The sequence below is a fragment of the Oncorhynchus kisutch genome, linkage group LG29 (genome assembly GCF_002021735.2).
Source record: "Oncorhynchus kisutch isolate 150728-3 linkage group LG29, Okis_V2, whole genome shotgun sequence".
Classification (NCBI taxonomy): domain Eukaryota; kingdom Metazoa; phylum Chordata; class Actinopteri; order Salmoniformes; family Salmonidae; genus Oncorhynchus; species Oncorhynchus kisutch.
Window position 1 is genome coordinate 14,404,910 of NC_034202.2, and position 131,925 is coordinate 14,536,834.

Consider the following 131,925-nt stretch of genomic DNA (forward strand, 5'->3'; position numbering starts at 1 on the left):
TCAAATGTTCATAAATGACCAGCATGGTCCAATAATAATAAGGCAGAACAGTTGAAACTGGAGCAGCAGCACGGCCAGGTGGACTGGGGACAGCAAGGAGTCATCATGTCAGGTAGTCCTGAGGCATGGTCCTAGGGCTCAGATCCTCCGAGAGAGCACACTTAAATTCACACAGGACACCGAATAGGACAGGAGAAGTACTCCAGATATAACAAACTGACCCTAGCCCCCCAACACATAAACTACTGCAGCATAAATACTGGAGGCTGAGACAGGAGGGGTCAGGAGACACTGTGGCCCCATCCGAGGACACCCCCGGACAGGGCCAAACAGGAAGGAAATAACCCCACCCACTTTGCCAAAGCACAGCCCCCCACACCACTAGAGGGATATCTTCAACCACCAACTTATCATCCTGAGACAAGGCTGAGTATAGCCCGCAAAGATCTCCGCCACAGCACAACCCAAGGGGAGGGGGGGGGGCCAACCCAGACAGGATGCCCACATCAGTGACTCAACCCACTCAGGTGATGCACCCCTCCCAGGGACGGTATGAGAGAGCCCCAGTAAGCCAGTGACTCAGCCCCTGTAATAGGGTTAGAGGCAGAGAATCCCAGTGGAAAGAGGGGAAACGGCCAGGCAGAGACAGCAAGGGCGGTTCGTTGCTAAAGAGCCTTTCCGTTCACCTTCCCACTCCTGGGCCAGACTACACTCAATCATATGACCCACTGAAGAGATGAGTCTTCAGTAAAGAATTAAAGGTTGAGACCGAGTTTGCGTCTCTGACATGGGTAGGCAGACCGTTCCATAAAAATGGAGCTCTATAGGAGAAAGCCCTGCCTCCAGCTGTTTGCTTAGAAATTCTAGGGACAATTAGGAGGCCTGCATCTTGTGACCGTAGCGTACGTGTAGGTATGTACGGCAGGACCAAATCAGAGAGATAGGTAGGAGCAAGCCCATGTAATGCTTTGTAGGTTAGCAGTAAAATCTTGAAATCAGCCTTTGCTTTGACAGGAAGCCAGTGTAGGGAGGCTAGCACTGGAGTAATATGATCAAATGTTTTGGTTCTAGTCAGGATTCTAGCAGCCGTATTTAGCACTAACTGAAGTTTATTTAGTGCTTTATCTGGGTAGCTGGAAAGTAGAGCATTGCAGTAGTCTAACCTAGAAGTGACAAAAGCATGGATTAATTTTTCTGCATCATTTTTGGACAGAAAGTTTCTGATTTTTGCAATGTTACGTAGATGGAAAAAAGCTGTCCTTGAAATGGTCTTGATATGTTCTTTAAAAGAGAGATACTAATTGAGTGAATGTAAGCTTCTGACCCATTGGGAATATAATGAAAGAAATAAAAGCTGGACTAAATCATTCTCTCAACTATTGTTCTGACATTTCACATTCTTAAAATAAGTGGTGATCCTAACTGACCTAAGACAGTTAATTTTTACTCAGATTAAATGTCAGGAATTGTGAAATTGAGTTTACATGTATTTGGCTAAGGTGTATGTAAACTTCCAACTTCAACTGTAAGTCTACGTATAGGTTGTTTTAGTTGCATCTCATTTACTTGATCAAAGTTCATGACATTTTCATATCTTTAATGCATCCAAATGAAACGTATACATTTTCAGGTACTCACATCAACCATTCCATTTGCATTTTCAAGGACTCTCCACAGCTACGAAGCAGCTCTCCAAACATACTCCCAGCGGAACCAAACATTTTTACTTTTGTTTCCCGGACAATGACACCGCCCGTGATATTCATGCTCTGGAATGCGGTATCCCCAAAGACATCGTAAATCTCCTGTCAGTGTTATCACAGAGGCCCACTTTCAGTTCACACAGACACAATATAAGAACCCTCTATTCTGTTGCATAAAACAACCATTTGATGCAATAAAAGTATTAGAACAATCTTGTGTGTGTATTGTGCATTGGAAGAATTGTAAATCCATTGTGAAAGGCTATGGAGTTTGCATTGCAAACTATTCAGATGAAAGTTGTCCATATATTGCTATTTTAGTCAAATAAAATCAAATGTTATTTGTCACATGCTTCATAGACAACATGTGTAGACTAACAGTGTAGACATGTGTAGACTACTTACAACATGTGTAGACTACTTACAGGTTCATTTCCAACAATAAAGAGTTAAAGATAAGATTTTGATTAAATAAAGAAAATGGAAATAGTGACATGAGAAATAAATACATAGTGAATAACTAATAAAAATAATGAGTAAAATGAACATGGCTATTTAAAAGGAGTAGACAATAACATGGTTATATACAGGGAGTACCAGTACTGAGTCGATGTGCAGGGGTACGAGGTCATTGAGATAGCTATGTACTGTACATATACAGTACAGTAGGTATGGGTAAAGTGACTAGGCAACAGGATAGACAATAGACAGTAGCAGCAGCGTATGTTGTGAGTTTGAAAGTGTATGTGTATGTTTTGTGGTGTCAGTGTAAAAAAAGGGTCAATGCAGGTAGTCCAGGTAGCCATTTTATTAGTTATTCAGCAGCCTTGTTTATAAGTCTTATGGCTAGGGGGTAGAAGCTGTTCAGGATCCTGCTGGTGCATTGGTACTGCTTACCGGTACCGCTTGTGGCTTGTTTGACTGGAGTCTCTGACAATTTTTTGGGTCTTCCTCTGACACAGCCTGGTATAGAGGTCCTGGGCCATATTCACTACTCTCTGTAGCGCCTTGTGGTCAGATGCTAAGCAGTTGCCATACCAAGCAGTGATGCAGACAGTCAAGATGCTCTCGATGGTGCAGCTGTATAACTTTTTGAGGATCTGAGGACCCATGTCAAATCTTTTCAGCCTCCTGAGGGAGAGAGGGAGAAGAGGTATTGTCGTGCTCTCTTCACGACTGTGTTGGTGTGTTTGGACCATGATAGTTTGTTGGTGATGTGGACACCAAGGAACCTGAAGCTCTCGACCCACTCCACTACAGCCCTGTCGATGTGAATGGGGAGTGGTGCTCTGTCCTCCGTTTCCTGTAGTCCATGATCAGTTCCTTTGTAATACTGACTTTGAGGGAGAGGCTGTTGAGGTCTCTGGTCTCCTGCCTATAGGCTGTCTCATTGTCATCAGTGATCAGGCCTACCACCATTGTGTTGTCGGCAAACTTAATTATGGTGTTGGAGTCGTGCTAGGCCATCCATGCAGTCGTGGGTGAACAGGGAGTACTAAGCACACACCCTGGAAGGGCCCTTGTGTTGAGGGTCAACATTGCAGATATGTTTTTTAATACCCTCACCACCTCGGGCGCCCGTCAGGAAGTCCAGGATCCAGTTGCAGAGAGAGGTTTTCAGTCCCAGGGAACTTAGCTTAGTGATGAGATTTGAGGGCACTATACCACCTATTGGTTGTAACTGTGGATGCTACTTTGGTCTATGCTACATTTTGTCGAATGATTTGAAATATGCCGCCATCACTATCGCTTGTGTATCTTTGCGACATTGATATTTACATTTGATGAAACATTTTAATATCCTTTGACACTCTGGTAATGTTGAAGCTATGGTGAACTTGGGGTTGATCAATGTTTATTTATGACTAAATCTGGCTTTGATAATGGCCCGTGTCTACCCAGATACCGACCTCATTGCAAATCATTGCACTAAACCCATTACTTATTCAGAGATCTGTAGAGTGTACAAAGCAAATCTGGTTGTGCAACGAAAATCTGGTTTAGCATATAGAAACAAGAACACTTACTCAAATTAAATGGATTCACAAATAAATATTTGATTGAATTTGTTGTAGTCTGCTTCTGATTGATTGCATGTGTATTGAGCTGATTGAAAGAGGAAGGGTGGGTTGTAAAAGCAGACTTTCATATTATTTTCACAAATTAAACAGAATGCAATCAGATCAGATTAGATCCCGTACTATGCAAAAATCTACTCCTTGCATAATGCATTCAACGTTATTTCAATGTTGATAAAGAAAGATGCAAGAGATTCAGACACATTTTACATCACATCATATACTTTCCTCAGAGAGAGTGACATATAATAGCCCAAATACAGTTAATTTTTCTTTCTCGCCTCTCCTGGCTGAAACTATACAAGCATAGCGGATGGCTAAGTGCATTGCTACAGCATTGTCCTACATATAAAAATTGTAATAAGCATAAGAATGGGTACAACCAGATTTGCAATTTAAACAACATAAACATATTAATACTGTATAATCAGTCCTTGGGGTATAGAATATGTTTCTGCTGGCTACCCTGATGTCTTGCCTTTCTTTTTACACAAAGAAGGATTAGTACAGAAGAACTGTATAGCAACTTATACACAAACTTCTTCATGCCAGAATCGGGGTCCCAGCGGGTTGCTTTTTCTTGCCAAAAAAAAGAGAGAGAAACAAAAAAAAGACATCAACACAAATCCATACTGTCTCCTGCTGGGAGAGCTCTCTTTTTTTTCTCTTTCATGTTTGTCACCTGGGACTTGCTAGTTGCCACTCTAAGCCAAACTCAAAAAGATGCAAAATAATACAAAAAGCCCATGAATAGAAAGTATAGAACTTACACCTGAAGTGATACAACTTTATCTGTTTGTAACTGCTTATTAAGTTTGAAGTCAACGTTGGTGGTCAGGTCGTTCAGAATACACAATATTGTTCAAATACACTTCCCCTATTTGGAGTTTTATTACAGAATCAAATTTCATTTTAAATCCACACATTTTGAGTGTCCATCCTGGTCATATTGAAGAGCTGACCAACCATGTTCTGACATCTCCCATACCTGTACACAACACATAGAGATGTTATCAACAGGCACCACTCTCTGAGGGTGGTCTCCGTCTCAGCAGAAATACATTCTAATTTCACACATACAGTAATAACACATTCAAATAAATAAACAACTAATGGAAAAAGAGTGGAGAGATATCCTCTGGTAAAGCATTAAGGATACACACAGTAGCTTTCACATGAAGACCGAGGGAGCAACATCATTCAAAAAAAATCCTAAATAATAGTAAAAGGAGATGAACATTTGAGGCTGCATTAATTACTTGAGGACCAACATAATTAGTTATGTACATTCCTTTGAGTAGCTTTCTTGACTTGAGATGAGACAAACCTGTTGCAAGGTGAGCAAATTAATAAGCTGCAACGCAAAAACAGTCACAGTGGATAGAAAGAAAGAGGATAAGGAGGATAAATAAACTAGCGTTGGTCCTACAGGTCAACCCTCATCTTTAGCTGTATTGTCCTCCAGATCCTCATCGCTGTCTACATCACTGTAGACTGTCTTCTTGACCTTCGTCTTTCTGCTTCTCTCCTCCTTCATCCTCTGTTTCCCCTGCTTTGTTGCCATTTTCACTGAAACGATAGGATGAAGAAAGGAACAAAAGAGAGTTGAAGGCACTAGTTTGCCATTTACTTTTTATAATGACAACCAGATATTAGTTTGTCCTGTCATTGATCTTTGAGAAAATAAATCATTTCAAGCTACTCAAAATCTAAATAATGTTGCTTGATAACTTGGGTGAGTGAAAGTGAAAAATGTCTTGATCTTGATCTTCTCATTGTGTTTTCACAGAGTTTATTTTGAGGTCACAATGGCTGGGTCTCACCTGCTGATGAAACCAACTGATTGTCTCGACCTCCGTCATCACGGATGGCAGTGCTGTCCTGTTTCACCTCATCATCAATGACAATCCTTTGTCGTGCACTCTCAAACACAGACTTGAGAACAATCGAGTCCTCAAATATCTATGGCAAACACACACAACATTAACCAAATTAGCCTCTCACAATCATTAGCTGGGGGCATCATGGTATGTGGATTTAATGTAGAACCGTAGGCAGTGACATGAATTCCAGTGGCCCTAGATCACATCCCCGAGGCACACCTGAGATCCCTCCAGGTTGAAGGTCTGGGCGTTGTGACACAGCAGTATGATGTCTTTCTCCAGATCTCCCACACTCCTGTACTTATGATTGCGCACACGCTCCTACAAAAAAACAACACATGGTCAGAAAACATGTATGCTCATAAATACAGTGTAAATAATTACAGTGTAAGTATTTACAGTGTAAATACAGTGTACAGTGTACCTGAATCCAACATCATAGAAAAGTTTGCTCAGATGAAGATGGAATATGCTGAATTTTTTTGTTTATGACAACCACAGGGTTGTCGAGGAACCGTTGGACACATGAAAGGCTAGCACTGCCATCTGTGACTTTGTTAACAGGCCTAGGTCCAGTTGGTATGTGGGAAGATTTGTGGGTCAATCTGGTGGGTTAGTGTTGAGATTTGGTAGTGAGCAACCAGAAGGCTGATTGGTGGGTTGGTTCTGCGCTGAATTGGTATGTGGTAAGATGTGGGTGGGTTGGTGTCGTGCTGAGTCTATAGATTGCGGTGTAGAGCAGGGGTGCCCAATCTAGGGGGTGTGCCCAATCTAAGGGGTGCGCCCCCCGCGCCAATGTTTCCTGTTGGGGCTTGAGTCCTGACATATTTTTTGTAGGGGGGAGAATGATGAAAATAATATATATCTACAGTACCAGTCAAAAGTTTGGACACCTTCTCATTCAAGGGTTTTTCTTTATTTTTTCTATGTTCTACATTGTAGAATAATAGTGAAGACATCAAAACTATGAAATAAAACATATTGAATCATGTAGTTACCAAGAAAGTGTTAAACAAATCCAAATATGTTTTATATTTTAGATTCTTCAAAGTAGCCACCCTTTGCCTTGATGACAGCTTTGCACACTCTTGGCATTCTCTCAACCAGCTTCACCTGGGATGCTTTTCCAACAGTCTTGAAGGAGTTTCTACATATGCTGAGCACAGCTGTCATCAAGGCAAAGGGTGGCTACTTTGAAGAAGCTCAAATATAAAATATATTTGGATTTGTTTAACACTTTCTTGGTTACTACATGATTCCATAGGTGTTATTTCATAGTTGTGATGTCTGCACTATTATTCTACAATGTAAAAAACAGTTGCAAATAAAGAAAATCCCTGGAATGAGTAGGTGTGCCCAAATATAAATACAGGTGCATAATAAGAGATAATAATTCAATGTGATGCTGTTATAGGTTATATAAAATGCAATATGAACAGAAAATGGTGTGTTCCCAAATCTCTGCATTTAATAGGAATTACTTTTTAAGATGGCTACCTGTTCTACACAAGAAGTCAGGCTATTTGCATTAAAATAGCCTACTGTTTTTGTGGAGGCCTGTATTCCAATTCATTGTGATGCTGTTATGAACTATGAAGGGTTATATCAAATCAATATGAAAATGTAAAATGCTATGTATTTGTGTCTAATTTGATCAAATGTTAAACAGGGGACCCTGTGTGAAAAATGTTGGGAATCTCTGATGTAGAGGGTCCACTGAGCCTACCCTGATCCTCCTGAAGTCCACAGGCTTTCGGATCAGCTCGTAGTACTCTGACACCTCCTTCCTTGAAGGCAGTTGGATGAAGCCTTTGCTGATCTGACGGCCCAACCTGGAAGCATTTAGCACAGGCTCTGTTACGGACCAAAAACACACAGACCTCTCCAGACAATAGTTTGTGATTTGTTTCAAATACTTTCAGGGTTTGATTGAGCCTGCCTGGAGTGGCAGATTGGCCAGATTTAGTTCCATTGTGCCAATCAAGTGCAGCCAAAGTATTTGAAAGAAAACACACTAGGTCAGGTCAGGTCAGGTCAGGATAGATAGATAGATAGATCAATCAAGTGCAAAATATATATATATATTTTACATCTAAGTAATTTAATCTCACCCATCTTTGTAGTTGATGACCATATCCACCAGTGTGCTCAGCTGCTTGGTGAGCTCGGGGGGGTTGGGGAGCAGCTTCTCCGCCGGAGGTCGTCCCCGGCGCTTCTTGACCTTTTCTCCTTCAGCCTCCTGGCCGGAGTCTCGTGACTCTAAGTCTTTGTTGCCGTGGTGATCACCTTTCCGTTTCTTCAGGCTGATGTCCTCTTCCATGTCCTCCAAGACCCCGTTCTCCTCCACCTTGAGGAGGAGGAAGAAGTTCTTCAGAATTCAAAGATGACTGCAATATACTTATACACTAAAACTGAAAATAGTTCACAAATAGTAAGATAAATCATTGGTGTATAGGTCCATTGAGGTCATCTTTGACTTCTGGGACTTTATTTTTGTCAAAATCTGTTTGTGTAAACAATTTAAATCTCATTTGGTACTTGCTCCCAGACAAACGAAACAACTTCTTTGCTTGCATTGAGGTCAATACATTGCCACCGACATGGCCCGCTACCAAAAGCTGCGGGCTCTCCTTCACCGCAGACAAAATGAGTCAAACATTTAAATGTGTTAACCCTCGCAAGGCTGCCGGCCCAGACGGCATCCAGACGGCATCTATACGGCATCCCTCGCCGCATCCTCAGAGCATCCACAGACAAGCAGGCTGGTGTGTTTACGGACCTATTCAATCAATCCCTATCCCAGTCTGCTGTTCCCACATGCTTCAAGAGGGTCACCATTGTTCCTGTTCCCAAGTAAGCAAAAGGTAACTGAGCTAAACGACTATCGCCCCGTAGCACTCATTTCCATCATCATGAAGTGTTTTGAGAGACTAGTCAAGGATCATATCACCTCCACTCTACCTGACACCCTAGACCCACTCCAATTTGCTTACTGCCCTAATAGGTCAACAGACAACGAAATCTCAATCACAATGCTCACTGCCCTAACCCATCTGGACAAGAGGAATACCTATGTAAGAACGCTTTTCATCGACCACAGCTCAGCATTTAACACCATAGTACACTCCAAACTCGTCATTAAGCTCGAGACCCTGGGTCTCGACCCCGCCCTGTGCAACTGGGTCCTGGACTTTCTGACGGGACGCCCCCATGTGGTAAGGGTAGGAAACAACATCTCCACCCCGCTGATCCTCAACACTGGGGCCCCACAAGGGTGCGTTCTCAGCCCTCTCCTGTACTCCCTGTTCACCCATGACTGTGTGGCCATACACACCTCCAACTCAATCATCAAGTTTACAGATGACACTACAGTGGTAGGCTTGATTACCAACAACGACGAGACGGTCTACAGGGAGGAGGTGAGGGCTCTCGGGGTGTGGTGTCAGGAAAATAACCTCACACTCAATCTCAACAATACAAAGGAGATGATCGTGGCCTTCAGGAAACAGCAGACGGCACCTTTTTCCTCCAAACATAACGATGGTCATTATGGCCTAACAGTTCTATTTTTGTTTCATCAGACCAGAGAAAATTTCTCCAAAATGTACGATCTTTGTCCCCATGTGCAGTTCCAAACCATAGTTTGGCTTTTTTATGGTGGTTTTGGAGCAGTGGCTTCCTCCTTGCTGAGCGGCCTTTCAGGTTATGTCAATATAGGACTCGTTTTACAGTGGATATAGATACTTTTGTACTTGTTTCCTCCTTCATCTCTAGGAGACAGAACGCGTCTCCTTCTTGAGCAGTATGATGGATGCGTGGTCCCATGGTGTTTATACTTGCGTACTATTGTTTGTACAGATGAACGTGGTACCTTCATGCATTTGGAAATTGCTCCCAAGGATGAACCAGACTTGTAGAGGTCTAAAAAAAAATTCTTAGGTCTGATTTCTGTTGATTTTCCCATGATGTCAAGCAAAGAGACACTGAGTTTGAATGTAGACCTTGAAATACATCCACAGGTACACCTCCAATTGACTCAAATCATGTCTAAAGCCATGACATCACTTTCTGGAATTTTCCAAGCTGTTTAAAGGCACAGTCAACATAGTGTATGTAAACTTCTGACCCACTGGAATTGTGATATAGTGAATTAAATGTGAAATGATCTGTCTGTTTATTTATTTTTATTTCACCTTTATTTAACCAGGTAGGCAAGTTGAGAACAAGTTCTCATTTCCAATTGCGACCTGGCCAAGATAAAGCAAAGCAGTGCGACACATACAACAACACAAAGTTACACATGGAGTAAAACAAACATACAGTCAATAATACAGTACAAAACTAAGTCTATATACAAAGTGAGCAAATGAGGTGAGATAAGGGAGGTAAAGGCAAAAAAAGGCCATGGTGGCGAAGTAAATACAATATAGCAAGTAAAACACTGGAATGGTAGATTTGCAGTGGAAGAATATGAAAAGTAGAGATAGAAATAATGGTGTGCAAAGGAGCAAAATAAATAAATAAATAAATTCAGTAGGGGGAGAGGTAGTTGTTTGGGCTAAATTATAGATGGGCTACGTACAGGTGCAGTAATCTGTGAGCTGCTCTGACAGCTGGTGCTTAAAGCTAGTGAGGGAGATACAGTGGGGCAAAAAAGTATTTAGTCAGCCATCAATTGTGCAAGTTCTCCCACTTAAAAAGATGTGAGGCCTGTCATTTTCATCATAGGTACACTTCAATTATGACAGACACAATGAGAGAAAAAAATCCAGAAAATCACATTGTAGGATTTTTAATGAATTTATTTGCAAATTATGGTGGAAAATAAGTATTTGGTCAATAACAAAAGTTTATCTCAATACTTTGTTATATACCCTTGTTGGCAATGACAGAGGTCAAACCTTTTCTGGAAGTCTTCACAAGATTTTCACACTGTTGCTGGTATTTTGGCCCATTCCTCCATGCAGATCTCCTCTAGAGCAGTGATATTTTGGGGCTGTTGCTGGGCAACACGGACTTTCAACTCCCTCCAAAGATTTTCTATGGGGTTGAGATCTGGAGACTGGCTAGGCCACTGCTATGGTGACCAGCGAGCTGACATAAGGGGGGACTTTACCTAGCAGGGTCTTGTAGATGACCCGGAGCCAGTGGGTTTGGCGACAAGTATGAAGCGAGGGCCAGCCAACGAGAGCGTACAGGTCGCAGTGGTGGGTAGTATATGGGGCATTGGTGACAAAACGGATGGCACTGTGATAGACTGCATCCAATTTATTGAGTAGGGTATTGGAGGCTATTTTGTAAATGACATTGCTGAAGTCGAGGATCGGTAGGATGGTCAATTTTACAAGGGTATATTTGGCAGCATGAGTGAAGGATGCTTTGTAAAAAATAGGATGTAATAGGAAGCCAATTCTAGATTTAACTTTGGATTGGAGATGTTTGATGTGAGTCTGGAAGGAGGGTTTACAGTCTAACCAGACACCTAGGTAAACAATTGTTGTAAAAATTACTTGTGTCATGCACAAAGTCGATGTCCTAACCGATTTGCTAGTTTCTTAACAAGATACTTGTGGAGTGGTTAAAAAACAAGTTTTAATGACTCCAACCTAAGTGTATGTAAACCTCCGACTTCAACTGTGCATTTGCTGAAGCATTATGATAACTCAGCGACACAATGGTAAGCATTAACTGACCTGGGCTTTTCTCAACGGAGCCTTAAAACGCTTTGAAAGGATCCATGAACCCAAATTATTCTGGTGCGTCCAATCCTCCCTATAAAACATATTTTGTTTCCAAAAGGTATCGAAATTGTCAACAAACGTTGCACACATTAAGCTGTAATAATCACATAGCCAGTTGTGAAGAGAAAGAATCCTGCAATAGCGTTCAATGTCACGATTCAGAGAGGGCACAGGGCCAGATGTGGTCTTTTATTAGTGTCTATCAGAGAATCAATCAGCTCTTTAAAATTCAGTTTCAACTGTTCAGAGCTGCCCTTCATAAGGACATTAAAACCCACATGCACTACGATAGAATCGATTTCCTTGTCCTGGCCTAGAACATTCGGGAGCAGCTTAGTAATGTAATTTACTCAAGCTCCAGGATAGGACATTGTTTTTGCACCAGGAACAGTGACATTTCTTACCCTTGAGCGGCCCAAAATCACGGCTGGTGAGAAGGACAAGGAAATCCACCCACTCCCACGCTTCACAGGATTCTGAGAACCCTTTAAGGATGGGCGAGAGACAGGATAACTTGAGCCCGCGGCTTCTGGTGCAGGCCTCCGACAGATGGAGAAGCCCCGCTCGATTTGCCGCAGGGACAGATACCCCCAGAGACAAAGGTGCAGGAAGATCAGGCTCCAGGGCGGTGAAACTATTTGTTGTTTGTATCTGCTCCGGGCCTCTCGTTGTTGATGGTCGCATCCTCCTCTTGCTGTGCTCCTTCAACTCTACTATTAGATGGGGGAGGAGAGGCAGGAGATGGCTCCCCTGGCGAACAAACTCCAGGCAACAACGACAAGGCAGAGATGCATCCAACAAGTGAGAATGGCCTCTAGCCACCACTCTGCGTTTTCCTAAGTTTCTTACGTTTCGACTTGCTTGATCAAGGAAGTTCAATCTTATAATCCTCCGCAAGTAAACAATTGCCATATTGGAACTCTAAGTGATCCAGTTTGTCCCGAAACAAAATGTAGTAGAATCAGCTTATACAGCACTGGAACCATTCATTTACTTCTCCAGACAAAAAGGAATCCATTGCAAACTCCTCTGGGACTAACTTCGTTAGCTTGTTGGCTAGTAGCTAGCTAGCTAAGGTTAGCGTCTCTGTCAAGCAGGCTTCAACCTGTCTGTTAAGTGATTCCGGGACAAGAAATAACAGTCCTAGTTGTTAAAAACGTGTTGTTTTTTGTCAAAAACAACAACAAAAATGAATGTTTCCAGAATACAGTGTTCAGCTGCGCAATCTCACCATTGGCCTCATGGTAAAATCCCTGAGCGGTTTCCTTCCTATTGGCAACTGAGATAAGATGGTGTATCTTTGTAGCGACTGGGTGTATTGATCCACCATCCAAAGTGTAATTAATAACATCACCATGCTCAAATGGATATTCAATATCTGCTTCTTCTTTTTTTACCCATCTACCAATAGGTGCCCTTCTTTGAAAGACATTGGAACACCTCCCTGTTGTTTGGGTTGAATCTGTATTTAAAATTCCCTGCTCGACTTAGGGACCTTACAGATAATTATATATCTGGGGTACAGAGATGGAGTAGTCATTCAAAAATCATGTTAAAAACACTCTTATTGTACACAGAAGGAGTCCATGCAATGTATTATGTGATGTGATAAGCACATTTTTACTCCTCAACTTATTTAGGCTTGCCAAAACAAAGGGGTTGAATACTTATTGACTCAAGATATTTCAGCTTTTCATTTTTTATTCATATCTAAACATTTCGAAAAACATAATTCCACTCTGACATTATGGGGTGTTGTGTGCAGGCCAGTGATACAAAAAATCTAAATTTAACCCGTTTTAAATTCAGGCTGTAACACGTCAAAATGTACAAAACGTTCCGAAGGCACTGTATATAAAACACAGACAAATAGCATTTTTGACTGCACTGGGCCTTTAACTTAGTTTGAGCTAAGGGATAGGTCAAAAGATGGCTGAGTTATTGACAACAACAACAAAAAATATTTTACTTGTCCAATTAAACTACTGTAAATTCACTACACAGTGGCCTATCAACTTGAAACTAGAAGGCTTCACGGAATCACCTGTACCCAAATAACCAAGGTCCAATCCAGGACCCGGATCCAGAATTCTAAATAATGTCACGGGTCTGGGTCGGTCCTGATATGATTGTCACAGGTCTCTGGTATGTGTAATTTTAACTGACTTGTCCAGAAGATGGAATTAAAATAATGGAATTAAAGTTAACCTCTTGAAGCTAGGGGGCACTATTTTTATGTTTGGAAAAATCACGTTCCCAAAGTAAACAGCCTATTTCTCAGGACCGGATGCTAGAATATGGATATAATTGACAGATTAGGATAGAAAACACTCTAAAGTTTCCAAAACTGTCAAAATATTGTCTGTGAGTATAACAGAACTGATATTGCAGGCGAAACCCAATCAGGAAGTGCCTCTTATTTTGAAACCCTTCTGTTCCTTTGCATGCCTATCCACCATTTAAAGGGATTTCAACCAGATTCCTTTTTCTCTGGCTTCCCTAAGGTGTCAACAGTCTTTAGACATAGTTTCAGGCTTTTATTTTGAAAAATGAGCGTGAAAGATCACATTGCGTAAGTGGTGGGGGCTCTCAGAGTGAGTCTTTGCACTACAGAGTAAAGCCACCATTGTTCCTCCCGCTGTTATTGAAAAACCTACACACTCAGTTGATATATTATCAAATATATATTTTAAAAACTACCTGAGGAATGATTATAAAAACGTTTGACATGTTTCTGTGGACATTATGAAGACTATTTGGAATTTCCGTCTGCTTGGTCGTGACCGCTCTTTCCTGGGTATAAAATTTTTCTTTATGGAACAAAAGGAACAATTGTTGTGTCTCGTGAGTGAAAACATCCGAAGATCATCAAAGGTAAACGGTTAATTTCATTGCTTTTCTGATTTTCGTGACCAAGCTTCCTGATGCTAAGTGTACATAATGCTATGGTAGGCTATCGATAAACTTACACAAACGCTTGGATTGCTTTCGCTGTAAAGCATAATTTCAAAATCTGAGATGACAGGTGGATTAACAAAAGGCTAAACTGTGTTTTGCAATATTGCACTTGTGATTTCATGAATATGAATATTTTTTAGTAATTTTATTTGACTGTGCTATTCAGCGATTGCTGACGAAAATGATCCCGCGACAGTGATTGGTAGCGTCAAGAAGTTAAAGGAGAAGGATAGGATACAGTGACCATGAGCCAACAGGTAGGCTACTTCATATTCTGAAATAAGTTGTTGTTTGTAACAGTGTAGGATGAGAAAGTGCATAAAGCCTCAATTAGCCTAGGTTGGTTGCTGTGTCTCATCTCCACTCACTCCTCCCTGTTCCCCATGTCACTCGCACAGACTAACAGTAGCCTACACACACAGCAAGGCGCCTGCTAGAGCATTACCTCTACCTCCTCTCCATTGCGCTTTATCAGCTCCGGTTATTAAAGTAGCTTAAAAATAAACTTTTATATAAAATATAGAGTTACTCCAGATTTTGTATTTAGATTCATTAATGAGGCAGGTAGCCTAGTAGTTAGAGCGTTGGGTCAGTAACTGAAAGATCAAATCCCTAAGCTGACAAGATGGTTAACCCACTCTTCCACAGTTGGCCATCATTGTAAATAAGAATTTGTTCTTAAATGACTTGCCTAGTTAAATAAATGTTTTTAAAAAATGTTTTAAATGCACTGTACCTATTATTGCAGATTTGCACATATGCTAATGATAACATCTTCTTCTCATGAACCATAAGTCAGATTGACTCCAGATGTGGTATTCAATGAATTCGCCTCTAATGAATTTGAGAGTGATTCATTGCTGCATTCAAAATCGGTCATGCTATACCACTAGATGGCACCATATTACACCAAGGCTATAAGAAATGAACCGATGGATATGGGGCCTTGAAATTTTGGAAATCTGACCTGTTGCCTCCAATGCTTCCCACAGTTAAAACCCAGCAGCGTTGCAGCTCTTGACACAAACCAGTGTGCCAAAGCACCTACTACCATACCCCAATTGAAAGGCACTTAAATATTTTGTCTTGTCCATTCTTTAGAGCATGGGTATAACTATTGCAACTAATACCTATTGAAAATAAATATTGATCAAGTGGACTTTGTCTCATGCAAATGAATGATAGCTTTTAATCATGCAGACAGACAATGTGAAATATCGCTGAAAATATTTCACAAATCTTGACATAAACCATTAGTCAAAATACCAACCCCAAAATTGGTACATCAACTGAATACATTAAGTAATGACATTAAGAGTGATTACCAGCTGCATTCAAAGGTAACCAACCTACAACACTAGACTAAAGTCATCCTTGTGGTATTGATAGATAAACATGGTAATGATTTCACTGATTGCACATAAAGACAGTTCCTAAATGATAAAGTGATTGCTTTGTTATCCAACCGAGCTTGTGTCCTTTCTGTCATCCTGTGAACCCCGTTCATTGCTGCTTGCAGCTATATTATAAATAAAATCTGGATGTATTGAATGTTCCATGTGGTCAATATTAAAAGGGCAGTTCATTTAATATAACAGGCTTTTAAAATATAATGTTGGTGCACAATTTCCACTTAAAATATTAAAAGATATGCAAAAGGGACTCATTTTCGTGGAACAACCCAAATATCAATATCTTTAGAAGAGAAAAAGTTCAAAAAGGTTAGAATGTAAAAATAAAAGAGTGTGAGTGTGTGAGTCTTATGTGTATAAATGTGTGAGTGTTTGCGTGTGCACGCTCATATGCGTGTGGTTTCTGTGCAGCAGGGTTGCCTGTGTGTTTTTATCTCTCATAGCTGCAAATGTCTGCAGCAAGCAACTGCTGTATTTTACACAAAGGCAATTAAAGCCTAGATGTATGCATGCAGCAGCGCTTGTCTGGGCTGGAGGGGAGAGTGAGAGAAGAAGAGAGAGCGAGGAGAGAGAAAGGGGGAGTGAATATTTATTCACATTGGGGGGAATTCAGACCCGAGTTCCACATGCTTTATAATGGAACATTATTCCCTTTTTATGCACTTCTCTCTCTATGTGTATTCTCACCTTGAACACTGTTCATATTCATGAAATCACAAGTGAAATATAGTGAAACACAGCTTAGCCTTTTGTTAATCACCCTGTCACCTCAGATTTTTTAATTATGCTTTTACAGCCAAAGCAAGACAAGCATTTGTGTAAGTTTATTGATAGTCTAGCATAGCATTATGTCCAGCTAGCAGCAGGAAGCTTGTTCACGAAAATCAGAAAAGCAATCAAATTAAATCGTTTACCTTTGAGGAGCTTCGGATGTTTTCACTCACGAGACTCCCAGTTAGACAGCAAATGTTAATTTTGTTCCATAAAGATTATTTTTATAGCCGAAATACCTCCTTTTCTTGTTCACGTTTTGTTGAGAAATCCACCGGAAATTGCGGTCACGGCAACACCGAAAAAAATTACAAATTAGATCCATAATATCGACAGAAACATGGCAAACGTTTTTATAATCAATCCTCAAGGTGTTTTTCAAATATCTATTCGATAATATATCAACGAGGACAATTGGCTTTTCACTAGGAGCGAGAGGAACAATGGCCGCCTTTGTCTATTACGCACAAATCACTCTGAGAGCCATCACCTGACCACTGACACAATGTTGTTGCTCACGCTCATTTTTCAAAATAAAAGTATGTCTACCGACTGTAGACACATTAGGGAAGCCATAGAAAAAGGAATCTGATTGATATCCCTTTCAATGGTCAATAGGGATGCATAGGAACGCAGAGGTTTCAAAATAAGAGTCACTTTCTGATTGGATTTTTCTCAGGCTTGCAGGCCTGCAATATCGGTTCTGTTATACTCACAGACAATATTGTTACAGTTTTGGAAACCTTAGAGTGTTTTCTATCCTAAGCTGTCAATTATATGCATATTCTATTATCTGGTCCTGAGAAATAGCCCGTTTACTTTGGGAACGTTATTTTTCCAAAAATGAAAATAGTGCCCCCTAGCCTTAAGAGGTTTTAATAAGAAATTTGTGGAGTGGTTGAAAAACTAGTTTTAGTCACTCCAACCTAAATGTATGTAAACTTCTGACTTCAACTGTACATTTTCTAAGTCTGAATTAGGCCCATTCAGCAGAGAATGAGGAATGCATGCAAGCAAGAGGAGAAAGAGTGCCCCCTCTTCTTGAAGCCACAAAGTTCAAGGCCGAATGCGGTACTGCAGGCATTGTTTGCAGAAAACAGGATCCCTATTATCGTGAATGAGAAAATGGTCATCTTTGTGGTCAATCTTCATGTAAAATAAATACATAATCGAAGACTATGTTACCAATAATTGCTTCTATTACACCAGATGTATGTCCTTGAATCGATTTATTTTAACATCTCACACAGAATAAGTTATAATGATGATTTAGTTGTTAATGCCAGCCAGCAGGACCGAAGGTCGGCCTTCAACTTGAGATACTCAATGAGAGAGGGCAACACTAGGCTAGCCTGCAACGTAACTACAGGGACTAGCTCAAACTGCACGTTATGTATCAGTGAGAGTATCCATGAGACACCATCTTAACCAAATTCCTTGGCTTCAAATGCTCTATTGTAATCTTCACATAGGAATGAATGGTATCACGTTTTTCCATGACATAGACTGACCATGTGAATCCTATGATCCCTTACTGATGTCACTTGTTAAATCCACTTCAATCAGTGTAGATGAAGGCGTGGAGACAGGTTCAAGAAGGATTGTTAAGCTTTGAGGCAATTGAGACTTGGATTGTGTATGTGTGTCATTTAGAGGGTTTAAGGGCAAGACAAAATATTTAAGTGTATGGTAGTAGGTGCCAGGCACACCGATTTGTGTCAAGAAGTTTCCCATGTGTATCAAGAATGGCCAACCACTCAAAGGACATCCAGCCAACTTGATCCAACTGTAGAAAGCATTGGAGTCAACATGCGCCAGCATCCCTGTGGACCGCTTTGGACACCTTGTAGAGTCCATGCACTGACAAATTGAGGTTGTTCTGAGGTGGTGCAACTCAATATTAGGAAAGTGTTCTTAATGTTTTGTACACTCAGTCATTGATGTAGGCTGGCCAATCTAACGAAAATATTGATGTATGAAATGAGTCATACAGCCACGCAGGCATGTAGACACATAGACACAGCACACCCACATGATATTATACTGTCTTAGCACATATCTACAACGACACAAAGATGAATGCGCATGTAACTGTATATTCATGCAGATATGTCGTCTGTGCTTATGAATACACATTCATATTTGGTCAACCGACACACACACACACACACACACACACACACACACACACACACACACACACACACACACACACACACACACACACACACACACACACACACACACACACACACACACACACACACACACACAGACGACCACAGTGGCCAAATAACCATTATCAATGGCGAAAAATCTGAATGACATTCTGACAGTGGAATATGCATGTACGTACACTGATACACATGCACACACACAGTGAAAGCGAGAAAAGCATGCATAGAACAGAAATGATAGAGAGTGTCAAGAACAGTACAAACGACAACAAAAGACATCATGCTGATAATCTGTCAGCTTTAAATGGTCATCTTTACAAAGCCCGGCAAACATTTCTCTACCGGGCTACAGTGGAATGCACAGGGATACAGAGTAATCCTGAAAGACGGGCATAACAGCTAAACACTGCCTTTGTATGCAAGTGTGAGTGTGTGTACAGTATTTGTTGCTCCATGCCAGTACCATCATCACCAAAAAAGCCTGCCTCTTCCTTCCCCTCCTCGACTGGAAAACGATACCCCCTCATCCGTTACAGCTCACACCTACACACCCACACCCTCTACCTCTCACACACTCACACAGGCACCGTGCACACCTACACAGACGGACAGACACGCACACTCTCTCGTCTCCCTCTGTGCCGATCTGTGCGATGCAGCAGAATCCTATCCTGAGAATAAAGAGAGGGAGAGTGAAGAAAGAGAGTGAAAGAAGGAATAAATATTTACCTGGCTGCAGTCTGCAGTCTGTCTCTGTGGATCAGGATGGGTTGTAGCTGGATCGGCTGCAGCTGCAGCTGGAGGGGAGAGAATTAGCAAGCCAGCATAGCGGCGAGCTGCTAGCCTCTTCATCAGCTGATCACTCAAAGAGCAGGAACCCAGAAGGGGGGCAAGCATGCAGAAGAAAAAGAAAAGCACTAGGTTTTCATACACAAATCAATGGGTAGCTGAGCAGGGGAAATAACAATGTCATAATAATAGTAGTCATCTCACTCTGGCTCAGTGTGGCGGGCTGCAGTAAGCATTTCTCTCCCTGTCCTCTCGCCTCTGCTGCAGTCTCATTCCTCTCAGTAAGGCCCCAAGCTCGTCTGCCTCTGCATGTTTTAATATCGACTGTCGCCATACGCCTTTTTTTCCAGATCCTGTTAAAGTTATCGGGTCCAGTTTTTTTTTCATGAATGATTTTTGCATTGCTTTTCAGCGTGGGGATAAGACTCTGTGAAGGGTGGGGTGAGGGATAGATGAGATTCTAATGTGCATGTTACACACACACACACGGCTCAGACTGCACACAAATAACACAAGCTCAGTCCTGCCACGATGATGTCATGCTAGTGGTAATTTAGGTTTTTGGTCGCGTGTCCACGTGTGTGTAGAAACAATTTATTCTGTAGCTCTAATTCCTCTGCGGAACTCCACTGAGAAACCTGATGCCAACGTAAAACTACAGAAAAAAATAAAAACAAGGGCTGGTGGCCATTTACATAAAACATAAATTACCTTGTGGCCATTATGCTTGCAAAAAAGGTTCAAGGTCTGTCCGAACAGAAGGACCTGTTGTTATGAACTCTGCAAAGGTCAGACATGGAAAGATTTTGATTTTGATCGGACTTATATTTCTCAGCAAAATCTTCATCATAATCATTGTCTTCACATTCAACAGCATGTGTCCTGATCCAGGAAGCTGCTATTCCAGACTGTCTGTGTCTGTGCTGCATAGAGCATTACATCATTTGGCCAATACGCCACTTCAGGCTACTGGTCTTATTATTGCTCCATCTTGAAATTAGATATATATTTTTTATATATATTTTTGTGTGGTAATAGTCCCCTTACGTGGTCCTGTCCTCACCTTGACAACAGGGGCGATTAAACAGGAAAAAGGAATTTGATGTGAGCAAGACGATCAATATCAAATCAATGTTGTGAAGAGTTGGTTTTATATCAAATATCGATTTGTGTATATGAGTAACGTCGTCTAGACGTGTTCATTCCAGTGAGACAGAGATATCATTTTATTTTTATCTCCCTGAGATCACCACTTGCTCAAAACAACATTTTCCACTGCTGCTTGTTACCATAGCAACATCACATTTTGATTATGGACCTCATAGGCACTAATGTATTCCATCACTGAGCTGGGGAATCATCACATGCTCAAGGAGGCCTGAAGACAACCATAAAAGAACCAAATGTACATGATTTCAGACAACGGTAATATTACATGTTTCACACACATTCGGGATCTGAGAAGACATACACAAGCACTCACACACACACACACACACACATACACACACACACGCGCGCACACACACACACACACACAAACACAGACACACACAAGTCAATCACAACCCATTACAGATCTTCTCTCACCACACTCCCTAGACCCCCTCAAACACCTCACCCTAAAGAATTCAAAACGTTAAGAGTTTACAAAGTCGTCAAGGATCAGAGGAAGTTCACGTGAAAGTTTTATAGAGAGATTTTTTTTCTTCTGAAGGAAAACTCTACAGACAGAAGTGGATGGAATGGGGGTCTGGTCCCCCTGGAGGACGGGGAGGATTGGGTAGCATGTAGTATTAGGTGGAGATGTAGAGCTGAGTCCTAAACGGTGTGCGTCCCTATGTAGTGCACTTATTTTAATCAGAACCGTATGGGCTACATAGTTTTGTACTATATTCCTAATACTGTATATATGGAATAGGGTGCCATTTGGGACACACCCTAGGATGGAGATGAATGAGGAGTATCTGCTTCATCTAATTCAATCCCTCAGTTTTAACGATGGGAAACTGTATATCCCCCTCACTTATTTCCAAATGTTCAGACACATTTCACTGTTAGGGTGACACATTTCTCAGCATTTTGGAGAACAGTGGAAGGGATTGAATATGTCCTAGTGGGGGGGTCAGGCTGTCAGTTCTGGAGGAGGGATGGCGGTGCATGAGCTCACAGGCATAAGAGAATGTTTTGGAGAGGAAATTAGTCCCTGGAAATTGCGTACTGTGTCACATATGTGCAGATATCTGCACCACGTCACCGCTCTCTCTCGCTCTGCTGTGTGTGCATGATGTGCCTCTTGCTAGCTGTCACTCAATTGAAGAGGGACTGAAGCTCATTGGTTGAATTTGAATCGCTAGGGGGCTGGCCCAAGTGGGGGAAAATTGAGAGAAAATGGAGCAGTGCATCCAGAAAAACTGTCGCTTTCAAACTAGGGATTTCGTGGCAAATTGATGGAGGTAAGACAGTAATTCTGCTCATAGATAATGCATGTATGAACTACATAGTAACACACCCAGTCCAAAGCGGGAGGTTTAAAAAATACTTAGTAGTCGCCAAAGTTTCGGAGCATGTCTTTAAGAAATGCTGGAGGCCATGACTGAATTAAACCTGATTTGGTTTCGTGGGGTGTGGTTTGATGTGGGTACCTCGTGTATGTGTTCCAAGGTGGTAAGAGTTAGCCAAATATTTTAGCTAATTAGCTACAGCCGGGTGATGTGCAACCGTGGCGAAGCTGGTTTGACTTTGGACAGCCTATCTCTGGGGATCGTTAGGGGCCGTCAATAAGTTACACAATGTAAATGGGACATTATTTTCATCTTAGTTGTCTCATTAAATGCTTTCAAAATTTGTATATGAATTTCTACAATTTATAGTTGTTTTTAAGATTTTTAAGTCATTGACATTTTGAGCTATTGCCCTTTTAGAATATTAGCCCATTTACATTGGGTAATTTACTAATGGTCCCTAAGTAGCTCCATAGGGATATCTAATGTCAAACCAAATTGACCATGGGCATTATGATTGGGTCAAGTGCAGCTGCACTACGAATTGATAATTACATGTACCTGGGTGCTGCCAGCTGTGGGCAGGAATGAAAATAAACCCTGAGAAAACAGTTGCAGTACCCTTGATTCATTCATTCCGTGACATACCATTATTTCCTATCATCTCACAAATCTCCATTTTGGACGAGACTGACTTTATGATTGAAACAATAGCAAAGCAGTCATCCCGTCTGTGTTTTGGCAAAAAGTTGAGGGATGGGCCTGGACACAGAGCTATGGATGCAAGAACTGAATTGTTTTAACTATGTTTTGAGGATATTCAGTGTTTGTTTATGAACATTGGAGTAAAACAAGCTTGTATTTTGGGTTCTGATGGCATTTATAAGTCATATTCTTCAAGAATCAATAGGTTTACAGTGTATCATTAATGAGTCCAAAAATGTATGTAGCAACTAAGGATTCCAAATTTAAGCGATCCATTTCATTGTCAGGGGTATGAGAGGGTAACAAGGTAGTCTAATTGGCTCCCCTGTGTTAACCGTGATTAGTTAATGTCAATGGGAGGTTTGCTTAAAAGTTAGTGTTGCATTCTTACCTCAAGTTACATTGCTACAGAGTTGCCCTCAATCTCTATTAGCTTCTGAAGGAGAGAAACCAATTTAGACAACGACGATTAGGTGAGGGCTCCAGATTAATTGTTTGTTGTAGACAATACTACGGTACCCATTGGAAAACTTCTGTGAAAACCTACAACTGAGAGAAATGCTATGAGGAACATTCACAAAATATGATTGTTTGCTATGACTACTTCCTCACCTTCGAACCAAGGTGCATGAACAGAAGAGCAAACGGAAGAGAAGAAAATATGAGGACAAAGGAATGGAATTCAAAAATGTGTTGGTTTTAATTAAAGAGAACCAGTTTTGAATTCCCCTGCCATTGTACTCCAAGAGGGGCTGAAAGTTTTGCTCACGTGGACCATTCACCAGCAGGAGAAAACTTAACGGAGTTCTGTTCCTCACACAGTGTGTTCCTCTGAATATGTTCAACCAGAAAGCTCCAGCTGGTGGCGCCAGGTACAAATATATCAACTTTACCCAGACCTGTCATGATGTACTGTTGTTCTACAGTATACAATGCCATCGGAAAGTATTCAGAACCCATTCACATTTTCCACCTTTTCGTATGTTACAGTCTTAATCTAAAATGGATGAAATTGTTATTTTCCATCAATCTACACACAATAGCCCATAATGACCAAAGGTTTATTAAAAATAAAAAAGTGAAATATCACATTTACATAAGTATTCAGACCCTTTACTCAGTACTTTGTTGAAGTACCTTTGGCAGCGATTACAGCCTTGAGTCCTCTTGGGTATGATGCTACAAGCTTGGCACACCTGTAGGGATGGTGCCTGGTTTCCTCCTGACGTGAGTTCAATCTTGGTTTCGTCAGACCAGAGAATCTTGTTTCTCATGGTCTGAGAGTCCTTTAGGTGCCGTTTGGCAAACTCCAAGCAGGCTGTCATGTGCCTTTTACTGAGGAATGGCTTCTGTCTGGCCACTCTACCATAAAGGCCTGATTGGTGGAGTGCTGCATCTCCACAGAAGAACTCTTGAGCTCTGCCAGAGTGACCATCGGGTTCTTGGTCACCTACCTGACCAAGGCCCTTCTCCCACCCGATTGCTCAGTTTGGCCGGGCGGCCAGCTCTAGGAAAAGTCTTGTTGGTTCCAAAGATCTTCCATTTAACAATGATCGAGGCCACTGTATTCTTGGGGACCTTCAATGCTGCAGACATTTTTTTGGCACCCTTCCCCAGATCTGTGCCTTGACACAATATTGTCTCGGAGCTCTACGGACAATTCCTCAACCTCATGGCTTGTTTTTTTGCTCTGACATTCACTGTCAACTGTGGGACCTTATGTAGACAGATGTGTGCCTTTCCAAATAATGTCCATTCAATTGAATTTACCACAGGTCTATTGCAATTAAGTTGTAGAAACATCATGGATGATCAATGGAAACAGAATGCACCTGAGCTCAATTTTGAGTCTCATAGCAAAGGGTCTGAAAATTTCCGTAAATAAGTTCTGTTTTTATTTGTAAGACATTTGCAAGAACGTCAACAATTATTTTTTTCACTTTGTCGTTATTGGTCATTGTTCGTAAGATTGATGAGGAATGTTTTTTATTGAATGCATTTTAGAATAAAGCTGTAACGTAAGAAAAGTTTAAATAAACTTCAATCAAATGTTTTTTGAAATTACAGTGAAATGCTGACTTTACAAGCCGTTAACCAACAAATAAGTCTTAAGTAAAAAAATAGATAAGTAAAAAATAACAAGTAAAAGTAACAAATAATTAAAGAGCAGCAGTAAAATAACAATAGCAGGGCTATATACAGGGGTACAGAGTCAATGTGTGGGGGCACCGGTTAGTCGAGGTAATTGAGGTAACATGTACATGTAGGTAGGGTTAAAGTGACTATGCATAGATAATAAATAGAGAAGCCTCTTGGACCTAGACTTGGAGCTCTGGTACCGCTTGCTGTGCAGTAGCAGAGAGAACAGTCTATGACTAGGGTGACTAGAGACTTAGACAATTTATAGGGCCTTCCTCTGACACCGCCTGGTATTGAGGTCCTGGATGGCAGGAAACTTGGCCCCAGTGATGTATTGGGCCATACGCACTACCCTCTGTAGTGCCTTGCGGTCAGAGACCGAGCAGTTGCCATACCAGGCAGTGATGCAACCAGTCAGTTGCAGTCATGTTCTCGATGGTGCAGCTGTAGAACTTTTTGAGGATCTGAGGACCCATGCCAAATCTTTCCAGTCTCCTGAGGGGGAATACGTTTTGTCGTGCTCTCTTCACAACTGTCTTGGTGTGCTTGGACCATGATAGTTTGTTGGTGATGTGGACACCAAGGAACTCTCAACCTGCTCCACTATAGCCCCGTAGATGAGAATGGGAGTGTGCTCTGTCCTCCTTTTCCTGTTGTCCATAATCATCTCCTTTGTCTTGATCAAGCTTCCCGCAACATAATTACCTCAACTATGTACATAATTATTTGTTTTTCTTATGTCTTATTTATTTGTATTATTTTAGGTATTTTCTTAAAACTGCATTGTTGGTTAAGGGCTTGTAAGTAAGCATTTCACTGTAAGGTCTACCTACAGTCTACCTGTTGTATTCGGCGCATGTGACAAATACAATTTGATTTGATTTAAACTGTAGTGTTTTTGCGGAAATTAATGTAGTATACTATAGAATTCCCTGTAGTGTTTTTGGGTGCTCCCTCTGCTGTTTCCTGAAGTCCACGATCAACTCCTTTGTTTTGTTGACGTTGGGTGAGAGGTTATTTTTCCGGCACCACACACCCAGGGCCCTCACCTCCTCCCTGTAGGCTGTCTCGTCATTGTTGGTAATCATGCCTAATACTGTTGTGTCGTCTGCAAACTTGATGATTGAGTTGGAGGCGTGCGAGGCCACGCAGTCATGGGTGAACAGGGAGTACAGGAGCGGGCTGAGCACGCGTCCTTGTGCGGCCCCAGTGTTGAGTATCAGCGAAGTGGAGTTGTTTTCCCTACCTTCACCACCTGGGGGCAGCCTGTCAGGAAGTCCAGGACCCAGTTGCACAGGGTAGGGTTCCGACCCTGTACCCTTGGAGGGTACTATGGTGTTGAATGCTGAGCTATAGTCAATAAACAGCATTCTTACATAGGTATTCGGCCACAGTGTCTCCCAACCCTTCCTGTCTCAGCCTCCAGTATTTATGCTGTGTCGGGGGGCTAGGGTCAGTCTGTTATATCTGGAGTATTTCTCATGTCTATCCGGTGTCCTGTGTGAATTTAAGTATGTTCTTTCTTTCTTTCTTTCTTTCTTTCTTTCTTTCTTTCTTTCTTTCTTTCTTTCTTTCTTTCTTTCTTTCTTTCTTTCTTTCTTTCTTTCTTTCTTTCTTTCTTTCTTTCTTTCTCTCTGAGAACCTGAGCCCTAGGACCATGCCTCAGGACTACCTGGCCGGATGACTCCTTGCTGTCCACCAGTCCACATGGTTGTGCTGCTGCTCCCGTTTCAACTGTTCTGCCTGCGGCTATGGAATCCTAACCTGTTCACCGGACGTGCTGCCTGTCCCAGACCTGCTGTTTTCAACTCTCTAGAGATAGCAGGAGCTGTAGAGATACTCTGAATGATCGGCTATGAAAAGCCAACTGACATTTACTCCTGTGACGCTGACCTGTTGCACCCTCTACAACCACTGTGATTATTATTATTTGACCCTGCTGGTCATCTATGAACATTTGAACGTCTTGGCCATGTTCTGTTATAATCTCCAAGCCCGAAGAGGACTGGCATCCCCTCATAGCCTGGTTCCTCTCTAGGTTTCTTCCTAGGTTCTGGCCTTTCTAGGGAGTTCTGTACAGCACATTGTGACATCAGCTGATGTAAGAATGGCTTTATAGATACATGGGATTTACTGCTTACCTACAAAGCATTGCATGGGCTTGCTTCTACCTATCTTTCCGATTTGGTCCTGCCGTACATACCTACATGTACGCTACGGTCACAGACGCAGGCCTCCTTACTGTCCCTAGAATTTCTAAGCAAACAGCTGGAGACAGGGCTTTCTCCTATAAGAGCTCAAATTTGATGGAATGGTCTGCCTATCCATGTGAGATACCCAGACTCGGTCTCGCCCTTTAAGTCTTTATTGAATTCTCATCTCTTCAGTAAGTCCTATGATTGAGTGTAGTCTGACCCAGGGGTGTGAAGTTGAATGGAAAGGCACTGGAGCGACGAACCTCTCTTGCTGTCTCTGCCTGGCCGGTTCCTCTCTCTCCACTGGGATTCTCTGCCTCTGACCCTATTACGGGGGCTGAGTCACTGGCTTACTGGTGCTCTTCCATGCCATCCCTAGGAGGGGTGCGTCACTTGAGTGGGTTGAAACACTGACGTGATCTTCCTGTCCAGGTTGGCGCCCCCCTTGGGTTCGTGCCGTGGGGGAGATCTTCGTGGGCTATACTCGGCTTTGTCTCAGGGTAGTAGGTTGGTGGTTGAAGATATCCCTCTAGTGGTGTGGAGGCTGTGATTTGGCAAGGTGGGGTTATATCCTGCCTGTTTGGCCCTTTTAAACAATATATACATTTTAGAAATGCAAATGACTTAGAAACACAAATGACGGTCACCTTATAGGTGGGCGCTGCCAATAAACTGCCTGGACCTTAAACATGCAAAGCCTCTCCAAACAACCAAACTGAAAACAAAAGGACATTAATTGCAGTGACTTTATATAATGAACATCTTTCATCTTAAATAATGTCACACATTAATTAACTCACTGATGGTCAAACTCAACACATACCGTTGAGAACAAATAAACCACACCCCAAAAATGTCTTCAAGACAGCATGGTCAAAAAATGGTTTCTCACAAAAATCAACCAACAACACAGTACAGCCTAAACACAAAATCCTCCCTTCATCTCAACACCACCTTGGCAGAACCAATCATGCCTCAGGTAAGACGGCACCATCGAAGTTTCTTAACCTCTCCAACATATTCTAGATGATTCTCACACTTAAAACAACTAAGGAACATAAAGAGGTCAAACATAATCCTTACAGATATAGTCCAAAGAAAGGATTTTCTGTGGAGCAGGAAAATAGACTTATAATAAGATTATTGAATGGATGTAGGTTTGTGATAGCTAGTGATGATGACCTAGCCTGGTAGCCAGACCTGGTTCTGTTTTATATGGGGCCATATGACAACAAACTCACCACAGATTGACTTGAGTTGAAGTAGATCTGCCATCCGGGCTACGGATGACCATGAAGTAGAAGTTAACATTAGCCACAGATCTAGGATCAGATTATCCTACTCCCAATCTTAACTTTTACCCATTGGGATGAAGGAAAATAGATCTTACGCACGATCAGTGAAAGCCTGCTTGTTGGTGACTACGTCCTGGTGCAGCTCTTGGTGGCAGTGCCAGTTGGCATGGGTAAAGTGTATGGCTGTGACTGCACCTGGAACGGAGGTATTTTCATTGTAGCCCTGCTGCTTTCATCCCCAACCATCTGCCTGCACGCTGTACTGTGCTCTACTGTTGGCGTGGTCTCCGGTAAGAGAATTCCTCTCATAGAAAAGTGTACACCTGACCTTTAACCCTAGCCCAGACGACTGTGGAAGTGGTGATTGAGATACAAACAAAGCTTGGTTTTAATGGCTAAACTAATGAGCAATCGCAATGGATATTCTCTTTAGTGATATAATTCATGCTCTAATAACAGTTACATCACAGAAAAACTAGGAGCTGTACTTCTAAAAGAATGTTTCCACTGTGGGGTCGAAGCGTTGTCTCGTGGAGCCAATTTTTTTCTCTTCACTAATTGGTCTTTTGACAAATCATAACAGCTCTAAAAAAAGAGCTGATGTGAAAAGATCTGATGGGATTAGTCAAAAGACCAATTAGTGGAAAAAAATCGGGCTTCCTGTGGACATTGGTCAACATGTAATGTACTGCTGTCACATTATGAATGCAGTGTACAGTTGAAGTCAGAAGTTGACATACACCTTAGCCAAATACATTTAAACTCAGTTTTTCACAATTCCTGACATTTAATCACAGTAAAAATTCCCTGTTTTAGGTTAGATCACCACTTTATGGTACAGAAGTTGAATACAGAAGTTGAAATGTCAGAATAATAGCAGAGAATGTTTCAGTTCAGCTTTATTTTTGTCATCACATTCCCAGTGGGTCAGAAGTTTACATACACTCAATTAGTATTTGGTAGTATTGCCTTTAAATGGTTTAACTTGGGTCAAACGTTTCAGGTAGCCTTCCACAAGCTTCCCACAATAAGTTGGGTGAATGTTGGCCCATTCCTCCCAACAGAGCTGGTGTAACTGAGTCAGGTTTGTAGGCCTCCTTCCTCACACATGCATTTTCAGTTCTGCCCACAAATTTTCTATAGGTTTGAGGTCAGAGCTTTGTGATGGCCACTCCAATACCATGACTTTGTTGTCCTTAAGCCATTTTTCCACAACTTTGGAAGTATGCTTGGGGTCATTGTCCATTTATAAGACCCATTTGCGATCAAGCTTTAACTTCCTGACTGATGTCTTGAGATGTTGCTTCAAAAAAAGATAAATGCTTTTTATGGCAGTTTTGGAGCAGTGGCTTCTTCCTTGCTGAGCTGCCTTTCAGGTTTTGTCGATATAGGACTTGTTTTACTGTGGATATAGAGACTTTTGTACCTGTTTCCTCCAGCATCTTCACAAGGTCCTTTGCTGTTATCCTGGGATTGATTTGCACTTGATGATGGCTGCATGGTCCCATGGTGTTTATACTTGCATACTATTGTTTGTACAGATGAATGTGGTACCTTCAGGCATTTGGAAATTGTTCCGAAGGAATTTTTTTCTGAGGTCTTGGCTGATTTCTGTTGATTTTCCCATGATGTCAAGCAAATAGGCGCTAAGTTTGAAGGTAGGCCTTGAAATACATCCACAGGTACACCTCCAATTGACTCATGATGTCAATTAGCCTATCAGAAGCTTCTAAAGCCATGACATAATTTTCTGGAATTTTCCATGCTGTTTAAAGGCACAGTCAACTTAGTGTATGTAAACTTCTGATCCACTGGAATTGTGATACAGTGAATTATAAGTGAAATTATCTGTCTGTAAACAATTGTTGGAAAAATGACTTGTGTCATGCTCAAAGTAGATGTCTTAACCGACTTGCAAAAACTATAGTTTGTTTACAATACATTTTTGGAGTGGTTGAAAAATAGTTTTAATGACTCCAACCTAGTGTATGTAAACTTCCGACTTCAACTGTAGGTGTCTACTAAGTTACAAAAAAGAGCATTTCATCCTAAACATTAGGGAATTTTTAAAAAGACAGTTGAATATTATTGATTGTTTAGTTATTCTTCTGGCATTTATTTTTATGTTCCGAGCTTTTGATTACATAATGCAGTACAAGCAGCCGACTCCATACCATAATTAGCTGCAGTGGTACTTCTGAATGAATCTATGAAAACCCTTATCTAACCAGGTCCTTTTCTGAAGTGAGTCTGTTTACATCACAGAGTAGAAAAATCAACAATACCTATAGGGCCGTACTCATCATGCGTCTCAAAGTAGGAATGCCAGAAAAACTGATCCTATATCATAAACTCCTATTCTGATATGCATGATGCATATGGCCCCTGATCTGGAATCTGCTCTTAATTCCCCTTTTCCACCATATCTGTTTTCAGTTTGGTATACCAGCATGCACCTGGCCTTTATTGCCTGTCCACTCTCACCTTCCACCACGGAAACCACAGCCATCCACAGACTGCCTCGGTTGGCGGTGACCTATTCCGAGGAGAACAGGCACTTCTACAGAGAGAGGAGAGGCTGTTCGAAAGTAGCACATCAGGAAAGACTGTTGGAGGAGTGAAGATACGGCCGCATATCAAAACATTATAGGAAAATGTCCTCTGACGGGCTGTAGTCCACCTCTGTTGGCCCATTCTCCGTGGCACGCAAGCTGCCTGCACAGGTGTGCTCTGGAGACTGTTTGTTGAAGTCCAGGGCTAATGAGTGGTCAGGGGACTCCTGACCAAATGACATGGTCGAATGTTCCGGGGATTTGGGCTCCTGTACTGGTGTGTTTGATTTGGCCGTCTTTGGTGAGATGTCTGGAGAGATTGACATGGGCCTGGGGCTGTCCCCCTTGGGAGAGATCTCTGCCTCCTGGAAGGGGGTTGGAGTCTGAACCACAGAGACAGACAAGGAGTCCTCCACCTCCGTTGATTGAGGGGAGCCGGCTTCAGCGTGGAGAGCAGGGGAAACGTCATCTGTCGTAGGCTCTGGGAATGAGCTGGTGGCCAGTGAGGTGGTGGAAGCCGAGGCGACGTGTGAAAAAGTGTCCTCTGCTACAGCCTCATCAACAGGGCTGCCCGATTTATCAGATGTGGTTCCCTCTGAGATCGACATTTTACTCTCCTCTTTGAAACCTGCGAAGGGGTTTGTGGATGAGACTGAGTTACTGTCTCTAGCTCCATTTTTCTTCTCATCTTGACTCAAGTGTATTGTTAACATTTGATCTAAATCAAAGTGTGACTTTCCTCTTACTGGTGGTGGGCTCTTCATTGGGGAGAGCACCTTCTCTACAGGTGAGGTGTGGTCTGGAATTGGGTCATCCATGGGGCTGACCCTGATGGAATCCTCTTTGTCACCCGTAACCTCTACGCGATTGATAGTAAAGTCTACTCTGGAGTTTGGCATTTCAAAAACATATTGGCTTGGATATCAATAGCTATTTGGCTAGTGTTACAGTCAACGAGACCTCAGACTTAATTCATTTCAGCTTCCTCTACTGTTCTCAATAGCATACAGACGTTTTCCCGCCATAGGGGTATCCTTCGAAGCAGGTTTGAGGAGTTAGTACAACAATTTACCTTTTAGCCAGGTAAATTTCTACGGCAACGAATCCTTCTGAACTAACCTGCTCCGAGTTGAGGACCAATGAAATCAGATTTCCTCCCTCTTGCAAAGACCACGTCATCATCACCTTCATTTGAGGAAGGCAACATTGCATGTATTAGTGAGAAAAAATGATTTTTCTTTGATAAGCACACTAAAGACTGCATTAACGATAAATTAATTGAAAAAATATATTCACGCAACATGCAACAATTTCAAAAGATTTTACTGAGTTACAGTTCATATAAGGAAATCAATCAGGCAATCAATAAATTCATTAGGCCCTAATCTCTGGATTTTACATGACTGGGAATACAGATATGCATCTGTTGGTCACAGATACACTATAAAGTGCACATCATTTGAGAAAAATAAGCTTTTTTTGTATGGAACATTTCTGGGATCTCTTATTTCAGATCATGAAACATGGGACCAACACTTTACATGTTGCGTTTATATTTTTGTTTAGTATAAAACAATCTGTAACTAGACTACCTGGCTTCGTATTATGTTTCTTAGATTAGACGGGAGGTGGGGAGATACATATGAATGAGATTTGGAGAGGAATTTACAGTGCAGGAGATCATCACAGCAGTTCAGGCAGTGAGTTGTTAAAGGGTGCTCTCATATAGTCCTCTTCCAGCGAAAACAGGCTATTTTAGGTACTGTACATCACTGGCTTCTCCTCCTCTGCACTCGGAGGTAGATTCCTATCATCGGAGAAGCTGTACTTTTGTATACTTTTTAGCCATTAGATCTGAATATAGCGCCCTCGAGACAAAAATGGTCCCCAAAAATTGGGTACTATGTCACAAATGTGCACCAAGCCAGCTCTCTCTCTCACTCTCTTTCACTGAGGGGCTGAAATTCAAATTGGTAGGGGGCTGGCCCACGTGGGGGTAAATGTAAGGAAAATGGCACTGCATAACTTCCAGAAAACAGTCGCTTTTAAACTAGGGATTTTGTGGCTAATTGAGGTAAAACAGTAATTCTGAACATAGATTATGGATGTATGAACTACACATTGACACATCCGGCCGAAAGTAGAATGTAAAAAAAAAAAAATACCAGTCTCCAAAGTACCATGTCTAGCATGCCCAGTGATTTTTTTGTTGTTATCAACATTCAGAAAGTTTGCATAGAAATTAGATGTGACAATTGCCTGCTACAGTGGGTTTCCATTTAACTATCTTGTGTTGATTAAAAACAGCTGGACGTAATGACGTCACCAAAAGAAAAACGACGTTGCAAAAACCTAGTGTCAAATAAAAATAAATTGGTTGAAGTGTTTTCCATTACCCATTTAGGCATTTAATAAATTAGCGACAGCCTTTATCTCCTCCCACCGGTTTCATGTACATTGTATCAGCTAGCTCGCAAAAGCCAGCATAGGTAGAATGCAAGAAATTACTAATATTTGCCATATTATGATAATTCTCATGTGCCAACGTATCACAATGGTCCGTGACATGGTGAGACTTGCACTCCTGTAGATCTGAAATAATTGGATGGTGAAACTTGAATCCAGCTAACCAGAAAAGCTAGGCAAAGTAATTCAGGCATTTTTGAAAGTCAAGACAATCCTTGTCCTGCAATTAACACTTTACTTGACACCCAGCGTCATTAGACGTTATAACACAGTCATAACAATGTCATAACAGTTGACAACCTGTCATAATATGGTCATAACACTCATGACACATTTAGACCTGTTGTCACATTTATAGCATTATTTATGTCTGTTTATGACACCTAAATAAAAGGGTCTCAAAACCCACAAAACCTACCACACAAGGCAAAACATTCCATTACGCCATAGCCTACTCGTTTGTTATAACGTTTTCTGAAATTGATCATTTTAAATTATCATTGTAACTGCACACAAATTGATGTCAGACATGCACCTGCCCCAATGCTATGTGGCTGATGAAGAGGCTGAAACCAGGAGCAGATTTCAGGAGCAGGACAAAACACCTTCAAAACATATTTTTGACTGATGACTGACATAAGGGCATGCATGTGATAGGCCTGTCAGATTGCCAAGCGTGTGCAAAGCTGTCATCAACGCAAAGGGTGGCTACTTTGAAGAAACTCAAATATATTTGGATTTGTTTTACACTTTTTTAGTTACTACATCATTCCATGTGTTATTTCATAGTTTTGATGTCTTCACTATTATTCTACAATGTATAAAATAGTAAAAATAAAGAAAAAACCCTGGAATGAGTAGGTGTCCAAACATTTGACAAGTATTATAAGTATTCAGACCCTTTACTCAGTACATTGTTGAAGCACCTTTGGCAGCGATTACAGCATCGCATTTTCTTGGGTATGATGCTCGCTACATGCTTGGCACACCTGTATTTGGGTAGTTTCTCCCATTCTTCTCTGCAGATCCTCTCAAAATGTATCAAGTTGGATGGAGAGCATCGCTGCACAACTATTTTCAGGTTTCTCCAGAGATTTTTGATTGGGTTCAAGTCCGGGCTCTGGCTGGGCCACTCAAGGACATTCAGAGACTTGTCCCGAAGCCACTCCTGTGTTAACTTGGCTGTGTGCTTGGGGTCATTGTCCTGCTGGAAGGTGAATCTTCGCCCCAGTCTAAGGTCCTGAGTGCTCTGGAGCAGGTTTTCATCAAGGATCTCTCTGTACTTTGCTCCGTTCATCTTTCTCTCACTCCTGACTAGTCTCCCAGTCCCTGTTGCTGAAAAACATCCCCACAGCATGATGCTTCACCGTAGTGATGGTGCCAGGTTTCCTCCAGACATGAAGCTTGGTAGTTGCTCTGACATGCACTGTCAACTGTGGGAACTTATATAAATCATGTCCAATCAATTGAATTTACCACCGGTGGACTCAAATCAAGTTATAGAAATCAAGTTGTAGATTTTTAATACATTAGCAAAAATGTCTAAAACCTGTTTTCACTTTGTCATTATGGGGTGTGTGTGTTCCATCAATTTCAGAAAAAGGCTGTAACATAACAAATTGTGGAAAAAGTCAAGGGGTTTGAATACTTTTCGAATGCACTGTATGTAAGTGTCTTAACCAGCCATAAAATAACGCAATAAGACCATGTCATGATAAGTTACATCAGCTGTTATGACATTGACATGGTTATGACTAACGTTCCCTCCAAGCTGCATGCAGCTCCCAGGACTGCCGTGCAGAGCAAAAAATAAATATCAGCCCGTGGAGAGAAGCACGAGATTGAACTTCACAACTTTCTAGAGTTTTCCCTGTTAACACTATCAACGTTTCCCTTATCAACATTTCCCATGGCAATAGTGAATGAATCAACGCAATATTAGCCACTTTCAATGCAACATACCGAAACAAAACGAACTATGCAAGAGATGTTGTTGTAGGCAGAACTACTTAGTAGGACTCTATTGTACTGAGTAGGACTCTATTGTTCATAACTCAGACCAAACCATACTCTACACAGACCGGTGAGGCATAATCAATCAGAGCTGCAGTAGGCCTACATGCAAATAAACCATTGCCATTTATGGATCTGTGCCATTTATTTTGAACTGGACTGTGTTTACAGATGTGGTCATGAGTAGATGACTTGTTTTGAGATCAAAGCAAGAGCCACATGCAATTTTTGTAATATATTTTGCCAGTTAGTGAGTTATTAGCCCAGTTTTAATCATTTGTAGTCAGCAATAGAGGAGTGATTTCTTCCTACAAGAGCACAAAACATGCATTTCTAGACGTCATTGAAAAGCAAGTCAGTTAAAAAGCTTTTTATTGCCTTAAAGGGGCAGTGTTGTATTTTGAGACAGGCTTGAATAAGGTAAGTAGCCAATAGGCTGAGGGTAGCATCATTTTCTGATTCTTATAATAAATGCATTTTATTTTGTAAAGTGGTTTCTTGCATCAAACAACTTTTCAGTCACCTCCTTGTCTGAAGGACAAGTGGATAAATATAGGCCTACATTGCACACCACACAGTGGCTGCTACTGTAGGCTGAATGATAGAACAGCAGTTTCCATGTTAAAATGTTATGGGATGCATTTTCTACATTGTTTTTGATGGTAGGCCACTCTGGTAGGCCTACATTATGATTAACTAGCCACAGTAGCCTACTTGGCCACTGTTAAAACTGACTTAAAGTGGGTACAGCCTCAGTGTTCACAGTAAACGCGTTGCACATAATTTTTACAAAGATCAAGTTTGCGCTCAGAGGACCTGAAATTTGCTCAGTGCTGAAAAAATGAGGGAACATTAGTTCTGACTGTGTCATAACGTGCTATGACACTGGGTGTCAAGTGTTACCCAATTTTCATAGTAAAAAAAATGATTTCACAAGCAGTAGGCATTTAGAATTGAATGTGCAGTGAATCTTTATAGTACCTTAATTATTTATTTATTATGAACCCCTTCAGTTTGTGCAGTGGGGGAGATCTTCCTGGGCTATACTCGGCCTTGTCTCAGGATGGTAAGTTGGTGGTTGAAGATATCCCTCTAGTTGTGTGGGGGCTGTGCTTTGGCAAAGTGGGTGGGGTTATATCCTGCCTGTTTGGCCCTGTCCGGGGGTATCGCCAGACAGGGCCACAGTGTCTCCTGACCCCTCCCATCTCAGCCTCCAGTATTTATGCTGCAATAGTTTATGTGTCGGGGGACTAGGGTCAGTCTGTTATATCTGGAGTATTTCTCCTGTCTTATCCGGTGTCCTGTGCGAATTTAAGACTTCTCTCAACCTCGACCTGAGCCCTAGGACTACTTGGCCTGTTGACTCCTTGCTGTCCCCAGTCCACCTGGCCGTGCTGCTGCTCCAGTTTCAACTGTTCTGCCTGCGGCTCTGGAACACTGACCTGTTCGCCGGACGTGCTACCTTGTCCCAGACCTGCTGTTTTCAACTCTCTAGAGACAGCAGGAACAGTAGAGATATGAAAAGCCAACTGACATTTACTCCTGAGGTGCTGACCTGTTGCACCCTCTACAACCACTGGGATTATTATTATTTGACCCTGCTGGTCCTCTATGAACATTTGAACATCTTGGCCATGTTCTGTTAGAAGATAAGAGGACTGGCCACCCCTGATAGCCTGGTTCCTCTCTAGATTCCGTCCTTTCAAGGGAGTTTTTCCACATTGTTTCTACACCTGCATTGCTTGCTGTTTGGGGTTTTAGGCTGGGTTTCTGTACAGCACTGTGTGACATCAGCTGATGTAAGACGGGCTTTATAAATACATTTGAATGAAATTTGATAAATTATTGCATTCATTTATTCAAAAAACAGTTTCCATCATCATTTATCGCAAAAAAGAAAGTTAGGCAAAATAAAAATCCACCCTTCGATCAGATAAAAATGTTGTCGATCTTTAGAGAATTTTACATTTATCTGCCATTTTCGTTATGTGTCTTTTTGCTTTTGTTGAATTAACCTGGGTCCATGGAAACCTGCCTAGTGATGTAAATACACATTTGTAAGAGATTCTCTGAAACGTGTCCACAATCTTCTCTTTGTTGCACCATTTCTCCTCCCACTATCAGACGTGATGTGACTGCATGAACTATGCAAATCTGCGTGTGTCTGTGTTAAACTTTGATACACTTTCAAACGGTCCAGCTGCTGTGACAGAGTCACACTCCCAGACGTGTGAGAGCTGAAGGAGACTGGGAAAAAAAGGTGAGAGATGGGAGGGGGATGGGGAGGAAAGGAGCCAAGCGGTTGGACGAGGAAAGAAAAAAGGATTACTCAACAAAAAAATCACAGCCATTTCTTGCTAGTCCTCTTCCTCACATCCTCAACACTCTCCCCATTGCCTGAACTTCACGCTCATTAAAAACATGCCTGGGGGACTATTTCAAACACACAGTCTCTAGGGACGGGTAGTTCTGATCTGATTCCTCAGGGAACACAGTGTCTGCTGCTTTCATTCTCACACGTGACAAACATCAGCAATGGATTTAGACTGGGAAAACCAGACGAACTCTCTGCATTCAATCTATCAAATGTATTTTAAGCCCTTTTTTACATCAGCAGTTGTCACAAAGTGATTTACAGATGCCCAGCCTAAAACCCCAAAGAGCAAGCAATGCAAGGCAGAAGTACAGTGACTAGGAAAAACTCAGTGATATCAACTGATGAACAGGGTAAAGAGAGAACCCAGCAGATACTGCAGGATTAGTTGTCAAACCCTGCTCTACTCCATTCTACACACTACTGATCGACACCACATTACACTGGACTCTAACCTTTCAGTGACTGAATAGACTGACAGACAGTCTGTGATAGTGGGATGAAGTGTCACTTCCTTTGTGAATGTACTGTCAGCAATGTGTCTCTCCACCTCAAGGATCCAGCATTACCTACTACTCCCACATGAGCATGGGGGAAGGTGGTGGACTGTGCTGAACCTGTGAAGGATAGCACTTGCCACACACACACAAACAAACACACACACACGGGACTCCCTAAAAACCTGCTATTTTGATACAGAAATGACTTTTCGTAGGATAGGAGAATTTACACAGCAGGTTATGAGAATTAGGTTAAGGGTTGGGGTTAGCGAAAATGCTCACCTAACCTACTATGAAAAGTCACTTGTATCGAAGTACTGTGTTTTTTTAGGGGGATACGCACACACCATAATCTGTTAATCTGTCATAGGTCTAAACATTGATCAGAGGAAGAAAGATTAACTCCTGGGATTTTGATATTCATATTCACGTTTTCAGTTTCTCATTAGCCATGAGCCATGATAACTGTATCTTTGTCACATGCTTCACAAACTGGTGTAGACTAAATGAAATGTTTACTTACAACAACGCAGAGGCAAATTCTAAAATAGAAAAATAATAACGCGAGGACTAAATACACAATGAGTAACAATAACTTGGCTGTATACATGGGTACCAGTATCGAGACGATGTTCTAAAGTCAGGCATTTTAGAAAAATGTAATACGAGTGATATCATTCTGGTAGGTACCGTTAAGAGCGCTGTGGTGACTCAGTCCACAGCGAGTCTAATGTAAACAACAAGGAAATAGTGGTGATTTGAGATTTTCAGAACCATGGACAGCGATCGTCTCAGGCGAAGCTGAAATATCACTGGGAAAATAAAACATTTATGGGAGAGGAGGCCTAACAGGAAACAAAAACCCTAAAGTAGGCTCCTCACCAACGCTACGCTAGACTGTTCAGTCATATTGATTTCAGTTGTTAACCCTTTAGAATTGTGGTAGTCTTGATTACCAACAACGACGAGACGGCCTACAGGGAGAAGGTGAGGGCCTGCGGAGTGTGGTGTCAGGAAAATAACCTCACACGCAACGTCAACAAAACAAAGGAGATGATTGTGGACTTCAGGAAACAGCAGAGGGAGCACCCCCCTATCCACATCGATGGGACAGTAGTGGAGAGGGTAGTACGTTCCTCGGTGTACACATCACGGACAAACTGAATTGGTCCACCCACACAGACAGCATCGTGAAGAAGGCGCAGCAGCGCCTCTTCAACCTCAGGAGGCTGAAGAATTTCAGGTTGTCACCAAAAGCACTCATAAACTTCTACAGATGCACAATCGAGAGCATCCTGTCGGGCTGTATCACCGCCTGGTACGGCAACTGCTCGGCCCACAACCATAAGGCTCTCCAGAGGGTAGTGAGGTCTGCACAATGCATCACAGGGGGCAAACTACCTGCCCTCTAGGACACCTACACCACCCGATGTCACAAGAAGGCCATAAAGATCATCAAGGACAACAACCACCCGAGCAACTGTCTGTTCACCCTGCTATCATCTAGAAGGCGAGGTCAGTACAAGTGGATCAAAGCAGGGACCGAGAGACTGAAAAACAGCTTCTATCTCAAGGCAATCAGACTGTTAATAAACAGCCACCACTAACATTGAGTGGCTGCTGCCAACACACTGACACACTCAACTCCAGCCACTTTAATAATGGGAATTGATGGAAATGTATGTAAAAATATATCACTAGCCACTTTAAACAATGCTAATTAATATAATGTTTACATACCCTACATTACTCATCTCATATGTATTTGTATATACTGTACTCTATATCATCTACTGCATCTTTATGTAATACATGTATCACTAGCCACTTTAAACTATGCCACTTTGTTTACATACACTACATTACTCATCTCATATGTATATACTGTACTCGATACCATCTACTGCATCTTGCCTATGCCGTTCTGTACCATCACTCATTCATATATCTTTATGTACATATTCTTTATCCCTTTACACTTGTGTGTATAAGGTAGTAGTTTTGGAATTGTTAGGTTAGATTACTCGTTGGTTATTACTGAGTTGTTGGAACTAGAAGCACAAGCATTTCGCTACACTCGCATTAACATCTGCTAACCATGTGTATGTGACAAATACATTTGATTTGATAAATATTAAGGAATACATCTGAAAAAAATGATTATTTGAAAATGCATACAGGTGCCTCGACAACAATTGAACAGACAGGACACAGACAGGACACATCGGCCCACATCGGCAAATCACAGACTAGAATAAAGGAGAATTCTGTGTTGTACAACAATGTGTTTGTGCATGATAGTCTTTGTATCATGAACACATGTCGGCTCCATAGCCCATAAGTAGACCTGTGACAATTCAGCCCCTAGCATGCGATAATGACAATGCTTAATTGGATCTAAATAAAGTACTGAAGTGAGACTGCATGTGAGTGTATGAATTCTGTACGTTTGTCTGTGTGTATTGTTGCTACACTTTGGCATGTTAGCTGTCCCCCCTGCCGTCCCCCTCCGGCCATAGTCTCAGTGTGACAGGACAGGCATTAATAACTGTGATTTCCTCTGTGTGAAGAGCAAGAAAGGCGAGAGAAATAGCGAGCTCAAAGTCCCACCAGTCCCAATGTTCCCGTGGGCGGATGGGAGAGTGAGAAGGCTGAGAATACTGTGAATAGAACATAATCTTCTGATTCACTTCATTCTAGAACCATCTCTCTCTGTTGTAGTGGAGCTCTACTCCAGCCAGAGCCAGTGACGCTGCTGACTCTCCATGTTCAGACCAAATTTGTCTCCCATTTCCTGTTGGGACTGGGAGAATCCACTGGAAGATGGAGAATCCATCTCTCCCATTGGCTGTGGTGAGCATCATAGAAGTGGAAGCATTGCCATGTGTGTCCGCTTTTTGTTCCATAACCATACACTGGTGTACACAAGGCAGGTCCTCACTTCAACTGTAGTGGATGTCCACGCTATACAATGCACACTGCTAGACAAAACAAAACAACTCCCTCACAAAAGGTTCTCTTGAATCTATCAACAGTCCATTTCTATTCCATAATGTGTTCATATCAAATCTAACCAGATAACAGCCAGAGGAGCATCCTCAAATAAACACTGCTCCCCCAACAAATATAATTTAAAAAAATAAGTCATTAAGCAGATGCTTTTATCTAAAGTGACTTACAGTCATGTGTGTACATGATACTGATATTTCCCCACAGGGACAATAGATAAAGTATTGCATACATTTTAAGAACAGATGGTCCTGGGAATCGAACCCACTAACCTGGTGCTCTACCAACTGAGCTTCAGAGGACTAATATATTTAAGCAATACGGCCCGAGGAGGTGTGGTATATGGCCAATATACCACGGTTAAGGATTGTTCTTATGCAAGACACAATCCATTATAAAAAATCCATTATATAGACATTACACATTTCTTTTAGACTCACATTTAGTTTTCAACGGTGGAGATTTGTGTAAACCTTGCTGTCGCTCTCTCTCTCCGACATGTGCAACATTGTTTCAATATTCAAATTTGATCTCCTGCTGTCCCATCTTAATGAACGTGTCGGGAGTTGGAATGAGACAGAAAGGCAGGCACCGTTTCTCAACCGGTCAAAACCTTAATCAGCTGGCATAATTTTTATGGATATATACAAAGAAATGTCAAATGAAAGAAGGTGAAACGAAACGAAGTGTGAGTTTGCAGTCTTTCCAGCTTCAGTTTAAAAAGATTGTGATAGATGTGTTATTGGCTAGCTCCTCTGAACAACAGTGTCCTGACGAGAGAGCACATTTTCAATGCCTGGCAAAATCGCTCCTCTTTAGCTCATTGTTATGTATGAATCCAAATAAATGTCACTAGAAAACAGCTTAAACGAATACAAATGCCGCTACTGTTGTTATTCTGGCTGCATTATTTGACGTGACTGTAAGTTAGCCGTAGTTGGCTAGCTAGCAAGCAAGGGATACGAACATTTAGAACGAACGACTGGGTCGCGTCCATAGATACAGAACAAAAATACTGAAAGACTGGGTCTTGTCTCTGGCAACCGAACCGATAGAAGGAACGACCAGCCGGCTTGGGTAGCAACCCTAGATTTGTGTCAGGAATATATATTGTGGAAGGATGAAACATTATGAATAAATTCATCAAAATAACTTTCATGAAAATATGTAAATCATTATTTGAATATGTTGGTGACCCGTTGAATAAAAGTGATAATGACCTCGAAGCCAGTGTTTGGAGGACTTCGTCTCGGCCACACATGTGCCAATATATCCTCCAAACACCGGCTTCTCTGGCATTATCACTTAAATATACATGAGTAATTGATTAAAAAACAATGAAGATGGATTTCTCTGATGAATGGATCACATGCATAGCCTTTGAGTTTCTCAACTCCACGATTTGCAAGTACAATGGAGTGATGTTATCGACTTGATTGAAATGTCAGTTGATAAAACATGTCAATTTAATGCTTTCATTGTACCTATGTTTGTCCTGTGTTAACGTGAGCTTTTCTTAGGGTGCTAAAATCCGTAGCATTTGCAACCTTTGCTAAGGTAGCCATTATTTGTTAATGGAGATAGAACAGCGGATGTTTTTATTTTGGCAGGACATGCACATAATGCTATTTTTTTACTTTAGCTTTCAAATCCAACTGATAACTCTACGAGAAGCACGGGTACAGTTTCAAAACTACGGACAAGCTCGCATTTACACAGGACAAACATACTGTAGGTGCAAGGAAAGCATATAAACATTTAAATCTTGACTGATAAATCACGAGAAGCACGGGTACAGTTTCAAAACTACGGACAAGCTCGCATTTACACAGGACAAACATACTGTAGGTGCAAGGAAAGCATAAACATTTAAATCTTGACTGACAGCAACTCGATGTAGTCGGAGGTGCAGTCAGTCCACGTGTCACTCAACTCCATTTTACATCGTGGAGTTGAGAAACTCCGCTACAGAGTCTCTAGGGATGTCTAAATGTTAGGTCTTCAATCGGCAAACCTAGACGGTTCTGAGGATTCAACTCACTGGTCGTGACTGCTCGTGAGCTTTCGGCTAAGAATCCCGGAAACGAGTCTCAACAAGGAGAAGGAGGCGGTTACATCCGCATGATCATGAAGCGAACGCCAATGGTCTCGCGGAGGAATCGGTAGCCACGGTATTCCCTCTTGTGCGTAGGAAAATGGGCGGTTTTGGGGAAAGCTCGGTCACGCTGCGTGGGTGTTGAGTGTATAGTAAAGGGCTGCCACGGCAGTATTTAGCACAGTCTGCAGTCAGCCGCTCAGTCAACCAACAGCCCAATCACAGCTAAAACAGCTAAGAGCTTTTCAGCACCAAAAAACAGCGGACAGCTCCTCAATAAGCGAACACTATGGTTCTGATCTGGACCCAGTTTGGAGTGAAAACCAAAAATGGCAAGTGCAAGGTCCGCGTGAACAGGAATGACAGCTCGGGCTCTTCATCAGGAGTAAGTTATATTTTTGAAATGTGTCTAAATTTCAGTAATTTATAGTTTGTTATGTATCATATCAAATGCAAGTAGCCCATGTCCGTTAAACTCATGTATGTCATAAATTGTGCCTAATGGTTGTGTCATTAAAAGGTTGACAGTGAGTTTAAAGACTAGTGGTTTAATTGCTGAGAATATATAAATATTTAATGTTATTTTTATTGTAAATGAGAATGTATTCTCAGTCAACTCATCTGGTAAAATAAGGAATGATATATTCTTTAAAAGCTTATACACACTGTGTGTGAGCAGTTTGCACAATGTCAACGGGTTCTCCAGTAACCTACTGTATATGCTTTATACTCCTAATTTCAATGCAGACAGTGTAGCGTAGTTGAGCCAATCAGGGCTCAGATGGCATCTGTGGTGGGAGGTGCAGTCTGCCTCAAGATGCTCATACACACGAGTTCCCCCTATAGTCACGTTGCCTGCATTTAGATGCACAGACAGATCTGCATTACAGTCTAGAAGACTTAACTGGCCTGAATTGCATTTGCCATGGGCTAGTTTTCATATAATACTATTTTCAGGCTGAATGTAATAATAAAGAATAAGTTGTGGTCATTTGTATTCAAAGGACTGACAGGTGACAATTCCAAGTATGAGTCCTCTGAAACTGGTACTAGCACAGAAGGCTTACTGACAATCATAGTCTACTTGTCTGGGTCATTCTCAATCAATTGTTGTCATAAAGCTGCCTGGTGCTTGGAAATGCATTATTATGGGCATGGGAGTGAGAGCGCTATAAGGAGTGGTTGAAGTTTATAGCCCACAGCCCAGGGAGTTAGTTCTCTTTCTATGACATCTTATCCAGCTCTGGCTTTCGATGGCTTCATTGTGGCAAAGACATTTGTCCTTTTAAAACTTGGCTATTCTGTGTGCAGTAGAGCTCTAACGTGTTTCTTCTCCCACCCTGTTTCTCCAGGAGAACCAGAAGGACCAAGAGGTTCCCGTTCTGTCCAGGCCTATGGGGAAGGATTTCTACAAGGTCCTGGGTGTCGAGTCTGACTCCAATGAAGACGAAATCAAGAAGGCATACAGGAAGATGGCCCTGAAGTTTCACCCCGACAAGAACAGCGCTGCGGACGCCGCGGACAAGTTTAAGGAGATTGCAGAAGCTTATGAGATTCTGACCGACTCCAAGAAAAGGGTCATCTATGATCAGTTTGGAGAAGAAGGTGACAGCCTTTCCTTCTTTCCCTTTGTCATTTGGCCAGCAAGTGCTGTTGTATCTAGCAAAAATCTACAGCACCTGGTCCCCCTGAGAGCCAGCCCATTAGTCAACCAGCGACAAGAAAGTGTTTGTCAAACTTCAAAGTGCCACTATATAAATTTAGTAAGCCATCCAGAAGTGTTGAGCTAAATATACGAGTAAGAACTTTGTCTCAGAGTGGGAGAAGAATACAAGATTAGACAAGATGGAAGGTCACACTTCTGCCTGAGTGAACTGTACTAACTGAAGTTGTCTTTTTTCTTTTGTGTCTCAGGTCTCAAGAACGGAGGCGGGGTGTCCATGGCAGGCAAAGAGAACAACCCCCATCACTATAGTTACCACGGCGATGCCCACGAGACCTTCTCAACATTCTTCCAGGGCTCTGACCACTTCGACATCTTCTTCGGGCCCGACGGCGAGGAGGAGCTTTTCAATCCCTTTAACCGTTTCACCTTCAGCAAAGGTGATGGTTACCATGGTAACTACGGCCCCAACGGCGAGAAACTTCGTCGCGGGCGACGGCAGGGCGTGGCGGTGGTGCACTACCTCCTGGTGACCCTAGAAGAGGTGTTCCACGGCTGCTCTAAGCACATGAAGATCACGCGGCACCGCCTCAACCCAGACGGCCGCAGCCTTCGCTCTGAGGACAAGGTCCTGAACGTGGTGGTGAAAAAGGGATGGAAGGAGGGTACCAAGATCACCTTTCCCAGAGAGGGTGACGAGACGGCCAATAGCAAACCCGCTGACGTGGCCTTCATCCTCAAGGACAAGAAACACCCCCACTACAAGAGGGACGGGTCCAACATAGTCTATACGGCAAAGATCACCCTCAAAGAAGTACGTTTGTGTTCATGTGAACTTGTGTGTCAACTTAACATTGATATGGTTATATAATGCAGTTAGTATAAGCAGATGTACAGCACTGCCATACTTTCAGTGTAACATAATGCTTCAAGGCATAGCTGAAGTATGCCACTTCTGTACTTTAGATAATGGCTCAAATTGGTGGCTGTAAGGAGAACACTTTGTTCTATTCAGAGCCCCTCTCAGCTAACCCCTACTGCTCCAACCTTGTCCTTAGCCCAGCTAACAACCCCCCAATAACACACAGTGCCCACCAACACCTCCCCTCACTTACCTCATCGGCCCCTACAGAGAACAGCATCAGCAGTAGCTAAATATAGCCTCTGTCAGCCGCCCCCTCACACTGCTTTCACTTTGCTCCCCCACTGACTCCTCTGCTCTGTGCCAGCCTTTAGCTTCCTCTCTCTCTGGCTTACAATCACTCACTCCCACATCCTACGCTCCTCAGATTAGCATGCTAGTGTTCACAGACATTGCAGGCTCTTCAACAAGCGCCTCTTCATCTTCCCCTGGCCCCACTCAGTCACTCTGTTGAGTACCGACACCCACAGCCAGAATAGAGAGAACATTACTGGTATAGCATTTGCAACACTTATCGTTGCATAACAGAGCAAAGCATCGCCTTTGGGGGTAAATTGCTCCACATTTGAGTCTGATATAACACTCACTTAAGAAAATTGCCCTGGTTAGTTTCATACATTATGTTATGGGGTCGACTGCTTCCACTGTTATGTAACCAAACGCTCTCAACATAAAAGGAGGAAGATTAACAAATACTGTCTTCCTCGCTCTTTCCAGGCTCTATGTGGATGCACAGTCAACGTCCCCACCCTCGACAACAGGACAATGCCACTACCGTGCAGTGACGTCATCAAGCCCGGCGCCATTCGGCGGCTGAGGGGCGAGGGGCTGCCCCATGCCAAGACCCCCACCACACGTGGCGACCTGGTGGTGGAGTTCCAGGTGGCCTTCCCTGACAGGATCCCTCCCCAGTCCAAAGAGATCATCAAACACAGCCTCATTGGGTGCTAACATGCTATCGTGCTAACGACCACAACAGCTAGCCGATACAATCACAGCCTTGCTAGGTGCTATGACAATCCAGCACAGCTTCTCTCTGTGCTTGGTTAAGAGACAATGGCAGGAATGGAATCTTTAAAAACATATATACCTTTTTGATTATAGGCACTATTCATCATCTACAATGCCACAGGGGAAAAGGTTTACAGTTTAACAGGCCAATGGACTCCTGAGTGTCTGGGCATGTTTTCTGACTGACTGACTAGCCTTTCTCTTGAATGAAAAATGGTAGAGGTACTCTTACTGTGTTGCCTATATCAAGAATTTGGTATGCCAAGAGTCATTCGACTCATTAGAGAAGCCTGAGGTAGTTGATTGTCACATGGCAAAATTATTCTACCAGTTGTATGGTGTTCATATGTCTGCACTTTTACATTGATTTATTACAATAAATAAACAAATATGTACTTGTGTACAAGACTGTACTAATGTACACATATAGTTATAACTGTCTCTAAAAGAGATTAATTTGTCAAATGTTCAACTGAATCATTTGAAACATTTGTATATATTTGTGCTTTAACTTATACCAGATGTTAATGTATTATTCTAAATTGACAAATGGACAAAGAAAAGCATGTTAAATAAATGAAAATACCTGAATTTAAAAAAAGGTTGTGTTTTATTGTTTTATTAAAATGTTCAACACTGGTCATGAACTACGATTCAGGATAAGAATAAGCATGTCCATATCACAAAAGGAAATGTGAAACACACTGAACAAAACAAAAAATACATTCAGCATGCAATTTCAAAGATTTTACTGAGTTACAGTTCATATAAGGAAAACAGTCAATTGAAATACATTCATGAAGCCCTAATCTATTGATTTCACATGACTGTGAATACAGATGTGCATCTGTTGGTCACAGGATACCTTAAAAAAGGTACAGGCATGGATCAGGAAGCCAGTCAGTATCTGGTGTGACCAACATTTGCCTCATGCAGCGCAGCACATCTCCTTCGCATAGAGTTGATCAGGCTGTTGATTGTGGCCTGAGGAATGTTGTCCTGCTCTTCAATGGCTGTGTGAAGTTGCTGGATATTGGAACACGCTGTCGAACACGTCGATCCAGAACATCCCAAACATGCAGGCTATGGAAGAACTGGGACATTTTCAGCTTCCAGGAATTCTGTGCAGATCCTTGCGACATGGGGCCATGCATTATTATTATCATGATTCCAAGTGTTATTTCAATGTGTTGATGTCTTCACTAGTATTCTAAAATGTTCAAAATAGTCCAAATAAAGAAAAACCCTTGAATGAGTAGGTGTGTCCAAACATAGTACTGTATCTCTCTCTCATTCATATTCACTGAACAAAAATATAAGTGCAGCATGTAAAGTGTTGGTCCCATGTTTTCTGAGCTGAAATAAAAGATCCCAGAAATGTTTCATGCGCAAAGTTTATTTCTCTGAAATTTGTAAAAAAAAAATATATATATAAATGCAACATGTAATCTGTTGGTCCCATGTTTCATGAGCTGAAATAAAAAAAAACTTTTGGTTTTCCCTACCTTTGTTTAAGGTATCTGTGACCTACAGATACATATCTGTATTCCCAGTCTGTGAAATCCATAAATTAGAGCCTAATTAATTTATCCCAATTTACTGATTTCCTTATATGAACTGTAACTCAGAAAAATCGATGAAATTGTTGCATTTACATTTTTGTTCAATGTACTATGAAGACTTAACTTCATAATACAGTAAATTAGATAAACCTCACATTAATCCTGACTACAAACAATCTTGATTATGTGAAGAGTTGGAGAGAACTCTTGGGCGAGGTAATGCCTCCTGCAATTGCCATCTTGCAACAGAATTGAGGAAGACTAATGAGGCCTGAGAGCTATCTTACTACCTCCAAGTGCAGATCAGCCAGTTGACCCAGAGTAATGAGTACATAAGCTGTTCAAGATCATCAGTGGTGTCAGTAGGTTTTGAGCAGTACTGTTGGTTGAAAGAGTGTCAGTATTGACATCATAGACAGGTTAGCTGACAACCTCACGAAAACAATCTGCGTGCTTCAAAGGAGCTGAAGGCTGCGTTATGGTTCTTGATGGCCAGATAGCTAGCAATCATGACAAGATACTGCCATGTGAGGAAGTGGCTCGTTTTTGCTAATTTGATATTGATCTTGACACCATGTCTTATTTTGAGGTGTTTTTATTGATGTCACGTCTATATGCTAATATGGCAAAACATTTGCTAGCTAGCTAACCAACAACTGTAACAACGTCTCTCAAATACAAGTGCTCAATGTGCAACTTTATGTTTTCAATAAACATTGTTAATAAAATGTCAACTATATTTCATATCCAATGTAAGCCAACCCCGTCTGTTTTGCCCCATTGTCGCGCACATGTCGGTTCAGTTAACTACTGCCACTGTTAAATGCTACTAAAATGACTCAGAAACCATATTCTAGGGCCCATAGGTGCATCCCAATATGCTAAAAAAAAGCTTCCTTTCCTGACTCCTTTCTTTTCATCTGCATTGAGCTAAACACAGGGTAGGTGAAAGCAATGTGTACTACTATGGGGCATATATATTTTCCTATCCAACTCTTTCACATCAGTGCAAATGAGGGAAAGGAGAGAGAAGAAGCTACTTTATACTATTGAGATGCAGCCCCATTCGCAATCATGTAATCTTTCCTTCACTCTCATCACTTCTTAGGGTAGGAAAAAATTGAACACGAACTTAGTTCATGTTTTAAAGTTGGAGTTGAAAATTCTGAAAAACAGATGGTACAATGGACAGCAATACTTTCAAACAAGCTAGAAAAAGGAAGCAGGAAATATTTAAAAGAGTGCTCCCCTGTGGACTGTTGAGAGATTTCCACTCCTCCATGGTTGATGCTGGGTTTTCAGCCAGGTCAGCTGTGATAGATAGTTTTCGACGTCTATCCATATCTGAGGATATCAAATAGGCCTCTGAATCCAAAGGTTGCAAGTTCGAATCCAGTGATAGAAAGTTGTTTTGAGATTTTTGTTTTAAGCCCATCCCAAACTTTAACCAACATTAAGAGTTAATGCCTAAACTTAACCTTAAACACTTTGAAATGTGACGTTTGTAAAATATGGAGACCGAGCTAGTTGAGGTTTTCAAATCAAATCAAATCAAATGTTATTTGTCACATACACATGGTTAGCAGATGTTAATGCGAGTGTAGCGAAATGCTTGTGCTTCTAGTTCCGACAATGCAGTAATAACCAACAAGTAATCTAGCTAACAATTCCAAAACTACTACCTTATAGACACAAGTGTAAGGGGATAAAGAATATGTACATAAACATAAAGATATGAATGAGTGATGGTACAGAGCGGCATAGGCAAGATACAGTAGATGGTATTGAGTGCAGTATATACATATGAGATGAGTATGTAAACAAAGTGGCATAGTTTAAAGTGGCTAGTGATACATGTATTACATAAAGATGCAGTAGATGATAGAGTACAGTATATACATATACATATGAGATGAATAATGTAGGGTATGTAAACATTATATTTAGGTAGCATTGTTTAAAGTGGCTAGTGATACATCATTTCCCATCAATTCCCATTATTAAAGTGGCTGGAGTTGAGTCAGTGTGTTGGCAGCAGCCACTCAATGTTAGTGGTGGCTGTTTAACAGTCTGATGGCCTTGAGATAGAAGCTGTTTTTCAGTCTCTCGGTCCCAGCTTTGATGCACCTGTACTGACCTCGCCTTCTGGACGATAGCGGGGTGAACAGGCAGTGGCTCGGGTGGTTGTTGTCCTTGATGATCTTTATGGCCTTCCTGTGACATTGGGTGGTGTAGGTGTCCTGGAGGGCAGGTAGTTTGCCCCCGGTGATGCGTTGTGCAGACCTCACTACCCTCTGGAGAGCCTTACGGTTGTGGGCGGAGCAGTTGCCGTACCAGGCGGTGATACAGCCCGACAGGATGCTCTCGATTGTGCATCTGTAGAAGTTTGTGAGTGCTTTTGGTGACAAGCCGAATTTCTTCAGCCTCCTGAGGTTGAAGAGGCGCTGCTGCGCCTTCTTCACGATGCTGTCTGTGTGGGTGGACCAATTCAGTTTGTCTGTGATGTGTACGCCAAGGAACTTAAAACTTACTACCCTCTCCACTACTGTTCCATCAATGTGGATAGGGGGGTGTTCCCTCTGCTGTTTCCTGAAGTCCACAATCATCTCCTTAGTTTTGTTGACGTTGAGTGTGAGGTTATTTTCCTGACACCACACTCCGAGGGCCCTCACCTCCTCCCTGTAGGCTGTCTCGTCGTTGTTGGTAATCAAGCCTACCACTGTTGTGTCATCCGCAAACTTGATGATTAAGTTGGAGGCGTGCGTGGCCACACAGTCGTGGGTGAACAGGGAGTACAGGAGAGGGCTCAGAACGCACCCTTGTGGGGCCCCAGTGTTGAGGATCAGCGGGGTGGAAATGTTGTTGCCTACCCTCACCACCTGGGGGCGGCCCGTCAGGAAGTCCAGTACCCAGTTGCACAGGGCGGGGTCGAGACCCAGGGTCTCGAGCTTGATGGCGAGCTTGGAGGGCACTATGGTGTTAAATGCCGAGCTGTAGTCGATGAACAGCATTCTCACATAGGTATTCCTCTTGTCCAGATGGGTTAGGGCAGTGTGCAGTGTGGTTGAGATTGCATCGTCTGTGGACCTATTTGGGCGGTAAGCAAATTGGAGTGGGTCTAGGGTGTCAGGTAGGGTGGAGGTGATATGGTCCTTGACTAGTCTCTCAAAGCACTTCATGATGACGGAAGTGAGTGCTACGGGGCGGTAGTCGTTTAGCTCAGTTACCTTAGCTTTCTTGGGAACAGGAACAATGGTGGCCCTCTTGAAGCATGTGGGAACAACAGACTGGGATAGGGATTGATTGAATATGTCCGTAAACACACCAGTTTTACACAACATAGAAAATTGCCACCACAGCCACCGACTTGAGAGTCAGTCTTTCCCTGATAAATAGACCGAGACAGTGAGACAGACATTGACAAATGGTTTGAGATGGGAAGGCAAAACGTCACAAAATGCTTAGCAATTAAATTTAACCGAACATGAAGCATCATCCTCATCTCACAAGAGTGTTGTTGATTATGAAGTGTTAAGTCTTGTCTGCGTCTTTCCTTGTAGACTTACCACTATGTGTATTTGTGTGCCAAATAGGACAACGTGATCACAGAGAATTTTGTATTATTCTGAATCTTAATCCGATACACTCCTTTTAGAATTATATATTACATTCCGTATGGTATGTATTAATTTGTGGATGTCCATCACCCATTTCGTTTGATATGTTACTAATTACAATTTGTATTATATGTGAATCTGAAAAACATGTAATATGTTAAGAATTTGCAATTTGCAATATGTTACGAATTCTAGTTAGGTGGCTAATGTTAGCTAGCTTAAAGGGTTAGGGTAAGAGTTAGCTAAAAGGGCTAAGGTTAGGGGAAGGATCAGCTAACATGCTAAGTAGTTGCAAAGTAGCTAAAAAGTACTAAGTAGTTGAAAAGTTAATAATTAGCTGAAATGCTAAAGCTGTCGGTGATGAGTTTTGAACTTGCATCCCTTGGGTTGCTTGACCTTCACGTATCCATCTATTTTATGCAACCATACCAAATGTAACATTCCGTAATAATTTGATTCTCCTGGATGTATGTTTACTATGTAACGTCTTGTCTATTAGACCAGGCTGAATAGGAAGGTTTCCTGTAAATCTATGCCAACGACCATAAAACCGCGTGGTTGGGCCAATTCGTTATGCTGTAATTCCAAATCCTTGGTATATTCAATGTGCCATAATATTTAAACACCTGTACGTAACCGGCAGCCTGGATATGAGAGCGAGATCTGGGTGATGTGATTTGTCACCTATTCTACAGGATAGACAAGCATCAAGCAAGCGGACATTAAACTCGTCACCTGCGTTTGGGGTTATTATTTCATGCCTATACGCACATTTTCGAGTAGGCCTTCTTTCGGCTGTCCGTGCATAAAAATGAATTGTCCACGTAAATACTTAATTTGGGGTAAAATAGCTATTGAAGCAGAATGGCCACGGGGTTCGCCAAGTACAAAATCCAAGCAGTCATTCTGCAGAGTTCAATCACGGACCCTGGATAGTGAAATTGATTGGTCCCACAAAACACCTGCGCTCTCACAGAGAAAAATCACATTTTTTTTGCGTCCTGGAATTGGATCCTATAAACTATATGACGAAATGTCGCAAATAGACCCTTCAACACCACCCTCAAATCTGAGTGAAGGTTTGTCAATTATAAGTTTAAGACTACTTCTTATTTTACTCATACCGTGCGTGGTTCTTCTGCTGCTGTTGAACTGTTTGTTCCTGGGTTACAAGTTACACATTTTTTCAAAGAAGAACAGAAAAAGACAAGACAACGAAAGTATTTTACAGTCTACTCTTTCGACGCGCCAGAGAATGACCATAATATCAGAGGCGCCATTTGTCCCAAATCAAGAGGGGAAAGGAGGTTATATCTCTGTTTCAGAGTCTATTTTGGCGCAGGCCTTGAGCTCTCCACGTTCCTCTTCAAATGACAAGGCAGCAGTGGAGCAGAGTATCCGATTCGTCCGTCTGGTTGGGGCCACAGGCGATGGTGGTTCGAGCGCCATATTGGCGACAACAGCCGATACCAACTCCAGGATCGACCAGCCCCGTAGGTCAAGCGTGTACAGTAGGAATAAAATAGGGTGGCGCAGAAGCGCCCCAGTCCTACCGCAGTCAAGTGATTCAGAGGCAGAACTGCCTAACCTTGTGCCACCCAATTCACCTGCGCTCAATGATACACACTCAAGGGTAAATTCATGGTTCCAGCCTAATATTAGCCACAGTAATTGAACTCCACAGCCATTGAACTCTGTCTTGGATGTGATGTGTGACTGTTTTATGCACGCAGGTAACACCTGACCATAGGCACATGCGTCGGTGCAGCACCATGGAGCTGCAATATGTATTGAACAACACAGAGGAACACAAGTTTGATATGGTTGAATTCGAATGTGAATATGCCAGTAGCATACCTCCAGAGACTTCGTGCTGCTTTGTTGCATCTGACAACTCTTCCACAATGGGTCCTGGATTGGACAGCGACTTTGGAGCAAGCGCAGGTGAGTTGACATCAAATCAAATCAAAATGTAGTGAAATGCTTACATACAAGCCCTTAACCAACAGTGCTAAGAAAAAGTGTTAAGTAGAAAATAGAAAATAAAAGTTACAAATAATTAAACAGCGGCAGTAAAATAACAAGCGAGGCTATATACCAGTACAGAGTCAATGCGTGGGGGCACTGGTTAGTCGAGGTAATTGAGGTACTATGTACATGTAGGTAGAGTTAAAGTGACTATGCATAGATTATAAACAGAGAGTAGCAGCAGCGTAAAAGAGGGGTCTTTGGTAGCCCTTTGATTAGTTGTTCAGGATTCTTATGACTTTGGGATAGAAGCTGTTAAGAAGCCTTTGGGACCTCGACTTGGCACTACAGTACGGCATACTAGACCAGTGGTTCCCAAACTTCCTTGCATTTAAACAGCTCGCACACTTGATACAACTTGTCAAATAATAATCAAGCCCTTGACTAGGTGAATCAGGTGAGCTACTTCAGGGCTACAACAAAACTATGACATGTATGGGGGACCCCAAGGAGAGGTTTGCTAAACACTGTACTAGACCATATATAGCTGTTGTGTAAACGTACTAGACCATATATAGTACTGTTCGAGAGTTTGGTGTCACTTAGAAATGTCCTTGTTTTTGAAAGAAAAGCACATTAAAATAACATCAAATTGATCAGAAATACAGTGCAGACATTGTTAATGTTGTAAATGACTGTTGTTGCTGGAAACTGCTTTTTTAAAATGGAATATCTACATAGGCGTACAGAGGCCCATTATCAGTAACCATCACTCCTGTGTTCCAATGACACATTGTGTTAGCTAATCCAAGTTTATAATTTTAAAAGGCTAATTGATCATTAGAAAACCCTTTTACAATTATGTTAGCACAGCTGAACACTGTTGTTCTGATTAAAGAAGCAATAAAACTGGCCTTCTTTAGACTAGTTGAGTATCTGGAGCATCAGTATTTGTGGGTTCGATTACAGGCTCAAAATGTCCAGAAACAAAGAACTTATTCTAAAAATGTATATATATATATTTTTATCCTGAACAATCTACACACAGTACCCCATAATGACAAAACGAAAACAGGTTTTTACAAATGTTTGCAAATTTAAAAAACAAATACCTTATTCAGACCCTTTGCTATAAGACTCGAAATTGAGCTCAGATGCATCCTGTTTCCATTGATTATCCTCAATGTTTCTAAAAGTTGATAAGTCCACCTGTGGTAAATTCAATTGATTTGGAAAGGCACACCTGTCTCTAAGGTCCCACATTTGACAGTGCATGTCAGAGCAAAAACCAAGCCATGAGGTTTAAGGAATTGTCCGTAGAGCTCTGAGACAGGATTGTGTCAAGGCACAGATCTGGGTATGGGTAAAAACATATTTCTGCAGCATTGAAGGTCCCCAAGAACACAGTGGCCTCCATCATTATTACATTTAAGAAGTTTGGAACCACCCAGACTCTTCCGAGAGCTGGCCATCCGGCCAAACTGAGCAATCGGGTGAAAAGAGCCTTGGTCAGGGAGGTGACCAAGAACCCGATGTTCACTCTGACAGAGCTCTAGAGTTCCTCTGTGAAGATGGGAGAACCTTCCAGAAGGACAACCATCTCTGCAGCACTCCACCAATCAGGCCTTTATGGTAGAGTGGCCAGACGGAAGCCACTCCTCAGTAAAATAGGTTTTGTTGTGCCCTCTTCACGACTGTCTTGGTGTGCTTGGGCCATGTTAGTTTGATGGTGATGTGGACGCCAAGGAACTTGGCTCTCAACCTGCTCCATTATAGCCCTTTGATGATAATGGGGGCATGCTCGGTCCTCCTTCTCCTGTAGTCCACAATCATCTCCTTTGTCTTGATCACATTGAGGGAGAGGTTGTTGTCCTTGCACCACACGGTCAGGTCTCTGACCTCCCTGTAGGCTGTCTCATCATTGTCGGTGATCAGGCCTACCACTGTTGTGTCATTGGCAAACTTAATGATGGTGTTGGAGTTGTGCCTGGCCATGCAGTCATGAGTGAAGAAGAGTAGAGGAGGGGACTGAGCATGCACCCCTGAGGGGCCCCTGTGTGGAGGATCAGCGTGGCGGATGTGTTGTTACCTACCCTTACCACCTGGGGATGGCCCGTCATGAAGTCTAGGATCCAGTTGCAAGGGGAGGTGTTTAGTCCCAGGGTCCTTAGTGCCTTCAAAGCTCATCACTAAGCTATGGTGTTGAACGCTGAGCTGTAGTCAATGAATAGCATTCTCACATAGGTGTTCCTTTTGTTCAGGTGGGAAAGGGCAGTGTGGAGTGCAATAGAGATTGAGTCATCTGTGGATCTGTTGGTGCAGTATGCAAATTGGAGTGGATCTAGGGTTTCTGGGATAATGGTGTTGATGTGAGCCATGACCAACCTTTCAAAGCATTTCATGGCTACAGACATGAGGGCTACCGGTCGGTAGTCATTTAGGCAGGTTACCTTAGTGTTCTTGGGCACAGGGACTATGGTTTTCTGCAAAAAACATGTCGGTATTACAGACTCGGACAGAGAGAGGTTGAAAATGTCAGTGAAGAGACTTGTCAGTTGGTCAGCACGTGCTCGCAGTACACGTGCTGGTAATCTGTCTGGCGCTGAGGGGGAATAGGTTTTGTCATACCGTCTTCACAACTGTCTTGGTGTGCTTGGACCATGATAGTTTGTTGGTGATGTGAACACCAAGGAACATGAAGCTCTCAACCTGCTCCGCTACAGCCCTGTCGATGAGAATGGGGGTGTGCTCTGTCTTCCTTTTCCTGTAGTCCACAATCATCTCCTTTGTCTTTATCACGTTGAGGGAGGTTGTTGTCCTGGCACCACACGGCCAGGTCTCTGACCTCCTCCCTATAGGCTGTCTCGTCGTTGTTGGTGATCAGGCCCACCACTGCTGTGTCATCAGCAAACGTAATGATGGTGTTGAAGTCGTGCCTGGCCATGCTGTCATGAGTGATCAGGGAGTACAGAAGGGGACTGAGCATGCACCCTTGAGGGGCCCCCGTGTTGAGGATCAGCGTGGTGGATGTGTTGTTACCTACCCTTACCACCTGGGCAGCCCATCAGGAAGTCCAGGATCCAGTTGCAGAGGGAGGTGTTTAGTCCCAGGGTCCTTTGCTTAGTGATGAACTTTGAGGGCACTATGGTGTTGAACACTGAGCTGTAGTAAATGAATAGCATTCTCAAATAGGTGTTCCTTTTGTCCAGTTGGGAAAGGGCAGTGTGGACTGCAATAGAGATTGCATCATCTGTGGATCTGTTGGGGTGGTATGCAAATTGGAGTGGGTCTAGGGTTTCTGGGATAATGGTGTTGTGAGCCATGACCAGCCTTTCAAAGCACATCATGGCTACAGATGTGAGTGCTATGGGTCAGTAGTCATTTAGGCAAAGATGAACGGAGCAAAGTACAGAGAGATCCTTGATGAAAACCTGCTCCAGAACGCTCAGGACCTCAGACTGGGGGCGAAGGGTCACCTTCCAACAGGACAACAGCTCTAATCACACAGCAAAGACAATGCAGGAGTTGCTTCAGGAAAAGTCTCTGAATGGCCTTGAGTGGCCCAGCCAGTGCCGGACTTGAACCCGATCGATCATACATCTCTGGAGAGACCTTAATAGCTGTGCAGCAATGCTCCTCATCAAATCTGACAGAGCTTGAGAGGATCTGCAGAGAAGAATTGGAGAAACTCCCCAAATACAGGTGTGTCAATCTTATATTGTCATACCCAAGAAGACTCAATGCTGTAATCGCTGCCAAAGGTGCTTCAACAAAGTACTGAGTAAAGGGTCTGAATACTTATTTTAAAACTGATAACGTTTACATGTTATATATATTTGCAAAAATTACAAAAAGTATTTTTGCTTTGTCATTATGGGGTATTGTGTGTAGATTGATGTGAGGGGGAAAAAAATAAATCAATTTTGGAATATGGCTTTAACGTAGGAATTTTCAATGTTGCCTTGGTATGCAACTCCAGTGTACATTTGGCCTTGTTTTAGGCTATTGTCCTGCTGAATGGTAAATGTCTCCCAGAGTGTTTCTCAAAATCCATACGGCCTTGCTCAGAGCACACAAATTGGAGCACGGGATAGTAGGAGTTCAAATCAAGGTATGCGAAATGGAGCACGGAGGGCACTTCTCCTACGCGCACTCCGTTTGTACATATTTTGAAGCATTTATCGCTGCAAGCTTCAACAGAAAGTAAAAAATTACACAATCAAAATTTCTTCAAATCAATGATGGCCATTATTTGAGCTGAAACGAGAGAAAATGCAATCAATCAATCAAATGTATTTATAAAGCTACTTTTATATCAGCCGATGTCAACGTACTATACAGAAACCCAGCCTAAAACCCCAAACAGCAAGCAACGCAGATGTAGAAGCACGGTGGCTAGGACAAACTCCATAGAAAGGCAGGAACCTAGGAAGAAACCTAGAGAGGAACCAGGCTCTGAGGGTTGGCCGGTCCTCTTCTGACTGTGCTGGGTGGAGCATGGCCAAGATGTTCAAATGTTTATGACCAGCAGGGTCAAATAATAATAATCACAGTGGTTGTAGAGGGTGCAACAGGCCAGCACCTCAGGAGTAAATGTCAGTTGCTTTGTCATGGCTGAGCGTTCAGAGTTTGAGATAGCAGGTGCGGTAGAGAGAGTTGAAAACAGCAGGTCAAGCAGGACAAGGTAGCACACGTTGGTGAACAGGTCAGGGTTCCATAGCCACAGGCAGAACAGTTGAAACTGGAGCGGCAGCACGACCAGGTGGACTGGAGACGGCAAGGAATCAGGCCAGGTAGTCCTGAGGTATGGCCCCAGGGCTCAGGTCCTCCGGAAGGTGAGAGACAGAGAATTAGAGGGAGCATATTCGCACAGGACACCAGATAAGACAGGAGAATTACACCAGATAAGTCTGACCCTAGCCCACTTACACAAACTATTGCAGCATAGATACTGGTGGCTGAGACAGGCGGGTCGGGAGACACTGTGGTCCCGTCGGACGACAACCCCGGACAGGGCCAACCAGGCAGGATATGACCCCACCCACCTTGCCAAAGCACAGCACCCACACCACATATCCGCAAACCACCAACTTACTACACTGAGACAAGTATAGCCCACGAAGATCTCCCCCACGGCACAAACCAGAGGGTCGCCAATCCGGACTGGAAGATCACGTCAGTGACTCAACTCAAGTGACGCACCTCTCCTAGGGATGGCATGGAAGAGCACTAGTAAGCCAGTGACTCAGCCCTCTTAATAGGGTCAGAGGCAGAGAATCCCAGTGAAGATAGCGGAACCGGCCAGGCAGAGACGGCAAGAGCAGTTCGTCGCTCCAGTGCCTTTCCGTTCACCTTCGCACCCCTGGGCCAGACTACATTCAATCATAGGACGTACTGGAGAGATGAGTCTTCAACAAAGACTTAAAGGTTGAAACCGAGTCTGTGTCTCTCACATGGATAGGCAGACCATGCCATAAAATTGGAGCTCTATAGGAGAAAGCCCTGCCTCCAGCTGTTTGCTTAGAAATTCTAGGGACAGTAAGGAGGCCTGCGTCTTGTGACCGTAGCGTAGTTGTAGGTATGTACGGCAGGACCAAATCGGAGAGATCGGTAGGAGCAAGCCTATGTAATATGCTTTGTAGGTTGGCAGTAAAACCTTAACAGGAAGCCATTGTAGAGAAGCTAGCACTGGGGTAATATGATAAACACTTTTGGTTCTAGTCAAGATTCTAGTAGTCGTGTTTAGCAGCCGTCTGCCCGGTACAAACGGTGATAAAGACTTCAACATATGAATGACCAATATCAATTGGTCAAATCTATTCGAAGGTGAGCATTTGCCCACTGAAGTCAGTTACGATGCCGAACTGCAGTCAGGTTAAGTCCCTGGTGAGGGCGACGTGCATGCAGATGAGCTTTCCTGTGATGGTGGTCCAAACCCACTGTTTCATCAGCTGTCCAGGTGGCTGTTATCAGACGATCCCGCATGTGAAGAAGCTCTGGTGGACATTCCTGCAGTCAGCATGACAATTTCTCACTCCCTCAGAACTTGAGACATCTGTGGCATTGTTGTCACAAAACTACACATTTTAGAAGGACCTTTTCTCCCCAGCACAAGGTGGACCGGTCAAATTAAACCTGTGTAATGATCATGCTGTTTAATCAGCTTCTTGATATGTCACACCTGTCAGGTGGATAGATTCTTGGCAAAGAAGAAATGCTCAATAAACAGGGATGTAAACAAATTTGTGCACAAATTGAGCGATTTTTGTGCATATGAAACATTTCTGGCATATTTTATTTCCACTCATGAAACATGGAACTTCACGTTGCGGTTTTATATTTTTGTTCAGTATGTGTGGGGTACAGAGAGGGAGTCATAATGTTAAACACTATTATTGCACACAGAGTCCATGCAACTTGTGAGCAACTTTTTATTTGAACTTTGGGGTTGAATACTTAAGACATTTCAGCTTTTCATTTTTTATAATTTGTACAAATATCTTAGCATACCATGTGTGTAGGTCAGTGACACAATCTCATTTTAATCCATTTTAAATTCAGGCTAACAAAATGTGGAAAAAGTCAAGGGGTGTGAATACTTTCTGAAGGCACTGTACAGCAATATATATTGGTGAGCTATGTCAAGAATCCAGTATATAAATATGCGGTGTATAAACAGTGTAACTTAAATGCAATGTAGTATAAATATTAGACGTAGCTTGTCAAATACAGTATGGATTTTACATTTTCCAATTTAAGGGATTCCCTTTCACATACCTAATTACGCATGTGCTTCTACAGGTGTCTCGCTCCGAATTCTGTCTGCAGACAGCGACGGTCTCACCAACAGAATGTGGGCCTCAGGAATGGATTGGGACTATTATGACCCATGCTACGTGAGGGAGAGACACATACCCAAACAAAAATATCACAAACCTGCATTACATACCAAGCATTATTGGGTATGATGCCAGAGAATTACATGTTTTAATTTCATTTAGATATTTTTTAATATACTTTATTTACAATATCAGGCTATACATATTTTTCTCCAAATATTTAAAAATAATAAGAGCACTAAACAGATCACTTACCAAATGTAAAAAAACGTTTATTTTTATTTTTTATCCACCAGTTTAAGATGAGTTTAGTAAAGAATTGCTAATTCACTAATGTAAATCACATTTATTCCAAGACACTTACTTGTATGATTCACTTTTTTTGTAATGCATTCATTTCACACAACTTTCAATGTTTACATTTTTTTTGTGGTACACTTGAATAAGCACGTTTTGATTGTGCACAAATGTCTTGTACTTTTCACTTAAATGCACTATTAAACATTCAATAAAGATTGTGTATTGGTTTCGTGGTTGAACTTCACCAGTTCATTTATTGTTTTCATTTCATACAATTCACATTTCTTTAACATTTATATATATTTATTTAAAAAATGGCAAGTCATAAGCAATCCTTCTCCTTTGATTACAGGCTAGTATTGAATCCTTCAATAGTGGCTAGTAAGAAGGCAGATGTACTCTACCATATCCCCCACAGCCTTCTGTGTAAATCCTTACAAGGTTTGAAATTAAAAGCCAGAATATAGAGACAAGCTGCAACATGCGGTCTCTACCTATTAAAGGGTGGTGAGAGAGGTTTGTAAATAATATTAAATAGGCTTTTTTTTGTTTTAGTTGTGGTATTAGGTGTGTGTGTGTTGCGGCATTGTACAGTTTGCCAGAATGTATGTGAGGAAACTTTGGTCCACCGAGTGGTTGTGTTTTGGTCCACAGTGTGGTTTAACCATAGAGGTCGTCGTCGTTGTCCTCATTGAAGACTGTACCACCGCTGCCACCAGCAGAGCCCTGGCTGGGCCCAGCGCCTGGCGCAGAGCTAGTGGGGAACCTGAGATGAGGAGAGGACGGGAAAGTAACTGTTTAGCTCAGTACAGTACATATCAAGGGGAGACAGCTTGGTTATGCCAGAACATTCCTCATGTAAACCTTATGGCATGTTAGCTGTACTTTGTAAGAAGAAAAGTTCAATGAGTGATCCCACTGGGTGTATATAGGCTATAAATGATCTAGGATATATGAGAGCAGAAAAAGTTACCCAACAGTATTATTCAACATCATCATCCTCTATGTGTTATGCGTGTTCTTACCGGAAGCTGCCGAAGCCTCTGCTCTGCTGTAATGTCTGTGCGAACATCTCATATTTGCGGATGTCGTTGTCGCTGACTGAGCGGCGGGCGAAACGCATAGCCTCCTCAAAGTGGTCTTTACGGATCTCTGGCACAGGGTCGTCCTCCTCAACCTCCTGTGGGGGCAAAGGCAATGGTGGGATAAATATCTAAAATAACAATACACTATCTCTTCCTCCAGTATGTGTGTGAATTGTGTGGTAGCAGAATCAGAATTAGATATTTGAGATATTTGTCATTAGGATGTTCTCTTTTGGATAATACTGTTGGCAGTTTGCAGTTATGCCTCCTCTGCTAGGGCTTACTCACTAGGGGTTCAAAGAGGGGAGAGGTCCGGCTTGTGTTCATATGTCAAGGTATCTGTTAAACCATGTGATGCTATGAAGAATATCAGGAGGGGAGGAGGACAGAATGGAGGCTTGTCTTCTTATGGGAATGTGTCTAACTGTTGTATGTCCCCTCTGAGGTTGCCCTTATCTTGATTTAGTATATGACCTAAGAGGCTCACTGTCTCAGTGAGCTTGTCCAGGAGGGGGTGTATTTGAGATGGGATTATCTAGAATTGACAATTGATATATGCCATTGGATGAGGTAATGGTTTGGTACTGTGTTGTACCAAGAACGAGATAAGAACATTGTTTAGAAGACCAAACTGAACGATAATTTATAGCCAATGCTGTCTGGCTATGGGCTACTCCTCTCTCAAGTAAAGTCTTCCTTTGTAATGTTCCTAAGATCTGTTATTTGTCATGTGAGTTGAGGGGTGTGTCTTGGCTAAAAATGATACTAAGAATTGTTTTGTAAGCACTCAGAGAATTCATTTATAGACACTGAATTGATCCGAGAGTCACAGGGCTATGGTGAAGCTCATATAATTAAAGATGGACTTTATAATATAACTGACTTGTGTGTGGTTTGCTCTCTTAATGTTTAGTAATACAGGAAATGACCACGACAATTGGTTTAAGGTTCAATGCATTATCCCTACTCTTCTTCCTGTGTATAAATAATGTATAGAAATCTTTATGGTTTATTTGTCCATTAAAGAAATGTCCAGGTTGATTTACTGAGTGATTTAATCATTAAGAGGTTAAGACACCTTGATTAAGACACCAAGACTGGCTTTGTAGCATCTCCAAACTCATCATTGAAGTGTCTTAAAGGCCTGGGTGTGTCCAAAATCTCAAATATAACATATTATTTGGTTACTACATGATTCCATGTGTTATTTCATAGTTTACAATGTAGAAAATAATAAAAATAAAGATAAACCTTGAATGAATAGGCCTGTCCAAACTTTGGACTGGTACTGTATATAAAAAAAAAGAAACATGTCTTTTTCAGGACCCTGTCTTTCAAAGATAATTAGTAAAAATCCAAATACTTGCACAGATCTTCATTGTAAATGGTTTAAAGACGGTTTCCCATGCTTGTGCAATGAACCATAAACTATTAATGAACATGCACATGTGGAACGGTCGTTAAGACACTAACAGCTTACAGACAGTAGGCAATTAAAGTCACAGTTATGAAAACTTAGGACACCAGAGGCCTTTCTACTGACCACGTGTAACAACACCTGCACAGGATCGGTACATCCGAACATCACACCTGCGGGACAGGTACAGGATGGCAACAACAACTGCCCGAGTTACACCAGGAACGCACAATCCCTCTATTAGTGCTCAGACTGTCCTCAATATGCTGAGAGGCTTGTAGGCCTGTTGTAAGGCAGGTCTTCACCAGACATCACCGGCAACAACGTCGCCAACGGGTACAAACCAACTGTCGCTGGACCAGACAGGACTGACAAAAAGTGCTCTTCACTGACGAGTCACGGTTTTGTCTCACCAGGGGTGATGGTGGGATTCGCGCTTATCGTAGAAGGAATGAGCGTTACACCAAGGCCTGTACTCTGGAGCGGGATCGATTTGGAGGTGGGGTTCTGTCATGGTCTGGGGCGGTGTGTCACAGCATCATCGGACTGAGCTTGTTGTCATTGCCTGCAATCTCAATGCTGTGCGTTACAGGGAAGACATCCTCCTCCCTCATGTGGTACCCTTCCTGCAGGCTCATCCTGACATGACCCTCCAGCATGACATGCCACCAGCCATACTTCTCGTTCTGTGCGAGATTTCCTGCAAGACAGGAATGTCAGTGTTCTGCCATAGCCAGCGAAGAGCCTAGATCTCAATCCCATTGAGCACGTCTGAGACTTGTTGGATCGGGGGGTGAGGACCAGGGCCAACCCCCCCTTAGAAATGTCCGGGAACTTGCAGGTGCCTTGGTGGAAGAGTGGGGTAACATCTCACAGCAAGAACTGGCAAATCTGGTGCAGTCCATGAGGAAGAGATGCACTGCAGTACTTAGTATCTGGTGTGGCCAGCTGCATTGACTGTTGATTTTGACCCCCCCCCCCTTGTTCAGGGACACATTATTCAATTTCTGTTAGTCACATGTCTGTGGAACTTGTTCAGTTTATGTGTCAGTTGTTGAATCGTGTTATGTTCATACAAATATTTACAAGTTACGTTTGCTGAAAATAAATGCAGTTGACAGTGAGAGGACGTTTCTTTTTTTGATGAGTTTACATGCATACAAACATATACAGTTGAAGTCGGAACTTTACATACATCTTAGCCAAATACATTTAAACTCAGTTTTTCACAATTCCTGCCATTTACTCAGAGTAAAAATTCCCTGTCTTATTTTAAAAATGTGAAATGTCAGAATAATAGTTGAGAGAATGCTTCTATTTCTTTCCCACATTCCCAGGGGGTCAGAAGTTTACATACACTCACTTAGTATTTGGTAGCATTGCCTTTAAATTGTTTAACTTGGGGTCAAACGTTTCAGGTAGCCTTCCACAAGCTTCCCACAATAAGCCCATTCCTGGTGTAACTAAGTCAGGTTTGTCGGCCTCCTTGCTCGCCCACAAATTTTGTATAGGATTGAAGTCAGGCCTTTGTGATGGTCACTCCAATACCCTGACTTTGTTGTCCTTAAGCCATTTTGCCACAACTTTGGAAGTATGCTTGGGGTCATGTCCATTTGGAAGACCCATTTGCAACCAACTGACTGATGTCTTGAGATGTTGCTTCAATATATCCACATAATTTTCCTACCTCATGATGCCATCTATTTTGTGAAGTGCACCAGTCCCTCCTGCAGCAAAGCACACCCACAACATGATGCTGCCACCCCCGTGCTTCACGGTTGGGATGGTGTTCTTCGGCTTGCAAGCCTGCCCCTTTTTCCTCCAAACATAACGACGGTCATTATGGCCAAACAGTTCTATTTTTGTTTCATCAGACCAGAGGACATTTCTCCAAAAAGTACAATCTTTGTCCCCATGAGTAGTTGCAAACCGTAGTCTAGCTTTATTATGGCGGTTTTGTATGGCGGTTTTGGAGCAGTGGCTTCTTCCTTGCTGAGCGGCCTTTCAGGTCATTGATCCCTAGATCTGTGGGGCGGCAGGGTCGCCTAGTGGTTGGTCTAGTAACCGGAAGGTTGCAAGTTCAAACCCCCGAGCTGACAAGGTACAAATCTGTCGTTCTGCCCCTGAACGGGCAGTTTAACCAGGCCGTCATTGAAAATAAGTATTTGTTCTTAACTGACTTGCCTAGTTAAATAAAGGTCAAATTAAAATAAATAAAAAATTCCTGAGACCTCATGGCTTGGTTTTTGCTCTGACATGCACTGTCAACTGTGGGACCTTATATAAACAGGTGACTTTTCCAAGTCAATTGAATTTACCACCGGTGGACTCCAATCAAGTTGTAGAAACATCAAGGATGATCAATGGAAACAGGATGCACCTGAGCTCAATTTCTAGTCTCATGGCAAAGGGTCTGAAAATGTATGTAAATAAGGTTTGTTTTTTAATACATTTGCAAACATTTCTAAAAACCTGTTTTCGCTTTGTCATTATGGGGTATTTGTGTGTAGATGAACATAAAAATTAAAAATAACTTTTAGAATAATGCAATAATAGAATAATGCAATAACAAATGTAACAAAATGTGGAAAAAGGAGTCTGAATACTTTCAGAACTTTCCATCAATTCACAAGAGGCTGAATGTATCTCACCGGAGAATGCATCAGTGTGAGTGAAACAGTGCCCCTCGGTCTTATTCGGTCTGGTCAAAAAGAGTATGACATTGTTGCATTGAATGCAATGGAAGCCAGCAAGCATTTAGCCTCCCTTGATTAAAAAAATGTATAAAGCGGCCAATCAGCAGTGAGCTCAACTGTGAAATGGTCCTGGCGCATCAAATAATAATAATAATTTACAACTGAAAAAAAGTGTCAAGGGAAGCAGGTTTGGATTTGGCTTTACACCAATCACATTAAAAGCAAACAGTCATTGACAGAAAACGTAAATTGTCTGGTTGTGTTGTTAAATTGTCCCTTTCCTAAATTAGCCATGGATGGAAATACGGATTTGGACTTGTGGTTTTACTTCATTCTCCCCTCTGGCCAATGATTGTAAAGATGATTCTGATCCAGCCATAAATGCATACATTGTGTCCCTGGCCTGAGAGGATGGAAGTTCAATATGTAGCTAGATGCAGTAGGCTAATGTTAACTAGCTGGTTCATCGTTGCCCAGGGAGTAAAGGCTAGCGAGCAACCATTTTAGCCAGGTAGCCTAGGACAACAAAAACTAAAAGCGTGTACTCCATGACAGAGTCATAGACCGTTTCGACAACATGAAAGCGAGGTGGATAGCATTGTTGTTTCTCTACAAGTATGGTAAGTCGACATGTTTTTTTCTACTTGCACACAGAGAGCAATCAGAACCATTAACAGACATATTTAACTTACGTTGATTGGACAATTGTTTTTGGGTGATTTGATGATGTTGAAATGTTGCTGGAATAGTGGAGGCAACGCCTGTTTTCTTTGCAGCTTACAGCAATTGTCCATGATTCTAAATCAATAGTTGTTTAGAAGTCTGAAAATGTCAGAAACATTAACTTAATTGACCGTGCTGTAGGTCATGCAACTGTTTGTTACACATGCAAAATGCTTTGTGGACTTCATTGGCTAGAGGTTGCTCTCTGGTTTTGTGATGAAAGAAAGGTGTGGTGGAATTTATTCTGCCACTGTGTCTGCTTATTGTCTCGGCCTTAGGCCTATATATCAAAGTTTCAAGGCATATGTACTAACAGGTTTTAGTGTAAACAACGGAATTATCACAACACAGGATGTAATATGGCTTTTTTGGGGGGGGCTTGTCTTCCCCATTAATTTTAACCACACACCACTACTGGACCTTATTAGAAGGATGATATTCTCCTAGTTTCTACTGTAGATATGCAATTCAAAATGTTTTAATTTTGCGGTTGCTAGTGAAATTCATAAAAACATTGTGGGGATAAAATCACTTTATATTTTCGCGGACCCCTGGACTAGACCGTGTCATTGAATAATTAAAGATGCAGTCGTGACTAAACTCACCATGGCTAAGGGGTTGATCTGACGTTCTCTCTCCCTCCTGATCTCATTCTCAATGGACTCCCTGATGGCCATCTTACAGGCCCTCTGGCAGATCTCTGTCAGGTCAGCGCCAGAGAAACCATTGGTCATCTTGGCCAGGAAATCCAAGTCCACATCCTATAATCAGACAGGGGTGGAGGGAGCGTTAAAACCACTTCCAGACAAAGATCAAAACAGTAATGGGATTATAAAACACTGATGTTTCCCACACACAGCAATTTCCATATCAACAACTTTTCCACAAACAATCAAACAATCAATACCCATTACATGAAGCCAGCCTGGAATAACCAAATCCAGATAGCAGATGTTCTGAAAGAGCTGCAAAACCTGGACCCGTACAAATCAGCTGGGCTTGACAATCTGGACCCTCTATTTCTGAAACTATCTGCCACCATTGTCGCAACCCCTATTACCAGCCTGTTCAACCTCTCTTTCATATCGTCTGAGATCCCCAAGGATTGGAAAGCTGCCGCAGTCATCCCCCTTTTCAAAGGGGGAGACACCCTGGACCCAAACTGTTACAGACCTATATCCATCCTGCCCTGCCTATATAAGGTCTTCGAAAGCCAAGTCAACAAACAGGTCACTGACCATCTCGAATCCCACCGTACCTTCTCCGCTGTGCAATCTGGTTTCCGAGCCGGTCATGGGTGCACCTCAGCCACACTCAAGGTACTCAACGATATCATAACCGCCATCGATAAAAGACAGTACTGTGCAGCCGTCTTCATCGACCTTGCCAAGGCTTTCGACTCTGTCAATCACCATATTCTTATCGGCAGACTCAGGAGCCTCGGTTTTTCGGACGACTGCCTTGCCTGGTTCACCAATTACTTTGCAGACAGAGTTCAGTGCGTCAAATCGGAGGGCATGCTGTCTGGTCCTCTGGCAGTCTCTATGGGGGTGCCACAGGGTTCAATTCTCGGGCCGACTCTTTTCTCTGTGTATATCAATGATGTTGCTCTTGCTGCGGGCGATTCCCTGATCCACCTCTACGCAGACGACACCATTCTATATACTTTCGGCCCGTCTTTGGACACTGTGCTATCTAACCTCCAAACAAGCTTCAATGCCATACAACACTCCTTCCGTGGCCTCCAACTGCTCTTAAACGCTAGTAAAACCAAATGCATGCTTTTCAACCGGTCGCTGCCTGCACCCGCATGCCCGACTAGCATCACCACCCTGGATGGTTCCGACCTAGAATATGTGGACGTCTATAAGTACCTAGGTGTCTGGCTAGACTGCAAACTCTCCTTCCAGACTCATAGCAAACATCTCCAATCGAAAATCAAATCAAGAGTCGGCTTTCTATTCCGCAACAAAGCCTCCTTCACTCACGCCGCCAAGCTTACCCTAGTAAAACTGACTATCCTACCGATCCTCGACTTCGGCGATGTCATCTACAAAATGGCTTCCAACACTCTACTCAGCAAACTGGATGCAGTTTATCACAGTGCCATCCGTTTTGTCACTAAAGCACCTTATACCACCCACCACTGCGACCTGTATGCTCTAGTCGGCTGGCCCTCGCTACATATTCGTCGCCAGACCCACTGGCTCCAGGTCATCTACAAGTCCATGCTAGGTAAAGCTCCGCCTTATCTCAGCTCACTGGTCATGATGGCAACACCCATCCGTAGCACGCGCTCCAGCAGGTGTATCTCACTGATCATCCCTAAAGCCAACACCTCATTTGGCCGCCTTTCGTTCCAGTACTCTGCTGCCTGTGACTGGAACGAATTGCAAAAATGGCTGAAGTTGGAGACTTTTATCTCCCTCACCAACTTCAAACATCAGCTATCTGAGCAGCTAACCGATCGCTGCAGCTGTACATAGTCTATTGGTAAATAGCCCACCCTTTTCACCTACCTCATCCCCATACTGTTTTTATTTATTTACTTTTCTGCTCTTTTGCACACCAATATCTCCACCTGTACATGACCATCTGATCATTCATCACTCCAGTGTTAATCTGCAAAATTGTAATTATTTGCCTACCTCCTCATGCCTTTTGCACACATTGTATATAGACTCCCCCTTTGTTTTCTACTGTGTTATTGACTTGTTAATTGTTTACTCCATGTGTAACTCTTTGTTGTCTGCTCACACTGCTATGCTTTATCTTGGCCAGGTCGCAGTTGCAAATGAGAACTTGTTCTCAACTAGCCTACCTGGTTAAATAAAGGTTAAATAAATAAATATATATTAAAAAAAAGCCCTAACCCCACCCCTCAAATCAGAACATGCTGACTGAGGTTGGAGAAACAGTTCAGTCAGCACAATATCAGCGCATGGCCAAATACACATAGATGCTTGCCTTGGCGATGGGTGACTTCCTGAGGTTGGCGTTTAGGATGTTGATGCGGGACTTCTCATCTGGCAGGGGGATGTAGATGAGCTGGTCCAGTCTTCCGGGCCTCAGGATGGCCGGGTCGATGATATCAGGCCTGGTACAGCACACACAGTTTAGTCATTAAACTTAGCCTACATTTCTACACCTCATTATACGCTACCTTATTGTCCACCTCAGATCTAAGTGCATTCAACTAAGGTAGGGGAGACTACAACATATGATAATTGCAAGTAAAACCGTCATATTCATAAAAAGTATGTGGACACTATTTCAGCCACAGTGTTGCATAATTATGTAATCACCAATTGTGAATGAAGAACAGGGCTGGCCATTCTATTGATTTGATCTATTCTAATTATCTCAAAATGCTATATACCCTAAATCAGTCAACCAATTTTAACCTGAACCTACACCAAGCCCCAAGCGCAAAAAAGACAGAACGGTGAACACTGACCGCCTGGTCAGTGTGCACCGTTCTGTCTTTTTTGTGCTTGGGCACCTGTCCTTGCCACCAACAAATGATACGGTGAGACAGGAGAGAGGAAAGGACTGCCCCATTTGGATAGAACAAGCCGCTGACAATGCCACAGGACGATAATCAGCACAAAATGTCATCAAAGAGAGCAGGCCCTACATTTCAAGCAAAGAAAATAGATCAGCAACGCACTCACCAGCTTTGGTTGTTTATGTGACTTGGACATGCTCCAACTTATGTATTTGCAACTCATGTACAGTCATGGCCAAAAGATTTGGGAATGACACAAATATAAATTTTCACAAAGTCTGCTGCCTCAGTGTCTTTAGATATTTTTGTCAGATCTTACTATGGAATACCGAAGTATAATTACAAGCATTTCACAAGTGTCAAAGGCTTTTATTGACAATTACATGAAGTTGATGCAAAGAAATATTTGCAGTGTTGACCCTTCTTTTTCAAGACCTCTGCAATCCGCCCTGGCATGCTGTCAATTAACTTCTGGGCCACATCCTGACTGATGGCAGCCCATTCTTGTATAATCAATGCTTGAAGTTTGTCAGAATTTGTGTTTTTTTGTTTGTCTACCCGCCTCTTGAGGATTGAACACAAGTTCTCAATGGGATAAGGTCTGGGGAGTTTCCTGGCCATGGACCCAAAATATCAATGTTTTGTTCTCCGAGCCACTTAGTTATCACTTTTGCATTATGGCAAGGTCCTCCATGCTAGATAAGGCATTTTGTCACCAAACTGTTCCTGGATGGTTGGGAAAAGTTGCTCTCTGAGGATGTGTTGGTATCAGTCTTTATTCATGGCTGTGTTCTTAGGCAAAATTGTGAGTGAGCCCACTCCCTTGGCTGAGAAGCAACCCCACACATAAATGGTCTCAGGATGCTTTACTGTTGGCATGACACAGGACTGATGGTAGCGCTCACCTTGTCATCCAGATGCCCCAAACAATCGGAAAGGGCATTCATCAGAGAAAATGACTTTACCCCAGTCCTCAGCAGTCCAATCCCTATACCTTTTGCACAATATCAGTTTGGAGAAGGGGCTTCTTTGCTGCCCTTCTTGACACCAGGCCATCCTCCTAAAGTCTTCGCCTCACTGTGCGTGCAGATGCACTCACACCTGCCTGCTGCCCTTCCTGAGCAAGCTCTGTACTGGTGGGGCCCCAATCCCGCAGCTGAATCAACTTTAGGAGACGGTCCTGGCACTTGCTGGACTTTCTTGGGCGCCCTGAAGCCTTTTTCACAACAATTAAACTGCTCTCCTTGAAGTTCTTGATGATCCGATAAATGGTTGATTTAGGTGCAATCTTACTGGCCAGCAATATCCTTGCCTGTGAAGCCCTTTTTGTGCAAAGCAATGATGACGGCACGTGTTTCCTTGCAGGTAACCATGGTTGAGAGGAAGAACAATGATTCCAGGCACCACCTTCCTTTAGAAGCTTCCAGTCTGTTATTTCGAACTCAATCAGCATGACAGAGTGATCTCCAGCCTTGTCCTCGTCAACATTCACACCTGTGTTAACGAGAGAATCACTGACATGATGTCAGCTGGTCCTTTTGTGGCAGGGCTGAAATGCAGTGGAAATGGTTTTTGGGGATTCTTTGCATGGCAAAGAGGGACTTTGCAATTAATTGCAATTCATCTGATCACTCTTCATAACATTATGGAGTATATGCAAATTGCCAATATACAAACTGAGGCAGCAGACTGTGAAAATGAATATTTGTGTCATTCTCAAAACTTTTGGTCATTACTTCATGTACACGCAGACCATGTAAGCACGAGCTGACAATAATTGGCTATTTATGACTGCAGTCAGACACATAGTCTTTCTATAAACTAGGGTACCAGTGAGAATTTCCTACATTGGACAACTGGTTACAGTTGCTCATCGATTGTTCCAAGATGGCATAGCAGTTCAGACGTCTTTTGTCCTCGTCTTGTCCCGTATATATATATATATATAATTTTGCCTAAGAACACAGCCATGAATATATATATATAATTTTGCCTAAGAACACAGCCATGAATATATATATATATAAGCTAATCCAGAAGCTAATCCAGAAGCTAATCCAGAAGCTAGTTAGCTTCTTTACTGGCTAATCGTTAGTATTCAGCTAACCACGGTTTGTGGTCATCAACTATCCTTTAACTCGAAAATCTATCGCCAGTTTTGTACGGCGGGGCTCGGACTGGAACATACCGGTGCTATTTTTCTCTCCATGTCCCTGGATTTCAACCGCTAACTCTGGACATTCATACCTGGATCTCGCAGCTAGCTAGCTGCTATCCGTGTGACTATCGGCGTTCGTCGATTCCGGAGAAAACATCAATTATTCCGAAGCTAGCCAGCTGAAGAGTTCCATCAATCACTCCTGGGCTACAATCACCTATCCGGACCCGTTTTACTGCCAACGCGGAGCCCCACCGGGCCTTCACAACTGGACTACCGACGTTATCTACACGAAGGAGTTATCCGGCTGGTTCCTCAGTCGCGACGTAACCAGAATTTTTGGTGGTCTTCCTGAGCCAGGATTCAGTCCGCTAACCGTTAGCTGCCCATCTGCGGTCCGCTAACCGTTAGCTGTCTTATCGGCTGCTATCTGAATAGACCTATCGGACAATTGATTTATTTATATTTTTTCCTTGGGCCTCTATATAACTATATCTATTGTTTTTTTTGAGTGTGATTTGGATTCATCCTCTCTACCACACGGAACACAACTAATCCTACCGACGGAAACACACGAGGTGGCTAATAACAGACCTCCATCCTATGCTAGCTTGCTACCGATGGCCCGGCTAGCTGTCTAAATCGCCGTGACCCCAACCAACCTCTCTACTCACTGGACCCTTTTGATCACTTGACTAAGCATGCCTCTCCTTAATGTCAATATGCCTTGTCCATTGCTGTTCTGGTTAGTGTTTGGGGCGGCAGGGTAGCCTAGTGGTTAGAGCGTTGGACTAGTAACCGGAAGGTTGCAAGTTCAAACCCCCGAGCTGACAAGGTACAAATCTGTCGTTCATTGAAAATAAGAATCTGTTCTTAACTGACTTGCCTAGTTAAATAAAAGGTAAAATTAAATAAAATTATTGGCTTATTTCACTGGAGAGCCTCTAGTCCTGCTCATTATACCTTATCCAACCTATTAGTCCACCATCCACACATGCGATGACATCTCCTGGTTTCAATGATGTTTCTAGAGACAATATCTCTCTCTTCATCACTCAATACCTAGGTTTACCTCCACTGTATTCACATGCTACCATATCTTTGTCTGTACATTATACCTTGAAGCTATTTTATCGCCCCCAGAAAACTCCTTTTACTCTCTGTTCCAGACGTTCTAGACGACCAATTCTTATTGCTTTTAGCCGTACCCTTATCCTACTCCTCCTCTGTTCCTCTGGCGATGTAGAGGTGAATCCAGGCCCTGCAGTGCCTAGCTCCACTCCTATTCCCCAGGCGCTCTCTTTTGATGACTTCTGTAACCGTAATAGCCTTGGTTTCATGCATGTTAACATTAGAAGCCTCTGCTTTAGCACACTCTGCCAACCCGGATGTTCTAGCGGTGTCTGAATCCTGGCTCAGGAAGAACACCAAAAATTCTGAAATTTTCATCCCAAACTACAACATTTTCAGACAAGATAGAACTGCCAAAGGGGGCGGTGTTGCAATCTACTGCAAAGATAGCCTGCAGAGTTCGGTCCTACTATCCAGGTCTGTACCCAAACAATTTGAACTTCTACTTTTAAAAATCCAACTCTCTAAAAACAAGTCTCTCACCGTTGCCGCCTGCTATAGACCACCCTCTGCCCCCAGCTGTGCTCTGGACACCATATGTGAACTGATTGCCCCCCATCTATTTTCAGAGCTCGTGCTGCTAGGCGACCTAAACTGGAACATGCTTAACACCCAAGCCATCCTACAATCTAAGCTTGATGCCCTCAATCTCACACAAATGATCAATGAACCCACCAGGTACCTTCCCCAAAGCCTTAAACACAGGCACCCTCATAGATATCATCCTAACCAACTTGCCCTCTAAATACACCTCTGCTGTCTTCAACCAAGATCTCAGCGATCACTGCCTCATTGCCTGCATCCGTAATGGGTCAGCGGTCAAACGGCCTCCACTCATCACTGTCAAAGGCTCCCTGAAACACTTCAGCGAGCAGGCCTTTCTAGTCGACCTGGCCGGGGTATCCTGGAAGGATATTGATCTCATCGCGTCAGTAGAGGATGCCTGGGTATTTAAAAAAAATGCCTTCCTAACCATCTTAAATAAGCATGCCCCATTCAAGAAATTTAGAACCAGGAACAGATATAGCCCTTGGTCCTCCCCAGACCGGACTGCCCTTAACCAACACAAAAACATCCTATGGCGTTCTACATTAGCATTGAACAGCCCCCGTGATATGCAGCTGTTCAGGGAAGCTAGAAACCATTATACACAGACAGTTAGAAAAGCCAAGGCTAGTTTTTTCAAGCAGAAATTTGCTTCCTGCAACACTAACTCAAAAAAGTTCTGGGACACTGTAAAGTCAATGGAGAATAAGAACACCTCCTCCCAGCTGCCCACTGCACTGAAGATAGGAAACACTGTCACCACTGATAAATCCATCATAATTGAGAATTTCAATAAGCATTTTTCTACGGCTGGCCATGCTTTCCACTTGGCTACTCCTACCCTGGTCAACAGCACTGCACCCCCCACAGCAACTCGCCCAAGCCTTCCCCATTTCTCGTTCTCCCAAATCCAGTCAGCTGATGTTCTGAAAGAGCTGCAAAATCTGGACCCCTACAAATCAGCCGGGCTAGACAATCTGGATCCTTTCTTTCTAAAATTATCTGCCGAAATTGTTGCCACCCCTATTACTAGCCTGTTCAACCTCTCTTTCGTGTCATCTGAGATTCCCAAAGATTGGAAAGCAGCTGCAGTCATCCCCCTCTTCAAAGGGGGGGACACTCTTGACCCAAACTGCTACAGACCTATATCTATCCTACCCTGCCTTTCTAACGTCTTCGAAAGCCAAGTCAACAAACAGATTACCGACCATTTCGAATCTCACCATACCTTCTCTGCAATCTGGTTTCAGAGCTGGTCATGGGTGCACCTCAGCCACGCTCAAGGTTCTAAACAATATCTTAACCGCCATCGATAAGAAACATTACTGTGCAGCCGTATTCATTGATCTGGCCAAGGCTTTTCGACTCTGTCAATCACCACATCCTCATCGGCAGACTCGACAGCCTTGGTTTCTCAAATGATTGCCTCGCCTGGTTCACCAACTACTTCTCTGATAGAGTTCAGTGTGTCAAATCGGAGGGTCTGCTGTCCGGACCTCTGGCAGTCTATGGGGGTGCCACAGGGTTCAATTCTTGGACCGACTCTTCTCTGTATACATCAATGATGTCGCTCTTGCTGCTGGTGAGTCTCTGATCCACCTCTACGCAGACGACACCATTCTGTATACTTCTGGCCCTTCTTTGGACACTGTGTTAACAATCCTCCAGGCAAGCTTCAATGCCATACAACTCTCCTTCCGTGGCCTCCAATTGCTCTTAAATACAAGTAAAACTAAATGCATGCTCTTCAACCGATCGCTGCCTGCACCTGCCCAACATCACTACTCTGGACGGCTCGGACTTAGAATACGTGGACAACTACAAATACCTAGGTGTCTGGTTAGACTGTAAACTCTCCTTCCAGATCCACATCAAACATCTCCAATCCAAAGTTAAATCTAGAATTGGCTTCCTATTTCGCAACAAAGCATCCTTCACTCATGCTGCCAAACATACCCTTGTAAAACTGACCATCCTACCAATCCTCGACTTCGGCGATGTCATTTACAAAATAGCCTCCAATACCCTACTCAACAAATTGGATGCAGTCTATCACAGTGCAATCCGTTTTGTCACCAAAGCCCCATATACTACCCACCATTGCGACCTGTACGCTCTCGTTGGCTGGCCCTCGCTTCATACTCGTCGCCAAACCCACTGGCTCCATGTCATCTACAAGACCCTGCTAGGTAAAGTCCCCCTTATCTCAGCTCGCTGGTCACCATAGCATCTCCCAACTGTAGCACACGCTCCAGCAGGTATATCTCTCTGGTCACCCCCAAAACCAATTCTTTCTTTGGCCGCCTCTCCTTCCAGTTCTCTGCTACCAATGACTGGAATGAACTACAAAAATCTCTGAAACTGGAAACACTTACAGTGCCTTGCGAAAGTATTCGGCCCCCTTGAACTTTGCAACCTTTTGCCACATTTCAGGCTTCAAACATAAAGATATAAAACTGTATTTTTTGTGAAGAATCAACAAAAAGTGGGACACAATCATGAAGTGGAACAACATTTATTGGATATTTCAAACTTTTTTAACAAATCAAAAACTGAAAAATTGGGCGTGCAAAATTATTCAGCCCCCTTAAGTTAATACTTTGTAGCGCCACCTTTTGCTGCGATTACAGCTGTAAGTCGCTTGGGGTATGTCTATCAGTTTTGCACATCGAGAGACTGACATTTTTTCCCATTCCTCCTTGCAAAACAGCTCGAGCTCAGTGAGGTTGGATGGAGAGCATTTGTGAACAGCAGTTTTCAGTTCTTTCCACAGATTCTCGATTGGATTCAGGTCTGGACTTTGACTTGGCCATTCTAACACCTGGATATGTTTATTTTTGAACCATTCCATTGTAGATTTTGCTTTATGTTTTGGATCATTGTCTTGTTGGAAGACATATCTGCGTCCCAGTCTCAGGTCTTTTGCAGACTCCATCAGGTTCTTCCAGAATGGTCCTGTATTTGGCTCCATCCATCTTCCCATCAATTTTAACCATCTTCCCTGTCCCTGCTGAAGAAAAGCAGGCCCAAACCATGGTGCCGCCACCACCATGTTTGACAGTGGGGATGGTGTGTTCAGGGTGATGGGCTGTGTTGCTTTTACGCCAAACATAACGTTTTGCATTGTTGCCAAAAAGTTCCATTTTGGTTTCATCTGACCAGAGCACCTTCTTCCACATGTTTGGTGTGTCTCCCAGGTGGCTTGTGGCAAACTTTAAATGACACTTTTTATGGATATCTTTAAGAAATGGCTTTCTTCTTGCCACTCTTCCATAAAGGCCAGATTTGTGCAATATACGACTGATTGTTGTCCTATGGACAGAGTCTCCCACCTCAGCTGTAGATCTCTGCAGTTCATCCAGAGTGATCATGGGCCTCTTGGCTGCATCTCTGATCAGTCTTCTCCTTGTATGAGCTGAAAGTTTAGAGGGACGGCCAGGTCTTGGTAGATTTGCAGTGGTCTGATACTCCTTCCATTTCAATATTATCGCTTGCACAGTGCTCCTTGGGATGTTTAAAGCTTGGGAAATCTTTTTGTATCCAAATCCGGCTTTAAACTTCTTCACAACAGTATCTCGGACCTGCCTGGTGTGTTCCTTGTTTTTCATGATGCTCTCTGCGCTTTTAACAGACCACTGAGACTATCACAGTGCAGGTGCATTTATACGGAGACTTGATTACACACAGGTGGATTGTATTTAAAAAAAAACAAAAAAGTTTGAAATATCCAATAAATGTCGTTCCACTTCATGAATGTGTCCCACTTGTTGTTGATTCTTCACAAAAAAATACAGTTTTATATCTTTATGTTTGAAGCCTGAAAGGTGGCAAAAGGTCGCAAAGTTCAAGGGGGCCGATAACTTTCGCAAGGCACTGTAACTGTCTGTCCTGAGCTCACTGGCGCAGGAAACTGAAGGCCCGTAATAGGCTAGTTGATACAATGCTGCAAAGTTCACTAGGGACAGCTTCAAGCGGATCCAGTTGTTGATTTGATCAAATGTTGCACTTCACTAGCAATAGCTCGTCAAGACCGATCGAAAGGGAGTCAGGCGGAGAAGAGAGATGGAGATTGAAAGAACCTGAATTTATCACAATATTGTTTTATTTGTCAGCTTTAGGCCCATGTATTTTACTTAGTTGACGATGGAAGTTATAGGCCTACTGCTGCATTGGCCTATAGCCTATCTCTGAGTTCTATGCACATTTCTTTAGCTAGCCAATGGACTGCCTTATGACAGTGCCTGGTGCTCTCGCCTTTGTTGAATTTGAACCTTTAGATTTGTATCATTTTCCTTCAGATTTTTATGCTTAACCACGTGACAATGATTGAGAAACTTTTACATAGAAAATTGATAAATTGTAAGCTTCCCTCAAGTTCAAACTCACAAGCTGCTTATGGTCTTTACTACAGTATAACACCTATTTAAAAAATGGTGAATGTGCAAGTGCGTGCAAGCCTATGGATATCAAAGGCCCGTCCAACTGATTAGTTCTGTTGCTGGCCCTGAAAGACAGTTGTGCCTGGATTCATGTTGGATCTAATAACCCTAGCGAACTGATGTTAATCATCTGTTGTCTGCTTGATTTACAGCAGGATCTTGTTAGATTTAACAGACAAAGCATCAAGGTAATTAGTTAATGTTTTCATCCCTAAGGATTGGACACCAAATCTACAGTGCGCAATTGTGTAGGTTAGACTACCGCGCAACACCCAACGCTATTCCTATGAATTATTCTGGACATAATGACAAGAATTTACATAGCCTAGTGGGCTTATTCACAATATTATCTGGTAATGAAATAACATGACACATTTGTTTTGTTTTCCGTGTTAGACCTGCAATTTTAAACAATACACGTGGCTTGAAGTAGCCTACATGAACTTGAATTTGGAGCAGGCCTACCTTGAAAATAAGACATTTACGCAATTTGGTGCTTAAACTTTTTCAAGTAATTATTGTAGCCAATTAATAAGTTATCCTGCTCCCTTACACTGAACAGAAATATAAAAACACAACATGCAGCAGTTAATAATGAACTCAGTCAATTGAAATACATGCATTTAGGCCCTAGTCTATGGATTTCACATGACTGGGAATACAGATATGCATCTGTTGTTCACAGATACTTTTAAAAAAGGCAGGGGAATGGATTTAAAAAGGCAGTATCTGGTGTGATCAGTTGCCTCATGCAGCGAGACATCACCTTCACATAGAGTTTATCAGACTGTTGATTTTGGCCTGTGGAATGTTGTCCCACTCCTCTTCAATGGCTGTGCAAAGTTGATGGATATTAACGGGAACTGGAACACGCGGTTCGACACGTCGATCCAGAGCATACCAAACTGGCTCAATGGGTGACGTCTGGTGAGTATGCAGGTCGTGGAAAAACTTGGACATTTTCAGCTTCAAGGAATTGTGTACGGATCCTTGCGACATTGGGTCGTGCATTATGATGCTGAAACATGAGGTGATGGCGGCGGATGAATGGCATGACAATGGGCCTCAGGATCTCATCACAGTATCTCTGTGCATTCAAGTTGCCATCGATAAAATGCAATTGTGTTCATTGTCTTTTTCATTGTAACTTATGCCTGCCCATACCATAATTCTGCCACCACCATGGGGAACTGTTAACAACGTCAGCAAACCGCTCGCCCACATGACGCCTTGATGGTTGGGGTATTCATTTTGACTTTATAAAAAGATGCTGTCCCCGCATTCCAACAAAGGCAAAGGCACTACACAAATAAAATTGATTGAACAATTGGAAGTCTTTTTAGTGTTTTGTTTTTACAGATAACCTACAGTAACAAACTAATAAAATTGCTATTGTGTTATTTGTAGAATTATTATTTTTTTTTTATTCTAATGTTACCTAAAACCTTAATAAACACAACAAAAGTATTATTTTTGTGATAGCATATACAGAATGTATTAATTACAGTGGGGCAAAAAAGTATTTAGTCAGCCACCAATTGTGCAAGTTCTCCCACTTAAAAAGATGAGGCCTGTAATTTATATCACAGGTACACTTCAACTATGACAGACAAAATGAGAAAATAAAATCCAGAAAATCACATTGTAGGATTTTGAATGAATTTATTTGCAAATTATGGTGGAAAATAAGTATTTGGTCACCTACAAACAAGCAAGATTTCTGGCTCTCACAGACCTGTAACTTCTTCTTTAAGAGGCTCCTCTGTCCTCCACTTGTTACCTGTATTAATGGCACCTGTTTGAACTTGTTATCAGTATAAAAGACACCTGTCCACAACCACAACAGTCACACTCCAAACTCCACTATGGTCAAGACCAAAGACCAAAGGACACCAGAAACAAAATTGTAGACCAGCACCAGGCTAGGAAGACTGAATCTGCAATAGGTAAGCAGCTTGGTTTGAAGAAATCAACTGTGGGAGCAATTATTAGGAAATGGAAGACATACAAGACCACTGATAATCTCCCTCGATCTGAGGCTCCACGCAAGATCTCACCCCGTGGGATCAAAATGATCACAAGAACGGTGAGCAAAAATCCCAGAACCACACAGGGAGACCTAGTGAATGACCTAGTGAATGAGTGGCCTCCAACAGCTCTTAAACGCTAGTAAAACCAAATGCATGCTTTTCAACCGTTCGCTGCCTGCACCCGCACACCCGACTAGCATCACCACCCTGGATGGTTCCGACCTAGAATATGTGGACATCTATAAGTACCTAGGTGTCTGGCTAGACTGTAAACTCTCCTTCCAGACTCATATCAAACATCTCCAATCTAAAATCAAATCTAGAGTCGGCTTTCTATTCCGCAACAAAGCCTCCTTCACTCACACCGCCAAACTTACCCTAGTAAAACTGACTATCCTACCGATCCTCAACTACGGCGATGTCATCTACAAAATAACTTCCAATACTCTACTCAGCAAACTGGATGCAGTTTATCACAGTGCCATCCGTTTTGTCACTAAAGCACCTTATACCACCCACCACTGCGACCTGTATGCTCTAGTCGGCTGGCCCTCGCTACATATTCGTCGCCAGACCCACTGGCTCCAGGTCATCTACAAGTCCATGCTAGGTAAAGCTCCGCCTTATCTCAGTTCACTGGTCACGATGGCAACACCCACCCGTAGCACGCGCTCCAGCAGGTGTATCTCACTGATCATCCCTAAAGCCAACACCTCATTTGGCCGCCTTTCGTTACAGTTCTCTGCTGCCTGTGACTGGAATGAATTGCAAAAATCGCTGAAGTTGGAGACTTTTATCTCCCTCACCAACTTCAAACATCTGCTATCTGAGCAGCTAACCGATCGCTGCAGCTGTACATAGTCTATCGGTATATATCCCACCCATTTTTACCTACCTCATCCACATACTGTTTTTATTTATTTACTTTTCTGCTCTTTTGCACACCAATATCTCTACCTGTACATGACCATCTGATCATTTATCACTCCAGTGTTAATCTGCAAAATTGTAATTATTCGCCTACCTCATGCCTTTTGCACACAATGTATATAGACTCTCTTTTTTCCTACTGTGTTATTGACTTGTTAATTGTTTACTCCATGTGTAACTCTGTGTTGTCTGTTCACACTGCTATGCTTTTATCTTGGCCTACCTGGCTAAATAAAGGTGAAAAAAAAAAGGCCTGCAGAGAGCTGGGACCAAAGTAACAAAGGACTCAAATCCTGCAGTGCCAGACGTGTCCCCCTGCTTAAGCCAGTACATGTCCAGGCCCATCTGAAGTTTGCTAGAGAGCATTTGGATTATCCAGAAGAAGATTGGGAGAATGTCTTATGGTCAGATGAAACCAAAATATAACTTTTTGGTAAAAACTCAACTCATTGTGTTTGGAGGACAAAGAATGCTGAGTTGCATCCAAAGAACACCATACCTACTGTGAAGCATGGGGGTGGAAACATCATGCTTTGGGGCTGTTTTTCTGCAAAGGGACCAGGACGACTGATCCGTGTAAAGGAAAGAATGAATCGGGCCATGTATCGTGAGATTTTGAGTGAAAACCTCCTTCCATCAGCAAGGGCATTGAAGATGACAATGATCCCAAACACACCGCCCGGGCAACAAAGGAGTGGCTTCGTAAGAAGCATTTCAAGGTCCTGGAGTGGCCTAGCCAGTCTCCAGATCTCAACCCCATAGAAAATCTTTGGAGGGAGTTGAAAGTCCGTGTTGACCAGCAACAGACCCAAAACATCCCTGCTCTAGAGGAGATCTGCATGGAGGAATGGGCCAAAATACCAACAAGTGTGTGAAAATCTTGTGAAGACTTACAGAAAACATTTGACCTCTGTCATTGCCAAAAAAGGGTATGTAACAAAGTATTGAGAAACTTTTGTTATTGACCAAATACTTATTTTCCACCATAATTTGCAAATAAATTCATAAAAATCCTACAATGTGATTTTCTGGATATTTTTTTTCTCTCATTTTGTCTGTCATAGTTGAAGTGTACCTATGATGCAAATTACAGGCCTCTCATCTTTTTAAGTGGGAGAACTTGCACAATTGGTGGCCATTGTTCAATGTTGCAGTCAATGACTGCTCATAAGCTTAAAGAGGGGGGGGGTTCCCTCAGGGCCCAGCGGTTCTAGTATTAAAAACTCAATTAGTGAGAATAACATTGTAGCAGAATGAGCGGTTAAGAGGGGCTGACCTGTTGGTGGCACCGATGATGAAGACGTTCTTCTTGCTGGACATGCCATCCATTTCTGTCAGGATCTGGTTGATGACACGGTCGGCCGCTCCGCCACCATCACCCACGTTGCCGCCACGTGCCTTGGCGATGGAGTCCAGCTCGTCAAAGAAAAGCACACAGGGGGCGGCCTGGCGAGCCTGGAACACAAGAGGGCTTAGGAGGGTACAATATAGGTTTTGCAACGGAAAACGAGAATAAGCGTTTCTTGGACAAGTTAAGGTTGGTCCCTCCCGATTCAGTAGTTTTTCTTCTGTTTATGCCTAATAAACACCTCCCAGGTTTCACAATTACTAAGCATCTTTGTGCATGTGTAACACAACAATGAAATACCATACAATCAATAAAAACATTTAAAAAAAAACATTTTAAATACATGTACAGTGCCTTGCGAAAGTATTCGGCCCCCTTGCACTTTGCGACCTTTTGCCACATTTCAGGCTTCAAACATAAAGATATAAAACTGTATTTTTTTGTGAAGAATCAACAACAAGTGGGACACAATCATGAAGTGGAACGACATTTATTGGATATTTCAAACTTTTTTAACAAATCAAAAACTGAAAAATTGGGTATGCAAAATTATTCAGCCCCTTTACTTTCAGTGCAGCAAACTCTCTCCAGAAGTTCAGTGAGGATCTCTGAATGATCCAATGTTGACCTAAATGACTAATGATGATAAATACAATCCACCTGTGTGTAATCAAGTCTCCGTATAAATGCACCTGCACTGTGATAGTCTCAGTGGTCCGTTAAAAGCGCAGAGAGCATCATGAAGAACAAGGAACACACCAGGCAGGTCCGAGATACTGTTGTGAAGAAGTTTAAAGCCGGATTTGGATACAAAAAGATTTCCCAAGCTTTAAACATCCCAAGGAGCACTGTGCAAGCGATAATATTGAAATGGAAGGAGTATCAGACCACTGCAAATCTACCAAGACCTGGCCGTCCCTCTAAACTTTCAGCTCATACAAGGAGAAGACTGATCAGAGATGCAGCCAAGAGGCCCATGATCACTCTGGATGAACTGCAGAGATCTACAGCTGAGGTGGGAGACTCTGTCCATAGGACAACAATCAGTCGTATATTGCACAAATCTGGCCTTTATGGAAGAGTGGCAAGAAGAAAGCCATTTCTTAAAGATATCCATAAAAAGTGTTGTTTAAAGTTTGCCACAAGCCACCTGGGAGAAACACCAAACATGTGGAAGAAGGTGCTCTGGTCAGATGAAACCAAAAATTGAACTTTTTGGCAACAATGCAAAAAGCAACACAGCACATCACCATGAACACACCATCCCCACTGTCAAACATGGTGGTGGCAGCATCATGGTTTGGGCCTGCTTTTCTTCAGCAGGGACAGGGAAGATGGTTAAAATTGATGGGAAGATGGATGGAGCCAAATACAGGACCATTCTGGAAGAAAACCTGATGCAAAAGACCTGAGACTGGGACGGAGATTTGTCTTCCAACAAGACAATGATCCAAAACATAAAGCAAAATCTACAATGGAATGGTTCAAAAATAAACATATCCAGGTGTTAGAATGGCCAAGTCAAAGTCCAGACCTGAATCCAATTGAGAATCTGTGGAAAGAACTGAAAACTGCTGTTCACAAATGCTCTCCATCCAACCTCACTGAGCTCGAGCTGTTTTGCAAGGAGGAATGGGAAAAAAATTCAGTCTCTCGATGTGCAAAACTGATAGAGACATACCCCAAGCGACTTACCGCTGTAATCGCAGCAAAAGGTGGCGCTACAAAGTATTCTCTTAAGGGGGCTGAATCATTTTGCACGCCCAATTTTTCAGTTTTTGATTTATTAAAAAAGTTTGAAATATCCAATAAATGTCGTTCCACTTCATGATTGTGTCCCACTTGTTGATTCTTCACAAAAAAATAGTTTTATATCTTTAAGTTTGAAGCCTGAAATGTGGCAAAAGGTCGTAAAGTTCAAGGGGCCGAATACTTTCGCAAGGCACTGTAAATATGAGGTTAGAGGGATCTGAAAGCCATGATAAATCGGTTTAGCCTTACCTTGTCGAAGATCTCGCGGACGTTGGCCTCGGACTCTCCGAACCACATGGTGAGCAGCTCAGGACCTTTGATGGAGATGAAGTTGGCCTGGCACTCGTTGGCGATAGCTTTGGCCAGCAGGGTCTTACCACAACCTGGGGGCCCGTAGAACAGCACGCCCTTGGACGGGGTCATGCCGAACTTCAAGAACTTGTCTGGGTGCTCCACTGGGTACTGAAGAGAAGCGCAGACCATGAAGGTTAATCAAGACCCACTACAGACAAGCAAAACAGACCAGAGAAATTAACTGTACTCTTCACTCTCTATTGATAAAAAAAAAATCAACAAATTACTTATTAGCTTTTATGGCATATAAAGCAAAATCTTAACAGTAATGTACCCATGACTATAACATGGCTTACCTGTACAAGCTCCTGGAGTTCCCTCTTGACGTCCTCCAGACCTCCGATGTCCTCCCAGCTGATGTTGGGCACCTCAACCACCGTCTCTCTCAGGGCTGAAGGGTTGCTCTGGCTTAGAGCCCACTGAAACACAACACGCATACAAATCGGTTAGTCCAGCTGGTTAAGAGATTCTCCGATACAACTGGTTCTAATGGTTACTGGTCACGTTTTGGGGCGATAACTTAAGCATAAAGTGCTGTCCTCAGACCATTAGAAAAAATACAATTGCTGGATGCTGCAGATTTACATAGTGACGAAAAACAAAGGTGAATAAAGTGCTCTGTGCTAAGCTACTTTGAGTGGTGTGTGTGTGTTAAAGGAGAAAATAATCCAGTTCCTTACTCTGAAGTCATCCATGGTGACAGCCAGGGAGCTCATGACCTCGGCGTCGATAGTTTCGTCCTCCAGGTCGATGAGATCCATCTTCTTCCTGATGGCCTGCAGGGCGGCTTCAGAGCACAGAGCGGCCAGGTCAGCACCCACATGGCCGTGAGTCTGATTGGCAACCTGGAGGACACAGATGGACATGGTCACACATACAGTGGCGATACAGACACAGAATCAATATGGCAGTGAGTTAACCCACTCACAACTTTTAATTCCACCTTGCACACACACAAAATGGTGATGGTGAGTTTAATTGACAACCTCACTCTGTAAATTACAGTAGTGCTATACACACACCTGCTCGAGGTCCACGTCGTCGGACAGTTTCATGTTCTTGGTGTGTATCTGGAGGATCTCCAGTCTGCCTGTGGCATCAGGGATGCCGATGTCCACCTCCCTGTCAAAACGCCCTGAGGAGCGATGTCACACAGTGAAGGTCAGTCTCACTAACCAGCATAGAAATAGATTCCATTTCATTTTATTTCTTTATTAACATCAACCCTGCTGATTCACAGCTAGTAATGACAAAGAAATCAACATTGGATGAAGATATTCATCAAATATGGTATATCAAATATAAAAGAGGCCTCCGACAAACTCAGAACTCAACTGTTACATTCTAGGTACATTGAGGAGGGATCGTACCAAATCTCCTCAGGGCGGGGTCAATGCTGTTGGGCCTGTTGGTGGCTGCCATGACGATGACGTGAGCGCGCTGCTTTAGGCCATCCATGAGTGTGAGGAGCTGGGACACAATGCGCCTCTCCACCTCACCGTGTGTCTGCACAGGACAACATAAAAAGGTTAATGACATTCTCGGTTGACCCTACAGTCCCTTTCTCACGACGATGCCGTTCACGCCAATTGCAAAATATCGTCCTGCTGCAATCCGTCAATTACTTATTCGGAACAGGTTCAATTTATGTCTTTTCGCATGCGAAAATAAGGTGTTGATCAATATACACTGAACAAAATGTTTTATTAGGCCCTAAATTTTGGATTTCATATGACTGGGCAGGAGCGCAGCCATGTCCACCCACTGGGGAGCCAGGCCCAGCCAAATAATGAGTGTCTACCCTCCAAAAGGGCTTTATTACAGATAGAAATACTCCTTGGTTTCATCAGCTGTTCGGGTGGCTGGTCTCAGACTATCCCACAAGTGAAGAAGCCGGATGCGGAGGTCCTGGGCTGGCGTGGTTACTAGTGGTCTGCGGTTAGAAGGCCGGTCGGCCATACTGCCAAATTCTCTAAAATGACATTGGAGGTGATTTATTGTAGAGAAATTAATATTCAATTCTCTGGCAACAACTCTGGTGGACATTACTGCAGTCAGTATGGTAATTGCACGCTCCCTCAAAACATCTGTTATGTGAAAACTACACGTATTAGAATTACCTATTGTCCCCAGCACAAGGTACACCTGTGTAATGGCCATGCGGTTTAAATCAGCCTCTTGATATACCACACCTCAGGTGAATGGATTATCTTAGCAAAGGAAAACATTTCACTAACAGGGATGTAAACAAATTTGTGCACAACACTGAGAAATAAGATTTTTGTCCATATGGATAATTCTGGGATCAACACTTTGTTCAGTATAAATTGTTATCTGGGACAATGCCAGTGACAGGCCGCTCACTGCTACTGACGGATCTGTGGGATCGTTGTGTGAATGAACAAATGTATTTATTTCTCTGCCTGTTTTTTACATTTACAATCATCGGTGCAAAAATTTATTAATTTAAGCCAAAGTAATCACATCACATTTAAACTCACCGCCTATATATTAGGCTATATAGGCGGCCAAAGTGAACCTAGGCCTTTCCTACTCACTTCTCAGTAGTTGGTATTCAGACTTACCTTGTGAAGGTGCTTAACGGGATTCGCATGGGTGGTTTCCCTTGTGCGCACTGAATAAATGTAATTAAACTGCTGAAAACCCTCCCACTTGCTGGCCAACAGTTTTCATTCAATAGGGTTTTCAGTACATTTATCTTAAGACATCCCTTTAAATACGGTATACCTTTTAGTTTGAATTTAGTCAACTCAATAAAATGTATAGAGAAAACGGGTTCAGAATATTAAGGACCAATTAAAGAAAGCCATCTAAATATATGCATATTTGTCTCTGTTTCAACATCAATTTGGTAGATTAAAAAAAAGGGTTTACAAATCATAAAAAAACAGGTGAGCCTTTATCCACAAAAGAAAGAAAACTGAGGTTTGATTCATTCTGATAATTGCCACATTCAGTTCTTCAACCCAAGGTAATGTTGGAAGATTAGTGTATATAGAATTATAATTAGGGAGACTAGTGTACAATAATAGTAGGCTACACCCTCATCTATTGCCTGCATTAACCATGGAACTTTGTGATGACACAGCCAATTATTACGCCACGAGTTGGGGTCAAACTGTTACGGCTTGGTCCGCGCGCCACTCCATAACGATTTCATTAGTCTACATATTGAACTGCCAATAATCATCAACTGTTACTAATGACCCTCAGCAACAACCACATGGCCATGACTGCGTTTACAGAGGAAGCAAATTAAGTATATATATATATATATATATAATCATCAACTGTCAACTGTTACTAATGACCCTCAGCAACAACCACATTTATATATGTGTGTTGTTATTTGGCCTACTGATGGTCGATACTGATAGTGGCTAATAACTAACGTGATAGAAAGAGGAAAGAGAAATTTGGGGTAGTCTATAATTAAGACATTCGAGAGTGCCCATCCCTGCAAATTAAAAAGGTTGTACAATAACAATTCTGCACAATGGCACAGCATTTCATAAACTTTACTGTGGGAAAGTTGATATGCTTCCGTTTCTGCCATATTACGGTTTCACGTGTAAATAGATTAAGGTCAAATATATCTAAAAGTGTAATTTATATTTACAATTTCCTTAACCAAAATGGATTACTCATTTACCTAGCTCTTATCGATAGATCTTATTGTTATTTCGATCTGAAAAAAATAAAGATGCTTTTTTCACTTCCACCTTACTCATGGTTTCCTCACGCGTAAAGGTGGTGGAAATAAGTCAAGGTCAGAATGCGGAGTCTGTAGACACCTCCTCCACACCTTTATTTATTTGATCTCCACCCCCAAATAATTGCGCGCTATTCTCATGCTTAAGTCAAAGATCAGAATGCGCATAAAGGGAAAAGTGCAGTAAGGGAATTACGTCCCATTTACGTGCGCTTAACTTGGGTCGGAATCAGCTTCCATTTCCATTCAGAAAGGTTCTTTACAGTACCTTCAGAAAGTATTCATACCCCTTCACTTATTCCACATTGTTGTTACAGCCTAAATTAAATATGGATTTAAAAACATATTAAACAATAAACCATAATGACAAAGTGACCACGTTTTTAGACATTCTTGCACAATTATTGAAAATGAAATATATCTTAATTTACATAAGTATTCACAACCCTGAGTCAATACATTTTAGAATCACCTTTGGCAGCGATTATAACTGTGAGTCTAAGTGCTTTGTACACCTAGATTGTACATTATTCTTTAAACAATTCTTCAAGATCTGTCTAGTTGGTTGTTGATCAGTGCTAGACAGACATTTTCAAGACTTGCCATATATTTTCAAGCCAATTTAAGTTTAAACTAACTAGGCCACTAAGGAACATTCAATGTGGTCTTGGTAAGCAACTACAGTGCATATATGGCCTTGTGTTTTAGGTTATTGTCCTGCTGAAAGGTGCATTTGTCTCCCAGTGTCTTTTGGAAAGCAGACTGAACCAGGCTTTCCTCTAGGATTTTGCCTGTGCTTAGCTCTATTCCATTTATTTTTATCCTACAAACCTCCCTAGTCCTTACCGATGACAAGCATACCCATAACATAATGCAGTACTCAGTGATGTGTTGTGTTTGCCCTAAACTAGAGGTCTTCACGGATGCAACAGCCCCGGAATTCGGAGGTCAATTCAGACTTTTATCTCTGATCTGGTTTGGGTATGATATAATTGCCACGGGTAATGTGTAATTAAAATGTATTTACCAACTGGACCCGATTAGACCTGTCCTCTGTTAATTTGGTGTTTGTGTGATGAGAACGGCGCAAGCTTGTTATCGGTGTCAGTCAATTGAAACTCAATAAAACATATAGCTTATGTCCAGCTGAAACTGGTTCTGACTGCTCACCTCATGTGCCCCTGCTGGGAGGGAGAAAAGAAAAGGAAAAAGGAGCCTGGGCCTAGGCTACTGTTGATTGCGAAGATGGAGTCCTTATTCATTGAAGTAAAACAAAAAGTTAAAGAAGAAAGAGTATTGTGAAAACAAGCTAACAAGGGGAATTTTCTCTGGAACGAGTTTTAATATTGTAGGACAAAGATGAGAAGAACGTTGGGTGAGGCCAAATGGACGGTTTGCAACTCACTTTTCAGATTTGATGCAACTTTCTACCATATTTATTTATTTAGTATTTATTATCAATTGTTTATTCATTATTGTTGTAGGCCTATTTAATAATCTAAACCTGTCCTTTAAATAGCCTATGCAAAAAGTTAAATTTTGTTCAAATTTTTGTGTTGGCTAAATTAAGTTAGAACTGTCTTTTTTTAAATTGTGCACTCCGTATTTAGTTTAAGGCCTGTTGTAAAATAAATAACATTAACCTATTGCTGTCATTTGTTGGGCAGGCTTACAGTATGCAATTGCCTTTCTTGGTAATAGCTGCAATATAGGTCTGTTCCAAACGTGTTTTCACCATTTTGCGATTTGTACACTGGTGTGGAGGACCTTCTGTTTTACACTGCCCTGGCTTGTGCAGTGAACTAACAGTGAGATAGTGGTCCTGACAGAGGCTGGTCCACCCGTCTGATGTGATCGCCAGCTTTGGCACGTCCTTTAGCTCAGCGATCACATTGGCCTTTTCTACACCATACCAGGCAGGAATGAATGTGTCTGAGGTAACTCCTGGAGGGAGGGGTATATTTGGGGTTGAGTTCCTTGCCCATCTACCTATCATTATTGAATTATTGTGTTGTGTATTGTGGAGTGACGGGACTAACATACAACCCTTACTACTACTATACTACACTCTACTATACTACACTCAATATACAGTTTAAGTCAGAAGTTTAAATGTATTTGGCTAAGGTGTATGTAAACTCTGTTTTTCACAATTCCTGACATTTAATCCTAGTAAAAATTACATATTGGGTTAGTTAGGATCACCACGTTATTTGAATGTGAAACATCAGAATAATAGAGAATTATTTATTTCAGCTTTTATTTCTTTAATCACATTCTCAGTGGGTCAGAAGTTTACATACACTCAATTAGTATTTGGTAGCACTGCCTTTAAATTGTCTAACTTTGGCCAAATGTTTCAGGTAGCCTTCCACAAGCTTCAAACAATAAGTTGGGTGAATTTTGGCCCATTCCTCCTGACACAGCTGGTGTAACAGAGTCAGGTTTGTAGGCCTCCTTGCTCGCACACACTTTTCAGTTCTGTCCACAAATTTTCTGTAGGATTGAGGTCAGGCCTTTGTGATAGCCACTCCAATACCTTGACTTTGTTGTCCTTAAGCCATTTTTCCACAACTTTGGAAGTATGCTTGGGTCATTGTCCATTTGGAAGACCCATTTGCGACCAAGCTTTAACTGATGTCTTGAGATAACAATGGCCATAATGGTCAAACAGTTCTATTTTTGTTTCATCAGACCAGAGGACATTTCTCCAAAAAGTTTCATCTTTGTCCCCATGTGCAGTTGCAAACCGTAGTCTGGCTTTTTTATGGAGATTTTAGAGCGGTAGCTTCTTCCTTGCTGAGCGGCCTTTCAGGTTATGTCAATATAGGACTTGTTTCACTGTGCATGTAGATACTTTTTTTTACCTGTTTCCTCCAGAATCTTCACAAGGTCCTTTGCTGTTGTTCTGGGATTGATTTGCACTTTCTGCATTTTTTTTTTTCTGAGGTCTTGTCTGATTTCTGTTGATTTTCCCATGATGTCAAGCAAAGAGGCACTGAGTTTGAAGGTAGGCCTTGAAATACATCCACAGGTACACCTCCAATTGACTCAAATGATGTCAATTAGCCTATCAGAAGCTTCTAAAGTCATGACATAATTTCCTGGAATTTTCCAAGCTGTTTAAAGGCACAGTCAACTTAGTGTATGTAAACTTCTGACCCACTGGAATTGTGATACAGTGAATTATAAGTAAAATCATCTGTCTGTAAACAATTGTTGGAAATATTACGTGTGTCTTGCACAAAGTAGATGTCCTGACCGACTTGCCAAAACTATAGTTTGTTAACAAGAAATTTGTGGTGGTTGAAAACGTTTCAATGACTCCAACCTAAGTGTATGTAAACTTCCGACTTCAACTGTATACTGACAGACCGTTACCTAAAGTCCTTGAACTCCACTGTTGCAAAAGGGTGTGTAGGCCTTTCACTATGAACTTGGTCACAGCTAGATGGAACTCATTCATCCTCCCACTAGCTGCTAGCGTGAAGGGGCTTTGGGCTTGTCTTTGGCTTGGACCAGCGGTATTAGAGGGAGTGGGTTGGTTCATTGTAGCTGCAACTTTAACAAAAAAGTTTTAAAATCTTTATATGGGTGGTTGAATTTATGGACGCACCCATAGCTAAACAATCAGCTGGCTAATGGGTACTTTGGATCATGAAGCCATGTTCGCATAATTTAGTTAACTCCATGTGTGGGCTCTAGGCTGCTAGCATACATACCTATCGTAGATCGGGCAACAAGAGACGAACAACGAGCTAGGCAGTCAAACTGTGCATTTCTCTGCCTGTACATTATGCACCTTCGATAGATGTTTGGACAGATTGCTTGGAAGGGCGGGAACACGAGCAAAAGTATTGTTGCACCTGTGGCATTGACTCTGGTGAAGTGTAACCACACTTTTGAACGTTTAGCTCTCTCCGCCATTGTCACTAATTAAGAGCATGGTCTTTCTTGTGTGTGTGCTGTAGCGTGAGAGAGACAGGCTTTGCACGAGAGAGCTATATCTTCTGGATTGGGAATAGTGAAAATGCATCATAGACAAATGTCTTATTCTTATTGCAAATTAGAAACGGTTGGTGAGATAAAATGTGCAAGATAACGTTTATGTAGCAATAATAAATAGGAAATGTATTTTCTTAATTTCTTAATTTCTCTTAATTTCTTAATTTCTACCGAAAGCAGAACCGATAACGTCGGAGCTTATTGATTCTACGGTCTTTCATAATTTATCCCCGGGGCCCGTTTAATACCGGGTTTCGCTACCTAGCCCTAGATACACCTGAGCTCAATTTTGAGTCTCATAGCAAAGGGTCTGAATAATTCAGGTATTTATACATTGCAAACATTTAAAAACTTTTTTTTTAACTGTTTTTTCTGTGTCATTATGTTGTATTGTATGTAGATTGATGAGGAAAACAATTAATTGAATCAATTTTAGAATAAGGCTGTAACGTAACAAAATGTTGAAAAATCAGACAAAGAAAACTGTAGGCAGCAAGCGTCATGGTCAGCATATGTGCAAGGAATTACTGCAGTGCCATTCAATCCTGTTCCTTGAGACCCACCGGGCATGCAACCACACACGATTCAACTAAAGAAGTTTGTGCTGGGCTACAAAAAAATGCCTACACACCCTGTGGGCTTCCAGAGTCACGTTCAGTAGGGGACAATGTTCAAAAATGTATCTTCCCGTTTCACTTAAACTTTTCTCCCTAATGAACATGACTCCGGAGTAGGAAGGAAGAACACCTATATAGAGGATGGGAAGGAAACTGTATCAGAAGACGTGAGCCCACCTTTTCTCTTTTTGGTGCAATGGCGTCCAGCTCGTCAATGAAGATGATGGCGGGGGCATTCTTCTCAGCCTCCTCAAAGGCCTTCCTCAGGTTACTCTCAGACTCTCCAGCCAATTTACTCATGATCTCAGGCCCTGAAACATTTAGCAGGCAAAAGTTCAACTAGTAGTTAACTTTTTCCTGACCGTCACTAAACGGAGTTGGTCAATTAATTCCAATTCAAGTCAGTTACATTGAAAGTACAATTAAAACATTTTTTTGCTCTTGAATGGAATTTCTATTCACTTAATGCAATGACAATTGAAACACAATGAAAAATAACAAAAATAGGTATTGTTGCTCAGTCTCACCATTGATAAGGAAAAAGAAGGCTCCGGTCTCGTTGGCCACGGCACGTGCAATCAGTGTCTTTCCTGTTCCAGGGGGTCCATACAGCAGGATACCCCTTGGAGGCTGGAATTAACAATTGAATTACCTTTTTTATTATTTGCATTATCACATACAACATAATAAAAAACAAAAACTGTTTACTTATTTATCTTTGATCTAATCTTGTCCATGAGGTTTGAGGTGAATGATGAGAGATAGGGTTGGGTATCCAGATTTTCATATCTCATCCCGGGATTTACGGTATTACCGGTTTAATACACAAGGGGGTGCAAAAAACACAAAAAAGCCCATTTGGACTCTATTACCAGAATGCTGACAAAATTGGCACAAGTAATAGCGAATTTCCATGGAGGCTAGCTAGACGGAAAATAAACACAGACGGAAAATAAACAAATTGCAAAGACAGGTCCTAAAATTATACATATATATTGTATTTTCTGCCGAATGCTATTGCACTAATGTATTTTCTGCAAAGGAAAACTATAGTTGCTCGTGCCTGATTACTATATTATATTTTAAAAATATATATAAATAAACACCATACTTTCAATATAAAACGTGACACCTGTCAATACACCGCTGAACTCGCTTTCTCCCATATTTACAAACACGTGACTGGGTCAACTGTTCTGGGGAACTACGGTAAGCTTCATAATGTGACAGGTGAAATGAAGAACGCGATCTGCATTATCTCCTAACATACTGCACAAGTTGACTGCAGGTATTTACTCTCAAAATAGCAAAAAATATACAAATGTATTGAAAAACTTAAAATAAATTGTTTCAACGGTATTGAAAAAACCATCCCTTGGTTATTTCCAAATACCCCAGTACACGGTATACTGCCCAAGCCTAATGAGAGGTGGTGTATTTAGTTCACCTTGACGCCGATGGCCTTGAACAGTGCTGGGTGTCTCAGGGGCAGCTCCACCATTTCCTTAATCTGGGCCAGCTGCTTCCTCACACCCCCAATGTCATCATAGCCAACCTCATTCAGAGACTCCTCCTCATCCTGAACACAGAGGTACGTGGTTGTTAAAGCATAGAAAGGAGAGGGAAAGGCTACAGATAACTATTTCTTCGTATGCTTTCTATGATCAGAAAATCTGGAATTCCTGAATGATCGAGAAAAATCACATCTCTGAAAACTACAGCTTTAAAGTCAACCTGCTCTCATGCACAAGTTCCAACTGAAGCCTGGATGTAGCCCCTACCTCTCGTTTGATGGGCTCGCCCTCACAGTGGATGACAGTGTCTGGGGCCACGATGCAGTAGGGGTTGGGATCCGTCTCCACTACCTTGAACTCCACCGCACGCATGCCTCCCCTCACCAGGAAAATGTCCCCTACAAAACAACAGAGACTTCACATTAAACCAGGTCCCCAAGACCCTGACCTTAGCTTGACCTTTTAATTTTTTTCAAAGTTATAATCTGCTGGCAAAGACATAGCTTCAAGTTCGTTACACACTAAACGGATGAAAACAGACCGAAACAGGTATGGACGACCTGGACTTGTCCAATAAGAAACACTTTAGATTTCCATTGCAACATGTTTTTGACCATAACCATAACACAGAAGAACATCTGTAGTACAGGGTCAAGTTCAGGTGGAGGAAGTACCTTAACTTCTTTGGGGTAGGGGGCAGTATTGGGTAGCTTGGATAAAAACGTGCCCAAATTAAGCTGCCTGCTACTCAGCCGTAAAAAGCTAGAATATGCATATAATTAGTACATTTCTCTCTGCATCGGTCCTCGTGCTCCTAGACCTTGCTGCTTTTGATACCATCGATCACCACATTCTTTTGGAGAGATTGGAAACCCAAATTGGTCTACAAGGACAAGTTCTGGCCTGGTTTAGATCTTATCTGTCGGAAAGATATCAGTTTGTCTCTGTGAATGCTTTGTCCTCTGACAAATCAACTGTACATTTCCGTGTTCCTCAAGGTTCCGTTTTAGGACCACTATATATTTTACCTCTTGGGGGATCTCATTCGAAAACATAATGTTAACTTTCACTGCTATGCGGATGACACACAGCTGTACATTTCAATGAAACATGGTAAAGCCCCAAAATTGCCCTCGCTAGAAGCCTGTGTTTCAGACATAAGGAAGTGGATGGCTGCAAACGTTCTACTTTTAAACTCTGACAAAACAGAGATGCTTGTTCTAGGCCCCAAGAAACAAAGAGATTTTCTGTTGAATCTGACAATTAATCTTAATGGTTGTACAGTCATCTCAAATAACACTTTGAAGGACCTTGGCGTTACTCTGGACCCTGATCTCTCTTTTAACGACATATCATGACTGTTTCAAGGACAGCTTTTTTCCATCTACGTAACATTGCAAAAATCAGAAACTTTCTGTCCAAAAATGATGCAGGAAAATTAATCCATGCTTTTGTTACTTCTAGGTTAGACTACTGCAATGCTCTACTTTCCGGCTACCCGGATAAAGCACTAAATAAACTTCAGTTAGTGCTAAATAAGGCTGCTAGAATCCTGACTAGAACCAAAAAATTTGATCATATTACTCCAGTGCTAGCCTCCCTACACTGGCTTCCTGTCAAGGCAAGGGCTGATTTCAAGGTTTTACTGCTAACCTACAAAGCATTACATGGGCTTGCTCCTACCGATCTCTCGGATTTGGTCCTGCCGAACATACCTACACGTACACTACGGTCACAAGACGCAGGCCTCCTAATTGTCCCTATAATTTCTAAGCAAACAGCTGGAGGCAGAGCTTTCTCCTATAGAGCTCAATTTTTATGGAATGGTCTGCCTACCCATGTGAGAGACGCAGACTCTGTCTCAACCTTTAAGTCTTTACTGAAGACTCAGCTCTTCAGTGGGTCATATGATTAAGATTAGTCTGGCCCAGGAGTGTGAAGGTGAAGGGAAAGGCTTTGGAGCAACGAACCACCCTTGCTGTCTCTGCCTGGCCGGTTCCCCTCTTTCCACTGGGATTCTCTGCCTCTAACCCTATTACAGGGGCTGAGTCACTGGCTTGGTGCTCTTTCATGCTGTCCCTAGGAGGGGTGCGTCACTTGAGTGGGTTGAGTCACTGATGTGATCTTCCTGTCTGGGTTGGAGCCCCCCCTTGGGTTGTGCAGTGGTGGAGATCTTTGTGGGCTATACTCGGCCTCGTCTCAGGATGGTAAGTTGGTGGTTGAAGATATCCCTCTAGTGGTGTGGGGCTGTGCTTCGGCAAAGTGGGTGGGGTTATCCCGGTTTGGCCCTGTCCGGGGGTATTATCGGGCCACAGTGTCTCCTGACCCCTCCTGTCTCAGCCTCCAGTATTTATGCTGCAGTAGTTTATGTGTCGGGGGGCTAGGGTCAGTTTGTTATATCTGGAGTACTTCTGTCTTATCCGGTGTCCTGTGTGAATTTAAGTATGCTCTCTCTCATTCTCTCTCTCGGGGGACCTGAGCCCTAGGACCATGCCTCAGGACTACCTGGCATGATGACTCCTTGCTGTCCCCAGTCCACCTGGCCGTGCTGCTGCTCCAGTTTCAACTGTTCTGCCTGCGGCTATGGAATCCTGACCTGGTCACCGGACGTGCTACCTGTCCCAGACCTGCTGTTTTCAACTCTCTAGAGACAGCAGGAGTGGTAGAGATACTCTTAATGATCGGCTCTGAAAAGCCAAGCTCTTTGAGTGAGTGGTCTGGCAGAGTACCACAGCCTCGGTCTGGCGCGCTCACGTGAAAGGTAGCTACGTTCCACTTCATTTGTACAGACAAAGGAATTGTCCGGTTGGAACATTAAGTTTTCTGTTAAAAACATCCTAAAGATTGATTCAATACTTAGTTTGGCATGTTTCTACGGGCTGTAACGGAACTTTTTAAACTTTTCTTCCGATGTTCGGCGCGACCTGCTTTTGGATTTGTTTACCAAACGCCCTAACAAAAGAAGATATTTGGACATAACTGATGGATATTATCGAACAAATCAAACATTTATGGTGGAACTGGGATTCCTGGGAGTGCATTCTGATGAAGATCAAAGGTAAGTGAATATTTAAAATGCTATTTCTGAGTATCTTTTTGGCTGCTTTGTTGTCTAAAGGCTGTACTCAGATTATTGCATGGTTTGCTTTCTTCGTAAAGGTTTTTGAAATCTGACACAGCGGCGGCATTAAGGAGAAGTTTATCTAAAGTTCCATGTATAATAGTTGTATCTTTATCAATGTTTATTATGAATATTTCTGTAATTTGATGTGGCTCTCTACACAATCACCGCATGTTTTAGAACTACTGAATGTAACACGCCAATGTAAACTCCGATTTTTTTATATAAATATTAACTTTATCAAACAAAACATACATGTATTGTGTAACATGAAGTCCTATGAGTGTCATTGATGAAGATCAAAGGTTAGTGAATAATTTTCTTTATTTCTGCTTTTTGTGACTCCGCTCTTTGGCTGGAAAAATGGCTTGGTGGTGACCTAACATAATCGTTTGTGGTGCTTTCGCTGTAAACCCTTTTTGAAATCAGACGCTGTGGCTGGATTAACGAGAATTGTATCTTTAAAATTGTGTAAAATACTTGTATGCTTGAGGAATTTTAATTATGAGATTTTTGTTGTTTTGAATTTGGCGCCCTGCACTTTCACTGGCTGTTGCAGGGGGGGGGGGGGGGGTTCAGCTAGCGGAACGGTCCTAGACAGGTTAAACATTTTCTCGCATTTGGTGCCTACTGAAAACACCCCATGTTATCCTCTGAATCAGTTACCTTTCCTGATGGGCCTGTAGGCCTCCAGGAAGTAGGGCTTGAGGTAGACCTCAAACAGGTTCCCTGTGATCCCCTCTACAGTGTCATCGATGGGCAGAACATGGATCCGTTTCCCGTACTTCACATCTGGGCAGGGCTGAATACTGTGTGATCACAAAAGGAACTAATTATGCCATGGCTTTACTGTACAGTATGAAGGAGCAGCGGTCTGGTTCCCCACATCATACTGCACTGATGCCAAAGTTCTCCAGTTCTATCTCACCTGATGACATCTCCCAGGCGGACTCTCAGGTTGTTGCGGACCACTCTGTTCATGCGGACCTTCTCGTCGGAGCAGGTGTCGTCAGAGAGCACGATGCATACGGTCTCCCGTCTCTTCTTTCCTTTCATCAGCACTGTGTCTCCCCTGAACAGCTGCAACTCATCCATCTTTGCCTAGCGTGGGGCAGGAAAGAGGAATTAGTCAGACACGGGAATCCTACTGATATAGTATACAACCTTGAACAGGGAATATAACTGTAATACAACCTGCACAACATGAATGAGTGAGTTACTGGTGAAAAAATATTGTAGTACTCGGTGCAGGCAAGGGGTTCACTAAAATGTCCCTGCCCCATTCATTCGCACCACCAATGCCTCACCTGAGACAGAGAAACCACACTGTTGTCCTCATTGAGAGATTCATCCACAACCAACCGGTTGGGCCTGGTCTTCTGCTTTAAAATCGCTGTGGATAGATCATTTTTCGATCTGAGGGAAAATCAAAGAGATTGCAAATTTATATGATGGCAAGATGTAACATACTTCAAAATACATTGAACCTGGGAATATATAGACATCAGAAATTTCCAACAGTCAGCTAGCTGTCTAAGAGACAAACGCGTTTCTTTATTCAGATAGGATCCAAATAAGTCGACGCCAATGGTGACCGCTAGTCTTTCTGGGCCCCAACACATAACGAGAAATACATTAAAGACAACTCACATACATTTAAAACATTGACACAAACATTTCAGACTTACATAAAAAAAATGACTAAAATAATAGTAATGTGTGCGTGTGTGTTACAGTGCGTGTGTGTGCACGCATCTATTAGTTACACATACATGTCAGTACATACACACAAAAATGAGGTCACATGGGGGAGAGCTGTTCTGCCTTGATGTGTTGCTTTATTTGTTTTAAAACCAGGTTTGCTGTTCACTTGCGCTATATGAGATGGAAGGGCGTTCCATGCAACATTGGCTCTATATAATATTGTAAATTTTCTTGAATTTATTCTGGACCTAGAGACTGTGAAGAGACCCCTGGTGGCATGTCTGGTGGGGGTAAGTACGTCTGTCAGAGCTATAAGCTATAAGCTAATTTCAGACTATTTGGAATTTAACACATACATTTCTCACAAAAACAAGAATTGATGCATGCAGTCAATCTCTCCCCTACTTTGAGCCAAGAGACCGACGAGCATACTATTGATATTAGCACTCTGTGTACATTGAAGGGCAAGGCGTGCTGCTCTCTTCTGGGCCAGCTGCAGTTTCTCTAGGTCCTTCTTTGCAGCACTTGACCATACCAATGGGGAATAGTTATGATTAGATCAAACTAGAGCCTGTAAGACTTGTTTGGTTGACTGTGGTGTTAGAAATGCTGAGCATCTCTATCACAGATGGACCTCTCCCCATCTTTAAAACAATTGAATCAATATGCTTTAAACATGAAAATGTATAGGGTGTCCACATTTTTTTTACTAAAAGGGTCAAATAATGTAAATTGTGTATTGTAATCCTCTAAGAAACCAATGGTCAAATCCTCATGTCTCTATCATAATCCGTGCAAAATGTATTAGAGTTTATACCCTTGTACGGTAGGATGGTCAGGATTAGGGTGACCAGGGCAGCAGCTACTCTTCCTGGGCTCCAGCAAAATTAAGGCAGTTATACAATTATAAAAACATCAAGTAACATTACAATACATTCAGAACAGATGTCACAACACATTAAGTGTGCTCCCTCAGGCCCCTACTCTACAACACAAAATCCATGTGTGCGTGTGTGTATAGTGGCTATGTTGTTATTGTGTGTGTATGTGCTTATGCCTGTTGGTGTTGCTTCACAGTCCCCGCTGTTCCATAAGGTGCATTTGTATCTACTTTGTTTTTTTATCTAACTTCACTGCTTGGAGGCCAAAGAAAAAACATTGCATTGCGTCAGCTAGGCTGAATTCTGTGCGGGAATTAAGGCTACTACCTACCTGACAGGCTCACTTTCCAGTTGAACGCATCTTTCTTCTCAAATCCGCGGGACATAAAACAATCAAGGTAAGATGATATCGATTTTGAAACATGAAATCTAGTAGGCTACTTTAATATGCACTTTCCAAATTAATTCAAAATTCCTGTTTTTTTTTAAGATTTCTCACAAAAACAAGCACTGAGCATATACCAAGCTTTTTATTTTCAAAGCCTTTTACATTTAATTCAGCTTGTGTCATGCAAATTTTGCAACCCACGGAAACAACTTCGAAGACCACAAAATGTCTTAAGGTTTAAACGGGCGGGTTCCGTTAAAAAGAGAAGAATAATTCTTAAAATTCCACGTGGAATCAGGGAGTCCAACCAATACACAGACTCCCAATTTGTTGAGTCCAAAAAAACTATTATTGGGCCAATTGTGTGCCGCCATATGGGACCCAATCACAGACGGATGTGATGCAGCCTGGAAAAGAGGTCGACTGATGATTTTTCAACGTCGATACCAATTATTGGAGGACCAAAAAAAGCATTTATACACACTGCTCAAATAAAGGGAACACTAAAATAACACATCCTAGATCTGAATGAATGAAATATTCTTATTAAATACTTTTTTCTTCACATATTTGAATGTGCTGAAAAATCACAAAAATGATCAATGGAAATCAAATTTATCAACCCATGGAGGTCTGGATTTGGAGTCACACTCAAAATTAAAGTGGAAAACCACACTATAGGCTGATCCAACTTTGATGTAATGTCCTTAAAACAAGTCAAAATGAGGCTCAGTAGTGTGTGTGGCCTCCACGTACCTGTATGACCTCCCTACAACGCCTGGGCATGCTCCTGATGAGGTGGCGGATGGTCTCCTGAGGGATCTCCTCCCAGACCTGGACTAAAGCATCCGCCAACTCCTGGACAGTCTGTGGTGCAACGTGGCGTTGGGGGATGGAGCGAGACATGATTTCCCAGATATGCTCAATTGGATTCAGGTCTGTGGAACGGGCGGGCCAGTCCATAGCATCAATGCCTTCCTCTTGCAGGAACTGCTGACACACTCCAGCCACATGAGGTCTAGCATCGTCTTGCATTAGGAGGAACCCAGGGCCAACCCCACCAGCATATGGTCTCACAAGGGGTCTGAGGATCTCATCTCGGTACCTAATGGCAGTCAGGTTACCTCTGGCGAGCACATGGAGGGCTGTGCGGCCCCCCAAAGAAATGCCACCCCACACCATGACTGACCCACCGCCAAACCGGTCATGCTGGAGGATGTTGCAGGCAGCAGAACGTTCTCCACGGCGTCTCCAGACTCGGTCACATGTGCTCAGTGTGAACCTGCCTTCAACTGTGAAGAGCACAGGGCGCCAGTGGCGAATTTGCCAATCTTGGTGTTCTCTGGCAAATGCCAAATGTCCTGCACGGTGTTGGGCTGTAAGCACAACCCCCACCTGTGGACGTCGGGCCCTCATACCCCCCACATGGAGTCTGTTTCTGACCGTTTGAGCAGACACATGCACATTTGTGGCCTGCTGGAGGTCATTTTGCAGGGCTCTGGCAGTGCTCCTCCTGCTCCTCCTTGCACACAGGCGGAGGTAGCGGTCCTGCTGCTGGGTTGTTGCCCTCCTCCACATCTCCTGATGTACTGGCCTGTCTCCTGGTAGTGCCTCCATGCTCTGGACACTACGCTGACAGACACAGCAAACCTTCTTGCCACAGCTCGCATTGATGTGCCATTCTGGATGAGCTGCACTACCTGAGCCACTTGTGTGGGTTGTAGATTCCGTCTCATGCTACCACTAGATTGAAAGCACCGCCAGCATTCAAAAGTGACCAAAACATCAGCCAGGAAGCATAGGAACTGAGAAGTGGTCTGTGGTCACCACCTGCAGAACCACTCGTTTATTGGGGGTGTCTTGCTAATTGCCTATAATTTCCACCTGTTGTCTAGTCCATTTGCACAACAGCATGTGAAATTTATTGTCAATCAGTGTTGCTTCCTAAGTGGACAGTTTGATTTCAAACATTGTGTTGTTTAAGTGTTCCCTTTATTTTTTTGAGCAGTGTATATACTTTGTGTATTGATTTTAAGAAAGGCACTGAGATGTTTATGGTTAGGTACATTGGTTCAGGCACCGCATTGATTACATGCAACGCAGGACAAGCTAGTTAAACTAGTAATATCATCAACCATGTGTAGTTAACTAGTGATTGTGTGAAAATTGATTGATTGATTTTATAAGATAAGTTTAATGCTAGCTAGCAACTTACCTTGGCTCCTTGCTGCACTCGCGTAAGCCTGCCACGCAGTATCCTCGTGGAGTGCAATGTAACCGGCCATAATCGGTGTCCAAAAATGCTGATTACCGATTGTTATGAAAACTTGAAATTGGCTCTGCCGATTAATCGGTCGACCTCTAGCCTGGACTCCCAGTGTATCGTCTGCAAAGTTGTTTCCGCAAGGTTGCAAAAAGCAAAATTAACATGACAAACTGAATTAAATGTATAAAGCTTCGAAAATAAAAAGCTTGCGGTACACTCAGTGCTCCATTGACATTTCACAGAGATAAGGAATTTCACATTAATATAAAAAGTGCATACTAAAATAGTACATGTCATGCCTCAAAATCTCTTACCTCTATATTGTTTTATGTCATCCGGATTAGAGAAGACAGATGAGTTCAACGGTTAGCCTTAACTCTCGCACAGCATCCAGCCTAGCTGACCACTTTTTTCCTCTGGCTTCCATTGATTTGGTCATCCTAAAATCTACAAAAACTTTTTAACAGATGTGTTTTTTTTGCGTTGATCTGAACATTTTTCGGACATAATGTTTCCGCCATTGTTTCCTACCACCTGAAAATATCTTCTGGACATCAGAACAGCCATCAGTTGCCTTAATTTGGATGAAGATTTCTACTTCAATGAGTTTGCGGCAAAGGACATACTGCTCAACCCCCAGACCAGGCCCTAACCCCAGACCAGGCCCTAACCCCAGACACTCGGAAGAGAAAGACACTGCAATAGAGGCCGATGTGCAGGTACCCTGATGAAGCTACGGCGGAGAGTAAATAATCCGTCTCTACCCTCTGTTCTATTGACAAATGTATAATCACTGGAGATTAAACTGGACACGCTCCGTTTGAGACTATCAATGGGACCTGAAGAACTGGAATATCCTATGTTTCTTGTAAACGAGGCTAAACAAGGACAATATTCTAGCTGGTTTTTCTATGTATCGGCAGGACAGGATGACGGCGTCAGGTAAGCTCAAGGGGAGGGGTGTGGGTCTAATATTAAGCAAGTATCAAGGACCTGCTCGCCTTAGTTTGAATATCTCATGATAAGCTGCAGACCATAATATTTAACAAGAGACTTCATCAATATTTTGAGTAGCTGTCCATTTACCACCACAAACTGATGCTGGCACGAAGACCAAATTCAACAAGCTGTATAGGGCCATAAGCGAAGCAGAAATAAATCTCACCCAGAGGTGGAGCTCCAAGTGGTCGGTGATTTTAATGCAGGAAAACAAAAATTTGTTTTACCTCATTTCTACCAGCATGTCACTTGTGCAACTAGTAAAAAAATAGATCACCTTTACTCCACACACAGAGACGCATGCAAAGTTCTCTCTCTCCCTTCATTTGGCAAATCTGGCCCTAACTCAATCCTCCCGATTCCCGTTTACAATCAAAAACTCAAAACAGGTGATGAAGCAGAACGATGAAGCGGATACTAAACTACAGATTTTAATTGTCACATACAACACTTACAGTGAAATGCTTACTTACAAGCCCTTAACCAACAATTCAGCTTTATGAAAATACTGAGAAAAGGTAAAAGATTAAAAAAACTAATAATTAAAGAGCAGCCGTAAATAACAATAGCGGGGCTATATACAGGGGTACCGGTTCTGAGTCAATGTGTCAATGCGCAGTGTCAAGGTAGTTGAAGTCATTATGTACATGCAGGGAGGGTTATGAAAGTGGCTATGCATAGATGATAACAGAAAGTAGCAGCAGCGTAGGAGTGGGTGAAAATAGTCTGGGTAGCCATTTGATTAGCTGTTCAGGAGTCTTATGGCTTGGGGGTAGAAGCTGTTTAGAAGCCTCTTGGACCTAGACGTGGCACTCCGGTACCGCTTATCATGCGGTAGCAGAGAGAACAGTCTGACTTGGAAGGCTGGAGTCTAACAATTTTTAAGATCTTCCTCTGACACCGCCTGGTATAGAGGTCCTGGATGGCAGGACGCTTGGCCCCAGTGATGTACTGGGCCGTACGCACTATCCTCTGTAGTGCCTTGCGGTCGGAGGCCGAGCAGTTGCCATACCATGCAGTGATGCAACCTGTCAGGATGCTCTCGATGGTTCAGCTGTAAAACCTTTTGAGGATCTGAGGACCCATGCCAAATCTTTTCAGTTTCCTGAGGGGGAATAGGTTTTGTTGTGCCCTCTTCACGACTGTCTTGGTGTGCTTGGACCATGTTAGTTTGATGGTGATGTGGACACCAAGGAACTTGGCTCTCAACCTGCTCCATTATAGCCCCGTTGATGATAAATCGGGGCATGCTCGGTCCTCCTTTTCCTGTAGTTCACAATCATCTCCTTTGTCTTGATCACATTGAGGGAGAGGTTGTTGTCCTTGCACCACACGGTCAGGTCTCTGAACTCCTCCCTGTAGGCTGTCTCATCGTTGTCGGTGATCACTGTTGTGTCATCGGCAAACTTAATGATGGTGTTGGAGTTGTGCCTGGCCGTGCAGTAACGAGTGAAGGAGAGTACAGCAGGGGACTGAGCATGCACCCCTGAGGGGCCCCCGTGTTGAGGATGTGTTGTTACTAGAGGTCGACCGATTATGATTTTTCAAAGCCGATACCGATTATTGGAGGACCATAAAAGCTGATACCGATTAATTGGACAATTTATTTATTTATTTGTAATAATGACAATTACAACAATACTGAATGAACACTTATTTTAACTTAATATAATACATCAATAAAATCTATTTAGCCTCAAATATATAATGACACATGTTCAATTTGGTTTAAATAATGCAAAAACAAAGTGTTGGAGAAGAAAGTAAAAGTGCAATATGTTCCATGTAAAATGTGCCATGTAAGAAAGCTAACGTTTAAGTTCCTTGCTCAGAACATGAGCACATATGAAAGCTGGTGGTTCCTTTTAACATGAGAATTTTAGATTCCAAGGTAAGAGGTTTTAGGTTGTAGTTAATATAGTGTTTATAGGACTATTTCTCTCTATACCATTTGTATTTCATATACCTTTGACTATTGGATGTTCTTATAGGCACTTTAGTATTGCCAGTGTAACAGTATAGCTTCCGTCCCTCTCCTCGCCCCTACCTGGGCTTGAACCAGGAACACATCGACAACAGCCACCCTCGAAGCAGCGTTACCCATCGCTCCACAAAAGCCGCAGCTCAGAGCAAGGGGAACAACCACTCCAAGTCTCAGAGCGAGTGACGTTTGAAACGCTATTAGCGCACACCCCGCTAACTAGCTAGCCATTTCACATCGGTTACATCAGCCTAATCTCTGGAGTTGATAGGCTTGAAGTCATAAACAGCTCAATGCTGGAAGCACAGCGACAAGCTGCTGGCAAAACGCACGAAAGTACTGTTTGAATGAATGCTTACGAGCATGCTGGTGCCTACCATCGCTCAGTCAGACAGCTCTATCAAATCATAGACCTTTGGTCATTAATATGGTCGAATCCGGGAACTATCATTTCGAAAACAAAACATGTATTATTTCAGTGAAATATGGAACCGTTCCGTATTTTATCTAACGGGTGGCATCCCTAAGTCTAAATATTGCTGTTACATTGTACAACCTTCAATGTAATGTCATAATTGAGTCACTGGCTTGCTGGGGCTCTCTCATGCCGTCCCTGGAGGGGGTGCGTCACCTGAGTGGGTTGATTCACTGTTGTGGTCATCCTGTCTGGGTTGGCGCCCCCCCTTGGGTTGTGCCGTGGCGGAGATCTTTGTGGGCTATACTCAGCCTTGTCTCAGGATGGTAAGTTGGTGGTTGAAGATATCCCTCTAGTGGTGTGGGGGCTGTGCTTTGGCAAAGTGGGTGGGGTTATATCCTTCCTGTTTGGCCCTGTCCGGGGGTGTCCTCGGATGGGGCCACAGTGTCTCCTGACCCCTCCTGTCTCAGCCTCCAGTATTTATGCTGCAGTAGTTTATGTGTCGGGGGGCTGGGGTCAGTTTGTTATATCTGGAGTACTTCTCCTGTCCTATTTGGTGTCCTGTGTGAATCTAAGTGTGCGTTCTCTAATTCTCTCCTTCTCTTTCTTTCTCTCGGAGGACCTGAGCCCTAGGACCATGCCCCAGGACTACCTGACATGATGACTCCTTGCTGTCCCCAGTCCACCTGGCCATGCTGCTGCTCCAGTTTCAACTTCCACCTGACTGTGCTGCTGCTCCAGTTTCAACTGTTCTGCCTTATTATTATTCGACCATGCTGGTCATTTAGGAACATTTGAACATCTTGGCCATGTTCTGTTATAATCTCCACCCGGCACAGCCAGAAGAGGACTGGCCACCCCACATAGCCTGGTTCCTCTCTAGGTTTCTTCCTAGGTATTGGCCTTTCTAGGGAGTTTTTCCTAGCCACCGTGCTTCTACACCTTGCTGTTTGGGGTTTTAGGCTGGGTTTCTGTACAGCACTTTGAGATATCAGCTGATGTACAAAGGGCTATATAAATAAATTTGATTTGATTTGATTTGATAATTACATAACATTCTGGCAAATTAGTTCGCAAAGAGCCAGGCGACCCAAACGGTTGCATATACCCTTGACTCTACGTGCAATGAACGCAAGAGAAGTGACACAATTTCACCTGGTTAATATTGCCTGCTAACCTGGATTTATTTTAGCAAAATTTGCAGGTTTAAAAATATATACTTCTGTGTATTGATTTTATGAAAGGAATTGGTGTTTATGGTTAGGTACAGTCGTGATACGATTGTGCTTTTTTCGCAAATGTGCTTTTGTTAAATCATCCCCCGTTTGGCAAAGTTGGCTGTCTTTGTTCGGAAGAAATAGTCTTCACAGTTCGCAACGAGCCAGGCGGCCCAAACTGCTGCAAGAGAAGGGACACAATTTACCTTGTTAAAATAAATTCATGTTAGCAGGCAATATTGACTATATATATGCAGGTTTAAAAATATATACTTGTGTATTGATTTTAAGAAAGGCATTGATGTTTATGGTTAGGTACACGTTGGAGCAACGACAGTCCTTTTTCGCGAATGCACACCGATTATATGCAATGCAGGACACGCTAGATAAACTAGTATCATCAACCATGTGAAGTTAGCTAGTGATTATGATTGATTGTTTTTATAAGATAAGTTTAATGCTAGCTAGCAACTTACCTTGGCTTCTTACTGCATTCACGTAACAGGCAGGCTCCTCGTGGAGTGCAATGAGAGGCAGGTGGTTAGAGCGTTGGACTAGTTAAACTGTAAGGTTGCAAGATTGAATCCCCAAGCTGACAAGGTAAAAATCTGTTGTTCTGCCCCTGAACAAGGCAGTTAACCCACCGTTCCTAGGCCGTCATTGAAAATAAGAATGTGTTCTTAACTGACTTGCTTTATGAAGGTGTAAAACATGAAGAAAAAAATATATATAATTTTTTTATATATATATATTTTTTTTAATCGGCCAAATCGGTTTCCAAAAATACCAATTTACGATTGTTAAGAAAACTTGAAATCAGCCATTCCGATTCATCTATCGACCTCTAATACACACAGTGTGCCATCTGCCCGGTACGGTTGACCCGGTACAGGATTCATCCATGAAGTGCACACTTCTCCAGCATGCCAGTGGCCATCGAAGGTGTGTATTTGCCCACTGAAGTTGGTTACAACGCCGAGGTCAGGTCAAGACCCTGGTGAGGACGACGAGCACGCAGACAAGCTTCCCTGAGAAGGTTTCTGACAGTTTGTGCAGAAATTCTTCGGTTGTGCAAACCCACAGTTTCATCAGCTGTCTGGTTGGCTCTTCTCAGACCATCCCGCAGGTAAAGAAGCCGGCTGTGAAGGTCCTGGGTTGGCATGGTTACACGTGGTCTGCAGTTGTGAGGCTGGTTGGACACACTACTAAATTCTCTAAAATTATGTTGAAGGTGGCTTATGGTAGAGAAAAAAACAAATTCTCTGGCAACAGCCCTGGTGGACATTCCTGCAGTCAACATGCCAATTGCATGCTCCCTCAAAAGTTGACATCTGTGGCATTCTGTTGTGTGACAAAACTGCACATTTTAGAGTGGCCTTCTATTGTCCCCAGCACAAGGTGCAGCTCATGCTGTTTAATCAGCTTCTTGATATGCCACAGCTGTCATGTGAATGGATTATCTTGACAAAGGAGAAATGCTCACTATATAAACAAATTTGTGCACAACATTTGAGAGAAATAAGCTTTTCTTGCATATGGACAATTTCAGCTCATGAAACCAACACTTTAAATGCTGCATTCATATATTTCTGTTCAGTATAGGACAGACACTTTGTGGGGGGGGGGACTGACTATCTGTTGTTCCATGTAGTTAATCTGTTATTCAATGCGTTTGTATTGGCTAATAGCAATAAGGCCCCAAATAATATATCAAATTATTTTTTTATATATTTTTGGGGATACTTCAAGGGGTCTTAAAATTCTAAAGCAAATAGCAAACTGATCCTTGGTAGTACCTTCTTAAAACAATTCCATACATCTTAGTTGTTAATATGGCCACCCTACCTTAAATTAGTGGGCTTAATGTAATTATGTATTCCGTACTGCATTATTTGTATATTAAGTGCATAATTTGCATATTCTGCTTTTATTCTAATCACCTGTGTTCTACATCAGCCCTGAATATGTCATACTAATATGACCACCCTATCTTTAGATATTGGACAAAAAAAAATTCCAAACAAGTGATTATTTACCCGTCTGCGACCTTTTTCAATCAGATGAAAATAAGAATCTGAGCAATGGTAAGTCCTATCCTCATGAAATAAAGTGGTCTGTGTTTCTGAGAAGCTGCTATACAACATTAAATACATGGAATAAGTATAACACCAGAACCAATGTTTAATTTTGACCCTAATACCCAACAATTAACATTTGACCCATTGGTCAAAAGATGCGTTTTTGATTGGATACTGTGCCAACATTTTAATCAACTGTCTCGTTGGGTTAAAAGTGTGTTAAATGTGTGCCTACTGACTAGAGACAGAAACTTAGAATAGCTATTATGGGGCAGTTGCTTTCAGTTTCAGTAGTGAAACTAGCTACTAGAATGGGCAGCAATTGTATTTTTGTGGGTTTTGAAATGACATCTGCCACACTTTTAGATAGATAGCCGAGTTAACTTGCTTGCTATAAGGAGAGGAGAGTATTAGCAAAGATTTTTTTATAACTAACCCAAGATATACCATAGCCGGTCATTTCCACTTGGAGCAAATTGATTGAACAAGCAAGGAGGTGGGCAGAATCCTATTGGTGCGTTCTAGCATGTATTTGCATATTTCCATAAGAGAACGCCTACTCTGAAGAAAAACGTTTTTTTATTTAACTAGGCAAGTCAGTTAAGAACAAATTCTTATTTACAATGACGGCCTACCCTGGCCAAACCCTAAAGACGCTGGGCCAATTGTGCGCCGCCCTATGGGACTCCCAACCACGGCCAGTTGTGATACGGCCTGGAATCGAGGCAGGGTCTGTTGTGACGCCTCTAGCACTGAGATGCAGTGCCTTAGACCGCTGCCCCACTTGGGAGCCCAATGTGCACATGTTCAATAATTCAATTTGTCCTTGCACTCCAAAACAACTACATTTTTTGAAACTTTGGCAACGGGTAAGCTCTACCAAACTTAGTCCACTTTGTAACAGATTGTAGTTTTGGGAACAGAGAACTGTATTGAGATCAAATGCTTTATCAATGAGAAAATGTGCAGAATGTCTGCCAAAATCCATCTTCTACCACTGCTGGCCACTGGGCTTCCTCTCGGCACCATATTTGGTGGTGAGTGGAAATGCCAACCAGATGCACCAGATTTATACATCCAGTGTAACATCTGGCTCACTGTTCTGTGGTATTAGGTAGCACACATAAGATGTGCATTCCTTTTGAAAGAACCTAGCTAGGGTCTAGACTCAGAAGAAAGGGAGTATCCCCTTTGTAATGTTTACTGTACGAAATAATGTAATGTTTACTGTTTTGCTAAATGCTAGCATCAGCTTCAGTAGCCCAAAGACCAGCAGATGGTGATATTGAGTCGTTTCATCTTACAGTCCGAACGCATTGTATGCAGCAGGCACCTCTACGCAGACGACACCATTCTATATACTTTCGGCCCGTCTTTGGACACTGTGCTATCTAACCTCCAAACAAGCTTCAATGCCATACAACACTCCTTCCGTGGCCTCCAACTGCTCTTAAACGCTAGTAAAACCAAATGCATGCTTTTCAACCGGTCGCTGCCTGCACCTGCATGCCCGACTAGCATCACCACCCTGGATGGTTCCGACCTAGAATATGTGGACGTCTATAAGTACCTAGGTGTCTGGCTAGACTGCAAACTCTCCTTCCAGACTCATATCCAACATCTCCAATCGAAAATCAAATCAAGAGTCGGCTTTCTATTCCGCAACAAAGCCTCCTTCACTCAAGCCGCCAAGCTTACCCTAGTAAAACTGACTATCCTACCGATCCTCGACTTCGGCGATGTCATCTACAAAATGGCTTCCAACACTCTACTCAGCAAACTGGATGCAGTCTATCACAGTGCCATCCGTTTTGTCACTAAAGCACCTTATACCACCCACCACTGCGACTTGTATGCTCTAGTCGGCTGGCCCTCGCTACATATTCGTCGCCAGACCCACTGGCTCCAGGTCATCTACAAGTCTATGCTAGGTAAAGCTCCGCCTTATCTCAGCTCACTGGTCACGATGGCAACACCCATCCGTAGCACGCGCATCTCACTGATCATCCCTAAAGCCAACACCTCATTTGGCCGCCTTTCGTTCCAGTACTCTGCTGCCTGTGACTGGAACAAATTGCAAAAATCGCTTAAGTTGGAGACTTTTATCTCCCTCACCAACTTCAAACATCAGCTATCTGAGCAGGTAACCAATCGCTGCAGCTGTACATAGTCTATTGGTAAATAGCCCACCCTTTTCACCTACCTCATCCCCATACTGTTTTTATTTATTTACTTTTCTGCTCTTCTGCACACCAATATCTCTACCTGTACATGACCATCTGATCATTTATCACTCCAGTGTTAATCTGCAAAATTGTAATTATTTGCCTACCTCCTCATGCCTTTTGCACACATTGTATATAGACCCCCCCTTTGTTTTCTACTGTGTTATTGACTTGTTAATTGTTTACTCCATGTGTAACTCTTTGTTGTATGCTCACACTGCTATGCTTTATCTTGGCCAGGTCGCAGTTGCAAATGAGAACTTGTTCTCAACTAGCCTACCTGGTTAAATAAAGGTGAAATAAATAAAAAATAAATAAAAAATGCACACCTAACGTTATCCCCGTAGACCAGAACATACTTAAAACGTTCTCCATTGAGGCTGCAAATTATAGATTTCCTCCTGAATGACGGGCTCAACATCAGAAAGTAGTATTAGCCACTCTAGCATGATGGTGAAAAAAGTATGCATATTTTTCCCCACCATTAATAAATACTGTATAGTTAAGGGGAAAGCTAAGGAGACGCCTTCGCTGCCTGTATGGAGAATGTTTTATGTATAAAACACGTCCACGGTGATAGGAGTGTATTGCCAGCTGCATACAATTAGTTTGGACAGTAAGATGAAACGACTCAATATCGGCATCTGCCGGCCTCTGGGTTTCAGATTCAGTTGTAAATATGTATGCCCCCATATGACACAAGCATGAAAAACTACGAGAGCGAAGGTGGTCAGTCATTTGCTCAATTTAACATACTATAGCGTTTGCTGGTACAAGCATCACTTAGCAGATGTTAGCTACAACATGACAAGCAGTCTTCCTATTTGCGTCGCTGTCAGTTAACCAGCTTTGCCAGCTACGTAGCTAGTTAAATCTGGTAGACAGATGCAGAGATGGCAAGCTGGTATTTATAACTGAAATTAGCTATGCGTTTAACTAGCCGGCACTGACACATGGGCATGGCATAATCTAGCTGCTAACTAGATGTTCAAATATTACTACGTCCATAGAACACATACCGATATTAGCTAGTTGGGCACGTTCGTTATCAACAACAAAGTTAGCCAGCATTATCTAGCCAATTTACATAGGTTTAAGCTAACAAAGCAAACGTTATTTCTTGGTAACGCTAACTGTGTCCTTCAAAAAAGCATATTAGATAGCGATGGCAACTTACTCTCCTCCTGAAGCCATGGTGTTCCGCTTGGTATGTTCAACGAATAAATGATGGTTTCTTTATAGTTTGTAACCTCGTATGTGTATTTTCCTGTCCAGTGAGTGCAGCGCCGACAGTTTGATTTGATCGGTGACTGATGCAGTAAACAGACAGCGGAGCGGATTCTCGATTCAATAGAGCCAATCAGAATAAAAGTTTCTTTGTCATTTTCTACCTAGTAACAATACCCCATAGGCCATATGTCTTAAGGTTGTTTTTCCCCGTGACAAAACGTTTCATTCTATGTACTATTACCACCAAATTAACGAAAGGGGTAACATTAATCAGAACTGTCTTTGTTATTATTTTGCAATTCATAGTCCTTTGTTGTTAAAAAGAGCTGTAGAAATGCTGAGAAAAAGCACTGTTGAAACCAACGATATGACCTTGTAGGCAAGTCTATGGTTGTCACACCTAGAAACTAGGTCACCCAGTCATAAAATTGGTCCCTGAATGTCAGACATCTGCTGCAGGGACAGCAAGATGGTTCAGAATCCTGACGAGACTTCATAGTTTGTTGATAATGCTTTATGATTGTGAAGCAAAACTGAGGCATAGACTCTTACTAAAACCATATTATATGGCTATCCATCATTGATGTCAGTGAGATAATCTGTCTTTTGCAGTCAGTAAAAAGTGACCACTAGTCTTTTTTGGTCAGCTCATTTGAATAAGCTTTTACTGAATTGTCGTGGTATGTGGCTCTCCCTAACTTTCCTAAGTTGAATGCACTGATTGTAACTCACTTTGGATACAGTAAGTGTGTCTACTAAATTCTATAGTTTGGGTCGCACAAATGACTTAAGTAAGAGGGTGATGTTATCTAAAACAATAATCTGATTCCATTTTTATTTTATTTCTCCTTTATTTAACCAGGTAGGCTAATTGAGAACAAGTTCTCATTTACAACTGCGACCTGGCCAAGATAAAGCAAAGCAGTTCGACACATACAACAACACAGAGTTACACATGGAATAAACAAACATATAGTAATATAAATAAATAAATATTACAGAAAAGGCTACATAAAGTGTGTGCAAATGAGGTAGGATTAGGGAGGTAAGGCAATAAATAGGCCATGGTGGCGAAGTAATTACAATGTAGCAATTAAACACTGGAATGGTAGATGTGCCGAAGATGAATGTGCAAGTAGAGATACTGGGGTGCAAAGCAGCAAGATAAATAAATAAATACAGTATGGGGATGAGGAAGTTGGATGGGCTATTTACAGATGGGCTATGTACAGCTGCAGTGATCTGTGAGCTGCTCTGACAGCTGGTGCTTAAAGCTAGTGAGGGAGATATGAGTCTCCAGCTTCAGTGATTTTTGCAGTTCGTTCCAGTCATTGGCAGCAGAGAACTGGAAGGAGAGGCGGCCAAAGTAAGAATTTGCTTTGGGGGTGACCAGTGAGATATACCTGCTGGAGCGCGTGCTACAGGTGGGTGATGCTATGGTGACCAGTGAGCTGAGATAAGGCGGGGCTTTACCTAGCAGAGACATGTAGATGACCTGGAGCCAGTGGGTTTGGCGACGAGTATGAAGCGAGGGCCAGCCAACGAGAGCATACAGGTCGCAGTGGTGGGTAGTATATGGGGTTTTGGTGACAAAACAGATGGCACTGTGATAGACTGCATCCAATTTGTTTAGTAGAGTGTTGGAGGCTATTTTGTAAATGACATCGCCGAAGTCGAGGATCGGTAGGATGGTCAGTTTACAAGGATATGTTTGGCAGCATGAGTGAAGGATGCTTTGTTGCGAAATAGGAAGCCGATTCTATATTTAATTTTGGATTGGAGATGCTTAATGCGAGTCTGTAAGGAGACTTTAAAGTCTAACCAGACACCTAAGTATTTGTAGTTGTCCACATATTCTAAGTCAGAACCGTTCAGAGTAGTGATGCAGGACGGGCGGGCAGGTGCAGGAAGCGATCGGTTGAAGAGCATGCATTTAGTTTTCCTTGCATTTAAGAGCAGTTGGAGGCCACGGAAGGAAAGTAAAATCAAATCAAAATCAATACAAATTGTATTTCTCATTCATTGTAGCTGGATATGTTAACAAGGCTAATCTGAAAACAAGACTCCCTACATTTTTTCAGCATATCGAAAGCGCTACCTGGGCGGAAAAAATCCTGGACCATTGTTACCATTGTTACGCATACAAAGCCCTGCCCTGCCCTCCTTTCGGAAAATCTGACCACGACTCCATTTTGTTGCTCCCAGGCTATAGACAGAAACTAAAACAGGAAACGCCCAGGCTCAGGTCTGTTCAACGCTGGTCCGACCAATCTGATTCCACGCTTCAAGATTGCTTTGATCACGTGGACTGGGATATGTTCCGCATAGCATCGGACAACAACATTGATGAATACGCTGATTCAGTGAGCGAGTTTATTAGCAAGTGCATTGGTGGTCAGATTTTCCGAAAGGAGGGCAGGGCTTTGTATGCGTTAGAGTAACAATGGTCCAGGATTTTTTCCACCCGGGTAGCGCATTCGATATGCTGAAAAAATGTAGGGAGTGTTGTTTTCAGATTAGCCTTGTTAATATCTCCAGCTACAATGAATGAGAAATACAATTTGTATTGATTTTGATTTGACTGTATGTTGTTGTGATCACACCATGTCTCGTTAATCGCCCTTCTTCTTACCAGAGAGATGTTGTTTCTGTCGGCGCGATGCGTGCCCGTCTACGGAGCCTGACCAGAAGACCGCTTCTTCTGCCCCTCCTGTGGCGCCATTGTTTTTGGTTCGCCGGCTGGGATCCGATCCATTGTCCTGGGTGGTGGACCAAACAGAGGATCAGCTTCGGGAAAATTGCATTCCTGGTCGTAATGTTGGTAAGTTGACGTTGCTCTTATATCCAATAGTTCCTCCTGGCTGTATGTGATAAAACTTCAGATTTCCTGGGGTAACAATGTAAGAAATAATACATAAAAAAAACAAAATACTGCATAGTTTCATGAGAACGCGAAGCGAGGCGGCCATCTCTGTCAGCGCCGGATCCTTTAGTTGTATGGCATTGAAGCTAGTCTGGAGGATAGTTAACACAGTGTCCAAAGAAGGGCCAGAGGTATACAGAATGGTGTCGTCTGCACAGAGGTGGATCAGAGAATCACCAGCAGCAAATACAGAGAAGAGAGTAGGCCCGAGAATTGAACCCTGTGGCACCCTAAGGAGGCTGCCAGAGGTCCGGACAACAGGCCCTCCGATTTGACACACTGAACTTTGTCTGAGAAGTAGTTGGGAAACCAGGCGAGGTCCGGACAACAGGCCCTCCGATTTGACACACTGAACTTTGTCTGAGAAGTAGTTGGTGAACCAGGCCAGGCAATCATTTGAGAAACCAAGACCGTTGAGTCTGCCGATAAGAATGTGGTGATTGACAGAGTCGAAAGCCTTCGCCGGGTTGATGAATACCGCTGCACAGTCTCTTATAGATGGCGGTTATAATATCGTTTAGGACCTTGAGCGTAGCTGAGGTGCACCAATGACCAGCTCTGAAACCAGATTGCATAGCGGAAAAGGTACGGTGGGATTCAAAATGGTTGGTAATCTATTTGTTAACTTGGCTTTCGAAGACCTTAAGCAGGGTAGGATAGATACAGTGGGGAGAACAAGTATTTGATACACTGCCGATTTTGCAGGTTTTCCTACTTACAAAGTATGTAGAGGTCTGTAATTGTTATCATAGGTACACTTCAACTGTGAGAGACGGAATCTAAAACAAAAATCCAGAAAATCACATTGTATGATTTTTAAGTAATTAATTTGCCTTTTATTGCATGACATAAGTATTTGATACATCAGAAAAGCAGAACTTCATGTTTGGTACAGAATCCTTTGTTTGCAATTACAGAGATCATACATTTCCTGTAGTTCTTGACCAGGTTTGCACACACTGCAGCAGGGATTTTGGCCCACTCCTCCATACAGACCTTCTCCAGATCCTTCAGGTTTCGGGCCTTCGCTGGGCATGGGATGGTGTTCTTGGGGTTGTACTCATCATTCTTCTTCCTCCAAACATGGCGAGTGGTTTTTAGACCAAAAAACTCTATTTTTGTCTCATCAGACCACATGACCTTCTCCCATTCCTCCTCTGGATCAAACACGGTGAGTGGAGTTTAGATTGTTTTAGATTCCGTCTCTCACAGTTGAAGTGTACCTATGATAAAAATTACAGACCTCTACATGCTTTGTAAGTAGGAAAACCTGCAAAATCGGCAGTGTATCAAATACTTATTCTCCCCACTGTATAGGTCTGTAGCAGTTTGGGACTATAGTGTCTCCCCCTTTGAAGAGGAGGATAACTGCGGCAGCTTTCCAATCTTTGGGAATGTCAGACGATATGAAAGAGAGGTTGAACAGGCTAGCAACATTTTCAGCATATAATTTTAGAAAGAGAGGGTCCAGATTGTCTAGCCCGGCTGATTTGTAGGGGTCCAGATTTTGCAGCTCTTTCAGAACATCAGCTATCTGGATTTGGGTGAAGGAGAAATGGGGAGGCTTGGGCGAGTTGCTTTTGGGGGTGCAGGGCTGTTGACCGGGGTAGGGGTAGCCAGGTGGAAAGCATGGCCAGCCGTAGAAAATGCTTATTGAAATTCTCAATTAGAGTGGATTTATCGGTGGTGACAGTGTTTCCTAGCCTCAGTGCAGTGGGAAGCTGGGAGGAGGTGCTCTTATTACGTGGAACTGTGTCCAGAATTTAAGTAGATTCAAGTTGTTAGGTTTTAATTTTGAGTAAATAACTCACAAACACTAGATAAGCTTAACCAAGTTTAATTCTTCCCAAAGGGTCAATACAGCTGTAATTCAGACAAAAAAACATTTCACACAAGCACTGATATTTAACCCTTTCTCCTCGGCTGAGTCTCCTGCTCCACAACTGTACAGCCAATGCATCTCTGTTGCTAGACAGAACCTCAGTGATATCTGTTCTTCCTCACTTCATCTAACCTGACCTCTACCCCAAAGTGCTCACTCCTCCCCAACTCAAGACTGTTATAGTTATTGATACCAGACTGTGTATTTTCTCCTCCCTGAGTATCCCTGATGGCCAACAATAACATATCCTGACATAATGTAAACATTATACATTACCCTCTCTCCCTCAGTGACATTGTTAATTTCCACAATTCCACCCATCTCCCCTTATCAATGCCTGCCACATGTAATCGCTTCCTTGCACTCAACACATTCCAAGCTTAGTTGCACCCACTATATACCTTCCTCCTAAAACCCTTAACTTCTGGCACTCCATCAGTGACATGAATAAGTATATTTCATATTCTCAGAACCCAACAAAGTAGATGTTTTTAGTACTGAATAACAAATCTGCTTGGACATTCAAAAAGTTTGTGCTGGCTTATCAATTCAATAAACAACAAGTTTCATATTTTTACTAGTTTATGTCCCACGGACAATTAGTACAGAACTGTATGTCAATGCAATAGGTCAAAAAAATTAAGATTACAAGAGAGGGGCTCTGGGATTGTTTACTTTAGAAGGTGCCTATTCAGCTTTACGGGACACCGTATCATCTGATGTATCTGAAGTATAATTCTCTATACGCATGGTTTATTCAAGACTTCCTGCCCAAGATGCAGTACACTCAATTAAGATTAAGAATTTTGATTAAGATGTGCAATGTTTTGTTGTTGACATGTTTATCAATGATTCTGTATCTCTCCCTTTCAAATGCTTTCTGAGGCAGGTGCCTTGGGAGTTAGTATAAAGGTACCCGGATCCGGTTGTTAATTAAGGGAGCTCCCAAATTAAGTAAGGCCAGTGCATTATTTTGTTTGTTTTTACCTGGTAGAATATTTGTTATGGGTGTTAATTCTAATTTATTGTGTGTGTTTTCACAGGTTCGAAAGGATGTGCCTTAAAGGGCACACAAATTAGATTTTCTGAAGTATCTATTGTCAAAGTTTTGGTTGCACACATGTACATTCTCTTGATAAGAAATGTACTGAAAAACCCAATGCAAAACTGATACACAAAATGTTTGAAATATCTTTAAATAATGTCTGAGGTAGAAGGAAAGAAACACTCACTTAATGGGGTTGAATGACCTCTGACCTCTGTTCTGACTTTCTGGTGAGGCCTGATCCCCCCCCCCCCCCCCCCCCCCCCCCCCCTCCTCACAAGAAAGAGACATTGGGTGGGATTTAAATGGGCTATGTAAACACTAATAATTAGGAAGAAGTTTATAATTGAGCAATAGTCCCATGTGTGACTTGGACCATGAGAAGGACAGAGAGAGAGTGCTGCCTCTGAATGAGGGACACCTGTCTCTACTCTATTTTACTACTCCTTGAATTACCTTTGGGATACAATTAAGTTAAGATGGAGTCATCAATGGTTGTAATTCAAATTGTATTTGTTATTTTGATCAAACAGGTTGTGTTGTTGTTTTTTTGGGACGCATGAATCACAGTTGGGAGTCATGTGTCCAAAGGGGGAATTACCAGTCCCCTGGGGGAGGTGAATAGATTTTGCAAATAGATTTTATTCACATGCCTGCCTGTAAAAGAAAAAAATTGTAATTTATACTAGAAATGCATTTCGATATCAATCTGTCATTACCACAAATGGGAGCTGTGATGAGAAAAGTTCATGATAGAAATATGAGATGAATATACTGTATGTCAATGTAAATGTACATTCTGCCAGTATCGGTGTGTACTAAGTTGAGGTTCTTAAAATTTGAGTGAGAGAACCAACATGAAGCACAAAGAACTGTCATTCTAAATTTTAGTTGTATAATTTATCAATCGTTCTAATTATGATTTGTAAAGGTGAGGCTTCTAGAGACAGAGTGATGCCCCTAAAATGTGAGGAGAGCCACTAGTTGCAGCTTGGGCTAACATTGTCCCAATCTCATACTTATCAAGGTTGGTTTGAAACTGTTATAACATGTGAAAGTCAATATGGTTTCTAGGTCGTGTATAACATGTGAGTGATCATTGTTCCAGATGAGGGATTGTTGGAAACTGACAAAAAAAATGTAACTGACAAATTGACTAGAGCAAGTTTTTAGTATGTTTATAAGTATATAAGTGTAGCAATTAATGTTATGGGTTAGATGGAATGATTTATGTGCAAATGTATTTGTGGCAGGAGGCAAAGTAGAAGGAGTCCTGAGCAAAAGGGCCCAGAGTAGAGGCCCAGAGGTAGATGGTCATCATGGAAGGAGAGCCCTGCTGGGCCCTAGGTTGTGTCCGGTAAAGTGGTGAACTTTCCTATATCATTGATAAGAAAAATGCCTTTTAAAACTGTGACCAACAATGTGCACTAGACCAAATTCAGGAGATGTCTAGAGACGTAGAGAAAATTGGCAATGTTAAAATAATTGCATGAATTGGCTCTGCAAAACAGAGGCTCTTGACTATCTTTTGGCTGGTCAAGGGGGCACTTGTGCAATCATTAGCGATGAATTACGTACTTTTATCCCAGATCACTCTTTTAATATGGCTGATCTCGCCGAATACATTGCCACGGTTGCTTCTGTTAATAGAAGTATAAACTTTGTTATGATGAAAGTATTACCATATTAATTAGATTGTATAACCCAAAATGAAGGGTTTGAAATGATGCAGTGTCTGGTTTTATGTGTTGATTTCCCTTAATTTAATAGAAGTATATGTAAAGGTTCTCTTTAGGTGAAGTAGAGGCGGACCAAAATGCAGCGTGGTTGTTATTCATTGTACTTTAATAAAGAAACTGTACACGAATAAACTAACAAACGTGCGAAAACCTAAAACAGTCCTATCTGGTGCAAAACACAGAGACAGGAACAATCACCCACAAAAACACAGTGAAACCCAGGCTACCTAAATATGGTTCCCAATCAGAGACAATGACTAACACCTGCCTCTGATTGAGAACCATATCAGGCCAGACATAGAAATAGACAAACAAGACATCCAACATAGAATGCCCACTCAGATCACACCCTGACCAACCAAAACATAGAAACATACAAAGCAAACTATGGTCAGGGTGTGACAGTATAGAACCTTTTGATAGAAGCTATAATCTAATGTGTACCTTAAAATATAATGATAATGATCACAGATTGAGGGACTGTGACGGAAAATGTATATGCTTTTCTAATAACCAATTTCTGTGTTCTGTTTATGCTTTTCTAATAACCAATTTCTGTGTTTATGCAAGTGACTAATTGAACGAAGCCTCACTATCAGTATCTGCAATTTGGCAGTATGCTCAGACCATTGTTTTAAGAACGAAAGATATCTCAGTATCAAGGTCAAGTTTAGAGATTAGTCTGTCACATGCATGAACCAATATTGGTCGGTCATATGAATGATAAGCTAAGGGGCCACGAGGTACTGAAGGCCCCTCGCCCGATGCCTCGAATCAGGTATGGAGCAAACGGCGTACGCCGGGGCCCCCTCGTTGTCCAGAGGGGGCAGAGGAACCTCCTGCACCTCAGACTCCTGGAGCGGACCAGCAGCCACCGGCCTGAAAAGAGACACATGGAACGAGGGGTTAATACGGTAATCGGGGGGAGCAGTAACCTGTAACACACCTCGTTCAGTCTCCTCAGGACTTTGAACGGCCCCACAAACCGCGGACCCAGCTTCCGGCAGGGCCAGCGAAGGGGCAGGTTTCAGGTCGAGAGCCAGACCTGGTTCCTCACTGCGGTGACTGTCTGCGCTGGCTTTCTGGCGCAGCACGGCCCGCTGAAGGTGAATATGGGCGGCGTCCCATGTCTCCTCTGCGCGCCAGAACCAGTCGTCTACCGCAGGAGCCTCAGTCTGACTCTGATGTCAAGGAGCCAGAACCGGCTGATACCCCAGTACGCACTGGAAGGGGGAGAGGTTAGTGGAGGAGTGGCGAAGCGAGTTCTGGTCCTGGCAATAAGACTACTACCCACATCCTGGTTCACTCTCTCTACCTGCCCGTTACCCTTGTGGTGAAAACCCGAGGTAAGGCTGATCGAGACCCCAGATGTTCCATGAATGCCCTCAAGACCCTCGAAGTGAACTGGAGACCCCGATCAGACACTATATCCTCAGGCATCCTGTAGTGCCATAAACAAGCCCTCCGCAGTCTGTAGGGCCGTAGGGAGACCGATTGCAGAGGGAGGAAATGGCAGGACTTAGAAAAACAATCCAGTACTTCCCACTCAAAAAGCGCACTGTCCGACCGATACCTGGACAACCAGAGGAAGGTGACGTATGAGCCCAATAGATCAGCCGGTCACGGACAGCAGACGGAACGTACAGACGCCCAGCGGGACACTGGAGGGGAGCGGGCTCTGCACCTAACGCCTGCTCAATGTCCGCGTCCAGCTCCCACACTACCGGCGCCACCAGGCAGGAGGTGGGGAGTATGGGGGTGGGATCCATGGCCCGCTCCTCTGTATCATACAGCCGGGACAGTGCGTCTGCCTTCACGTTCTGGGAACCTGGTCTGTAAGAAAGAGTGAAAACAAAACGGGTGAAAAACATGGCCCACCTTGCCTGGCGAGGGTTCAGTCTCCTCGTTGCCGGGATTTATTCCAGATTGCTGTGTTCAGTTCAGATGAGAAAAGGGTGTTTAGCCCCCTCAAGCCACTGTCTCCACGCCTTCAAAGCCTTGACGACAGCCAACAGCTCCCGGTCGCCCACGTCATAGTTTCGCTCCTCCGGGCTGAGCTTCCTTGAGAAGAAGGCACAGGGGCGGAGCTTCGGTGGCGTACCCAAGTGCTGAGAGAGCACGGCTCCTGTCCCAGATTCGGATGCGTCCACCTCAACTATGAACGCCAAAGAGGGATCCGGATGGGCCAGCATGAGAGCAGAGGTAAACAGAGCCTGTAGGTGACCAAAAGCCCTGTCCGCCTCAGCCGACCACTGCAAACGTACCACCCTAGAAACCGCTGCACCTCCTTTACCGTGGTGGGAGTCGGCCAATTACGTACGGCTGAAATGTGGTACCCTAGGAAGGAGACGGACTGCTGGAAGAACAGGCATTTCTCAGCCTTGACGCACAGGTCATGCTCCAACAGTCGACCAAGCACCTTGCGCACCAGGGACACATGCTCGGCGCGTGCAGTGGAGTATATCAGAATGTCATCAATATACACCACTACACCCTGCCCGTGCAGGTCCCTGAAAATCTTGTCTACAAAGGCTTGGAAGACTGATGGAGCATTCACCATCCCGTATGGCATGACGAGGTACTCATAATGCCCTGAGGTAGTACTGAATGCCGTCTTCCACTCGTCTCCCTCCTGGATACGCACCAGGTTGTAAGCGCTCCTGAGATCTAGTTTGGTGAAGAAGCGCGCCGTCAATCGCTGTGGCTATGAGAGGTAGCGGGTACCTCACAGTCATCTGGTCAATACATGGGCGCAGACCTCCCTCCTCCTTCCACAAAAAATAAACTTGAGGAGGCGGGTGAAGTGGAGGACCGAATGAACCCCTGACGCAGGGATTCGGAGACATATGTTTCCATAGCTGCCATCTCTGCCTGTGACAGGGGATACTGTCACAGGTAGGACATATCTGTTATCCCGTAAGAGCTTTTTATCTGTCTGTCCCTGTTTTACTGTTGGCTACTGTGTGAGCAAGCCACTCCATACTGTGTGTACATTTCTCACCTCTTAATATTGAGTTCATGGCACCACTTTACAACCAGAGTAGCCTGTTTAGGCCTAGCACTGCAAAGTTTTTGTAGGAAATTACATTTACCGATAGCCATGGAGTCTATTTGATTCATCTATCTAGCAACAACAGTGTTTTGAGTTCCCAATTCCTCAAGTGGTGAATAATATAGCCTAGGCCAATATGCACAAAGATATATCTGATCATTCTGGATCCTCCCGTGTGGCGCAGCGGTCTAAGACACTGTCTAAGGCACTGCCACTACAGCCTTGGGTTCGATCCCAGCCGGCCGTGACCTCGAGCCCCATGGGGCGGCGCACAATTGGCCCAGCGTCGTCCGGTTAGGGGAGGGTTTGGCCAGGGGCATTTCCTTTGCTCATCGTGCTCTAGAGACTCGTTGTGGCGGGCCAGGTGCCTGCAAGCTGACTTCGGTTGTCAGTTGGACAATGTTTCCTCCAACACATTGGTGCAGCTGGCTTCCCGGTTAAGCGAGCAGTGTTGCTTGGCAGATCATGTTTCGGAGGACGCATGACTCTTGACCTTCGCTTCTCACCGGTCCATTGGGGAGTTGCAGCAATTGGGATAAAAATGAATAACAAAATGCATTCCCTGGATATGTTAGATGAAATACCTCAGTTGTCATACTTGTCCCTGGAAAAATAATTGTTTACTGGCTACTGTTGATGGTCTACAAAAAATAAAGCTGCAAAAAGACACCTAGCTTTAGTCTTGGCTAGCCTACTCTCTTTTGAAAAGCAGTCTGCCTTAAAGGTGTACATATTTTTTTTATGACAGACCTACTTTAGAAACAAAAATGTATACACTTCTAAAGGTTGTCTTACATTACAAAATTATATCACACAGCTTTTTAATACATAATTAATGAATAACCAAATGTAGCCTATTACTAGCTCAAGAGCGAGAAATGCACCAAATGCATTTATAAACTGCCAGTGAGAAACACAATTAACGTTGAACAGTGAGTAAATCTATCCAAATCAGTGTAAGAACAGGAGGGCATGTTAAAAGATGGCTAGTCATTATTAGCCTTGTTCTGTATGGAATGCAGGTAAATTATGGGACACAGGTCAGGCCATTATCGCTGAGTAGGGGAGAGAAATTTGTGCGACCAAATCATGTGCTGGTGCCATGAAATGAAAAAGTTGGTGGGAAAAGTTAGTCTATAGCCCTGCAAGTCAATATATATAAAAAATATTTAAATAAATAAAAAGAGTTCTTAACAGGGCGTGTTTTTTTTTTACCCTCGCAGGTGTCGTCTCCTTCAGACATGAGCTCGTCAAAAATATCAAAAATCAAAAATAATTGCATTTGTCTTTTGTAACATAGGTCTGTGATCACTTTTTTTTAAAGGGGGTAGATCAGCTTTAATATTGCAGATTGTAGCTTCCATCAACGTAATTGTCAGCATCCTTTCCAATCCGATATATATATATTTTTTAGTAGACCTTTACCATTACAGAGTGGCCTAGGAATGAAATGTGCTTCATTAAGGTTGGCTTTTTAGCACTCATTGCCATGGTTATCAACTGTACCGCAGAAATGGAACGTAAATAACAGACAATAGGTGTTGTGGTGAGATTTTACTGCAAAAGAGTAACACGGTGCGTTGAATGGTAGTGTCCCATCCACCCAGGCCGTCAGATAGGGTCAAAGTAGTGGAATGTTTTTTAAAATTAGTGTAGGGTTAGTTGGCAGGGTACATTTCGTCCTTTTTGTATCACAACGTGTAATGGATTTAGTTGGTGGCGGTAACGCACCTTTTGGTTGCCAAACACCATTTAAAAATTGGATGCTTCAGATTTATACATCAGGTGAAACAACTAGCTCATTGTTCTATCTGTGATAGCACTCTCCGCGGGTCCGGTATTTTTTTACCTATGGGTGCAACACACAAACATTTTGCTTGGCAAATAAGAGTGAAAATGGTCTTCCATAAAGTTGGTGCAAACTTCCAATGCATTTCAACAATATTGCTAGATGGCCAGGCATGAATTACATTTGACATGGTCACTTCTGCTGCCTGTCAACCCACTGGTGTTGGTAAGTACATTAGCTAAGTAGATAGCTGCTACTAGCTAGCTAGTAGCTACTTTTGGTAATGCTCGCGAGCCAGGCTTGCTATGATATCACAGATGAAAGGGGAATGTTACTGTAGCTAGATAAATAAATCAAGCTAATGTGAGATGTGATGTAGCATGTCAGAGGAAGATATGCATAGCTCACGTTAGCGAGCTACCTAGCTAACAACAGTTAACTGTAGCCCATTGGTATTTAGGGTCAATACATGGCAGGCACTTGGATACTAGCTTGCTAGCTAATCATAGGATGTGGCCAGCTTACTTTCAATAATGTTTTAACTCGAACTGGCTAGCTAGCTAAAGTGATCGCCAACTCATTTAAACAAAGATATGATAACTAACCCGGATTTTCAAGTAAGGTAGCAAGCAAGCATTCGGGGACATCGTCTGCTAACTCCAAAACAACATGCCTGTTCTCATAAACGTTTATTAAACGTGTATTATCTAGAGCATAAAAAACACGAGCTGGCGCACTCCCAGAAAAAAGTAGTTTGAGTGGAGGCGCTGACTAACTGCGAATAAACTATTAACTATCGAAATAAAGAGAGTCACACACTCGATATATAAACTCCCAGTAATTTATTGGGTATTTACCAACATTTTTGGCATCACTGTGCCTTCAGGGTAATGTCATGATTACTTGAACCAGGTTATGTAGACAAACAGTGCAATTAGTGTAACCAACGACAATAGTGAGGGGTGTGTCATAATAATTAAGTTAATTAGAATGAATTAGTGAAACTTAAAAAAAAAAAATAGTTTATGGCATATTAAATATTATGTTAGGCTATTGTTATCATATAGAAACATATAGAAACAATGAATATTGTACATAATATTAGCATCAACATACATTATTGTTTAATTCAATTTCACATATTTAATTGTTTCGTATTTAATTTCATATTTGTTACATGTAATCTTTTGGTTCAACTGTAATGCATAAAAGCACTATCAACAGGGGGAACATATTAGGTGTACACTAATAAGCTGTAGAAAGAATATATCAATTTACAAGACTTGTTCATAAGAAAGAATTGTTCGTAAGGGCCTGAGATCAAAGTCAATATTCAGACCACTAGGAGTCAATGTTTTAGATAGGATATCCAGTAAGCCTCCCTTTATAGTAGTAGGATCTCGATGTTACCTTCTCTCCTTGGTAGAGCAACATGCTCAATTCCTGTGTATTTGAGGGAGGAAATTGGATGGTTAGCTTCAACAAAGTGAGCCGCTACTGGATAGTCAATGTTCTTACACCTGATTGAGCTGCGGTGTTCAGCTATGTGTTTTTTTGTCTTTTCATTTGTCCTACGTAGGCTTTTCCACATGAACAGGCGATGAGACAGATTACTCCCTTGGTTTTGCACGAGATGAAACCCCTAACAGGAATTTTACGACTTGTATATGTGTGTCTGAAGAAGGATGTTTTTATAGTGCTATTGCACTATGCGCATGAGCCACATTTGTAGTTCCCATTTGGAATGGATGTCAAGAGTGTCTGAGTGAGCTCAGGGGGCATGTCAGATCTCACCAAGCCATCTCCAAATTGTGACCACGCTTATAGACCACCAGTGGGGGTTCCTTGAAGAGGTGTGCGATTTCTTTGTCTGATTGCAGAATATGCCAGTGCTTTTTCAGGATTGCTTTAATTTTCTCCAAACCCTTGGTGTACATAGTGCAAAAGACGGTTGCTTTGTTTTTCTTCTTTGGTTGAGTTTTTAGTAAATCCTCTCTTGGTTTTTGAGATATTCTCATCATTGCACCATCAAGAGTTTTGTCCTTGTAGCCTCTCATTTTGAATTTATCTGTAATGTTTTTTAGCATTGCTGTCAAAATCTGTCTAGTGGCCACAGATTTGTTTTACCCTGCATAACTGGCTATATGGTAGACCATTCTTGAGGGGAAGAGGATGCATACTATACGCACATAGAAAGGTGTTGCGGTCTGTGGGCTTTGTGTATAAGTCTGTGTGTAATGCATAATTTTCTTTGATGATCCATAAGTCCAGGTACTTTATTTTTCTCTCATCAGTCTGCATGGTGAATTTGAGGTATTCAGTGTTGTCATTTAGTAGAGTTTGGAATTAATTTAGTTCCTGCTGACTTCCTTCCCAGAGCACAAAGACATCATCTATTTATCTCTTCCATAGGATGATTTTAGAAAGCATGGGGTGTGTTTCTGTTTTGTACAGGAGTGCTTCTTCAAATTGTCCCAAATACAGGTTTGCATAGTTGGGGGGAAAAGGGGGAGCCCATGGCTACACCCCAAATTTTGAAAGAAAAAGTCTATGAAGTAGTTATTGGATAATACCAGTTCAGTAAGTTGTAAGATGCATTAATTGTATGGAGCAAAGGTAGAGTCTCTCTGCTGAAGGAAGTGTTGTAGTGCCTGCAAGCCTCCAGTGTGTGGGATGTTAGTGTACAAGCTCTCCACATCAAAAGCGGCCAGCAGGGTGCCCTCTTGTATCCTTCCTAAGCCCTCTATCAATGAGATAATGTGACTAGTGTCTTTGACATAAAATGGGAGATTCTCAACCATCAGATTAATGTGGTAATCCACAAATGTAGAAATGTTGGATGTCACAGAGTCGATTGCTGCTACAATGGGTCTACCTGGAGGAGACACTTGTTTGTGTAATTTAGTGACTGTATAGAAAGTTGGTATCTTGGGAAATTTCACACGTATAAATTAATCTTATTTTTTGGTGATTTGTCCTGATTCCAAACAGCTTCCACTGTGGATGAGATCTTATGCTGGAATTCTAGGGTAGGGTCATAATTCAGTTTGCGATAGAAGTCACATTTAGATAGTTGTCGGCAACATTCATTCACATAGTCATATTTGTTTTGTACACAAATTCCTCTTCCTTTGTCACATTTTTTTATGAAAATCGAAGGCTCTGACTAAGTCCTTAAGAGCCATTCTCTCGTCTCTACTCAGGTTATCATAGGATTTCTGTTTCTGTTTGTCTTTCAGTAGGTCACCTACATCATCTTTAACAATCCTACAGAAGGTTTCTATGGACGCATTGCTTTTTGCTCTAAATGTGGTTCTCTCAGAGTTCTCAGGTACCTCATCTGGGTTAATGGCTCCATCTCCTTATTGACTCACGGTAGGACATGTAAGTCTATTGATTAGCGTTGTAGACCTATGTATACATCTCACTGAGGATGAAATTTCAAGTGGAGTCATGTAAGTTTCACTGTTATCAAAGAACTCTCAGATTACGGAAAAACTTGAATAGATCTATCTGGAAGTCAAAGTCATTAATGTATGCAGTAGGGATGCAACGGTACAGTGGGCCCATGGTTCGGTATGTATCACAGTTTGTGGGCCATGGTAATGGTACAGTATCTTTATATTTCATAAAAGTGTGTGCTTGTATGACTCTCATACAGGGGACGAGTTTGCAACACATAGCTTTTCATCTCCTGATCCAGTACATAGTGAACCGTCAAAGTGAGGTAGCTTTGAGTTGCTCTGGAGTTCCAACTATCAGTGGAGAGATCTAGATAGGGTGTCTGTCAATTCGCTTTCAATTTCTCTCTGTGATGTTTCATAAAGTTTGGGAATAACTTCATTGCCAAAATGTGTGCGGGAGGGGACATTGTAACATGGTAAAAAAAATCCCATCAGGTGACAAAATCCCGAGTCAGTAACCGAATAGGGCTGCAAATCTTTGGCTATGAATACTCCCACTGCTTTCATTATTTCTGTATGTTTTTCTGAATTTGTCAAAAATGTGTTGTTGAAAAGCAGCAGATTGTTGTGTTTTCGCTAAGGAGTGGACTCTCCTTGCTCCTGCCCCACCTGCAAGGGATACGGCCGGGTGATGGCGACGTAAATGACACATCATGTTAGAAGTGTTTCCACTTGAGTAGCCGACAGTGGCAAAGCAATGCTTGCAGACTGCACTTTGTTTGTTTACGGTCTTCTTACGCTCATCATCGTATTGAACGCTGAATCCAAAATGTTCCCGCACAGCATATTTGATAGTGCCTCTTCAAATTTGCTTCTCTCTGTCTCGCTAACGCTCGCCATTGTCACGTTGGAGCTGAGAGAATATTTGTCTTTAGTTTCCCCTCTCTTCATGGGGCCCATTTAGCAAGGTTTCCTACTGAGATGTCATTGCAAATCGTCCACCGGTTGTCTTCTTGACGCTACCCATCCCTGTCGCGGGATCATTTTTGGCAGCAACCGCTGAATAGCACAGTCAAATAATATTACTAAAAATATTCAAATTCATGAAATCACAAGTGCAATATTGCAAAACACAGCTTAGCGTTTTGTTAATTCACCTGTCGTCTCAGATTTTGAAATTATGCTTTACAGTGAAAGCAATCCAAGCGTTTGTGTAAGTTTATAGATAGCTTGGTCACGAAAATCAGAAAAGCAATAAAATGAACCGTTTACCTTTGATGATCTTCGGATGTTTTCACTCACGAGACACCCAGTTACACAACAAATGTTCCTTTTGTTCCATAAAGATTATTTTTATACCCAAAATACCGACGTTTGTTTGTCGCGTTATGTTCAGAAATCCACAGGAAAGAGCGGTCACGACAACGCAGACGGAAATTCCCAATAGTCTTCATAATGTCCACAGAAACATGTCAAACGTTTTTTATAATCATTCCTTAGGTAGTTTTTAAAATATATATTCGATAATATATCAACCGAGTATGTAGGTTTTTCAATAACAGCGGGAGGAACAATGGCGGCTTTACTCTGTAGCACAAAAACTCACTCTGAGAGCCCCCACCTATCCACTTACGCAATGTGATCTTTCACACTCATTTTTCAAAATAAAAGCCTGAAACTATGTCTAAAGACTGTTGACACCTTAGGGAAGCCAGAGAAAAAGGAATCTGGTTGATATCCCTTTAAATGGAGGATAGGCATGCAAAGGAACAGAAGGGTTTCAAAATAAGAGGCACTTCCTGATTGGATTTTCCTCAGGGTTTTGCCTGAGGAAGTTCTGTAGTACTCACAGACAATATTTTGACAGTTTTGGAAACTTTAGAGTGTTTTCTATCCTAATCTGTCAATTATATGCATATTCTAGCATCTGGTCCTGAGAAATAGGCCGTTTACTTTGGGAACGTTATTTTTCCAAACATAAAAATAGTGTCCCCTAGCTTCAAGAGGTTAAGGGGGAGGGGTTGCGGTCACTGCGGTTTCCACATTTTGAGACATTGCTGTTGAGTAAAGTTTCTCAGCCCTCAGGAGCCCCCTAACGGCCTGGGGCCCCAAGCAGTTGCCTGCCTTGCCTGTTCACAAACTGTGCGTCTCGTTCTGTGGATCTGAATGTACAATGTGCTTGTAGTCTGCAGCTCAATAAGCTGATTTCCAAGAAGGCGTTGCAGTCAGACGTCTTTGTCTCGTCCAATGTATATATATTTTTCTTCGCATTCTTTTTAATATTTTTCCTAAACCTCAACTAAATACTCTCCTGCAACCTGCCTCACCCAATGTGGCGTGGATCAATTAGTTTTTCTAT

General features: G+C 42.5%; 4 protein-coding genes across 8 annotated transcripts; 2 read left to right on the forward strand and 2 right to left on the reverse strand.

Annotated features, from left to right (window-relative positions):
- Positions 1–3,981: 3,981 nt before the first annotated feature.
- LOC109874314 (probable global transcription activator SNF2L2) lies at positions 3,982–20,062 on the reverse strand. 3 transcript variants are annotated; one of them, XM_020466175.2, is made up of 7 exons: positions 19,717–20,062; positions 19,453–19,520; positions 7,776–8,011; positions 7,391–7,496; positions 5,884–5,985; positions 5,605–5,743; positions 3,982–5,350 (listed from the first exon to the last, which is right to left on the reverse strand). In XM_020466175.2, exons 1-7 carry the CDS (start codon positions 19,844–19,846, stop codon positions 5,214–5,216), a joined length of 918 nt encoding a protein of 305 aa, XP_020321764.1. In that variant the 5' UTR covers positions 19,847–20,062; the 3' UTR covers positions 3,982–5,213. The 3 variants fall into 3 exon arrangements, with proteins under 3 accessions (XP_020321764.1, XP_031665442.1, XP_020321765.1); XM_031809582.1 differs by having other exon boundaries at positions 19,453–19,640; positions 19,717–20,037; XM_020466176.2 differs by having other exon boundaries at positions 19,453–19,578; positions 19,717–20,014.
- Positions 20,063–42,628: 22,566 nt separating this feature from the next.
- LOC109874365 (dnaJ homolog subfamily B member 5-like) lies at positions 42,629–47,628 on the forward strand. The gene is made up of 4 exons (XM_020466238.2): positions 42,629–43,744; positions 44,712–44,964; positions 45,274–45,836; positions 46,662–47,628. Exons 1-4 carry the CDS (start codon positions 43,649–43,651, stop codon positions 46,893–46,895), a joined length of 1,146 nt encoding a protein of 381 aa, XP_020321827.1. The 5' UTR covers positions 42,629–43,648; the 3' UTR covers positions 46,896–47,628.
- Positions 47,629–52,993: 5,365 nt separating this feature from the next.
- Positions 52,994–61,485, forward strand: LOC109874285 (protein huluwa). Its single transcript, XM_020466132.2, has 3 exons — positions 52,994–53,767; positions 53,868–54,078; positions 60,904–61,485. Exons 1-3 carry the CDS (start codon positions 53,168–53,170, stop codon positions 61,068–61,070), a joined length of 978 nt encoding a protein of 325 aa, XP_020321721.2. The 5' UTR covers positions 52,994–53,167; the 3' UTR covers positions 61,071–61,485.
- On the reverse strand, positions 61,138–113,831 carry LOC109874284 (transitional endoplasmic reticulum ATPase-like). Of its 3 annotated transcripts, none has more exons than XM_031809488.1 (19): positions 113,680–113,831; positions 108,676–108,709; positions 99,656–99,764; positions 99,277–99,449; positions 99,015–99,157; positions 95,495–95,625; positions 95,161–95,292; positions 94,241–94,343; positions 93,891–94,024; positions 86,729–86,864; positions 86,381–86,493; positions 86,039–86,203; positions 85,655–85,777; positions 85,254–85,466; positions 83,181–83,359; positions 70,130–70,259; positions 67,768–67,923; positions 62,267–62,421; positions 61,138–62,007 (listed from the first exon to the last, which is right to left on the reverse strand). In XM_031809488.1, exons 4-19 carry the CDS (start codon positions 99,441–99,443, stop codon positions 61,902–61,904), a joined length of 2,286 nt encoding a protein of 761 aa, XP_031665348.1. In that variant the 5' UTR covers positions 99,444–99,449; positions 99,656–99,764; positions 108,676–108,709; positions 113,680–113,831; the 3' UTR covers positions 61,138–61,901. The 3 variants fall into 3 exon arrangements, with proteins under 3 accessions (XP_031665348.1, XP_031665347.1, XP_020321720.1); XM_031809487.1 differs by having other exon boundaries at positions 108,676–108,712; XM_020466131.2 differs by lacking the exon at positions 108,676–108,709 and having other exon boundaries at positions 113,680–113,822.
- Between the last annotated feature and the right edge of the window lie 18,094 nt (positions 113,832–131,925).

Excerpts from the sequence above, each read along its gene's own strand:
- LOC109874284 (XM_020466131.2), bottom strand. Across the intron at positions 95,293-95,494 it reads GCGAGCCCATCAAACGAGAG|GATGAGGAGGAGTCTCTGAA; the intron begins GTAGGGGCTACA and ends CTCTGTGTTCAG. Across the intron at positions 86,494-86,728 it reads CCCCGCCCTGAGGAGATTTG|GGCGTTTTGACAGGGAGGTG; the intron begins GTACGATCCCTC and ends ATCGCTCCTCAG.
- LOC109874285 (XM_020466132.2), top strand. The coding sequence starts at position 53,168 with ATGTCGCAAATAGACCCTTCAACACCACCCTCAAATCTGAGTGAAGGT. Across the intron at positions 53,768-53,867 it reads TCAATGATACACACTCAAGG|GTAACACCTGACCATAGGCA; the intron begins GTAAATTCATGG and ends TTATGCACGCAG. Across the intron at positions 54,079-60,903 it reads CGACTTTGGAGCAAGCGCAG|GTGTCTCGCTCCGAATTCTG; the intron begins GTGAGTTGACAT and ends GTGCTTCTACAG.
- LOC109874314 (XM_031809582.1), bottom strand. The coding sequence starts at position 19,846 with ATGGCGACAGTCGATATTAAAACATGCAGAGGCAGACGAGCTTGGGGC. Across the intron at positions 19,641-19,716 it reads GCCCGCCACACTGAGCCAGA|TGCTTTTCTTTTTCTTCTGC; the intron begins GTGAGATGACTA and ends ATGAAAACCTAG. Across the intron at positions 8,012-19,452 it reads AGACTGCAGACTGCAGCCAG|GTGGAGGAGAACGGGGTCTT; the intron begins GTAAATATTTAT and ends CTCCTCCTCAAG.
- LOC109874365 (XM_020466238.2), top strand. The coding sequence starts at position 43,649 with ATGGTTCTGATCTGGACCCAGTTTGGAGTGAAAACCAAAAATGGCAAG. Across the intron at positions 43,745-44,711 it reads GCTCGGGCTCTTCATCAGGA|GAGAACCAGAAGGACCAAGA; the intron begins GTAAGTTATATT and ends CTGTTTCTCCAG. Across the intron at positions 44,965-45,273 it reads TGATCAGTTTGGAGAAGAAG|GTCTCAAGAACGGAGGCGGG; the intron begins GTGACAGCCTTT and ends TTTGTGTCTCAG.